Source organism: Delphinapterus leucas, chromosome 10, assembly GCF_059928025.1.
Source record: "Delphinapterus leucas isolate spDelLeu-1000000601 "Yukka" chromosome 10, BTC_Dleu_Yukka2, whole genome shotgun sequence".
Taxonomy (NCBI): Eukaryota; Metazoa; Chordata; class Mammalia; order Artiodactyla; family Monodontidae; genus Delphinapterus; species Delphinapterus leucas.
Window position 1 is genome coordinate 63,520,868 of NC_143138.1, and position 143,706 is coordinate 63,664,573.

At 46.8% G+C, this 143,706-nt stretch overlaps 3 protein-coding genes across 14 annotated transcripts; 1 reads left to right on the forward strand and 2 right to left on the reverse strand.

The window, feature by feature from the left end:
- Positions 1–1,817: 1,817 nt before the first annotated feature.
- On the reverse strand, positions 1,818–115,273 carry FYCO1 (FYVE and coiled-coil domain autophagy adaptor 1). 9 transcript variants are annotated; one of them, XM_022573372.3, is made up of 19 exons: positions 87,818–87,906; positions 84,053–84,700; positions 78,241–78,383; positions 75,150–75,256; positions 73,410–73,535; positions 69,444–69,550; positions 59,557–59,700; positions 56,021–56,111; positions 52,697–55,072; positions 51,548–51,640; positions 50,728–50,846; positions 48,116–48,283; positions 46,011–46,160; positions 45,032–45,243; positions 43,499–43,643; positions 18,456–18,551; positions 14,752–14,962; positions 7,701–7,810; positions 1,818–5,705 (listed from the first exon to the last, which is right to left on the reverse strand). In XM_022573372.3, exons 3-19 carry the CDS (start codon positions 78,293–78,295, stop codon positions 5,630–5,632), a joined length of 4,386 nt encoding a protein of 1,461 aa, XP_022429080.1. In that variant the 5' UTR covers positions 78,296–78,383; positions 84,053–84,700; positions 87,818–87,906; the 3' UTR covers positions 1,818–5,629. The 9 variants fall into 9 exon arrangements, 8 of the variants coding, with proteins under 8 accessions (XP_022429080.1, XP_022429078.1, XP_022429079.1 ...); XM_022573370.2 differs by lacking the exons at positions 84,053–84,700; positions 87,818–87,906 and adding an exon at positions 115,161–115,273; XM_022573371.3 differs by lacking the exon at positions 84,053–84,700 and having other exon boundaries at positions 87,818–87,931.
- CXCR6 (C-X-C motif chemokine receptor 6) lies at positions 31,555–37,221 on the forward strand. Of its 3 annotated transcripts, none has more exons than XM_022573385.3 (2): positions 31,555–31,653; positions 35,333–37,221. In XM_022573385.3, exon 2 carries the CDS (start codon positions 35,354–35,356, stop codon positions 36,377–36,379), a length of 1,026 nt encoding a protein of 341 aa, XP_022429093.1. In that variant the 5' UTR covers positions 31,555–31,653; positions 35,333–35,353; the 3' UTR covers positions 36,380–37,221. The 3 variants fall into 3 exon arrangements, with proteins under 3 accessions (XP_022429093.1, XP_022429092.1, XP_022429094.1); XM_022573384.3 differs by lacking the exon at positions 31,555–31,653 and adding an exon at positions 31,680–31,911; XM_022573386.3 differs by lacking the exon at positions 31,555–31,653 and adding an exon at positions 31,680–31,845.
- On the reverse strand, positions 89,763–115,274 carry XCR1 (X-C motif chemokine receptor 1). 2 transcript variants are annotated; one of them, XM_022573388.2, is made up of 3 exons: positions 115,161–115,263; positions 111,628–111,763; positions 89,763–94,447 (listed from the first exon to the last, which is right to left on the reverse strand). In XM_022573388.2, the coding sequence occupies exon 3, from the start codon at positions 94,428–94,430 to the stop codon at positions 93,429–93,431; it is 1,002 nt and encodes a 333-aa protein (XP_022429096.1). In that variant the 5' UTR covers positions 94,431–94,447; positions 111,628–111,763; positions 115,161–115,263; the 3' UTR covers positions 89,763–93,428. The 2 variants fall into 2 exon arrangements, with proteins under 2 accessions (XP_022429096.1, XP_022429095.1); XM_022573387.2 differs by lacking the exon at positions 111,628–111,763 and having other exon boundaries at positions 115,161–115,274.
- Between the last annotated feature and the right edge of the window lie 28,432 nt (positions 115,275–143,706).

The window sequence follows — 143,706 nt, forward strand, 5'->3', positions numbered from 1 at the left end:
AAGTCTGCGATAACCTCAGCACGAACCTGCCAGGAGGTGTGAGGAAACTACACCAGCCTCCATCCTCCCCCAGAGCTCGGGGGATGGGGGAGGGACCAGGAGACACACATCAAAGACCAGAGGTCAGCAATCACACTTCTGACTTCTGCTCGGCTTTACCATCTTTCTTTAGAAACCAGCAGGTGTGGAAAAAGTAAAAGGCTGACCTTTCTTTCAACCCTAACCCACTTTGAGCGGCTTTCATAAGAGCTCGGCTCTCCCCTGGGTCTTGATGGCTTCGGCTTAAATCTCTCCCCCCGAAAAAGTCCGTTTTCTCATCTCGGGCGACAGGTTTCACCATCTATTTGCTTTTCAGATGTGCGTGGGTGGCGGGCCCCACTCGCCAGATTTTTCCCACGCATCTTCAAACCGAAAGGGCTGACCCTGCAGACAGTGTCCTTCTGAGTCACCTGGGGAATCTCTACGTTCTCCAGCACCACGCGGCGACCGAGCGGAAGAGGCGTGGAACCGAGTGCCACGGCGCGTACGGACGCCGAGATGGGCCAGAATGCCTGGAATCGAGTTGGGGCTGGGAAATCCTGGAGCGGAGGATTGGTTTGGTCACCTTGGACTACTCAGCGGTTCAGCAGGTGGGGTGAGGTGCACAGGGATTCTGCCACGAAGGATCCCAGCCCAGATAGAGCAGCCTGCACATCCATGTGTCCCCGTCGGTTCTCCTTCTAGGCCCAGTCCACGTGGCCACCTGAGTCTCGGGAGGGACTGTCCTATTAATAAAGAAATCCTTCTGCTGTGCTGTTTTGGGCACTTGGATAAACCACTCTTCTGTTACTGGACAGTAAGTGGCTTGACTTGAAGGTATAGGGGGTTGTGAGGGGTCGGATCTAGTGACCAGCTCACCTCCATTCTCCCCAAACCTCCCCTGCAGGCTTGCCCTTTGTCCTTCTCTGACATGGGGGTTTTGGGAGTTTGTCTCTGGCCAAGTTGGCCAGTGGGATTGTTGATGGCTTAGAGCTGACCAAGGCACCGAGTGTCCTCGCCGATTCAGAGGCTGGCGAGCTCTCTCGTGCCTGGCACAGTGCTGGATGCTGTGAGGTGAGGCAGAGGGAGATGAAGATGCAAGAAACACAGGTCCTGGCCCTAGTGGGAACAATCCGATTATGGAAAGTAACTTATTCCTGAGTAACTGATGAAAGATGAGGCCACAGGAGAATCTGGGGGGCAGGGGGAGGGTTGGAGGGAGGTGGAGGGAAGGGGGACTGGGAGGGGCTCTGTGGGGCACAAGGCACTCAGGAAAGGTGAGTGCAGATGGACTGCCCAGCCCGAGCTCAATCTGCCCGGTGGAGTGACTGGGACATGCACCTCGGGGCCTGTGTCCAGGCTCTTTGCTCATCCTCTGTACTGCCTCGTGCTGGCAGTCTTGCCCAGATTTATATCCAGATTCACTAACTGTGGTTTTAGGTCACCGTGACCTCCTCCCCCACCCCATTATGCTGGTAAATCAGATCGCTCTTTGCTCAGTGTGCTCTTTGAGGACCAGGGGAGGGCTGCGGAATTTTGCTGAAAGCAAAAGCTCATCTGGCAGAGGGCAGTGGGTTGGTGCATTGCAATGGCTCAGGCAGGCCTGAACACAGGCCTCAGAGCAGACCGTGGGTCCAGATATCAGGCCATGTGGCAACTGTTCAGGGCAGCTGCTGGCTCAGGCCCTTTTGAAAAGTCATGGTACAAGACGTGTCCCAGAAGGGCAGCTCGACCCTGACTCTGCTGTGGGCAACTTCATCGCTTGCCTTATGTCTCAACAGAATGAAAGATGACACTACTGTCAATGACATAGTGTTTATTTAAATCCTGAGGTTAAAAATAAAGACATTCCCAAATGGTGCAGCAGATGCTATAAGGAGTATGTTTTAGGATACAAAGATCATCACCCCTGCTGTGCAGGTAGAGTGTTGACACTTGATGTGCTTCTGGGTAATTCTTTGGCAGATAAGAATGCGATGGGTTTCCAGACCCGCTATCCCATAAGGCTGCAAGAACTGAGGATTAGTCAATTAAAGTGCAATTCCGATTTGGAAGCCATCCAACTGAGGCTTCACTGTTGCTCTGCAGCCGCCAGGGGCAGGATCATCTCTGGATAACACTTGTCCTAAGGTTCTAAGGAAGCCTTTTTATCAGAAATGCCTCCCCAAATTTAAAGATGTACTTTATTATTTTGAAAAAGTGCTTAAGAGAGAAAAGGCATTAACTCAGTCTTTCCTGTTTCCTTGGAAGAAGCACAATGAAAAGAGAGAAACTTACCCAAGGTTCCACTGAAAAGTACATTTCAGGTAAGCATTTTGTAAATGTGGATGGCTGACTCCAGTCTCTGGGCAACCCTTGGTTCTGAGCATCACAGATGGTGGCTCTGCTGATTCTCAAAGCCTCTGAGTCAAGGATGGGATTCTCCCATGTAGTCACCAAGGGGGGCTTCTGAGATTGAAACTCCTATAAAACCATGTCAGTGGACATCTAACCAGTATCATAAAAGATTGAGATTTCATCCCCAAATGGGGATTTCTTTTCATGTGAGTCTGGAATGACTTCACCACCGAAGGCGAGTGACAACTGAGAACTGCCAGAAAAACCATCCTATTTCTGAACTACATAGTGTGGCTTTTCATGTCTACTTTCTAAACCCTATGTGGTGTTTCAGTTCCAGATTCCTGCTTGAGAATTTCCTTGCCTGCTCTTGGTCCAGTAGACCTGGAGTAGGTGGGCTCCAGCCAGAAGCGCTCTGCAGAGGCCACGCTTTCTCCCAAACGCCCTTCCTTGAGGTTTATGAGTGTGCCTGACAGAGGCTGTGTTCATGGGTGAGGGTGATCAGTGGCTTCTGAGACAGTGGTGAGCAAAGTGGCTGGTATCAACACTAAAGAGTGACGGTTATTCAGAGAGCTGGGCCATCAAGGGGCTGCTGGGGTTTTGTTTTTGTTTTTAAATAGTGATCTGAGACCCCAAGGATGTTTTCTTCTTCTTGACTTCTAGTGTAATTCAGTCTACTGGGTGGAGCCACCACTTTCAATAGCTGTCTTTCACTGTCGTTTGCATTAAAAAAAAAAAAATACTGCAACCCCAAAGCCTCAGTAAAATTGGGAACCTGTTTAAAATAAGAAAGCTATTTATAGAAGCCATACCTAAATATGGCTGCAAGCATACCTGCAGCCATACATATTCTCTAGCCGCATAGTGCACAGCAAACCTGAGCTCACACAGCAAAGGAACAAAGGACAAGAGTCCATTCAACACAGAAAATAAATATGCTGCAGAAGCGGGGTGTGACCGGGGGTCGGGGGGCAGTTCTCTGAACACAGCAAAGGTCTTTTTGCACAGCTGCAGTCACCTTTTGTTGTGGTGCCACTAGGGGCCCACGCTCTCCTGCAGGAGTGGCTCTGGGTTGGCTTCAGAAGAGCCAAGTGATTTTTTAAGCTACAGTTGGGCTGAGTGACGGAGGTTCAGAATCAGCCTCAGATGGAATGTTCCAGGCCTTTCGCAGGAAACACATCAGCTACTCTCGAAACGCTGGTTCTAGCTGCAGGTGACAGTGGTGATACCAGCAGAAGGCCATCAGCTTGGCCAGTCTCCACGGTATCCTGGGAAAGCTAAGCACTCAAACCAAGATCCCAGACTGCTCTGGGTTCTTTTGTTAGTTTCTCTCATGTGGTGGACTAGCTACACCTGATTATCCAAGAGGGTGGGTGGCTTTAAAGACAGGGTAATTTGCCCTGGAACAACCTTTAGGCTGTGTGGCACCCTGTGAGGACAAGCACGAGGCTAGGAAGTCTCTGGGGGCCTGGCTATTTCCGTTTTGGTGCTGAGCACTGTCAGGACCTTGCTCGAGGAGATGCTAGAGACGTGGCTTTCTGCCACAGGCGGCTGCTCCCAGGAAAGACAGCACAAGAGGTCCAGCTTTTCTCTGCGCTAATCTCTCTGGAAGGTTCTGTTCGCCATGTCCCAAACCCCACTTAAAGTGACTGGGAGTGCCTAAGTCTCCTGTTTAAATCAAAGCTCTAAATCCATCGCCAAAGTCATTTCCTCCTGCCCCTGCCCCACGAGTCCTCTCTGCTGGTGCATGGTGGGTGTGGGGTCTGAGCTGAACTTGGCCTGGGGTTCCTGACCCATTCTCCAGCTCTCAGAACTGGTCAGACCAGGCTTGTGAACCACGAGATAAAGCTTCGAGGTGGTGTGGCTTGCCTTAGTCACCAGGCTAGCTGGAGGGCTGGCTGGGCCCAACACTCAGACCCACAGTCACCCTGCCCGGCGCCCTCTCCCTTGTCCCCAGCCAAGGTGGGCTGCTTTGTCAGATGTTCTACTCACTGTGAAAAGTACCTGGGACCTGACTGCCCTGTGAACAGGGCACAAAAAGGCCGTCAAAGGTGAGCCCTCTGTGGTGGGAGAAGAGGGCCACAGAGAACAGGAAGACTATCTCCTTCTCTCGTCCTGGAAAAGGACAGAGGATTCATTTGCCCCAGAGGGACGCAGCTCACAGGTGTCAGGTGCAGGCTGAGCAGCAGGAAGTGGGCAAATGGGGTGTAGGGAATCTGGTAGGTGGGGAGGGGGGATCAAGAGGTGTGCAAAGAGCAGATTCATGAATTATGCCTGTTTACGCTTGAGTTACCAAAGACTTTTGTTAAGAAGCCCCAATTTTTAAAAGTGGTTCCTACCCTGATTTATGATCTTTCGTAAACATATCTGCAGGTGAGGCAGAAGCTCTTACTGATATAAACAAAGACAGGCTGTCAGCTAAGGAGCCCTATAGGCTGATGCACAACCCTGCGTTTTGGTCATGGCGTTGACATTACCCAGCATCTGGGCTCTGGCCGTCCGTACACAGACAGCACTGCAGGCCCTCAGTAGGTGGGTTCTGTTTCCTGGATTAGCTTCAATTCTGATTCTTAGGGTGATGTTTTGAGCTGTTGAGAGGTCTGGCTGAGTGAAGGGCTTTGCTTGAGGACAGAATTGCCCAGACAGAAGGGCCAGGAGGCAAGTGCAGCTGGAGGACCCTCTGAAATGGCTGAGTTCTGGAGCAGCCCTGGACTCACGGGGCAGGAAGGGACAGGAGCATGATGGAGGAGGCTGGTTGGGATCTTGGGCGGGCCCCTGGGTGCCCCGACCTCCTTTTCCTGGGAGGACTCGAGGGCCTCACAGGGTCTGGCCAGGGCATCCCAGCTCATGGTCACCCATGATGCGTGGCCCCAGGCTGGGCACAGGGGGGCCATGTCTCTCCCTGAGCAGAAGGTGGGATCCTCTCTTGCCTGGGAAACTCTCCACAGGAGGCCTGGAACCAACTGTGCCCCCAGGAGAGGCCAATGGTCTCCTGAGTGTTTAAAACTTTGGCATAGTGTCCCTCTGGGTGTGAGGACAATGAAAACGTTGCTTGAGCCCTTAGAAGCCACAGGGCTAAGAGTGACGTGCATGGTGCTGAGTACGAGGAACCCAGCTCCAAGGGCAGCCAAGGGCCCGCTGCACAGTGGATCTTGATAGCTTCAGAGCAGCTGGTTTCTGTTTTTTGGGTTTTGTAAGTGCTTTATGTGACAGGAGAGGAAGAGTAGTGTTTCCTGTGGGTAATGGGAAACTATTAACATCCACGTGCTTGAGGCTACAGGAAATCACTTCCATCGTAGATCACAGGCCGGTCAACCGTTAAGTGATAAAATACTTTCTTGGAGACAAACCTGAGGAAACAGAAATGGAAAAGGAGGTGTTACCTTGAGGGCTAAAAGCCCGAGGGGCAGCAGCTGCAGTGACCTGGCACGGCGAGTCTTTGTGCAGAGACCTCTGCTCGGAGGCTGGGGCGTCTTGCAGAATGTGTGGACTCTTCCAGGCCCCCTCACCCCCACTTCCTGTCCGTCTAGCAGAGACATCTCCCTGCAAAGTATCAGGGGTCTTGGGACACTGCCACAGACTTTCCTGGGGCTTGGGTGCAGAAAGGCCCATTTGGTCTCACACTGTGAAGCCCCGCCCCCGCTTGCCTTGCTGCTCTGAAGCAGTCCCGGGGGTCTCCGGGGTCTAGGTGGTCTGGACTGCACTGGGGAAGTGAATGGAGCAGGCATGGAGAGGACATATACGGTGGAAGTGAGCCTGGATTTCATTCTGACTGGGCATCGAAATCCATTTTGCCGTCCATGCTTTGGATGTCTCGAGTCGGCCCCTGAGATGACCTCATTGGATTAAGGCCAGAGTGTGTCACTGCACCATGGCCGCTTCTAATGACAACTGGGGGCCAGCCTGGGGCTGCACTCTGCCCTCAACATGCCTCTACCGGCCTCTCCGTCAACACACAGTGGGGCTCTGTGAGGTAGTAAAAATGCTGGCTGCCACTTCAGAGGAAACTGGGGTTCAACTAAAACCCACAGAGGGAAGAGCAGAGCCTGTGCCTGGCTGGCCTCCACCCAGTCTCCTAACTGCTGCCCCAGAGGGGCTGAGGCCCACGTCCAGTCCGAAAGCAGCTCTCTGGACACGCTGGGCCTGTGCCCGAGAGTCCTGCTAACTCAAGGTGTGTTCATGTTCATGGGGGGGGGTTGGGGGGAGGGGCAGCAGTGGGGCAAGGTGGGAAGCCCATTCTTCTAACCTCTCCCTTGGTGGATGCCCATGGCCACAAGCCCTGGGAGTTCAAGGCCTGGAGGTGGTGAGGGGGTGGCACTCTAGCTTTCCCCTAGAGTGTCCTATTAAGTTATTCCCAGCCTATTAAGTGGGCTTGGAAGGGCGCCCATGTGGAGGGATGTGGCCGCTAGCTCAAGGTCCCGCTCAGAGAGGATGTGGCTGGATGCTGACGAGACAGGTCTTATAAAAGAGGCAAGCCCCAATTAAGGGCTTACGCTGAAGCAGAAGACATAAAAGGGACAGGTGCCCAGCAACCTGTCTCACGTCTCCATGACGTAGGCCCCTGGCTCACAGCAGATGCTCAACCAATGGTGGTCCTCTATCCTACTTCCTTTCTTGGCTGCCCCTCCAGCCTTATCTCCCTACATCCCCATCCTCCTGCCCCCCAAGCCCTACACTCCTGGATCTGCATCTGGTGCTTTGAAACAGTGCTTCCCAAAGATGGTACCTGCTGCTCCACTCCCATGACAGGAGGGCCCAGGGGCCTCACCTCACAGCTCTGGTCCTCACAGCTCTGGTCTCAAACTTTAGCCTTCATTCCTTCGCTTCTCTCTCATACATCCATCCATCCATCCACCTAATCCTTCCACTATATTTACTGGGCTCTTCTCTGGTCTGGGCAGTGGGAATCTGGACAGCAGAGAGGCAGAAGAGCGTCCCGGGTAAGAGCCTAGAGCCTGCAGCCTGGCCACCTGGGTTCAAATCCAGCTCCACCACCAGCTGTGTGACTTGGGATTGTCACTCTTCTATCCTTCTGGTCCTCAGTCCCTTAGTAGTAACACAAGGAGAAAGACAGTCCCTATTGCATGAGGCTGATGTGGGGCTGAAGTGAGTAAGTAAGAGCGGAGGGCGGGGAACACACCTGCCATGTGGCGAGGGTCTGTAAGTATTAGCCTGTGTGTTACCTATAACAGACACTGGAACACCAAAGCATAGGTCTAAAATCAAAGAACTACTGATGATAAGCTACTAATAATTAAATAACTTCTTTTAAACATCCACCTCTGTTCTTGGGACCAGGTGCCAGGTGGATTCCTCTGGATGCTGATGAATGAGGTGGCCCCTACCTGGAAAAGGTGTTGTCGAAGATGAGCATGTAGATGCCTGGTGTGCGGACCTTGAGCTGGCCCTGGATGTTCTCCTTGTGGGAATTGCATCGGGTTGTGGGAATGAGCACCTGGGAGACAAAGCAGATAGGAAAAGTGAAACAGAAGCTGAGAGGGCACCATGGATCCTCTGGGCAGACTCTGTATCTTGGGGAAGGAAACTGGGGCCCAGGGAAGCTGAGTGCCTGCCTCGTCTAAGGTCACAGCTGAGCAGGGTTGGGGCTGAGATCAGCCCCCAGGATCGGTGGGGTACCTTCCACATGCCCTGGGTGGGTCGATAACTTGAGATAGTGGGGAGGCTGTAGACACGAGTTTCATCCAGAATCATGAATTGGTCAGCATCCCAAAAGAATGGTCCTCCAGCCTCCTCTGACCATGGCCAGTGCCAGAACGCTCCACCATCCAGAGGAGCAGCCCCCTTCTGGCTTCAGGAAGATGAGGCTTATTCTAGGTGAAATCCTGCCTGGCTCTTTCCTTTGCGCAGGTGCTGCTACCCTTGGGGGTCTCACAGGACAGGCCGAGCCCTCTTTCCACATCTCTCGAGCACTTTGTGAAGCTGCTGGGCCCACTTTCCTCCAGGCTGACCACCCCCGGCTCCACCCGTGGCTTCTCACTTGGCCCCAGTCGGTCCATATGCCTCAGAGCCCTTTCATCTTTCCAAGTCTCCTGCTTCCTCTCTATCTCCTCTGAGAATGAGAAATTAATCCCAGGAGACATTTATTTTCTAAGGGCCTCACTGTCAGAGGCCAAATCTGAGCAAATGCTGTGTGCTGGACAGGGCCAGGGCTGGGGTCTATCGATGGCCAACCTCTTTCCCATGGGCAGAATCTTCAACCTGTTAGCCAGCTAAGATACTTTAAAATTGAAGATATGACAGGAATTAACACAAGAGCCAACCAAAATTAAAAACATTTTTTTGAAGGGACAAGCACTTAGAGACAAGACCCTCTAAGGGGTCTTAGAGGGTCTTTTCTCATTAAGCATCTATAAGCCTCCCATTTTTGACTACACATAAATGGTCACGCAGACCATGTAACATCTTAGCAACGGGTTCCTAAGGTGGTGAGCTGCCCCACAATGTAAAAATCTTTATTCTCTACAAAATTAAATGTTGCTCCTTTTTTGGAAATTCAATTCTTGTTAAATTTAGTTTTAATTTTTTCCTATTAAACATTTTTCAACCTGTGCAAAATGACTGGATCCAAAATAGTTATAAAGATGTGGTTACTTTTTCAACTCAAACTTGAATACAGCTGTTTCCTGAAACACTACATGGTGCCCACAAAGTTCCCAAAGTGAAGTAAGTTCCCACAAAAGGCTCTGCTGCCCTTAAGAATCTTGTGGTTTAATGGTGACAACAGATAAAAAAACATTCAATTATGTTGGGTGAGACTGTCACGAGGGGTCTACCAGGGAGGGGTGCCTATCCCAGCCTCTGGGTGGGAGGGAGGAGAGGCAGAATCAGGGAAGACTTCCTGGAAGAGGCAACACTGAGCTTGGACAACTTAGCTAGTTATAGGGAGGTCTGGCAGCTCCAGGCAGCAGGGACAACATATTCAAAAGCATGGGAGAATGGCTAAGATTTACCCTCTCAAGTAACAACCAAAACCAACAAAATATACAAAAGAGTTTTTAAGACGCTGTACATCAGGCAGTGATGGACAGTGATCTGTGAGAGAACAAGGTGAGCCCTGCAATTGCCCTAGTTTACTGCTTTGAGAGGAAAAGAGAACAACAAGCAGATGGAACAAATAAAAAACAGTAAGATGAGAGACTCAAACCTAACCTTATTGACAATCACATTAAATGTAAGTAGGCTAAACATCCCAATTGAAAGGCATGTATTATCAGGTTGGATAAAAGCAAGCCCCAACCCCATCATGCCTACAAGAAATACAATTTAAATGTAAAGATACAAAGAAGTTAAAAGGATGTAAGAAGATATACCATGTTAACACTAGTCAAAAGAAAGAGGGATTGACTATATTAATATCAAAGTAGATTTTTACATCAAAGAATGTGGCCAGGGACAGTTTCATAATGATAAAGATGTCAATTTCATCAAGGGGACAAAACAATCCTAAACATTTATGCCCCTAATGACAGAGCTTCAACACATATGAAGCAAAAAGTGGTAGAGTTACAAGGAGAAATAGAATAAATTCATAATTATAGCTGGATATTTTAATGTCCCTCAATAATTGATGAAATAAGTAGACAGGAACTCAGTAAGGAAATAGAAGAACACTATCAACTGACTTGATCTAACTGATACGTATAGAACACTCCACCCAACAAGAGCAGAACACACATGCTTTTCAAGTGTACTTGAAACATTCACCAGGTAGGCCATATTCTAGGCCATTAAAAAAAAAAAAACCCAAAACTTACATTTAAAAGGATTCAAACTATACAAAGTGCATTTTCTGACAATGGAATTAAGTAAGAAAAAAAAAAGCAGTTGCCTGGAAAATCCCAAAATATTTGGAAGCTAAATAACATACGGGTCAAAGAGAAGTCAAGAGGGAGATCCCAAAGGCATGGGAGAGAGAGACAGCACACAGTATGTTCCTGACACCACAGTACATGTGCTCTGGCTGGAAGCTGGTGGTGGTGAGGGAGTAGGACGGGCCCAAGACAAGCCTGGAAGGGACAAAGATGCATGAGGACCTACTATGCGTGGGCTCTGTGGCAGCTGCTTCTTATCTCATCAAGTTCCATTAATGTTCTACAATATTCTAATTCCACTGGGGACTGAGAATCCTGGGAGGCTGGGTGGTTGGGTCTGTTCCCGTGATGCATAACCTAAAAATTCTGAGCCTGGCCTAAGATACTTCAGCAACCACATGTAGGAGGAAGTGCTGGGGAGAAAGGCTTGCTGTTTACACAGGGACGCCTGTGTGCCCCGCACCTCAACCTTCCCACACACTGCTTTGATTACAAAGCAAAACCCAAGAGCTTGTTAAGGCAGGTCCTCTGAAGAGGACACGTGTAAGATAATACTCTTCATTTCTTCATAAACAGTCTACTCTATGGACTTTTGGTTCATTCCAGCTGCTGTTTTTTCTACCACGGTCAAAATCTGTAAGACTGATTTTAAAATCAATCAATCAAAACGTCTAGGGGAGATTAACGAAGGCTCTGGTGTCAAAGCCCGTACAGCAGAGGTGACAGGAGATGACTGGGGTCTCACGTAACCCTGAGTGAGACAGGTCTCTTTTGTGTGAGCTCTGGGGGCGTCTCGCATCAGCCTCCAGTGCTTGGGCGCCCATGACCTGATTTAAGTGATATGTCTGCAAAACAGTCCAAGTTGGTTTTACTGCTTTCTCGAGGGACTCTAGTGACCTGGCGGCCTGGTGCAGAGCCAGGGTTCTAGGTTAAATGGAAAAAGTCAGTCTCAAAAGGCCGCATATTGCATGATTCCATTCACATGAAATGTCCAGAACCGGGAATCTGTAAGGACAGAAGGTAGGTTGGTGGCTGCTGGGTGCAGGTTGGGGAGTGACTGCTAATGGGCACTGGGTTTCTTTTTGTTTTGGGGGATGATGAAAATGATCTAAAATCAGACAGTGGTGATGGTTACACAACTCTGTGAATAATACCGAAATAACAGTGAATTGCACATTTTAAATGGGTGAATTATATGCTGTGTAAATTATACCTCAATAAAGCTGTTTAAAAAATAAAGTCTGGGGTCCTTGCTCCCAGTAGCCTCAGGCAGGCCTCTGAGCTTCTCTGGCCAAAGGGAAAGGCAGGGCCTAGGTCTTCTTCCCTGATTTGTCCCAGGCTTCAGGGCAGCAGTCTGCACATGGGTAGCCTCAAGTCCTTGATTCACCGCTTCTTTCGTCAAGTGCTTCCCAAAGTCACAGTCTCTAATCTCAGTGTCGAGGCATGGCCTTGATAGAGGAGGTCCCTCTGGAGAGAGGGTGGTCCCGGGTGGGAGTGTCTGACATGCCCCTAGAGATGGGAATGGCCTTCCATGCTGTTCCCTCCACATGTATGCTTTTCCTCTAACCCATGTCCCCCTGCCATCCCCTCCCCACAGCTTTTCTTGGTTTGGCCCAGGAGTCTCCTGCCCCGATCACTGCTCCCCAGGTTAGGTGCCTGCCCCCTACTCCCAAGTGCCACCCCACCATGACAGTCACCACCTGGAATCACAGTTGTTTCTTTCTTTCTTTTTTCCCCCACAGTTGTTTTTTTAATAAGGTCTCTCTCTGATCACACCATGAGCTCCTCAAGGGCAGATCCCATGCTGTTCCTTCTCTCTTTATCCCCAGTGGGCCCGCCCTACAGAGCCCAGTATACAGCGTACACTAAATGGTTGTGAACAGAGTGCAAGTACACAGCATAGCTCCTCATGCCTGAACCTCCACAATCATGAAACCTGAGTGTTGCAATTTTCACTATGTCCCATTGTTCCCAGTAAGGTCCAGTCTGGTCAGGGCATCATACGGGGAGTCCCCAGGATAGATGCTAAAGGTGTGAGCCTGGACGTAGGTTCTCCAGGTTGATGTCTGTACGGGACCTCAGGCAGACCTAACAGCCATCCCCACAGCTGGCTGGTGACAGTCGGGCCTGTGACGGCAGAGGAGCACCTGAGCACCCTTCTCACCCACCCTGCAGATGGGTTCCTTCTGCCCCCTGGCGTCCACTGTGGGAAAGACAATGGCAACCATATCCTTCAGGCAATAAGGGAGCCAGAGATGAGGATGGCTCCTGGGCGTCCCTGAGCTCCTGATTCCTGGGAGGAACCACACAGGTCTCCCAGGGCCATGAGGATTAGGCTGGTGAGTGACTGAGCAAGGAGAGAGGCGTGGAGACCGGATCCAGTCACCTCCCTCTCTCCCTCCCACAAATATCCACCAGTATCTAACGTGCGCAGACACAGTGCGAGGCGCTCGGTGGGTGCTGGGAACAGGAGGTGAACAGCGAAGGTGCTGGTGCTGAGTTCCAGGTGGTGCAGCTGGTTGCTAGTGCAGAGCTGAGAAGCACGCTGCCTAAGCTGCTGCCCAACCAACTGCCCAGAGGCCGCTCTGCACCCAAGTTTCGTCATCAGCAAGGTGGGACTAAGACCTGCCTCATGGACCGAGACATGTGCCCAGGTGGCAGCAGTGAGCCTGAACCCACTCTCCGACCACAAGCCCAGGACCTCCCGGGTGGACGTTCAGAACCGCTTGGGAAGGAAGGGCTCCAAGGCTACATGTGTGGTGTGACTGTGAGCCTCCAAAAGGAAAAGAGGGGTAGAGCAGTTTTTAAATAAGCACGAGCATGAGACTCCAATAATCAAGGCCAACTCAGGGGGGCTAGAATTAAATTTAAGGAGTGAATTTGAAGAGGACAGAAATGACAAAGCAATCTCTATAATAGGCAGATACCACCAGGACAGGGATGGCAGGAGAGCAAACACAGATGGACACATGTCCCCCATGTGGATACCGAAGCTGAAGCGGCGACCTGTGTGCCCAGCATGCCTGAGCCTGGCCCTCCTGGGGCTCTGGGCCTTCCCCAGCCCTCACTGCGAGCCCCTTAGGACACCCAGAGGACCACAAGCGTGAGGGACTAGTGGATGTCATCGCAGAGGCTTCACAGAAGGCTTCTTTCACACAACTTCAAATTGCTCCTCTCTAGCTTCATTCTTAGAAAATGGAGATTTTGTATTAAAAGTCTAGGATCTACCCGGAGCTCCAATCCAGCCTGTGTGACTGTCCTCACTATTCCTTCCACTCACAGTAATTCAAATGGAACTCGTGCTTCCACCCAAACCAGCTCTCCCTCCATCATCCTCTGGCACCCTCCCTGCAGAGATTCAGGTGTGGAATTCAGACCCTCCCTCTTCCTCGGCCCACAGTGAATCAGCCCCCGCGGAGGCCTGTTCATTGTCCTGTGCTCTGCATCCTACTCCATCCTTTCTACTCTTCTTCCCCTTGAGCTAAACCAGTGGCTCTCAACCTTGATTGCCCACTGGGACCATCTAGAGATCCCCCTAGATGGGGGGATCCCCCTTAGAGATTCTGGTTTAGTGGTCTGGGGTGTGGACTCAGAAGTGTGTTTTAAAAAGCTTCCCAGGGCTTCCCTGGTGGTGCAGTGGTTAAGAATCCGCCTGCCAATGCAGGGGACATGGGTTCGAGCCCTGGTCCGGGAAGATCCCACATGCCGCGGAGCAACTAAGCCTGTGAGCCACAACTACTGAGCCTGCACTCTAGAGCCTGTGAGCCACAACTACTGAGCCTGTGAGCCACAACTACTGAGCCTGTGTGCCACAACTACTGAGCCTGTGAGCCACAACTACTGAAGCCCGCATGCCTAGAGCCCGTGCTCTGCAACAAGAGAAGCCACTGCGATGAGAATCCCGTGCACCACAATGAAGAGTAGACCCCGCTCACCGCAACTAGAGAAAGCATGCGCACAGCAATGAAGACCCAATACAGCCAAAAATAAATAAATAAATAAATAAATTTATTTTAACAAAAGCTTCCCAGGTGTTTCTAATGTGTGGCCAAGGTTGAGAACTATGGTCCCGGCCACTGTCAATGTCTCATGTTTAGAATGTCTTAGGAGTTTATGAACTGGTATCTGCCACGAAGATTTCCAGCCCAACCACCCAAGTGACACAATGGCTATGAGCCTCTACTGACCTTTCTGAGGGTGAGATGCTGAACACCCTAAGCTCATAACCAGAAGCAAAGATCTTGGTCCCCACCTCCCATGGTGACCCGTTCTTGCTCCGCATGGCTCTGTTAAAGAAATGATCCTTAAACTGAGTCACGCATACGTATTCCTTTCAGTTTCACCTACTGACCTATTCCAAGGTCAGTCTGAAGCTGACCCAGGAGTGGGCCTTCAGACATTAGAAGACAGCTCTCCTCCCCCAGGCTGGACAAGCCCGGGTGTGTTGCCCGCTCTGCATGATGCAGCCCAGGGGTTTTTCCCACTCTGGTCTCTCTGTGTCCCTCTCAGAACGTCCCAGACAAGCTCTGCCCGGGGAATCCCGCTGGCAGGGAGATGGCCTCACCTTACATTGATCCAGCGGCGTGTCCTCCGCCTCTCGGTACACCACACTGAAGGAGATACTCTTGGGGTCGGAGGAGAAGACCCAGCTGATGGTGAGGCCTGCCTCGGCCACAGTGATGGGGATGAGGCTATAGGTACTGGACCTCACAAACAGCTCCCTGTTGCCCTCCCCGAAGTTGGCGATCTCTTCCACTGTGAGGGGTAATTTTATCCTAAAATACGAATGCAGAGAGGGACTTGATCAAAGCAGGGAAAGCGTTTGAGTCCACTGGCCAGGTTGTCTGTGACTCCGAGGTGACTGGAAACCCTGGAGGCTCTTGGGAGGAAAAGCCCTGGGTCCCCATGACTGACACGCTTAAACATGGGAGAATTCTTGATGTGCAGCTCATGCCATCAGATGTTTCCTGAGCACTTACTAGGTGCCTGGCATAGCTCTAGGCACTGGGGACACAGAAGTAAAAAATACAGATGATAATCCTTGCCCGCGCCGGCTGGAACTGAGAGGACAGCCTGGGCCGCTCTGTGCCGCTCAAGGACGGGAAGCGCGTGCCGAGGCCTCAGCTTTCTGCAGCTCTCCTGCAGCTGCCCTGCGGCTCAGCTGTCCACTCTTTCTCTCCCCTTCCTCCTTCCAGTTCCTCGCCTCCCGCTTTTACCTAATTAGCACCAGAAGTAAGCACACGCATTGTTTGAAACCTCCTGCCCTTTCGGTCAGTCATCCCTCTTTTCAGCGGAAATCCGGGGCCTGTCAAAAAATTCCAAGCAGGCACCCTGACTTTTCATAAATGCAAACACCACACACTCTTTAATGCAGGGTAGTCTGACGGCCCTGGGGAGACAGGCTTCTTGGGGCTGTGTCCCTATTCTAACTCTCATTAGCTGGATTAAGAGCCAGTTCCAAAAGTTTAAAGGGTTTAGGGACAGTGAGTTTCTCTGCAGGACCCAGAGAACCCGGTGCTGGTACCTGCCTCGCTTCTCATCTGCCGCAGGGCTCACCCTCACGTCACCCTCAGGTTCCTCACCTGCAGACAGGGACAATCACGCCTGCCTCTGGCGGGAGTGACAGTTACGTTAGAAGATGAACCTGTGCCGAAGGGCAAAGTCTCCCTGATTAAGTGGTGCCTCCTCCTGCCCAGCAAATCCGGAGGCAGCAGGTGAGCGAGGGCCACGAGGGCTGGGCCTCCAGTGCGGGGCTGCAGCTCAGGAGTGTGCGGCCCTGGATGGTCCCATCTCCTCTCCTCAACTGTGCAAGGGCTAACTCTGCTCGCCAGCTTCGGGTGTTGTCACAAGGGCTATGTGAGGAAGCATGATGCTCCCGTCTACACACGAGGAAGCTAAGATTCAAAAAGACTAAGCAACTCTATCCAGGTCCATACAGGTCTGATCCAAAGCCATTGCCTTTTTACTACACCAAACTGCCTTTCATGGACAAAAATATTACTGTCCCCTTTAACACAGGGGTGGAAACCAAAACTCAGAGAGGGTAGGTAACTTGCCCAAGACTGCACAGCAAATAAGTGGTGGTGCTAAGAATTCTGTTGGCTCCAAAGTCGTAGAGGTGGATGGGAATACTCCCCAAGCTTTGCAAATGAGAAGACTAATCAATGATTAGAAAACCAAAATGCTCTAAGAAACAGCTCTGATACAGGTCATTCACCTGTGTAAAAATTTAATTCCATGGACCATTTTCCCAGGTGTTAATTTAAGCTTTATTGCTAATTATAGTAAAAAAAGGTCTTGTCCAATATTTACAATTTTCAAGAATCTGCAAGTAGGCAGAAGGGTCCATTTTGGAAAGAGGTCTCTTACAACATGGAAATCTTGCTGCATTACTTACTCTGACAGGGTGCCCCACTAATGCTGGGTCATTTCATAATTTTACATTCTAGAATTCTCCCCTTGCACCGAGTTACTTGGATTGCGCCTTTAATCTTTTTTACCTTTCTAGACCTCATCTGTTCAGTGAGAGGACAATACTCGGTCTCACCAAAGGAGATGCTAATAAAAAGAAATCAAGGGTTTGCCATCTCTGCTCAAATATAATCTTAAATAAAAGAAGTCTGTTGTCCATAAGACTCACATCATAAATGTAAATTCAACTGGTCTCCCTACTTCTGTCCCTTCATAGTCATTCTCCACATGGCAACTAGAGTGACTCCTTTTATAATGTAAATTATATTAAGTCACACTTCTGTTCCAAATCTAATTTTAAAGCTCCCATTCCCCTCAGATTAAAAGCCAAGGTCCTTACAATGGCCAAGAAGGCCTGATGTGACGTGGGCCCTGTTCCCTCTCTGACCCAGTCTCCTTCCCTCTTTCTGCTTCAGTCACACTGACCCTATCCCTATTCCTTAAATACACCAGACACCATCCTGCCCCAGGGCCTTTGCACTGGCTGTTCCTTCTGCCTGAATGCTGTCCCTCACATATCTGCATGAAAACTCCTTCAAGTCTTACCTTCTTAGCGTTTTCTATTTAAAATTGCAACCCCACAAACGTATGGACACCAAGGGGGAAAAGCAGGCATGGGGTGGTGGTGATGGTAGTGGTGGTGGGATGAACTGGGAGATTGGGATTGACATATATACACTAATATGTATAAAATAGATAACTAATTAAAACAATTAAGAAAAAATAAAATTGCAACCCCTCCCCCCAACCCTACTCTTTGTTTCTTTTCCAAAGCAAGCACCACCTTGTAACATACTATATAATTTACTTATTTACTGATGTTTATTGTCTGTCACCCCTGCTGGAATGTAAAGTGAACATGAGGGCAGGAATCTTTGTCTGCTTTGTTCACTGATGTGCTCTAAGGACCTAGAAGAGTATCTAGCACATAGTAGGTGCTGGATAAATATCTGTGAATGAGTGACTGAATCTACTCAATGACCATAATGCAATCACGCAGCCATTCGTTACAACACTGGAGAAAAAGAATGATATGGGGAAATACTCATGCAATATTAAGTTTAAAAAGACTGTGAAATAAGATGTAGGATATTTGTTTACGTTGAAAAATTAGGTATATTAGTATAAACAAGACTGGCAGGCTATATCCAAAGTGGTTTGCTTATCTCTGTTTCCTGATTTTCTACAAGCAAAATTTTCTTACAATAAGAAAATAAAGTTATTTTCAAAAAGGAAGAACACAGGACATAGGGGTGGGGGAAGGATGAGTATAAAAGGACAGGGGAGCTTTTCGGGGTGATGGAACTGTTCTATATCTTCACTCCGGTCAATTTTCTTTTCTGGACCTAGGTTTCCTCTTTGGCAGACTTGGGAGTGGAGCTGGTTGGGTGCTGAGGCCTGAGACTGTAAAGCCACTGGCAGAGCTCGATGTGGGGGCTGGCAGATGCCTGGTGATTACACTGTATTACTTGTCAAAATGCAAGCACCGTATACTACAAATGGGGACCTTTACTGTATATAAATTTTACAAAAGAAAGGAAGGAAGGAAGGAAGGAAGGAAGGAAGGGAGGGAGGGAGGGAGGGAGGGAGGGAGGGAGGAAGGAAGGGAGGAAGGAAGAAAAAGCAGCAGCACACACACACACACAAAGAAGCACAAACTTGAAAACCACCATGGGTGCCAAGTCTGAGCCTCTGGGGTGCTTTCCAGCTGGGACACCGGAAGGCCAGGCCTCCTCTGGTGTTCCTCCTCCCAAAAGTGACACCCTGGGAAGTCCAGCTTGGGAGCCCATCACTTACATCAGTTCTCCCGACTTCAGCAAGCAGATTTCAGCATCCTGCCCCACGGGCATGTCTTCAGTGCCTTCAGGGGTTAGCGAGTTTGACGTGGTGTCCCTGAAATGTCACAAACGAGAACACAGCCAGTTACCCATCAGCACACAGGGTCCCACATCCTGAAGCCCGTAGTCTTGGAGTCTGGTAGCCAACCTCCGAATGCACGGGGAACCCTTCAATCACGGAGGCCAGGACAGAGGCCCCGCAGACTCTGGGGGTGGAGAGCCATGGGGGCCAGGCCCAGGCAGGCAGGACGGGGAGGGAAGACAACAGGGCTGCAGTGACTTCCCCAATGTCTTCCCGGTGGGCGTGGGATGGGTGACCACAGCACAAATGGACCACCCTCCTGTCCCACGCCAGCAGAGCTACAGCCACGGGGTAAGTTTCCAGCACCACTGATGCTGCCTTTTCAGCGCCAGCCCCTGACTAGACGAGCCTGCTCTGGCCCGTCTCTGGAGAACAAGGACAGGCCCCCAGAGCTGATGAGGCAGGAAGCGGCACGGCCTGAGGAGGAGGCTGTGGGACAGAGACTCATACACAGAGGGCAGATCCACGCCACACCTCCTCTTCCCTTACAACCTACTGCCTGCTGTGTGGAGAACCAGCTGTGGGAGCTGCCTGGCAGTACAGAGGTGCCATGGTTCCCAAAGTGTGCTCTGTGGAACACCACTGCCAGGGGAGGGGAAGCTTGCGCTCTTTCTTAGAAACTCATGGCATTCTTAAACAGTAAATTCAAGGCTCTGAGGTGTCCTGCAATAAAGACATCTATTAATTTTCTTTTAATATTTATTTTCCTTATTTTTTTGGCTGCATCAGGTCTTAGTTGTGGCACATGGGATCTTTGTTGAGGCATGCGGCATCTTTCGTTACGGTGCACGGGCTCTTCGCTATTTGCAGCGTTCGGGGCTTCTCTCTAGTTGTGGCGTGGGGGTTTTCTCGCTCTAGTTGTGGCACGCAGGCTCCAGGGCGCGTGGGCTCTGTAGTTGCGGCGCACGGGCTCTCTAGTTGAGGCACGCGAGCTCAGTAGTTGCCGCACGCGGGATTAGTTGCCCCACGGCATGTGGGATCTTAGTTCCCTGACCAGGGATCACACTCGAGTCCCCTGCATTGGAAGGCGGATTCTTTACCACTGGACCACCAGGGAAGTTCCAAGACATCTATTAAATTTTAACTCTAGCATTCCCATGGAACATTTTTAACCACTGCTGAGTTGCTGATCCTCGGAGCAGTGCCCACACTTCACTGATGGGGACACAGAGGCCCAGGCAGGTCTTGAGAGGCAGGGCCAGAGCCAGACACCCTGACTCCAGCTCAGTGCTCATCTTGCTGGGTCCCACGCCCACTGCGGCCAATTGCTTATATGAGCTCAGGGATCTCAAACCCAACCAGCTCCAGTGTCCAATGCTGCCTGAGAAGAACCTAGGTCCAGGAAAGGGAAATGATTTGCTGATTTGCCCCATGGGAAGGGGTTAATGAGGAAGATCTCCTGAGCAGCATGGCTTTTTCCCAAAATGCTGTGATAATTCCTTCTCAACTGTCCTAGTAGGCTCTCCCCAGATGTTTCTGGGGTGAGGTCAATAGGCCCCAAAATGCCCTCACCCAGTTCTGCTCCCCCATCCCACCCCCTACACATGCCCCTGGGCTCTCACCAGCCTGGCCCCCGGGCACATTCACTCAACCTCTGAGGCCCTGTGTGAACTCAGACCTGCCTTACCCTCACCCTGCCTGCTGCTGAGCGGGTCCTGAGGCGGCAGCCCAGCACTGCGCAGGACACGTGAGGCGAGCACGGGCCCTACCCCACAGACGCGCTCCCTCTGAGGCAGGGACAGACAGCTGCGGCCTGACTGGAAGGAGGCCTCAGCACATACAGCGCACGCGAGGTCAGCGGCTGACAGCAAGCATCCAGGCCACGTGCTCAGATGGCCCTCCTCACCTACCCTCACAGCCACTAGAGCACCAAGTTCACGGCTGCCCCTAGAGTGGCCCTACAACTTACGCTGGGAAACTGGTGTGCTTCTCTGAGAGCGCTATCTAGGCTGCGGCCAGGCATGATGCCTGGGGAGGGGCTCTGCAGCTTTCCTAGGGAGTTAACAGACCCTGAATCCCAGAGCTCAGGTGAGCCTGGGACCTCACATCATCTCTGGAACGTGAGAAATACAAGAGAGCACGGTGGGTGGCCAGACCCTAACACTCACAGAGCTTCTGGCTGGAGGTGGCGGCCATCGCCTCTGCTCAGAAATGGTTCTCACCACACTGCTCCTCACATTTCACTGCCGGGTGGGTCCCGTGGCGAAACACGCCACAGCAGGGGCATGAGGCTCATCCTTCTACAGGGAGAGGCACTAACAATGGGCAGAGATGCACAACCCGCCCATGGGGAGGGGCAGCAGATACCGTCCCCCGAAGTCTATGCCCTGTGTCTGAGGCCTGAGGCTCCTCACTCAGCCAGCAGGACGCTGGGAAGGTCCCGGGAGCACCCAGGTGTTCTTCATGCAGATGCGAAGACGGGTGGTTCAGAGTTGGCAAAATCCAGTGAGTCTCGCCTAAGCCTGTCCCGGATGCCACTCAACCCTGGGGGCAGGAATAATCTGTGCAACATGCAGTGCGCCTGCAGCAACCATGATGCACCAAGAGTTTGGGGTCAGCGACTGGTGGTGTCACCCCAGGGGCTGTGACAGACGCGGCACCTGCAGCTTGCTCCCACCCCCCACGCTCCTGCACCCCATACTCCTCCCCGCCACCCACGTGTCACAGTCCTGCTCACGCTGGGCTTTGCCTATCTGCTTTTGGGTCTTATCTCCCCCTGGTCCACATGCTCTTTGCAAGCAGGGGCTGTGGCTGGGCTTTCCCTGTCCCAAAGGACAGGTCACTGCCGTGTGCAGGAACCAAAGAATGTCTGTGCTACTTGCTAAGAAATATACGTGGGGGCGTAAATTGTTAGTGTGTAAATTCAGGATGAAAGGGCAGAGGTAATGCTGATGAAATCAAGAAAAGAATCAGCAACAGATCCTGAAGGAGGAAGACCCCACGTCACACATGGAGTGGCAAACGCTGGGTTAGCAGAGCCACACCTGGGGACAAACTGCAGCACCTTCACCTCGAACAGGATTTTCTCAGACACAAAACAGACTGTTCGCTGCCAACTTACAAAGCTTCTCTGTCTGGAGGACAGCACTGCACAGGGAGAGGCCTCCGTCCTCTCTGGAAATCTCTGAGCTCGAGACTCGGCTTCATTCAGACAGCTGGACATCACGCCTGCTCGCTCCGCCATATGGCCCCACTTCCCGGCCTCACTCATGTCTACTGCTGGAGCGCTGAAGCCGCTGGCTGTGACAAGCTGCTCAGGGCGCGAGGTGGTGGCTGGTACGGGGGCCTCCAGGGCTGCCTAGATAATCAGACGCCCACTAGCACTCAGGTGTCAGGCGGGCTGTCTGTGCACAGTCTACATCAGCCCACGGCAGGTGGGAGAGCGCGTCCTCACAAACACCTCGCCCTCAGTGCTGAGGCCTAACCAGTGGGCTCCCTCTGGCTGTAGCTCACTGTGGCTCCAGGGGGCAGGGGAGGTGGTATGGCTCAGGGGAGAGGGGTATCACTCCAAGGTGGTCCCAGTCTTGGCTTTATGACTGTGACTCTGGGTGAGCCCTTTCCTCCTCTGAGACCTCAGATTTCTCCTTTCTAAATGGGAGGAGATGGAACCGGAGGGACTCCAAGTTTTGCTGGCTTAAAAAGGCTGTAAGTTTCAAAGGACTTGGAGAAGGCGTTTTACTGGCTGGGAAAGAGGTGGGCTCGCTCTGGTCGGCAGCTCGTGCCCTCAGCCTTCCCCACTGTTCCCAGGGAAGGTACAGCAAGAACATGTCCTCAAGTGCCTGCTGCCACCAAGGGCAAGCCTTGTCACTCCTTTTTCTCCCCAGCTCAGCCCACCTCTGACCTCCTTCCTGTCCAACACCTCTTTCTTGTTCATCTTCCAATCGCTGGCTTCCAGATTCCCCCACCCCCATCACAGAATGTCAGTGTGAGAAGAAGCTCAAAGGACCATCCAGTCCAACCCCACTTGATGGCTAAGGAGGCAGGGGCCAGGGGAGAGGAGACGGGCCCAAGGCCACTCAGGCCTGCCTCGTTTCATTTGCTCTCATCCTTGTGCAAAGTGCAAATACCATAAATGAGAAAGATAAATAACATATGATGAAACGAACTCTGAAAACTGTGGTTGGTTCTCTCATATTCCCTCATTAAGAATAAAAGATGTCAGGAATTCCCTGGTCGTCCAGTGGTTGGGACTCCGCATTCCCACTGCAAGGGGCATGGGTTCAATCCCTGGTTGGGGAACTAAGATCCCACAAGTCGTGGGGTGGAGCCAAAAAACCCCCAAGATGTCCTAATCTTTTGTTCCCTCTCCTCCATCTCCCCACCTCTCTGACCATCACAACACAGACAACCCTCTTACCAGAGTAGGTCCTGCAACCCTTGCTAGTCCTGGCTGAGGACCTACATGGGGGAGCTTTGTGAGGTGGGAAGGGGAGATAGATGGAGGTGGGAGTGTGCATGGGTGGGTGATGCAGTCTCAAAGGCAATGATTAGGGACACAGAGTCTCCTTTCAATGGCTTTTCAAACTGTGGGTCATGACCCATTCAGTCAGTTGTGAATCAATTAATACGTTATGACGAATATTAAAAGAAATAGGGTAGAGAGGGCAGACAGCAGAAGCAAGAAGAACGACAATCCTGCAGGCTGTGGAACAAAAACCACATTCACAGAAAGACAGACAAGATGAAAAGGCAGAGGGCTATGTACCAGATGAAGGAACAAGATAAAACCTCAGAAAAACAACTAAATGAAGTGGAGATAGGAAACCTTCCAGAAAAAGAATTCAGAATAATGACAGTGAAGATGTTCCAGGACCTCGGAAAAACAATGGAGGCAAAGATCGAGAAGATGCAAAAAATGTTTAACAAAGACCCAGAAAAGTTAAAGAACAAACAAACAGAGACCAACAATACAATAACTGAAATGAAGACTACACTAGAAGGAATCAATAGCAGAATAACTGAGGCAGAAGAACAGATAAGCGACATGGAAGACAAAATGGTGGAATTCACTGCTGCAGAACAGAATCAGGAAAAGAGAATGAAAAGAAATGAAGACAGCCAAAGAGACCTCTGGGACAACATTAAACGCAACAACATTCGCATTATAGGGGTCCCAGAAGGAGAAGAGAGAGAGAAAGGACACGAGAAAATATTTGAAGAGATTATAGTCGAAGACTTCCCTAACATGGGAAAGGAAACAGCCACCCAAGTCCAGAAAACGCAGCGAGTCCCTTACAGGATAAACCCAAGGAGAAACAAGCCGAGACACATAGTAATCAAATTGGCAAATATTAAAGACAAAGAAAAATTATTGAAAGCAGCAAGGGAAAAGAGACAACTTACAAGGGAATTCCCATAAGGTTAACAGCTGTTTCTCAGCAGAAACTCTACAAGCCAGAAGGGAGTGGCATGATATACTTAAAGTGATGAAAGGGAAGAACCTACAACGAAGATTACTCTACCCGGCAAGGATCTCATTCAGATTCGATGGAGAAATCGATGGAGAAATCTCATTCAAATCGATGGAGAAAAGCTTTACAGACAAGCAAAAGCTAAGAGAATTCAGCACCACCAAACCAGCTCTACAGCAAATGCTAAAGGAACTTCTCTAAGTGGAAAACACAAGAGAAGAAAAGGACCTACAAAAACAAACCCAAAACAATTAAGAAAATGGTAATAGGAACATACATATCGATAACTACCTTAAACATGAATGGATTAAATGCTCCAACCAAAAAGACACAGGCTTGCTGAATGGATACAAAAACAAGACCCATGTATATGCTGTCTAAAAGAGACCCACTTCAGACCTAGGGACACATACAGACTGAAAGTGAGGGGATGGAAAAAGATATTCCATGCAAATGTTAATCACAAGAAAGCTGCAGTAGCAATACTTGTATCAGATAAAATAGACTTTCAAATAAAGAATGTTACAAGAGACAAGGAAGAACACTACATAATGATCAAGGGATCAATCCAAGAAGAAGATATAACAATTATAAATATATAGGCACGCAACACAGGAGCACATCAATACATAAGGCATTGCTAACAGCTATAAAAGAGGAAATCGACAGTAACACAGTAATAGTGGGGGACTTTAACACCTCACTTACACCAATGGACAGGTCATCCAAAATGAAAATAAATAAGGAAACACAAGCTTTAAATGACACAATACACTAGATAGATTTAATTGATATTTATAGGACGTTCCATCCAAAAACAGCAGATTACACTTTCTTCTCAAGGGCACATGGAACATTCTCCAGGATAGATCACATCTTGGGTCACAAATCAAGCCTCAGTAAACTTAAGAAAATTGAAATCATATCAAGCATCTTTTCTGACCACAACGCTATGAGATTAGAAATGAATTACAGGGAAGAAAACGTAAAAAGCACAAACACATGGAGACTAAACAATACGTTACTAAATAACCAAGAGATCACTGAAGAAATCAAAGAGGAAATCAAAAAATACCTAGAGACAAATTAAAATGAAAACATGACGATCCAAAACCTATGGGATGCAGCAAAAGCAGTTCTAAGAGGGAAGTTTATTGCTATACAAGCCTACCTCAAGAAACAAGAAAAATCTCAAATAAACAATCTAACCTTACACCTAAAGGAACTAGAGAAAGAACAAACAAAACCCAAAGTTACCAGAAGGAAAGAAATCATAAAGATCAGAGCAGAAATAAATGAAATAGAAACAAAGAAAACAATAGCAAAGATCAATAAAAGTAAAAGCTGGTTGTTTGAGAAGATAAACCAAATCGATAAACCATTAGCCAGACTCATCAAGAAAAAGAGGGAGAGGACTCAAATCAATAAAATTAGAAATGAAAAAGAAGAAGATACAACAGACATCGCAGAAATACAAAGCACCCTAAGAGACTACTACAAGCAACTCTATGTCAATAAAATGGACAACCTGGAAGAAATGGACAAATTCTTAGAAAGGTATAGCCTTCCAAGACTGAACCAGGAAGAAATAGAAAATATGAACAGACCAATCACAAGTAATGAAATGGAAACTGTGATTAAAAGTCTTCCAACAAACAAAAGTCCAGGACCAGATGGCTTCACAGGTGAATTCTATCAAACATTTAGAGAAGAGCTAACACCCATTCTTCTCAAACTCTTCCAAAAAATCGCAGAGGAAGGAACACTCCCAAACTCATTCTATGAGGCTGCCCCACCCTGATACCAAAACCAGACAGATACTACAAAAAAAGAAAAGTACAGACCAATATCACTGATGAATATAGATGCAAAAATCCTCAACAAAATACTAGCAAACAGAATCCAACAACACATTAAAAGGATCATACACCATGATCAAGTGGGGTTTATCCCAGAGATGCAAGGATTCTTCAATATACACAAATCAATCAATGTGATACACCATATTAACAAATTGAAGAATAAAAACCATATGATCATCTCAATAGATGCAGAAAAAGCTTTTGACAAAATTCAACACCCATTTATGATAAAAACTCTCCAGAAAGTGGGCACAGAGGGAACCTACCTCAACATAATAAAGGCCATATATGACAAACCCACAGCAAACATCGTTCTCAATGGTGAAAAACTGAAAGCATTTCCTCTAAGATCAGAAACAAGACAAGGTTGCCCACTCTCACCACTATTATTTAACACAGTTTTGGAAGCCCTAGCCATAGCAGTCAGAGAAGAAGAAGAAATAAAAGGAATCCAAATTGGAAATGAGGAAGTAAAACTGTCACTGTTTGCAGATGACATGATACTATACATAGAGAATCCTAAAAATGCCGCCAGAAAACTACTAGAGCTAATCAATGAATTTTGTAAAGTGGCAGGATACAAAATTAATGCACAGAAATCTCTTGCATTCCTATACACTAATGATGAAAAATCTGAAAGAGAAATTATGGAAACACTCCCATTTATCATTGCAACAAAAAGAATAAAATACCTAGGAATAAACCTAGCTAGGGAGACAAAAGACCTGTATGCAGAAAACTGTAAGACACTGATGAAAGAAATTAAAGATGATACCAACAGATGGAGAGATATACTATGTTCTTGGACTGGAAGAATCAATATTGTGAAAATGACTATACTACCCAAAGCAATCTACAGATTCAATGCAATCCCTATCAAATTACCAATGGCATTTTTTACAGAACTAGAACAGAAAATCTTAAAATTTGTATGGAGAGACAAAAGACCCCGAATAGCCAAAGCAGTCTTGAGGGAAAAAAACGGAGCTGGAGGAATCAGACTCCCTGACTTCAGACTATACTACAAAGCTACAGTAATCAAGACAGTATGGTATTGGCACAAAAACAGAAATATAGATCGGTGGAACAAAGTAGAAAGCCCAGAGATAAACCCATGCACCTATGGTCAACTAATCTATGACAAAGGAGGCAAGGATATACAATGGAGAAAAGACAGTCTCTTCAATAAGTGGTGCTGGGAAAACTGCACAGCTACATGTAAAAGAATGAAATTAGAACACTCCTGACCACCATACACAAAAATAAACTCAAAATGGATTGGAGACCTAAATTTAAGACTGGACACTATAAAACTTTTAGAGGAAAACATAGGAAGAACACTCTTTGACATAAATCAGAGCAAGATCTTTTTTGATCCACCTCCTAGAGTAATGGAGATAAAAACAAAAATAAACAAATGGGACCTAATGAAACTTCAAAGCTTTTGCACAGCAAAGGAAACCATAAACAAGACGAAAAGACAACTCTCAGAATGGGAGAAAATATTTTCAAACGAATCAACGGACAAAGGATTAATCTCCAAAATATATAAACAGCTCATGCAGCTCAATATTAAAGAAACAAACAACCCAATCCAAAAATGGCCAGAAGACCTAAATAGACATTTCTCCAAAGTAGACATACAGATGGCCAAGAAGCACATGAAAAGCTGCTCAACATCACTAATTATTAGAGAAATGCAAATCAAAACTACAATGAGGCATCACCTCACACCAGTTAGAATGGGCATCATCAGAAAATCTACACAGAACAAATGCTGGAGAGGGTGTGGAGAAAAGGGAACCCTCTTGCACTGCTGGTGGGAATGTAAATTGATACAGCCACTATGGAGAACAGTATGGAGGTTCCTTAAAGAACTAAAAATAGAATCACCATATGACCCAGCAATCCCACCACTGGGCATATACCCTGAGAAAACCATAATTCAAAAAGAGTCATGTACCACAATGTTCACTGCAGCTCTATTTACAATAGCCAGGACATGGAAGCAACCTGAATGCCCATCGACAGATGAATGGATAAAGAAGTTGTGGTACATATATACAATGGATATTACTCAGCCATAAAAAGAAACGAAATTGGGTCATCTGTTGAGACGTGGATGGATCTAGAGACTGTCATACAGAGTGAAGTAAGTCAGAAAGAGAAAAACAAATATCATATATTAACGCATGTATGTGGAACCTAGAAAAATGGTACTGATGAACCGGTTTGCAGGGCAGAAGTTGAGACACAGAAGTAGAGAACAAACATATGGACACCAAGGGGGGAAAGCTGCGGGGGGGTGGGGATGTGGTTTGATGAATTGGGCGGTTGGGATTGACATGTATACACTGATGTGTATAAAACTGATGACTAATAAGAACCTGCTGTATAAAAAAATAAAATTAAATTAAAAAATTAAAAAAACAAACAAAAAAACTAACACTAAACTTTCTTTGGTTTATTTGTACGGAAATATGTTAATATAAATGTTTCAGACATTACATGAAATTCCTAAAAATCTTATATGTTCTGGTATAATGTTATAAGTCATAACTCTAGTTATTATTTTAAAATGTGTATCTCAGAAATAACTAAATTTCCTTGTCAATTGCATTATTATGAACTTTCATCAAATGTTTAACCGTGGTCATTTTTAAGGCTTTTGTCATCGACAGACAGTTCTGGGTGTACTCTGATGCTTTTGCAAAAATGTTCCTATAAAAGGGTAAAAAAAAAAAAAGAAATAGGATATAATAGAAAATATGAACGCGTTTTTGCATTATATTGCATGTGGTAAGGATAAGCATTGTTTTATGAGGCTCTTGTTTGACTCTGTCTATACACATACACACCTGGGTAGTCATGTAAATTTCTGACTGTGGGATGCAGTAGAAAATGTTCAAGCAACTGTGTTGGAAGATGTCAAAGGATTTTTAAGCTTGAGAATGACGGGAAACAAAGATAAGGCCACTAGGGGGCACCCTATCTCCTTTTGTTGCCATTGGGGTGTTTCCCTCAGAAACAATGCAAGACAAGCTCACTGCCCACAAGTGACCTTCCTCCTCCCCTAGCTCTGGCCATGGGAGCCTACTGCTAGCTATGGTGGCCTCTCATGGCTGATGGCACGTCATCCCTTCCCGTCCATCTGAATTTCTGTCCCTGAGCCTGTGGTTGGTCGAGCTGAACTGTCCTAAGGCATGTACATCTGTCAACTTGCTCCACCCTATCAGGGCAGTCATCTTGGCCACACCTGCCACATTTGGCCTGGGCACCCGTCATGCACACAGCCAAGGTGGTCTTCTGCCCCAAATGTCCCCAAGGACATGACCAAGGCTTGCTCCACTTCGGAACCAAGTGAGAATAAACTGGTGACCACAGGCAAGGATGCTGAGGAAGTCCCCAGCAACGCAGTCCAGGGGTCCACGCCTGCCTGGACTAGGGGGTCACAGGTGAGGTCCCTCCAGCTTGCTCTCTGCAGCTGTAATATACAGTATTCTCCTGTCACAAATCAAAACGCCTTAGCCTCTTTTTTCTTTAACTTCAATTCTGCCAGTTGCCCAAGGAGCAGATTCTCTCTGGCTGTTCAGGTTGGCTGAGGAAGGAATGGAGCCCAGAGAGCCTCATGGCCCGAGTGTCCTGCTGACAGCCTTCCCCAGAGGGCTCCATCCACCCCTCTGCCTTGCTAAGCCAGCACGGTTAGAGTGCTGCTCTGCCTGTTACACGGGGTCTCCTGTGAACTGGAGAAGTCTTTGGTTTACAACTGCCCTGTTCAGTACAGACCCACTGGCCTCACGTGGCTGCTTAAATTCAAATTCATCAGAATTAAAACAAAACTAAAAGCTTGGCTCTGTTGTTGCACTAGCCACACTTTGAGTGCCTAACAGCCACAGGAGTTAGTGCCCGCTGTGTTGGATGCAGGACACGCCTGTCATCTCAGAAGGCTCTACTGAACAGCTCGGGTTTGGAAGGAGAGGCTGAGCCACACGGTGGGCCACATTCACTGCGGGGCTTGGGTGCATCTTTCTATTTTACTGTTAAATTCCTAGTAGTTTTTCTTGTAGTCATTGTTTTCCTTTTTGCCTAAAAACCAAGTGAAGAAGATCGCTTCTGGTGTTGATTTCTGATTACTTGGTAACTATGGGCTGACCAAAACACTCAGACCCACATGCCCGTCCTGACAACTGGCCTGCCGCCTGCTGTCCTCTGGTTAGGCTGCTTTTCTGAGGGTTTTTCCAACTCATCCTCCACAGCCGCCGCCACCCACCACCGCCTGGCAGTTACTCCTCTACCAGCAGCAACCGCCTCATCCCTGCGTCCTGAACTGCCGTCCTACGCAGGGCCCTGGCTCCAGAATGTCAGGTGTTCAGAAAAAGGAAGCAGGCCAACACAGTCTGACTTCTGAGAATCTGCAGGGGGCACGGCTGCCACAGCACTTTTACTCTCCCCCGATTCTGTTTCGGAAACGTTTACATATTCTGGGAAAAACCCAAGACATATGGTTGGGTACTTGCCCTTAAGAAGTTCAGAGTTTTGTTTCAAAGAGAAGCAATGAGCACTACAAATCGGAAGACAACAGAAGGCATTTTGTAAAGTGGTTGAAATAAAATTCTGACCCCCAAATTGTGAGGGGCTCTTATCATCTAATTTAGTTGCAAGTTTTCCGTCGGAGAACTTTCCATTGGAGAATGGTTATGACAAGTATGGTCACGCTCTCTCTAAGGTACACATCACCCCTCCTTCCCAAGCATGTATGTGGTCACGGAGGGCACCGGGCCGAGGTCTGTTCTTCCCCATGGAGGGAAAGCGATTGCTGAGAGGGACGACCATGGCTGAGCCAGTGTGTCTGACAAGGTTCAGCCCCTTCTAACATCACCCTGTGAACTGGTCCTAAGTGACACGGTTTGTTTGTCTCTGGGAGAAACTCATCTCTCAAAGCTTAAAGATTCCAAGATGTCAGGCTGGCTCACTGTGAAGGAATGTCTTGTCTCAGAAGACTTCTTTCAGAAAGATGGGTGCTTTGACCTGCAGTATTTGCTTCAGCCTGTTCACTGTTGATTCTAGCCTGGACAAGCAGGGCGGTGAGCACTGTCTGAGTGGTGTGGGTTTAGGAGGAAGGGCTGTGTCTGGCCTTCTGGCAGGCCCATCATCTCGAAGCCATTTGGTCCACTGGTCTGGCAACGATGGAGACCCGGGTTCGTATCCTGGAAGTGGCAGTTATTAGCTGTGAGTCCGTGGGGCTGTTCTTTGGCTACAGTCCTCCGTATTCTCATCTATAAAATGGTGTAATACCTACTTGCAGGACTGGTATGAGAATCAGGGCTGTCACGTATACTGGAGCTGCAGGCACACAGGGAACCCAGGCCATAGCATCGACTTTGCATTGGTCCAGACCCAAACTGCCCCAAAGAGACATACGACCAGTGAATGAAATAATTTTAGGGTACAAATGCCACCATCTTCAGTGGACTACCAGACACTGCATATCGCTCCCCTTCAGTTTACAAATTAAAACCCTCTTGGGTCCTGGCAAAAGAGTAAGACCCCAGCCAGGTTGCAGGGGGTGTGCAGCATCAGAGCCACTGCTTCGTCTCTTTGACTCCCAAATTACATGGGTGCAGGCTGGTCATGTGGATTCTGATCTGCAAGATTGGGCAGGGCTGGGTCTCCTATAATCACCAACCGAGGGCTCTTAAAAATTACTCAACGGAAACACGGACCACATCAGAGAGGCAGAGGCCGACCTTGCTGCTGTGAGCAACCTCATCTCAGGAACAAACTGAAAGAGCATCTCTACTGGTGAGTCACTGGTCTTCTTTATAGTTAAAAGAAGGGCTAACTCCAGGTTGTTGGGATTCTCAGAGTCCTGCCTGCAGCACGGTACGGTGTCAAATGCCCAGGCTTTCAAGCTCAACTGCCCTTGGCTCAAACTCCATCTCTGCTATTTGCTGCCATGAGGGTCCGAGGAGAGGATTATGACAACCTCGTTCTGTAAGATGATGCTTGTAAGATGATGCTGGTAGTAATGGCATAATTAGACCCTCCCCAGGAGATAAGGTAGTCACTGTGTGTGTTCATTGACTAATCTCTTTTTCTGTTTTTCTTTTCCATTTTATAAGAAAGGCTGTTATCTTAGATTATGGTTTACTTTCTTTTCTCCATATATCTCAATATACAACTGTAGCTACTTCAGAAAATACAGAAAAATATAAAGGAGGAATGGAAATAAGTCACCCCTAATTCTACCAGCCAGGGGTGAACTGCTGATAAAATCTGATCATTTTTCTATGTTTTAAAAAATATAGTCAAAATCATATAGCTTGGGATTCCCTGGTGGCGCAGTGGTTGAGAGTCCGCCTGCCGATGCAGGGGACATGGGTTCGTGCCCCGGTCCGGGAAGATCCCACATGCCGTGGAGTGGCTGGGCCCGTGAGCCAGGGCCGCTGAGCCTGCGCGTCCAGAGCCTGTGCTCCGCAACGGGAGAGGCCACAACAGTCAGAGGCCTGCGTACCTCAAAAAAAAAAAAAAAAAAAAAATCATATAGCTTATCACAGATTTGTAAACAAAGTCTATAGAATATGGGGCAGAGGGATTTAAAGAGTTCATGAACCCCTGGAGTTGCAGGCATGTTTGTACATTATTACTGAGAGAAAAGAGCTACAGCTTTAATAAGACTCTCAAAGGGGTTTATGATCAAAGAAGGCTGAGAACCATGATCAATTTTACATTCACTTTGTCATCTATTCATTGTAATAGTAACAGCCAATATTACATTGCATTTTGCGGGGGGGCGGGCAGGGATAAATTGGGAGATTGGGATTGGCATATACACACTACTATATGTAAAATAGATAACTAATAAGAGCCTGCTGTAGAGCACAGGGAACTCTACTCAATGCTCTGCAATGAGCTATATGGGAAAAGAACCTAAAAAAAAGAGTGTATATATATATGTGTGTGTGTATATATATATATATATATATATATCTCACTTATATATATATAACTTATATATACCAGTTATATATATATAACTGATTCACTTTGCTGTACACCTGAAACTAACACAATGTTGTCAATCAACCATACTCCAATAAAAAATTTTTTAAAATGTATTGCATTTTTCAAAATCATTAAAGGCACTTCCTAAACATTTCAGTCATATTCTGTTTTATGCCTAAATTATACTTTGCTTATTTATTTATTATCAGACACTATTTCCAAAGTTGTATATATTACTTTCTTTTTAATTTTCACAAATCAACATAGGACTTTGGTTAGAGAAAATAAAGAAACAAATGCTTTTAATATTTCTAGAAGGGAAAGTAATTTTTAACACTCTATCTGCACAGAACTGTGCAGTCCCAATCTGTTAAACACTGTTTAGTTTACCAATTATTACAAATGAATTTGCATGGGTCCTTTGAGGAAACTGCAATGCCAGCCTAAGGATGCAGCAACAGCCTTAGTAGGAGAATTATTAATTAATTAATTCATTCATTTATTTATTTTTGGCTCTCTTCGTTGCTGCGTGGGCTTTCTGTAGTTGTGGCAAGTGGGTGCTACTCTTTGTTGTGGTGTGTGGGCTTCTCATTGCTTGCGGTGGCTTCTCTTGTTGTGGAGCACGGTCTCTAGGGCATGCGGGCTTCAGAAGTTGTGGCATGTGGGCTCAGTAGTTGTGGCTCACAGGCTTTAGAGCACAGGCTCAGTAGTTGTGGCACACAGGCTTAGTTGCTCTGCGGCATGTGGGATCTTCCCAGACCAGGGATCAAACCCGTGTCCCCTGTATTGGCAGGAGGATTCTTAACCACTGTGCCACCAGGGAAGTCCCAGGAGAATTTTTTTTAAAGGCCAAGAGAAGTCAAACAATAATGGAGATCTGACATTACTTTTAATGTCACATTCTAAATAATGAAGAATATATTTTTGTCCCCATGTGAAGCAGTAACACCCACAGAGCATCGTCTGACCCACTTAACCTAGCACCCCAGAGCTGGTGGGGCACAATGCCCATGAGTTGGCCTTTCACTCTTAGAGATCCAACATTTTGTGGTCCAGGAGGAGGGACTTTTCACTGAGTAGTCTTAGCCCAAAGACAAGGTTCTTCCTTGGAGAGAAAGGGTGCTTTGAGCCCATGAAATACCAAGGTGGCAGCAGGGCTGAAATCCCTTCCTGTCAGGACCCAGCATCAGGAAAAGAAAAGTCTCCGAGAAGATCAGAAAGGAAAGATCATCTCTCCTTTTATAACCCCTTGTCTGGCCGGTTGATATTCTGACTTTGCTAAACCAAATGCCTGCTCTTCTTAAACATTTCCTTGAGGTGCCAGTGGGATATGGCACCGCTCACTGGAAGAGTCCCTGCGTATTGAGTACCTCCAGGACAGTGGCAGGGACTGACCTGGCCCTCCAAGGCCGATGCTGCCACAGTTGCCCCTACTCCCACACCACAGATTATATCACCCGTGTCTGGTCCATGCTCCCCAGCAGAGTCACAGGGCCCAGAGAAGGGTCAGAGGGAAGCGATAACCTTGAAGGGCTGGGACCCCCAGGCAAGAAAGATAGCTATTTGGTCTTTGCTATAAGTAGTCCCACTGCAAGGCTGGCCACGAGCCCTGCTGTGGTAGCCCACCCACCTGACGTCCCATTTCAATCAGCTCTCCCGTGTGTTAAAGGAGACCCCTCAGCCCTACACTGCTGGTCATAAAAGCTAAAGCAATGTTCCCTTCTGGGGGAATCTACCTTGTAAGAGATTCCTGAAGATCAAAGAGGCCCTGAGGGTGGAATGTCATACACTGTGACAGATGAAGGGGAAAGCTGGGGTTGGGCGTGAGGAAAACTGCCCAGTTCCCTGGTCAGAAAGCCGCTCGGCCAAAGCACTGGGCAGCCTGGGCTCTTCCCTGCCCTGGCTCTCCATCACGGTAAGACGAGGCAGGATGGATGGCCCACCTAGGCAGAAAGGACCAAACACCTCTTGGTCTCCAGGAGTCTCCTTGATGGTGGACCCCCAGGAAGGGGGATATTGCCTTAGCTTTCACAATTCGTAGTCCAGGGGTCAACTTAACAGAAGATGGGGCACAGGCTAGGTGGGCACCTTCTGCGAGGCATGGACAGATGAATACAGCCCTCCCCACTGAAGAGCAGCGCAGCTCTTCCAAAAGGACACACTCCCCAGTTCACCACGTGGTGACCTTTGCTTCCAAGGCCATTGAGCACAGGATTTTATGGAATGTGGGTGGGGTCAGTTATGTGTTGTCTCCCAGACAGGTGAGATCCTGAGAACTTTAGGGCCAGTGAAGGGTTCCTCGTCCTGTCTGAGCAGTTTCCCCTCAGAACCGGTTGTCCCCAGTACACTGGGCTGTTACTGAGCGGAACGGTGGGTGGGTTTAGGTGACTATCTGCCCCCTAACTATGGGCAATGGGAAGACAGGAGGGATCACCTCAGCCCCAAATATATATCATTCCTGTGGTTTGACTCCCAGGGGTCCATCAGAACAGACACCATGGCCGAGTACGACTACGGAGACCCCGGGTTCTTCAACGCTTCCAATGACAGCAGCCAGGGGCACGAACACTTCCTGCAGTTCAGCAAGTTGTTCCTGCCCTGCGTGTATGTGGTGGTGTTCATCTGTGGCCTGGTGGGGAACTCCCTGGTGCTGGTCATATACATCTTCTACCAGAAGCTCAAGAGCCTGACGGACGTGTTCCTAATGAACCTGCCCTTGGCTGACCTGGTGTTCGTCTGTACTCTGCCCTTCTGGGCCTACGCAGGCATCCACAAGTGGGTCTTTGGCAAAGTCATGTGCAAAACCCTGCTGGGCATCTACACTTTGAACTTCTACACGTCCATGCTCATCCTCACCTGCATCACCATGGACCGCTTCATTGCAGTGGTTCAGGCCACCAAGGCCTATAACCAGCAGGCCAAGCGGATGGCCTGGGGTAAGGCCGTCTGCTTGTCCATCTGGGTAGTTTCCCTGCTGGTTTCCTTGCCGCAGATCATCTATGGCGACGTCCTTTACCTTGACAAGCCTGTCTGCGGCTATCACAACGAGGAGATTTCCACCATGGTTCTGGCCACCCAGATGACACTGGGGTTCTTCCTGCCATTGCTTGCCATGATTGTCTGCTACTCAGTCATAATCAAGACACTGCTTCAGGCCCGAGGCTTCCAGAAGCACAAGTCTCTGAAGATCATCTTCCTGGTGGTGGCGGTGTTCCTGCTGACCCAGACGCCCTTCAACCTCGTGAAGCTCATTCGCAGCGTGAGCTGGGAGTACCACGCCATGACTAGCTTTCACTATGCCATCACAGTGACAGAGGCCATCGCCTACCTGCGTGCCTGCCTTAATCCTGTGCTCTATGCCTTTGTTGGCCTGAAGTTTCGGAAGAACTTCTGGAAACTTGTGAAAGACGCTGGCTGCCTCCCTTACCTGGGTGTCTCAAGCCAACGCAACTGTTCAGAGGACACTTCCAGGACTGCTTCAGCCTCTCGCAACATGGAGGCGACCAGCATCTTCCAGCTGTAGGCCTTGCTGGGCTTGGAGAGGCTGCTCAGAAGTCACAGGAGCATGGCTGTGTCCTCTAAGGCTTTGTGTATAGCATGAGCGTTCTCAAGGAGAAGTTATCAAACGGTGCAGCTGGGGTGGGATGCTTCTTCTCAGGCATGCGCAGACTGTGCCCTCTTCTTTTTCACCCAGGCCTAAAGCTCAAAGGGGAGGCTGAAAGCTGCCAGAGCTTTCCTTCCTCTACCCCGAGAATACTGACACCAGGGAATGACGTGTGATTCTCAAGACCCCAGGTTCTCCTTCAATGGGAATGGGAATGGGACTAAGGGTTGAACAGGGGGGCCTGGCCAACAAAGGTCTTGATGGCAGGTGACACTCCGGGCTCCCAAGTTCAGAAGATTCTTCTGCTGACTGGGAAGCAGGGGAGATTAAAGCAGCCATGAAAACCAGTGCTGACACTGTGACTCAGACCTCCATCACCAGGCACCCAACAGAAACGAGCTCAGGTTCTGCCATGCCTTGTGGGTTTGGTTTTATATAGATAGGGGCTTTATGTTCTCTTTGATTAATCCTGGAAGGACTAGCACCAGGGAATATGAATGGGCCAAAGCAAATTAGGGTCGGCTGAGGATTCCAGCGGGCCACAGAATGCTAGAAAAATGTGCGAAGCTGAGTTTAAGACTGTCGTGAGCCTAAGCAGCACCTCTGAAATGGATCTTCGGTGGGTCTGCTCGTTTAAAACCTGAATTTATCCAATGCCTCACACACACACACATCATATAGAAATGTGTATGTAATACACACACACACACATCTCAAACAGCATGATTTTCATGACTGAGAAATAAAACTTTTTAAAAGTCTCCAGACTACTTTATCCTTAGGCACATTCCACCTTACTGTGGTATTCCTGAATATACCAAAAGTGATCACTTGTGGGCTCAGAGCACAGGAAATAAGTTAAAACTGTCAACTTTCAGGGCACTGCTCTATCAATACACCAATGACAACAACTGTGGCTTCAACCTCCTGCCCAGAACGAGAGGTGCGTTTGTTACCTCTGAGATGTGGTCACAGAATGAGGCAGAGTTTTAGCATGTTTATTAGATCCCAGCAACCTGCTCAACAGGCTTAAAAGTGGCCTTTTTGGCTCACATGTCACAAAATCACTCACTGAAATATGGAGAACCTGCTGACAACAGCTAAGAAGAGTGCTCAGGGAGGTGGGCCAGAAAGGGCCAAACAGTGAGGTTTCGCAGCTTGGACAGACCCGAGTCACGAGTGGGTAAGGCCAGCTGGTCATCTCTTAATCCCTTCCGCTTTGGTGAAACGGGGACTGTAACCACCTCTCAGGGCAGGCATGCGAGGACTGCAGAGGGTGCACACAAACACTTAGCACGGTTTGCATTTGTGGGAGGAAGGGCCCCCAAAATGGTGGTAGTTGTTATTCTCTCAAGAACCAGCCACACAAAACGTGAGCCGCCTGCCTTTCTCTGTGCACTGGCGGGGCGGGGCAGGGTCGGCTTCGTGCCTTCCAGAGGCACACGGCACAGTCCAGCTGCGCACAGGCCGGCCTTGCAGGGCCTACAGGGCCACCGACTGCTTCATACACATGCCTAAATGCACCCACGGGGAGAGCGGCTTTACTGTGCTCAGGCCGCATGGACTCCCCAGTGCTCCTCGAACACCAAAACCTGCCCTTTTCATGGTGACAAGGCTGACTTTCAACTTGTTTACGTTGGCTTCAGAGGGGGAGTTTTGGTCATCCTCCTCTGTGCTGTCACCTTAATGTCAAGCACTTCTGGTAGAGGGACCACGAGCCCCTGGCCTCCCCAACAATGTCCCAAAACAAGAGGCAGAGACCCTAACTGGGAAGGAAGGAGTGAAGAGTCGGGGAGCCAGGGGCCCTGCGGCCTCTCCATGTGTCCCCACGGAGGAAAGCAGTGTGGTGGGATGGGAAAAGCAGGGCTCTGGGGTGACTCAGTCACTGCCCCGGAGAGAGCTCCACATCTGTCCATCCTGGGACAAGCCCCGCAGCCTCCTCAAGCCCATTTCACCATCCACACCCCAAGCTGACAACGGCCCTCCTTCCAGGAGCGCTGTGACGCACGGACAGTGCACTCCAAGCCATGCTGGGGGCTGCTGGCCACGGCAACAGAGGGGCGGCTGCTGGGACCGCTGGGTTCTCCCTGAACGGTGCCTGCCTGGCTGAGTCAAAGGAGACCAGGCACCCATCAGGCCGTGCCCCATCCCAGGCCTATTATATGCCCTCTCTCCAGGCTCCTTGCAAAAAGGTTTTGCACTGGCCCTTCCACAGCTTAGGAGAACCTGCCTGCCTGTCCTGAGGAAAAGCACAGCAGCTGAATCTTCTTTCACCTTCTCTGCCTCCCAAGTCACTCGTTGGCTCTACTCTCTGGGCCCTCACCTGCTCACACTTGGGAGGAGAGATCTTTTTCCCAAAACCCTCCTGGGTACACACCATTATGGGCAACAGACATGGGCACAGCCCAAACAAGGCTTTCACTCTCAACTTCACTCATCCACGAGACAGCCCCATGGAGCACAAACTCAGACCCACCCTTCTCCCCTTGGCTCTCCCCTCTGCTCCCACACACCAGTGCTTGACGTAAGCAGCCTGGGGTGTGGGGGAAACTGGCGGGAGGGGGTCAGGCTGGGTGTGGACCCTGGGTGAGTCCAGTTGGCCTCACATGCGGCCTCAGGGTCTCCTCCCCGACCAGGTTCCCTGCACTTGCAGGCCGGGGGCAGGGCGGCTAGAGACCATGACGGCCACACTGTCTGAGATGTGGTGAACACAGGGTGAACCTGATTCCAGGGGCTACCTGGAGCCAGAAGCCCGGGATTCTCAGTGAGCATTCTGGACTGAGGAAATGGTGCTGCAGGAGAGAAAAAACAGAAGCTGCCCGTACTGAAGGGGTGGAGGCGGAGCAAAGAGCACAGGGCCCAGGAGTGGCCGGGGCGCTGGCTCTAGCCTCGTTCTCTCAGCGCAGCACCCCTTCCACAGGTCCAGTCCTTTGTGGTCCACGGTAACTCCCAATGCCGTTTGGTAGGACGCCTGGTACTATCATCCCTGTTTTCCAGATGAGGAAACTAGTTCAGAGACATTACTACCTGCCAAAGCTCACACAGCAGAGCTAGGGCTGGAACCCCAGTGAATAACCTCTTTCTTCCCCCAAACGTTGGCTAAGATGGCCCGGGGTACCTGACAACTCTGTACTTGTCTGAAGGCGGAGATGCTAGGTTAACCCAAGCACAAGGTGGCTTTCTAACCTTAACTGTTATCACCATATCCTGTTCTCGGTTTGAGATACCAGGTATCGTATCTCCTGGTTGGTGATAAACCTGCCACAGATCCCCGAAGCACTCTGACCACAGAGCACCTGTTCTAAAGCAAGTACTGGCAAAGATGCTCTGTGGGTCAGGGACAGTCTCCGTGCGTGAGTTTGAGCTCAGTATCATCTGGGCATCTGGTGGGATTTTCGTTGGCGAACACAACTGAGCTACAAGATGTAAGGAACCAGGGCCCGTGGCAGTAGACATCACAGTGTGGCCCTTGACCTCACAGCTCAGGGGGAACATCACCAAAACCACGCAATTCCATGGAAGGCTTTCCACATCATTTCCATCTGATCCTCCTAACAACCCTAGAGGTGCCGTCCCTGTCTCTTCTGTACGAGGGAGGGAACTGAGTTTGGGGCCTGTGGTGCTCAAAGCCAGGGAACCTGGAGGCAGCAGACCAGGAGTGTCTGACTCTGGACCTCAAGTTCTTCATGGGCACAGTCTGCTTGAGAAGGGAGGCCGGGCCTGGAGGAGGGAATGGCTGCTGGAAGCAGAGCAGAGGCCAAGGGACCCAAGGCCAGGCTTGTTGCTGGAGGACAGAGTTTCTTTCCTCCTCTGCCTGCCTCGGTCCTGAGAAGAGCTGGGCACCTGGTCAGGGAGGCGGCTGAGGGTGGGCCTGGGTCACAGTTGGGAGGGGTGTGCACAGCTGCAGGGTTCTGGAGAATATCTCCCCTCCACCTGAGGTGGGCTGTGCTCCTGAGCCACGTGCAGGGGCCTCTGGGAGGCTGCTTAGGGATCTGCAGGATCCTGCCAGGTCTCCCCGAGAGCTGGATTCTGGGACCTGTTCCTGTCCCATCACGGCCAGGAGGGCCAAGGCAGACAACTGTGTTTGTCCTGAGAATGTGTGTGTGTGTGGGGGGGGTAGGAGTGGACAAAGAGGCAGGGAAGGTGGGCAGGTGCTTGATGTGAAGACAGGGAAACGGGACCAGGAGAGGGCTGTACTCTTCAAAATGAATCTCGGGCCTGTGGACTGGAGGGAGGGGTTCTGGGCACAAAGCTTAATGCTGACACTTACAGCCCCCTGACCCTGAGCAAGTTACCTGCCTCCTGAGCTTCAGTACCTTGACCTGTAAAATGGGGACCATAATCCCTACTCTTTGAAGGGCTGGGCAGGGACTAAGTGAGGTCACGTGCAAAAGCTGCTACACAGGGAAAGTGCTCCACATACACTGCCTCCAGGCAGCCTCCTTCCCCCCACATCAGGGCTTTCACAGCCTTTAACCCCTCCTGGACCACTTCTTCCTTTGGACTTGCTGATTTCTTTCTCTCAGCGTCTTGGCAGGGATGCATACACAAACCCAGGCTCTACACCAACCCCTCACCCCCCCACCCCACCAAACCCGTCGGAGTTCCTCAGACTCCTGGTGGTTTTGATTGGTCCTAAGCTTAGGAAGAAAAAGAACATAAGAAAAAGCCACCAGAGACACGGGGGTCCGTCTCTGGCTAACTCACAAGGAAGGTGTGAGACAAGGCAGGCCCTGAACTGACTTGGAGGGCTGGCCCTTCACCCAAGCAGAGGACGCATGGGGACTGCAGGCCCGCCCATTAGCCCTGGATCTCCTCCGCAGGCCGCAGGCCAGCGTGCTGGCAGTTTGCTTTCCTTGGACCGCTTCCTGATTTCCCATGACCCAAAACACACTTATCTGTCAGCAGTCAGAAGACCTTCTGCTTTTGCTCCTACTGAGAAAGGGGAAGGCGAAAGGTGACGGGAAGAGGGAGCTGCAGGGCGGCACTTTCTCACGCAGGTGACAGCCCAAGGTCATCCTCCCAGGCCCTGAGCTTCCGATCCTGCTCCCCGAACCCCCTACCCACCTGGCCAGCAGTTGAGGCACAGTCAGTGAAGAGTTGCCAGGTGATGACGGCATGAGTACGGCTTACTGCAAATGCAAGAGAACGTGCCCTGGGGACCACTGAACCATGGGGGTTGGGGAGAACGCTGCAGGCTCACGCAGCCAGGAAAGGCTTCAGAAGGAAAAGAAAGGGCCCATGGTCACAGTGAGCAGAGGCTTTCTTGGGTTGGGTGATGGGCTGGCTTTATCCATGAGGCAAGGTCAGTCACCTTCAGGCAAGAGAACAGAAGAGTATGGAGACATACACTTGAGCCTAAAATCTCCTGTGCTGAGAACCTTCCGAAGATTAAGTCCATCTCCTCCCATGCAGCAGAAATCCTGGATGATAAATCTGACAGCCCTTCCTCTGAACTCTGGGCAGGAATAGAGGAACAGAGGTCTCAATACAAGTCGGCAAGAGCATCACAAAGCTCCCTAACTGGATGGAAAGTGAGTCAACGAACGTCTGGACACAGGAGCCATGTCAATTCTCCCTTGAGCTTCTAAACAGGCAGTGCTTTGCTGTAGGAAACGTCTGGACACAGGAGCCATGTCAATTCTCCCTTGAGCTTCTAAACAGGCAGTGCTTTGCTGTAGGAACTGCAGTTAAGCCAGACCCCAGGGGCTGAGAAACACCGAGCAAGGCTGCCACGTAGGGGAACTTGACTTTTCCCAAGGGTCCCCTGGCTTAAACTCTTGACACTTTAATACAATGGCACTTTGTGCACTTACTTCATATATTTAGAAACTAGCCATTGCAGAACTCTCCTCACAGGCCTTGTTGGAAAAGAGCTGGCCCAGAAAAATGAGAGGGCCAATGGAGAGCCGGTACTAAAGGACACCCCTGTGCCTGACGCTGTCCATCTGCGGCATCGGGAACATTTGGTGGGTCTGGGTCACTGATTAAGAGCAGCACAAGATACTGGTGATGGGGCAGGCACGGGATGGGGGAGGGGAAAGCACCGGGTAACAAACTTGGTTATATTTTTATTGCTTTTAGAACTTTGGGGTGGACATCCCTGGCAGTCCAGTGGTTACGACTCCCCACTTCCACTGCAGGGGGCACGGGTTCGATCCCTGCTTAGGGAACTAAGATCCTGTATGCTGCATGGCGCAGCCAAAAAAAAAAAAAAGAGGACTTCTGAGAGAAACATCTACTTGAGACAACAGAAATTAATCTTGTGGCACCATTACCAAGCCTGATGAGTGGTTCCAAAAGATGAACACGGTTTTTAAAGAGCAGCACATTACTCTGAGCATGGCTACAGCAGCCCAGCAAACGCTGCTCTCATGGGCTGAATTGTGGGCCCCCCTTAAATTCAAATGTTGATGTCTTAACGCCCAGTATCTCAGAATGTGACTGTTTTTGGAGATAAGACCTAAAAGAAGTAAGTTAGTTAAAATGAGGCCAATAAGGCGAGCCCTAATCCAACCTGACTGGTGTCCTTATAAGAAGAAAAGATTAGAACACAGAGAGACATGGGTGGCACATGCATAGCGGGCATGACCATGTGAAGAGACAGGAAGACAGCAGCTGTCTGCAAGCCAAGGAGAGGCCTCAGGAAACCAAACCTGCCTTGGCCTTGGACTCCCAGGACCGTGAGAAGATAGATTTCTGTTGTTTAAGTCACCTGGTCTATGGTATTTTGTTATGGTGGCGTGAGCAGATTCATACAGTTGCCTAAGCCAAGAAAGGCCTTCCTGGAGATGCTGAAATCAGGGGGACCGCTGACAGACACGCCCAGGAACCCTCTGACAAGGCTCAACACTGACTACTCCTCGAGCCCTGGTGCTCCTCAAGGGCACCCTGCCCCGAGCACTGTTCGCAGGCACCTTCCCTTAAGCAAAGACAGCCAATCTTGCTTCCAAGCTTTCCTAATCCTTTGATAAGAAACTAATCCTTTGATAAGTGCACTTAATGAGCATTCAGGAAATGGAGGTGATGTCTACTTACTGTTCAGCCATGTTTGGGTCAAGAGAATCAGTTTCGGTGGGTGTTTCAGGCAAGGAGGAGCCGGACTCCTGTATCTGGCACAACTCCTCATCTGTGATGATGTCAAACACGGCATCGTCTGGCGGCCGGCAGTCTGTGTTAGCACCTGGGGTGCAGAGGCAGGTCGGGAGAGAAGAGAAATGCAGTCATGGACAGTACGGGGAGGGAGTGCAGCTACATGGGACGAGCCACCAGGACACACTCTAAGTGCTCACTCAACCGACAGCTCCTCTGTCCAGATGGAGAGAAATGGCTCTTGGGATGTTCCAGAAAAGCAGATGAGGGGACTACAGATGAAACTGAATGCACCATGTAAGAGATTTCTCTGAAGTCCCTTAGGCAGTGGTGTGGAGAGGTTTTAAGCTCTTACATGTTCTCTGAGGCCCTTTATTTAGAAGGAAAAAAACCTATCAAAACCTTATCAGGAAAGAACCTAACAAAAAGGTAATCATCCTTGCTCCAGCAGACACAGACCTCACTCATGCCTCTTTGAGAGGAGGATTCTGTCTGACCTGCATTTTCACCTCAATCCACTGAGGGGTGGAAAAGAACCTCCCTCTGCACAGCAGCCATTGTGCTTCTGACCAGGGTACTTGTGCCCAACTTTGCAGGCTACCCAGTAGGAAGGATGCTGTGCGATGCTGCTGTGCTAGTCACCCCCAACCCCGCCAACAAGCAGTCTCTTGCATGCGATGGAAAATGTGATGGCAGGCCTGAGACGAAAGAAGAAAAGACTGAAAGTAAGACAGACAGACAGAGGAGGAGACAGGAAACGTCAGAAAGCAAAACAAGCAACCTCAGCGTGCTGGCACCATGCCACCCTCTGTCGTCACTGGAACACCCACTAGTGAGCCAGGCGAGGGGAAGATTCAGCAAGAAGAACAGTTCATGGGAGTTACAAGTTCCCAGCAGGCCCTGCCGCATGGCTCCTGGTACAGGCCGTGCTTTAGAACAGACATCCACAGTCCAGTCCTGAGAGAGCAGCCTGGTCTGGTCTGCGAGGCTGTGCTGAGCAGAAGCAGCAGGAACCAAATCCCGCTTCCTTTTACTGAGCTGAGTGAGAGGACATGAAGGAGAATATATCCTTCTTGGCCGCCGAGAGAGAATGTGAGCTACAGGGAGACAGGGAAGAACGTGCTCGTTTCCACACTCAACTCCTGGCCTTTGGTTACCCTGAAAGAGAGGGCTGGATATGGGGCTGGGGCCCTGGGAGACAGCGTTTTCCTAAGCTGTGGGTCCACCGGTGGTGTGAGTTGAGAAGTAAACAGACACCACGTTAAACAACACTGAATCATATCAGGAGAAAGTTATTCCCTTTTCAATTCTCCTTCAATCCTAATTACATCAAAAAGAAAGTCTCAGATTGGTGGTACTACCTTTTTAGTGCCTAAGTTTGGAAAACACTGAACTACGCGTGTTCCAGCTAAGCAGCCACAGTGGGGTAGTGGTGAGGGTGGCACCTGGAGAGCACCGAGGGCAGTGGCGGAGCCTGACCTTGGCCTCCGGTGGCCTGGGGTGCGGCCTGGGCTGGTGACCGGGCGGGGCTGGGCTCTCCCTGGCTGGTGGCCGAGCTGGTGCTGTCGGGGGACTCGGGGCCCTCGCTCAGCTTCTGGAAGCAGGCCTGGCAGCAGCGCTCCTTCTTGCCACTGTGCTTGCTCACAGTGTAGTTGTTGCAGCAGTAGTAACAGAAGATGTGGCCACATATCCTGGGGACGACACAGGCACGGGCCCTGAGGACGCTGCACTAGAGGTCTCGAGTGACCTGCTTGGGACCGGACCCGGGCTCTGTTCTGGGCTCTGGGCGCCACGTGGCTCGTCAGACCTGGCTCTGCCCCACTCTAGAGTGGGGCCTGAAGGTCTATCTCATAAGATTCCAAAAACGCCATCTTGCTAAGCCTGATGGGAGACACGTTTACTTCCTAGGGTCCTGGGAGGCAGGCCGAGCCCCCTTCCCTAACGCAACGATGCAGGTGTGCATTCTAGGCCTCGGGGGCTGGGCTCTAAGAGACCACAGACCCCATGCCCCTGTGCTGACCATTCTCCATCTGTCCCCACCCCAACTCAAGATTCATTCCTGCCTGCCCTTCTTTGGGCCCTGGGGGGTGGGGGTGGGGGGTCTTTGCTCTGTGTTCCTCTGGTGAAGCCTCAGCCCCTGCTCTCTCTGGGTTTCATTTCCCCTCTGACCCCTGCAGGCCAAGAGAGGGCCAGAGGTTGGGTCTCTGGGTGCTCTACATCCCTGTGGGTCCCCTTAACTCTGCCTACACCCCCTGTATTAAACTCTCTTCCCTTTTGGGGATCCCCAAGTGTCCTGCTGAGACCCTGCCTAACATACCCTCCTCAACTGGTTCCCTCGAAACTAAGAGGCAACGTGGTCTTCCTAGACAGTTGGCTGCAGTGCCAACGCCTGCCACGGAGTCCTCGTTCAGAGGCGTCTGCCCTAGTGCTGGGCCCTGCCCGCAAGCCGCCTGCTGACCTGCAGTGGTGCCGCCGCACCATCCAGCTGAACTCCCGCTTGCAGTCAAAGCAGTAGTTCGCCTCCGTGTCCCCCAGCCACCTCTCCTCAGCACTGAGCTTCTGTTGGAATTCCAGGGCGTCTGACTTCTGCCAGAGAGCATCCTTGTCCCTGGGAAAAAGCCGCATTAGAAAAATAGAAGAAAGAATCCATGAAAACAATAGAATTATCTCTGGTTCATTTCAAAAGACTGCTTCCGAATTTCCCAAAACACAAGGAGAATTCACTTTTACCTTGGAAATAAACCCCCAGTCTACGTCTCCTCTGTCACCCCACACCAGTCCCAGACTCAGCAGGAGCCTCCCAACGTGTTAAGTCCTCATCTGACACCACACTGTGTGAAGGTACAGGGGGGTCTGTGATGTCCATAAAAGGCTCTGGCAACTGCAAAGACCTGCTGGCACTGACAAGGGCCACCAGCTGCTCAGATGTCTAAATGACAGTGCATGTGGCCAATGGGAGTTTAAGCTGTCACGTGCTGCCATGATTACATGACCGTCTGTGTGTTGTGAGCCCAAGAACCCAAATCTTAAATGTGCTCGGGATCCTTCATGTTTTTATGGTTTAAGTAACAATTAATGGAGGAGAGCCAAGCTTTTCCAGCCTGAAAATCCGATGGGATGTTGACCTCCTCCACTCCTTAGAGAGACAGCACAGCCACTACAGGAAGCAAGCACAATGAAAAAGTGGCAGCTTTTCAGGAGGCTCTGGCAGCATCTGAATGTGCCTGATGCACCAGGGAAGATGTGTATAAAGCCTTCCTTAAAACTGCTGTTAATTTTCGGGGCTATAGGAAACACAGAGGATGGAAGAACATGTTAAATGACACCATGGGCATGCAATCAGCAAAGTCCAGGCTATGGGAAACTCTACCAGATGAATGGCCTGCTTTCTTTAGAAGTAAACTGCAAAGGAAAAAAAAAGAGAGTGAGATGGTGGGGGAACCATGACTAAGTAAGAGAGATCTAAGAAACATATCACCATGCAATGTATAGATCTAATATAGATCCTAATTAGGAAAACCTATAAAGCAATTAGAAAAATTTCAAACTAGACTAGACACTTGATGATATTGGGAATTAGTTAATTTTCAAACGCGGTAATGATGCTGTGGTTGTTTAAAATAGAGTCCTTGTGTTGGAGAGGTACGTATCAGAATACTTGTGGATGAAATGACAGGATGTCTGGAATTTGCTTCAAAATAATCTGAGGAGGTGGGGGAAATGGGTAGGACTCTTGGATGATACAAGACTGGTCATGAGCTGAATAATGTTGAAGCTGGGTGACAGGTACACAGCAGTGCATTTTGCTATCCTATTTTTGTATTTTTGAAAATTTCCAGGACTTTCCTGGAGGTCCAGTAGTTAAGACTCCGCGTTTCCACTGCAGGGGGCGTGGGTTTGATCCCTGGTTGGGGAACTAAGATCCCATAAGCAGCCAGGCGCAGCCAAAAAAATAATAATAATAATTCCATATAAAAACTTTTAAAAACTTTTTGAATGAGTTGTCAACATTTAAAAGTCAGGCCAATTTCACATAAAAATTCAGATTTCCACCTTCTCTTAAGAAGTAAGGTGACTTGGCAACCCTGGACTCGATGCCTGCGGGGCAACAGTCAGCAAGAGCAGAGCAGGTCATGTCCTCCTGTTTCTCAGAGCCCCGTCCTGGCCCGGTTCACACATTTACATCACTGTCTGCTACCTGCAGGCACTGGAGTTTGGGGGCCCAGGTGCTGGGGAGAGTGGGACGGAGGAGAAGGAGAAAAGGGCTCACGAGAGAGGGACAAGGGAATAGAGAAGTCCCTGAGGATATTAAACATCTTTGATTGTCACTCTTGTGGCTGAGCACATGGAGATTTTGAAAACAGCATAGCAATAAGAAAACACGGACCAGGTGCAAGGCTGCCAAGGGCCTGAGCAGACCCTGTTCACGTGTGTGGGCGCTTACAACAGAACACAAGCAGACAGGGGCCCATTTCCCTCGAAGAGTTCTTTCAAGAACAGTTGCATTTCTTTAAAGAAAAGCCAAGCTTGGGGGCAGCCCCTGGCCCCTTGTTTGATACTCACCTGAGCAGCTCTATCAGCCGCTCCTCCAGGAACTTCTTGGTTCTATTCAGGTCATCCAGGTCAGCAAGCATCTTCTGGTCATTCTTTTCCCTGTCTGTCGCCTCCTGGCAGAGTCTGTTGTAATACTCCTGGATCTTTGTCGTGGCTTTTTCAAGTTCCTTCTGGGTCCTGGTGGAGGAGTAGTAAGTTTTCCTTATTACCCACTACTTCCAGCTTCCCCCGTGCCTCTGGGCTAACCCAGGCCTCTAATGGGGGGGTCCTGCTGCCCTACCAGGCTTTCCCCTTCATGGGGGGAGCCCCTTGGCACGGCCCCACTCACAGGCTGTACACTCTCTTAAGCCTTCGAAACTTCCCTCACACACCCAAACTCTTCACACACCACCACCCCTCACGACAAATACAAGGGACATTTGGGAGAGGAGGCTGAGCTCAGGTCACTAGGAGCACCCCACGTGCGTCAAACTCTGTACCACTTGGTTCTTGGGCAGAGACTGAGGTTTTGAGAGGAGCCCAACGGGTTAAGTACATGGGCTGGTGATGGCAGTACACACAAGAGGAAAAAGGAGCCAGGAGAGAAAGAACAGAGGCGTAGCTTCCTGGAGATGACCACACAGAGAAGCGTCTATCTTCCATGTGTCTTTGGGACTCTACACATGGGGCTTGGCATGGGGCACACAGCAGGCACTCAATCTACACTGCGAGGCGTTCAACCTGACAACCCTGAGGCCTAAGGAATCCTGTTCTGGGTGCTTCGGAGCCTCAAGCTGCAGCAGGGGTGCCGGCTGAACCACTGTCTTCCCGCCCTTGCCCACTTCTCTTTCAGCTCACCTGTCCCCTAAGGCAGTGGTTTTCCAAGGATGCCTTATAAAGCAAGGCATTCATAACAGCTCCATTAAAACAGAGGGCTGTGCAAGACTAATTAATCTGTATCTAATCCAGCCTTTCCATGTCCAGTATAAAGTTGTCAGGAGGTTGTTGTTTACTAGACACTGTCCTCCAAAATGATCTCGGGTACACACACACACACACACACACACAACCACAGAGTTACAGCATTAAAAAAAATGCCACCAACTTCGGAGGTTCTACTTAAATTGTCACATGAACACCGCCTGGCTAAGGGAAGCCAGAGTCCTATAGGATCCAAACTCTGTAAGGAGTCAGCTGAGAAGAGTCAGATGACAAGAAATGTACATTGAGGTTACTAAACATCCAGCGTGGTCTGGATCTCCCATTGAGCCTGGGCCCAGGCCTAGACGCAGATGGTAGGAGATGGGTGGAAAAGTTAAAGCCTCGGGAGAATTTGGTGTGTCTGTTTTTGCTGGGAGCACACATGGAATCAGGTCCCAGCATCCCCTGTTGTAATACTCCTGGATCTGTATTACTGTATTACCTGTATTACTCCTGTAATACTCCAGTTTGGCCCCATCACCAGACAGTGGGCTGATGATGCTCACAACTCCGGGTGGCCCCCAAGCCTGAAGATGAAGAGGTCTCGGGGTTGGACACAGGTAGGGCCATACTTTAAGGTTAAAAAAAAATTATGATGGAGCTTCCCTGGTGGCGCAGTGGTTGAGAGTCCGCCTGCCGATGCAGGGGACATGGGTTCGTGCCCCACGGGTCTGGGAAGATTCCACATGCCGCGGAGCGGCTGGGCCCGTGAGCCATGGCCGCTGAGCCTGCGCTCCGCGGCGGGAGAGGCCACAACAGTGAGAGGCCCGCGTACCGCAAAAACAAACAAACAAACAAAAAAAACCCATTATGATGAAAGGGTGACAGCACGATGTGCTCTCCACAGACACAGCACCAGAGAGTCTCCAGGAAGACAAGCCGATCCTGCTCCCTGGCTCGCTCACTCACTCTCAGATGAGCTTGCAAGAACCTCACACCTAACCCCGCAGCCTCTCGTTTCAGAGAGGAGATGAAGAACTCAAGTCAAAACACACGGGGGGAAAACATGCACACACAATACTCTCACGCCAGTACCCTAAAATAAAACAAAACAAAGCACTAAACTATCTGTCTATGTATTTTTGAGGGTAGTTGTTGAGACAAAGACTCTGGAGCCAAATGTTCTGAGTTCCAATCCTGTCATTACCACTTACACACTGTGTTACCCTAGGCAAGTGACTTCACTCCTCTGAGCCTTGTTTTCCTCATCTATGAAATGGGATAAATAATAATACCATCCTCACAGGACCGTTGGGAGGATTAAATGGGCAAATAAATACCAAGTATTTAAAACGGTACCTGCCACATTTTAGGCATTACTTAAATGTTTGCTGTTAGTAGTACCATGATTATCTCCCAGCTTTTACTTCATTTTAGTTTTACCAAAGCATGAAGTTACTGAACTGAAATATGCCCTGCTAGAGATAAGACAATGGAATTAAGAGAAAGGGTCTCTGCAGCCTTCTATAGGCTTGTGACAGGCAGATTGCCAAGGTTCTCCGTGGATGCTTCTGACATAAGCACTTTATGAGTCTGTGGCTTTTCTTGCAAAAGGGCTTCTTTAACCTGATATGAGTGGTTGACTTTCTAAATGACTGTACCAAACACCCCCTCCCTTGAGGACTCTCCCACTGGCCGCGTGGGTGGACCGTGTAACTAACCTGTCCAAGTCTTGGCGCAGGGCGGCCCCCTCCTCATCCTTTCTCAGCATGGCAGCCTGGCACTCAGCAAGGTGCTTGCCGGTGCAGCTCAGCTTCTCCGCCGCATCGGCCTGGGAAGCCTGGCACAGGACAGCAGGGAGAAGACGCTCGGTTGCAGAAGCCCATGCAAGATGCCATCAAGTGACTGGCATGTTCCCCACCCCGTCTGGCTGGCACACTTCTCACAGGAGGGGCTTTTGTCTGTTTTTAAGTTCAAGAAACCATGAACCAGCATGTGTGTGGAGTATGACAGACTCCCATTTGTAATTACGTCCCTCAAGCACCAGCTGCCACCTGTTGTGGTGGCCGGTGGGGCAGCAGGCATCAGAATCTCCAGGGTGGGGGTAGAGGTGGGGTGGCAGGGTACAGGAGTCACTGAAAAAAGTCACTGCCATGAAAACGGGTTTCAGTCCCACCCCTGCTCTGGCTCACGTCAGAAACACTGACTTGGAGAACACCTGCAGAGGGGGATGACTTATTTCCTTTCCATAAGACACAGGGGCGGTGAAAAGCACACTTGACAGTTCTAGCCAGGTGTTCAGGGAGTGGAAGAGCCATGACACAGACTCAGGCTGTCTACAAAGGTGAGCTGACGGCAGCTTTAGCCAGGGCACTGGAACTCCTGCAGGGAGGCCTCTCTGATGGTCCAATGAAAGCCAAGCCACATCCCCTTCCTCGACAGGCCCACACCCTGGGAGTGGAATGACCAGGTGAACGATGGGCCAGCCGCTGCTCAGGGCTCACAGGAGCACCTCCCCTGGGCCTCAGGGGCCAGGCTTACCTTCAGCTTCCCCACAGCCTCCTCGGCAGCCTGTAGCTGCCGACCTTGCTCCTCCAACTGGCCCCTGAGGCTCCTGCATTCTTCACTGGAGGTCTGGAGAGGATGAGAAAGGGATCAGAAAAGTGGGGTCCTTGTTCTGAGACTCCCTCGGCCCCACTCCCCCAAAATGGGTAAAAACAAGCTACCTCTCTCTTTTTCTCCCAAGCTCAATAAACTTTGGGCTTCCCTGGTAACACAATCCCATCAAGCCAAGAGACTTAAGCTTGACCCCCAAACTTAGAATTTCATTTCTGCCAAGGAAAGGTGGAGTATGAGCCACATGGAACTGCAAGGGGTGGGGTGACACAAGGTGGGAGGCACATCTGTGGGAACGCAATAGTTGCCTAAGGGAGAGGTCAGGAGTGGTCTGAGTGCACAGACCCAGAAGCAAACAGATACATCAGAAGCCAAAGCCCCGTAGATGTCTGCCTGTGCCCTCACTCTTAACCCTTTCTCTGCAGTTCAAGACACACGGTAAACGCTGTTCTCATAAGCTTGTCTATCCCAAGGGCTCTGTGAAAATGAATTGAGTTGGTTTCCTACAACTGCTCTGCTATCAGGAGGCACCTGAAGGGACAGAGAATCCAGGGACAGGACTCGAGGCAGTCAGGAACTCACATGCCAAAAGGGGCTGAACAAGCACATAAACGAGTACAAGGAAAATAGCAGAGGATGCACGCTTCCTTAAAGTGGGCAGTCCCCACCCAGCTCCTGCTGACTGCTGCCACGTAGGAATGAGAGCACAGGCTTTAGGAACTCCCAAGATTTCAAACGAAGTCCGAAAACTGAATCTATAAACACCCTGCTCTTGAAATGTTGGCTACTAAGTTAAAAAAAATTCTGTGTGGGCCAAACTTGTCTGCAATGGCCTTGAATTTAGACGTCTGGGTTAAGGCATCCCTCTCCAGTGCTGTGTCCCTAACATGTTCCTGCAGGGAGAAGGATGCTGTGAGCTATGACACCAGGATGAGGCCATGTTGGCCTGGGCCCCCAGGACATTCTTGGGCCCTCATGTGCCACCTGGCCCAAGGTGCATCCCAACCACTCGTGGACCCACCAGGCCCTGCTGCAGGAGACAAGTGCAGCTCAGACGGTCAAGGTGAGGGTTACCTTAAGTCTGCTCTGGTAGTCCATGATCTCGGTGCTCAGCTGGAACTTGAGGGTGTCGAGCTCCTGGCGTGCAGTCTCCCGGATGCTCTGGGCCTGCTGCTCGGCCTGGGCCAGCTGGGCCTGCAGGCCAGGCAGTGAGCCAGCTGCCTCCTCAGCTGCCTTCAGCTTCCCCTGCAAGCTCTCCTTCTCTCGCCGCAGCCCTGCCACTTGGTGTTCCAGGCCCTCCCGCTCCTTGGAGGCTGCCTCTTTGGCATCCTGGAGCTCCTGCATGGCGCGGGCCAGCGCCCCCTCCAGCGGCTCTTTCTCTGCGGTCAGCGCACAGACCTGGATGCCGAGCTCGGCCATATCCGTGTTGGCCCGGTGCGGCTGCTCCTGCAGCTCGGCAAGTTCTAGCTGCGCCTCCTCAGAGCTGCCTGTTGCCTGGGACAGCTCCTTCCACACTACTTGGAGCTCCTCCCTCCGCTGGGCCTCTCCGGCCCTCTCCTCCTGCAGCGCCCCTTCAGGCTCCGAGCACTGCAGCAGCTCCTGAACGTGGGCCCTGGTGAGGGCTTTGTTCTGCTCCTTCAGTTGCTGCACGAGGGCCTTGTGCTCCCTCAGAGCAGCCTCGGCCACGCTCAGTTGGCTCTGCACCTTCTCCCGGTCACCCAGGGCTGCCTGCAGCTTGGCCTGGAGGTCCAGCACCCCAGCCTGCAGTCTCTGGGCCTCCCCCTGATGGCTCTCCAGCTGCGCCTGAGACAGGGCCAGCTGGGCTGCTAGCTCCTGGGACGCGTGGTCTTGAGGTGGGCTGAACCCCTGTTGGCTTTTGTCTGCCGTGAGGGTCTCGATCAGCTGGGTCTGCTGGCGGCACCGGTCCTCAAGCGCCCTGACCTCCCCAGCCCGGGCCTCCGCTAGCTGCCGGCACTGCTCCACCTGCTCCCGCAGCTGTTGGCATTCGGCCTCCTTGCTTTGCAGGGCAGCCTCCTTCTCAGCCACATGGGCCCTCATGGTCTCCTTGGCCTTCTTCACAGCCATGAGGCTTGCCTCCATCTGGTCTCCCATGTGCCGGATGCTGGCCTGCTCTGACTGCAGGGAGGCCAGGGAGCCCTGGATGGCCGCCTCCCGCTGCTGCAGTGCTTGGTAGTCAGCCTGCAGGGCCTGCAGCTTATCCTCCAACAGCTGGTTGCGCTCCACCACGTTCTGCAGCTCCTTCTCCAGCTCCCTGTTGGCCTGCTGGAGCTTCTTCTCCTGGCTGGCCCCTTGCATCTTGGGATCGTCCACCTGTCCCTCCCACAGGCCCCTCTGTTCCTCCTCCAGCTTCTCACAGGCCTGCTGCAGGGTGGGGCTCAGAGCCTCCTGCTCCGCAGCCGCCACGGGCAGATCTGGGCCTGACTGGGCAGCAAGTCGCTCCAGCGTCCCCACCCTCTGGCTGAGGTGGTCTTTGTCCTGGATGAGCTGCTTCTTCTGCTCCTCCAGGTCACTCACGTGCTGGCTCACCTGGGCCAGCTGGGCCTCCAGGAGCTGCAGCTGCCGCGTCAGGGACCTGGCCTCCTGCTCCAGCAGCCCCTTTTCCTCCTGCCGCCGCTGCTCCTCTCGCCTCCCCTCCGCGAGCTCTTCCTCCAGGGAGCTCAAGTGGGCCAACGACTCGTGCAGCTGACGCTGGAGCTGGGCTGCCTCCTGCCCCTTCCTGGACAGCTCTTCCCGGAGCGGGGCCATCTCCTCCACCAGGCGCTCCAGGCTGGCCCGGGCCTCCTCCTTCAGCTGCAGCTCTTTGGCCAGCTGCTCCAGCTGCGTGCTCTCCCTTTCCAGGAGCTTCTCCCCCAGCTCCTGAGTCTCCAGGGGCGAGTCACTGGGGATGCGCTTTTGTCGCCCCTTTGCGTCCAGTGCCATGTCAGCCTTCTGCTCGGCTGCACTCAGCTGGTCTGGGACATCAGCTGAGCACTGGTCCTTCCTGCCCAGGGAGTCACGTGTGGCCTCGAGCTCCCGAGCCAGGGGCTGCAGTAGGGACTCCAGACGCCGCAGGGCTGAGAGGTAATCCTCCTCCTTCTCCGAGGCCCCCAGCTCCAGGGCCTGCAGGCACGTCTGCAGCTCCTTCACAGTGTTCTGTGTGGCCTGGGTGACTTCCCACTGCTCCTGGAGCGCGGCCACCACACCGGCGAGGCGAAGGTTGTCCTCGGCGGCGGCGCGGCCCCTCTCTCTCTCTGCCTGCAGCTGCTCCCCATGCAGGCTGATGGCCGCCCTCAGCTCCTGGTTCTCTCTTTCCCGCTGCTGCATCTGCTCCTTCAGCTGCTTCTCCCGCACCTCCAACTGGTCCAGCTCTAGCCGCAACTCGTCAAAGCCCTCCAGTGCCTCATGGTTTAAGGGGTTGCTCAGGTCAAGGTGGGAGGTCATCTCCTGAGTCTGGGGAGGAAACACGAAAAACAAGTGGCTTGGGGATGAAGCTACATTGCTGCTTGGCAAAACTTTAGAAGTTAATGAGAACAGAAGTAAAAATACAGCAATTACATGACCTAAGGTTAGTCTATCGAGCTATTCAAAGGACTGGAACCCCTTTGCTCAAAGCATATGCCAGAGGAGGTCAGTAGCACATCCTAAAATATGATGCGACGCCACATGTGTGAGCTCCACTGAGACCCAGAACTTGCGTTTCCCATTCAGCCTCCTGTAGCTTTGGTAACATAATGGATGCTGGCTCTTAGAGAAATGACGTTATATGTAAACTACTGCTTCCCCATTGCACCCTACCCACAATTCCTGTTGCAATTAAATCATAAAATAGGGTAAAAATGCTACTTATACTGATTAGTCTTACTTTGCTTTGCTGATTAATTTCAGTGTTCTTTCCCATTAAACTATACGATACATTCACATTTCTAACAGAATTAATGAAACTGACCTGACGCACTAACGTTTACTGAGCACTAGCCTGTGCCAAGTCCTTAAGCACTGTGCGTGTGTGCCCTCATTTACTCCCTACAACCACCTTACAGGCTGGTATGAGACTGTACAGATGAGAGAGCTCAAGTTTCGACAGGGTAAGTCACCTTCTCAGGGTCACACAGGGGGCGAGTGACAGTCAGGATTTGACCTTGCCACTTTTAATCACAGTGCCAAACCACTTCTTCTGAAACACTTTAAAAAGCTCTTAAAAGAATTTAGTTTTTAAAAGGGCTAAATTCCTTTTGGTTATAAAAACCTGGACTCGAGGAAACAGTGGGTAGGACTGAGGGGTTATATCGCTCGGGTTGGAACACCAGGCATCTGAGAACATCCCCCTGAGCTGGGAGGGGCAAGAACATGCCCTGGTTGACATGACAGAGAGGGAGTCCCCAGCCTTCTTGGCATTACCTGCAGGTAGCTGCTCACCAAACTGCTCATGCTGGAGCTTCGGCTGGGGGGTCTCCATAGGTAAGCAGAAGAGCCAGTGCCCAGGGTCCTCCTGCGGGGCCACAAAACAGACATGCTTGCATCAGAGCAGGGAACACACACACATACACACACACTCGGGGAGGCCTTGGTTGTCACTAGGCAACCAGGTGGTGGTAGCGGCAGTGCCCTCCCAGGTTCAGTAAGAAGGCAAAATCCAACAATTTCCACCAAAGCACACATTCAGGTTGGTCGTAGCAGCTGGACCCCGCTGTTGAAGTCTAAGCATGATGGCTTTGCTCTCACTGCCAAAAAGGAACGAAGTGAACATAGTATTTTCCAGTTTTTAGTTTAAGTTTTCCTAGAACCTTCGATGCCAGCCATAACTTGTCTACCAGGGAGGAACCAACAACAGTCAATCTGGTAAATAAAGGTCACGCTGTGCTTCGGGCCTTGAGGTCACTGCTTTACGTTATGTTACACGAGTAATGTGGCTGGAAGACCTCTTCTGGTTCACACACGACATTTCCCTCACTGCAGAAAGTTCTATTTGATGGCGCTAGTCATTGCAAACGAAACACACTTTTACTTAACGACCAGAATCTTCTCCTTAATCTGCAATTATTGCACTTTAAATCTTGTTAGTCTCCACAACCCAACAACTGCACTTCTCAGTATCTACCTGAAAGACAGTCACATATGTGCATAAGGTGACGTGTGGGGATGCTCCTGGCAGCACCGTCATGGTGGAAAAAGCAGAACCTTTCTAACTCCACATCACTAGAGAAACAGATAAACTGTTTACTCACACAATGGAATACTCTATTTTGTAAAGGGCCAGATAGTGAATATTTTCGGTTGGCAAGCCTTACGGGCTCTGTCACAATTCAACTCTGCCACTGTAGCATGAAAGCAGCCATAGACAATAGGTAAATGAAGGTGTGTTACACACGGCCCTGTGGGCCGTGGTTTGCCAGCCCTACTCCACATCTATAGAACTCCCTGTACAAACACAGATAAAAATCTCAAAAACAATGTGGAATGAAAAAAGCAACCTGCAAAAGTATAGCCATCTCATGATTCAATCAATGTAGCAAATTAAAAAAATATATATAAAATACAACTATACATACGTAATATTTACAGGCACATGTAGTGAAACACAAAAATATTTGGGAATGACATGCATTAACTACAGGGTTGTAATTACTTCTAGAAAGGGAGAAAAGGAGAAAGGATGGCCGTGGGGTGGGGCTTTACTGGGATCTATAATATTTTATTTCTTTAAAAAAAAAGGTATCAGACATAACAAAAAAATCCCACAAGAACCAGCTTGAAGGGACTTTGACTGGCCAAATATAAGGCACCTTAAGGTTTAAAATAATTACAGTGACAGAATATAACCTATTGAATAAAGTAAGAATCCATGAGTCAATACTGCTATAAATGAATAAGTAGATGGGGAAGAAGGAAAATATCTTCCTTACAATAGAATGCCAGCTATTAGTGTAGAAGGAATGATGGAGTCAGAAAATCACTCTGGTAACCATGATAGTAACTGATTCAGGAAAGATTTACCAGATGCTAAAACTAACAGGAGGGAGATTTAAAAGAAACAGGATAAAAACCTAGTCTCAGGCTTCCCTGGTGGCGCAGTGGTTGAGTCCGCCTGCCGATGCAGGGGACACGGGTTCGTGCCCCACGGGTCTGGGAAGATCCCACATGCCGCGGAGCGGCTGGGCCCGTGAGCCATGGCCGCTGAGCCTGCGTGTCCGTAGCCTGTGCTCCACAACAGGGGAGGCCGCAACAGAGAGAGGCCCGCGTACCCGCAAGAAAAAAAAACAACAAAAAACCTAGTTTCAAAATGTCTTCCCATAAGATACATATTAATTACAAACAGATAAACAGTAACTTTAGGAGAAACCTGGCTAACACCACCTTAACCAAATGATCATGGTTAACCTTGCAAGTAATGAAACAAACCAACATCCTGTGTCTCTGGGTACAACGTGCTGAGGACACAACACCTCGGGTATTTCTGCCAAAAATGCTTAATCTGAATCCAATAATGAGAAAACACTAGACAAACTCAAATTAAGGAACATTTTACAAAATAACTGGCCTGTACTTTTCAAAAATGTCTGTGCAAAGAGGAGAAACTGTTCCAAATGAACAAGGACTAGGGAGACCCAACAATTCACTGACATGTGATCCTGGATTATAAAAGACATGTCTGGTGTAATTCTTAAAATGTGAACACAGTCTGTAGATTAGACAGCAGTATTGTATCAATGTTCTGTGATTTTAACAATTGAACTGAGGTTATATAGATGTCCCTGACTTTAGGAAAGGATGTCCCTGATTTTAGGAAATACACGATGAAGTACTTAGGAGTAAAGGGGAATCAGGTCTGTAACTTATTCTCAAATGATGCAGGAAATAAACCAACATGTTTACATAAAGATAAAGAACGATAAGAAATTCCCTGGCGGTCCAGTGGTTAAGACTCCACGCTTCCACTGCAGGAGGCGCAGGTTCAATTCCTGGTGGGGGAACTAAGATCCCACATGCCACGTGGCACGGCCGGAAAAAAAAAAAAAAGAGAGAGAGAGAGAAAGAATGATTAAAACGTTTGTAGTAAAATACTGATAACTGGGGAATCAAAGTGAATGAGTACTGTGTACTATTTTTACAACTTTTCTGTAAGTCTGAAATGATTTTAAAACTGAACAGTTCTAAAAATGACACGAAGTAAATATGGCAAAAATGTTAGCTCTTAAATCCTGGTGGTTGGCAAATGGGTTCCATTATAGTCAGTATTTTTTCCTCCATAGAAAGAAGTCCCTAATGAGAAATACAAAACTTGGAAAAAAAACCAAAACAAAACACCACCTTATTAACAGAAAGCAAAACAAAACAAAGAATGCTGGACTTGGGTTTAACTCAAGTCTAGTACCCTGGCCCTGGCCCTGCTGCCTGCCAGCTGTGTGAATCTAGGCAAGTCCCTCCACTCTCGGAGCCTGTTTCCTCAGCACCTTGCTCCTGGAACGGTTGCGAGGATGCAGTTAGACAGTGTGTGAGTGCCGTACTGGTGTAGGAAAAGAAAACACAGCAAAGCAACCTTTCCAGCAACCCTTACGTGGACGAGCCTTCGCTCCCTCTCTTACTGGTCTCCACGATAACTGCATCTATGAGAACATATTGGGGAAAAGCCCACTTGCTCCCCCCTTGCTCCCACACCAAGCCCCTTAACACATCTGAAAACCTTGGGTTTCACATATGCGTCTCCACTGACTCATGCCACCTGGCCAGTTAGGTTAGTTTAAGGTTGGAGCCTCCAGATGCTATCGCTAGTCACGATTCAACCAAGTCTGTAAAATTAGCAAGGATAAGAGTTGCAAAGCTACAGGTAATTTACTGCATGAGCAAAACTGCTTTGAGTAGACTGGTGGCAAGCTTCAAAACTTCAAACATCTCTTTCTGCTCTTTTCAACCAAGCAATTAATTCTTCAAGGTACCTGGCAAACGTCGGCCAGGCAGCATCCAGGTCATAGCCCCTTGATGCCAGGTCAAACTGGATGTCGGTCAGCTCGTAGAGTTGGCCCACGATGTCAGAGCTCAGCTTTGGCTTCAGAAAGGGGCTCCTTGCGTAGTACCAGTCACTGCAGGGAAACATAAAAAGGGGTCAAGTACAGGAGTACATAAAGAAAGGCAAGAAACCAGTCCTCCCAGTAAGGCTCTGCCTCATCAAATTCCAACTCAGATTACTAAATTAATTAAAGACAGACACATACACATACACCTCAATTTGATTTTCACTGTAGGAGCACATAACTCTCAAATAAGTTTGCTCTTCTTCAGGGAAATTACTGAAATGAATTATATGCTTATTTGTTTATTATTTATATCATACCTATTTCCAAATGAATGCGAGAAACCTTAAATCTGAATTACTGTCCAAGAAAAGGCAGTTGTAGGGGAAAGAACACTTTTTTTTTTTTTTTTTTTTTGCGGTACGCGGGCCTCTCACTGCCGTGGCCTCTCCCGTTGCGGAGCACAGGCTCCGGACGCGCAGGCTCAGCGGCCATGGCTCACGGGCCCAGCCGCTCCGCGGCACGTGGGATCTTCCCAGTCCAGGGCACGAACCCGTGTCCCCTGCATCGGCAGGCGGACTCTCAACCACTGCGCCATCAGGGAAGCCCCAGAACACTTCTTTTTTCAAAGAAAATCTTGTCTTCTATCCCCTCCAGAGAACTCAATACAGGACACTGAACTCACTGCTAATTTCTCTCCAGACACCAACATAAAAGCCAAGGAACAAAACATCTCCATTTGGAAGTGGTAGTTGTTTCACTTCACGTGAAGCAATAAGAATTAAAAAGACAACACTGGGCTTCCCTGGTGGCGCAGTGGTTGGGAGTCCGCCTGCCGATGCAGGGGACGCGGATTCGTGCCCCGGTCCGGGAGGATCCCGCATGCCGCGGGGAGGCTGGGCCCGTGAGCTGCGGCCGCTGGGCCTGTGCGTCCAGAGCCTGTGCTCCGCGGCGGGAGAGGCCGCGGCAGTGAGAGGCCCGCGTACCGCAAAAAAAAGCAAAAACAAAAAGACAACACTGATGAGTTTAATGAGCTACTCGGCTGAACTGGGATACACTGGGAGTCAAGCTGTTTATGACAGTTTTCACCAAACATCACAACAAAATACCTTCAAATCAAATGTGCAAAGGTTCTCAACTCACATGCATTCACAAAGCCTGGCACATGCAAGAGCAATACACATTTATGCAAATAAATCTTAAAGGTGACAAAATGAAACAAAATATTCCCCCCCAATGGTCTTCCTTTAATTCAGAAGTATTTCTTTTAATTAACTGGAAGAACACTCCAGAGGTAGAGGGGAGGCAGAGCTGGAAAAGGGGTGCCGGGCGAGCCAAAGAGGTTCAGCTGATTGGCAGCTGATATGCGGCTCCTAATCTGACACCCTCTCCCCACCTTACACGCTCAACCCCACCTCTCCCTCCTCCTTCCCCTCCTGCTGAGGCTTCAGCACTAGGGGCACAAAGGCTCCCAATCTGGTCACTCATCACAATCTCCAGGGAGCCCAGACCCATGGGGCGGGTGCTGACTCAGTGTCTCAGGTGAGGCCCCAGGCTTGTTGGTGTTAAAAACCCCACAGGTGATTCTGATGAGAGGCCAAGGCTGCAACCCACTGGTCCAGGGTGACCAGTGGGGTCTGCCCATTAGTGCCAGCACCAAGGACCTGCCATCCACCAGAGGAAACTACCTGGCATTAGGAGTTCAGAGACCTAGACCCAAGCTCCTGCTTTCTGCCTCAGCATCAGTGGGGCCCAGAGAAAGGCATTTGGCCTCTCTGAGCCTCACTTTCCTCACCTGTGAAAGGTCAGTGCTACCGCCCAATGTGCGCCAAGGACTGTGGTAGGGAAGGGGAGAGGAGGATGACAGGGGGAGGTCCCTGCTTGTGCCAGGGTGTGACACAGACAGGCACTGCTGCTGTGGTTGTCATTATTATTGTTTAGTTTATCACATTTATTTGAGGTCTTCTGAACTTGTTTCAGAGATGTTATACACTTTAATACATGCTGAAAAGTGCTGAAGAACTGTTCACTGCAAAAACAATAATTTAAAAAGAAAAATATACATAATCCTATCCTTTATCAAATCATGTTCTCATATACTTTTTTTAAAATAGATCTTTATTGGAGTATAATTGCTTCACAATACTGTTAGTTTCTGTTGCACAACAAAGCGAACTTCCACATGTCCCCATATCCCCTTTCTCTTGAGCCTCCCTCCCATCCTCCCTATCCCACCCCTCTAGGGACATCGCAAAGCACGGAGCCGATCTCCCTGTGCTAGGCTGCTGCTTCCCACCAGACAACTATTTTACATTCGATAGTGTATATATGTCGATGCTACTCTCACTTCGCCCCAGCTTCACCTCCCACCCCATGTCCTCAAGTCCATTTTCTATGTCTCCCTCTTTATTCCTGCCCTGCAACTAGGTTCATCAGTACTTTTTTTTTTAAGATTCCATATATATGCATTAGCATACGGTATTCGTTTTTCTCTTTCTGACTTACTTCACTCTGTATGACAGACTCTAGGTCCATCCACCTCACTACAAATAACTCAATTTTGTTTCTTTTTATGGCTGAGAAATATCCATTGTATATATGTGCCACATCTTCTTTATCTATTCATCTGTTGATGGACATTTAGGTTGGTTCCAAGTCCTGGCTATTGTAAATAGTGCTGCAATGAACACTGTGGTACATGTCTCTTTTGGAATTATGGTTTTCTCAGGGTATATGCCCAGTAGTGGCATTGCTGGGTCATATGGTAGTTCTATTTTCAGTTTTTTAAGGAACCTCCATACTGTTTTCCGTAGTGGTTATATCAATTTACATTCCCACCAACAGTGCAGGAGGGTTCCCTTTTCACCACACCCTTTCCAGCATTTATTGTTTCTAGATCTTTTGATAATGGCCATTCTAACCAGCATGAGGGGATATCTCATTGTAGTTTTGATTTGCATTTCTCTAATAATCAGTGATGTTGAGCATCTTTTCATGCGCCTGTTGGCCATCTGTATGTCTTCCTTGGTGAAATGTCTATTTAGTTCTTCTGCCCATTTTTGGATTGGGTTGTTTGTTTTTTTGATACTGAGGTCCATGAGCTGTTTGTATATTTTGAAGATTAATCCTTTGTCCATTGTTTCATTTGCAAATATTTTCTCCCATTCTGAGGGCTGTCTTTTCGTCTTGTTTATGGTTTCCTTTGCTGTGCAAAAGCTTTGAAGTTTCATTAGGTCCCATTTGTTTATTTTTGTTTTTATTTCCATTACTCTAGGAGGTGGGTCAAAAACGATCTTGCTGTGGTTTATGTCAACAAGTGTTTTTCCTATGTTTTCCTGTAAGAGTTTTATAGTGTCTGGTCTTACATTTAAGTCTTTAATCCATTTGGAGTTTATTCTTGTGTATGGTGTTAGAGAGTGTTCTAATTTCATTCTTTTACATGTAGCTGCCCAGTTTTCTCAGCACCACTTATTGAAGAGGCTGCCTTTTCTCCACTGTATGTTCTTGCCTCCTTTGTCATAAATTAGGTGCCCATATGTGTGTGGGTTTATCTCTGGGCTTTCTATCCTGTACCATTGATCTATATTTCTGTTTCTGTGCCAGTACCACACTGTCTTGATTACTGTAGCTTTGTGGTATAGTTTGAAGTCAGGGAGCCTGATTCCTCCAGCTCCATTTTTCTTTCTCAAGATTGCTTTGGCTATTCGGGGTCTTTTGTGTTTCCATACGAATTGTAAAATTTTTTGTTCTAATTCTGTGAAGAATGCCACTGGTAGTTTGATAGGGATGGCATTGAATCTGTAGATTGCTTTGGGTAGTATAGTCATTTTCACAATGTTGATTCTTTCAATCCAAGAACATGGTATATTCCATCTGTTTGTCATCTTTGACTTCTTTCACCACTGCTTTATAGTTTTCTGAGTACAAGTCTTTTGCCTCCTTAGGCAGGATTTTTCCTAGGTATTTTATTCTTTTTGTTGCAATGGTAAAATGGGAGTGTTTCCTTAATTTCTCTTTCTGATTTTTCATTGTTGGTGTATAGGAATGCCAGAGATTTCTGTGCATTAATTTTGTATCCTGCAACCCTATGAAATTCATTGATTAGTTCTAGTAGTTTTCTGGTGGCACCTTTAGGATTTTCTATGTTTAGTATCATGTCATTGGCAAACAGTGACAGTTTTACTACTTCTTTTCCAATTAGGATTCCTTTAATTTCTTTTTCTTCTCTGATTGCTGTGGCTAGGACTTCCAAAACTATGTTGAATAACAGTGGTGAGAATGGACATCCTTGTCTTGTTCCTGATCTTAGAGGAAATGCTTTCAGTTTTTCACCATTAGGTATGATGCTTGCTGTGGGTTTGTCATATATGGCCCTTATTATGTTGAGGTAGGTTCCCTTTATGCCCATTTTCTGGAGGGTTTTTATCGTAAATGAGCGTTGAATTTTGTCAAAAGCTTTTTCTGCATCTATTGAGATGATCATATGGTTTTTATTCCTTGATTTGTTAATGTGGTGTATCACAGTGACTGGTTTGCGTATACTGAAGAATCCTTGCATCCCTGGGATAAATCCCACTTGATTGTGGTGTATGATCCTTTTAATGTGCTGTTGGATTCTGTTTCCTAGTATTTTGTTCAAGATTTTTGCATCTATGTTCATCAGTGATATTGGTCTATAATTTTTTTTTTGTGATATCTTTTTCTGGTTTTGGTATCAGGGTGATGGTGGCTTCATAGAATGAATTTGGGAGTGTTTCTCCCTCTGCAATTTTTTGGAAGAGTTTGAGAAGGATCAGTGTTAGCTCTTTTCTAAATGTTTGATAGCATTTGCCTGTGAAACCATCTGGTCCTGGACCTTTGTTTGTTGGAAGATTTTTAATTATGGTTTCAATTTCATTACTTGTGATAGGTCTGTTTATATTTTCTAATTCTTCCTGGTTCAGTCTTGGAAGGTTATACCTTTCTAAGAATTTGTCCATTTCTTCATGGTTGTCCATTTTATTGGTATATAGTTGTTTCTGGTAGTCTCTTATAATCTTTTGTATTTCTGCAGTGCCCGTTGTGATTTCTTCTTTTTCATTTTTAATTTTATTGCTTTGCGTCCTCTCCCTTTTTTTCTTGATGAGTCTGGCTAAGGGTTTATCAATTTTGTTTATCTTCTCAAAGAACCAGCTTTTACTTTTAGTGATCTTTGCTATTGTTTTCTTTGTTTCTATTTCACTTATTTCTGCTCTGATCTTTATGATTTCCTTCCTTCTACTGACTTTGGGTTTTCTTTGTTCTTCTTTCTCTGGCTGTTTTAAGTGTAGGGTTAGATTGTTTATTTGAGATTTTTCTTGTTTCTTGAGGTGACATTGTATTGCTATAAACTTCCCTCTTAGAACGGCTTTTGCTGCATCCCATAGGTTTTGGGTCATTGTGTTTTCATTGTCATTTGTTTCTATGTATTTTTAAATTTCTTCTTTGACTTCTTCAGCGATCTCTTGGATATTTAGCACCGCACTGTTCAGCCTCCATGTATTTGTGTTTTTTACAGTTTTTTTTCCTGTAATTCACTTCCAATCTCATAGCATTGTGGTCAGAAAAGGTGCTTGATATGATTTCAATTTTCTTAAATTTTCTGAGGCTCCATTTCTGACCCAAGATGTGATCTATCCTGGAGAATGTTCCATGTGCACTTGAGAAGAAAGTGTATTCTGCCACTTTTGGGTGGAATGTTCTATAAATATCAATTAGATCTATCTGGTCTATTATGTCATTTAAAGCTTATGTCTCCTTATTTATTTTCTGTCTGGATGATCTGTCCATTGGTGGAAGTGGGGTGTTAAAGCCCCCTACTATTATTGTGCTACTGTTGATTTCTCCTTTCATGGTTTTTAGCATTTGCCTTATGTATTGAGGTGCTCCTATGTTGGGTGCATAAACATTTATAATTGTCATATCTTCTTGGATTGATCCCTTGATCATTATGTTGTGTCCTTCCTTGTCTCTTGTAACATTCTTTATTTTAAAGTCTATTTTATCTGATATGAGTATTGCTACTCCAGCTTTCTTTTGATTTCCATCTAGATGGAATATCTTCTTCCATCCCTTCACTTTCAGTCTGTAAGTCTCCCTAGGTCTGAAGTGGGTCTCTTGTAAACAGCATATATATGGGTCTTGTTTTTGAATCCATTCAGCCAGTCTGTGTCTTTTGGTTGGGGCATTTAGTCCATCTACATTCAAGGTCATTATCGATATGTATGTGCCTATTACCATTTTCTTAATTTTTTTTTTTTTTTTTTTGCGGTACGTGGCCCTCTCACTGTTGTGGCCTCTCCCGTTGTGGAGTACAGGTTCCAGACGCGCAGGCTCAGCAGCCACGGCTCACGGGCCTAGCCGCTCCACAGCATGTGGGATCTTCCCAGACCAGGGCACGAACCCGTGTCCCCTGCATCAGCAGGCGGACTCTCAACCACTGCGCCACCAGGGAAGCCCCTGGGTTTGTTTTTGTGGGCCTTTTTCTTCTCTTGTGTTTCCCCGCTTAGAGGAGTTTCTTTACCATTTGTTGTAAAGCTGGTTTGGTGGTGCTGAATTCTCTTAGCTTTTGCTTGTCTGAAAAGCTTTTGACTTTGGCATTGAATCTGAATGTGATCCTTGCTGGGTAGAGTACTGTTGGTTGTAGGTTTTTCTCTTTCATCACTTTAAGTATATCCTGCCACTCTCTTCTGGCTTGCAGAGTTTCTGCTGTAAAATCAGCTGATAACCTTATGGGGATTCCTTTGTATGTTATTTTTTGTTTTTCCCTTGCTGCTTTTAACATTTTTTATTTGAAGTTCATTTTTGTTAGTTTGATTAATATGTGTCTTGGTGTGTTTTTCCTAGGGTTTATCCTGTATGGGACTCTGTGCTTCCTGGACTTGGGTGACTATTTCCTTTCCCATGTTAGGGAAGTTTTCAACTATAATCTCTTCAAATATTTTCAACTATAATCTCTTCAAATATTTTCTCAGACCCTTTTTCTCTTCTTCTTCTTGGACCCCTATTATTTGAATGTTGGTGCGTTTAGTGTTGTCCCAGAGGTCTCTGAGATTGTCTTCAATTCTTTTCATTCTTTTTTCTTTATTCTGCTCCTCGGCAATTATTTCCACCATTTTGTCTTTCAGCTCACTTATTCATTCTTGTGCCTCAGTTATTCTGTTATTGATTCCTTCTAGTGTAATTCAGTTATTGTGTTGTTCATCTCTGTTTGTTCGTTCTTTAGTTCTTCTAGATCTTTGTTAAACACTTCTTGTATTTTCTCAATCCATGCCTCCATTCTATTTCCGAGATTCTGGATCATCTTTACTCTCATTACTCTGAATTCTTTTTCAGGTAGATTGCCTATTTCCTCTTCATTTATTTAGTCTTGTAGGTTTTTGCCTTGCTCCTTCATTTGTGACATATTTTTTTGCCATCTCATTTTTTTTTTTAATGAGTGGCATTGTGCTCCTGTCTTACTGGTTGTTTGGCCTGAAGCTTCTAACACTAGGGTTTGTAGGCTATTGGGTAGAGCTGGGTCTTGGTGCTGAGATGAGGAGCTCCGTGAGACCTCACTCCAAAGAATATTCCCTGGGGTCTGAGGTTCTGTTAGTCCAGTGGTTCAGACTTGGAGCTCCCACTGCAGGAGCTTTGGCCCAACCCCGGGCTCGTGAACCAAGATCCCGCAAGCTGCCTGGGGCAGCAGGAAAAGAAAGAAACATACAACAATAGCAAAGTAAAAAATAAAATTAGACTAGGAAACTAACAGATATATTAGGAAAAATATAAAAATACAAATATAGATGAATCAACAACCATAAGGTACATTAGTACCACAATAGTAAAAAAGAGAAGGGAAAAGAAAAAAATAAACAAATAAAAATTTAAAACGGGGGGGAAAAGGCCTTGCCTGTGGAGGGTGGGGCCTAAGCAAGGGTGAGGTTTGGGTGGTGGGCGGGGCCAATGCTCAGGACCCACAGGGCTGGAAAACACCCTGGGGGCTGTTGGGGTGCAGCTTAGGCTCAAGGAACAGAAGGGGCCCAGGCATGCTCCCCACCCCTGGTCTCAGATGGCAGGGGACCTACCTGGGAGCCCAGCGGGCTTCTTGGACGCCCAGCGGTCTTCCTGGACTCAAGTTGGCAGGGCAAATGCCCTCTGCTCCTCCTGGGTGGTCCCTCCCGCCTGCCTCTCCTGATCTCCCCGGCCTCAGGGGCACTGATCCTGTCTGGCCTCCACTTCTCCTCCCCCCTCAGTCCCCCTACTGGTTCACTCTGGGGTTTCCTCCCATCTCCTTGGGCATCAGAGTCCCCCATCAGCGGCTGGCAGGCACCCTAGTTGTGGGGAGACGCTAACTCTGCGTCTTCCCACACCACCCTCTTGACTCCGCCTCCTCATGTTCTCATATACTTTCTAATTCTTTTATATATTTTTTTGTAATTTCATTGTTGCCATTAGGATAGATAAGATTTGCATTTTTTTCATTGATTATTATATTGTTATTTTCCTTGTTGCTATATAGACTTCCTTATTGCAATTTTATTTATTTATTTATTTATTTGGCAGGCAAAGAGTGAGTTTATTAGCATAGGAAACTTGTGAGAGATACAAGTGGGCAAGCAAGGCAGCGCAGCAGCCCCAAGAACAGAGTAGGGTACATTTTTATAATCAAAGAAAAGGTGGGGAGGGGAGACCACCTCTTCCTCACTCTTGGGCAGCTATCATGGCTTACATAATTAGTTCCTCCTTTAACCCTATACAGTCTAACCTGGACAGTCATGGCGCTACTTAAATCGTATGTATATTAGCAAAAGGGTGGTAACATATACTAAAATATGGTAATTCAGCTCACGTTTTGGTATACCTTATTGCAATTTTAAATGATGCCTTGCTATGTCATTTAAAATAATTTGCTGTAATTTTTAAAAATAAATTCATTTATTTATTTATTATTTTTTCTTTTTGGTTGTACTGTGTCTTTGTTGCTGCACGCGGCTTTCTCTAGTTGCGGCAAGTGGAGGCTACTCTTCGTTGCGGTGCACGGGCTTCTCATTGCAGTGGCTTCTCTTGTTGTGGAGCATGGGCTCTACGCATGCAGGCTTCAGCAGTTGTGGATCGTGAGCTCTGGAGCGCAGGCTCAGTAGTTGTGGCGCACGGGCTTAGCTGCTCCGCGGCACGTGGGATCTTCCAGGACAAGGGCTCGAACCCGTGTCCCCTGAATTGGCAGACAGATTCTTAACCACTGTGCCACCAGGGAAGTCCTAATTTGCTGTAATTTAACAGCCTCCCATCATTGGACATTGATGGCTTCCATCTTGTGTATTGTAAGTAGCATCACCATTTTTTTTAAATTGAAGTCTAGCTGATTTACAATATTGTGTTAGTTTCAGGTGTACTAACTGATCAGCAAAGTGATCTGGTTACACATATACATGTACATAGCTATATTTCTTTTTTTTTATTCTTTTCCATTATAGCTTATTAGAAGATATTGAATATAGTTCCCTGTGCTACACAGTAAATCTTTGTTTATTTTACATATGGTAGTGTGCATCTGTTAATCCCATACTCCCAATTTATTCCTCTCCCCACTTCCCCCTTTGGTAACCATAAGTTTGTTTTCTATGTCTGTGAGTCTGTTTCTGTTTCATAAATACGTTCATTCATACTGTTTTTTAGATTCCACATATAAGTGACATCATATGATATTTGTCTTTCTCTGTCTGACTTGTAAGTTGTATTGTTATTATTAGTGAGGGGACTTTGGGTCATTTCTGAATGGTGTGGGGTAAAGCCCAGCACTGTCATGTATTTACCTGGTCACTTTGGTGTTCATGAAGCACTGCTGTAAGGTGTCGGCCAACCTCTGGTGCACCAAGGAGTAGCGAATAAATGCTCTTCCCTTTCCCAGAGATGTTCGGAGCTGGAAAATGTAGATAAAATAGAAATGAAGAGCTGTTAGCCTAACTCCAAATACAGGCCTCATGGATGGCTGACAAAAGCAGAAACAAAACAGGGCAGAAAATGTCACCCAATCCTACCCTACACATAACCTTCACTTATGTTCCTCAAAGAACACAAAACATTTGAGAATGTCACCCCACAGAGGGAGGCCTAAAGTGGGTGGACGTCTTGCTGGCCTCCGTCTGAGAATAATCTGTAGACTCCAGCAAATGTGTCAAGGAAGATACAGTCACAAAAGGCTCAAATATCTACTGTGGATTCTACCGGAATGTCATTCTTCCTCCTCTGCTCCATCAGAATCCCTGGGTTTAGAGTCAGAGATGAAACAGTCTGACTTAATTTGGAATATTTAGAAAACAGGTTGGAGATAAATGAAGGGCTTCTCATACCAGAAGTACACTTGAAGAGGAAGAGATGGTCTCAGTTTAGCTAATGCCTGGGCTTATTTTTGAAGTTTTGGGAGAAGAGATGCAGGGGAAGAGGCCTAAGGGGCTTGGCTGGAGCCCATGTGGAAGGGGGAAGAGAGAGGAGGGCAAAAGGCAGAGGAGTGTTGGGGGACCTGTGACGGATGTATAACTGCCTCCTCTGTGTCCTCGTGGAACCACCACTAAAATCCACATATCTGTCAACGCTTTCCTGGTTGGATTTATTTTCAGCTATACCAACTCACTGCATTTAGTCAGAAGGTGCCCGGGGGGTGAGGGCAGGGGTGTTTCTAGGTGGCACAGTTACACTGAAGTAATGAAAAATGGGTGTGGTTCTGTTTCAGGAAGTCTGAGGTGGACGGAGGGTCCAGGTGCAGGCCTGTGTTCAAAACCTCTCCCCACAGTGCCAAAACATGGCTTCTAAAGAGGTTTCTGGAAGCTTGTTGTGATGGTGGTGGGGTATGCTGGTCACAGACTCTGGCCCTAGTTGCCAGGATGGACCATGGGCCATGTAGATCTGATCAAATTAGGATTCATGCTCCCAATGTTTCAGCCCCAGAAGCTCAAGATAAGTAGGCAGGAACTCAGAATCTCTCAACCTACCACGTGCACCTGTTCTGTCAGGGGCTGGCTCTGAGCAGGGTAAGCTAAGACCCATTCCCTCCTCACCTCTTCAAAGGTCAGAAATGTTTAACTTGGTGGCTGGGGGAAGGGACAGTAGTGGTTTGACCAAAAGATGGTCCTAATCCTCCATCCTATTAAGAAGCCAGCCATGGTGCTGGAATGAGACAGGAAACATGAGGTATGACCTCAAGCACCGGCACATTCATGATGCTATAAACATCCCGGTACCCAGCACCTTTTAGCTCAGAGCTATATGCCTTCTCATTGCTGACTCGAGGAAATGATACCACAATAGGAAGTAGGTTTAAAAAATAAGAAGGTGTGAAACCTCCTAAGACATTTATGTAAGAGGCTGTAAGACATTTTTTCCATGTGAGTTTTGTGGGTTTGGGGTATAGCCAGGAGGTCTGGAAATGAAGGTGGGCAGCAGCCTGACGTGGCTTTATAAAAACCACCATGGCACGCCCGTGGCGAGTGCATCAAGACAGGTGCCTAGGGGAGAATCTTGATGACATCCCTATGTCCAAATGCTTTTCCACTGATAAGTGAGGTGAGAACAAAGTGTTCAGTGGTGATAACCAGGAGACCCAGGCAGCCGAGAACAGCTGAGCAAGGCATCCTGAAGTGAAGTGTGTTGGTCATACAAATGCACACCCACACATAGGCCCTGCAGAATCTAAAAAGAACCCCACATAACAGCCCATGTCTGTAAGCTCCCAAGGGAAGGGCTTGTCTTTTTGTTTTTATTTATTTTTGGCTGTGATGGGTCTTGGTTGCTGTGCGCGGGCTTTCTCTAGTCGAGGAGAGCGGGGGCTACTCTTCTTTGTGGTGCGTGGGCTTCTCATTGTGGTGGCTTCTCTTGTTGCGGAGCATGGGCTCTAGGCATGAGGGCTTCAGTAGTTGTGGCGCACAGGCTCAGCTGCTCCACGGCATGCGGGATCTTCTCAGACCAGGGCTCGAACCCATGTCCGCTGCAGTGGCAGGCGGATCCTTAACCACTGCACCGCCAGGGATGTCCCGGGGCTTCTCCTTATTAATAAAATGGCCATTGTAACAGCATTTAGAACATTTAATTTTTTGAAGGCAAAGAGTTGAGGCTACATGTTAAATCAGGCCTATTAACTGAATTGATTATATATGTAAAAGGAGCTATTTTAAAAGGTCTTTTTAGGGACTTCCCTGGTGGCGCAGTGGTTAAGAGTCCACCTGCCAATGCAGGGGATATGGGTTCGAGCCCTGGTCCGCGAAGATCCCACATGCCGTGGAGCAACTAAGCCCTTGCGCCACAATGACTGAGCCTGTGCTCTAGAGCCTGCCAGCCACAACTACTGAGCCCACGTGCCGCAACTACTGAAGCCCACACGCCTAGAGCCCATGCTCTGCAACAAGAGAAGCCAACACAATGAGAAGCTCATGCACTGCAACGAAGAGTAGTCCCCGCTCGCCGCAAATAGAGAAAGCCCGCGCACAGCAAAGAAGACCCAACAGAGCCAAAAATAAAATAAATAAATTTATTATTTTTTTTAAAAAAGGTCTTTTTAAACATCCTTTGGGGAAGGGAACAGTAATAGTTCCCTTATACTGCAAATGAATATACTGCATAGCCTTGTTGGGTTTTTTTGTTTTTGAACTTTTTGAGATCATGGGTCCACTTTCATCATCCACTTTCTTAATTTTTGTTAGCATCTAATCAGAACTCATTGCACTATACCGAGAAGTGATACAACACTTAATCATGCACCTCAGTGTCCCACCAGGCAAGATCTCACAGGACGTATCTGTGCTACCTGGACATTAAACCAACTCCTCTGAGCCAGGATCTTTCCTCATTGTCTCAGCTGTCAGAAGGTACAGCTGGTGGAAAATGCCCAACCCTCAGTGTCCACGTGTCTAACACTATCATTCGCTATAAGGAGAAACCCAGCTGGCTCCAGCTGGCACGGCCAGGAGTTCTTCCCAGAGAACCTGACCCTGTGGCCTTTGCGGAAGGCTGGCCAAGGAGCATGTCTGCCGATTTCAAATGGACCTTAGGCTTATTCATGAGATACTGGAAAGAAAGATGAAATATACAAACCCTTTAGGCCTCCTGCCTCAAATCTAGGGGATTACTTGCTCCTTAATGTGCAAAGTTCTTCACTCCCAGATGGACTAGGCTGGTGTGTGTGTGTGTGTGTGTGTGTGTGTGTGTGAGAGAGAGAGAGAGAGAGAGGCAGAGACAGAGACAGAGAGACAGAGTATGCGTGTTGTTGATCTGGAGTTTTGTAAAACAGCAAAGCCATGGCATTCTGCTCTTGAGGGGCTCAGAACTTAATGTGGGAAGCTGCTTAGTTGTCTCTCAAGATCCCACATCACTCTCTTCATTTTAAATCCAAGTTTCCTGGGCAAATCATAGGGAAAGTAGCCTAGCAAACTCTAAGAATTTTACCTAAGAAACCGATTCTTTTAAAAAAGGTAAAGGTGTCCTAGGCTGTACACCTCTCGGGGGCACCATGAGCAGACCACAATGTGAGCAGCCCACCCTGTTAGGTTACATTTGGGTTGGGGTCTAATACAGTCAGGACTGAGCCACTCCTCGGCTTGGTAAACGCTCGCCTAGGTGGCTTCCCGGAGCTCTCAGTGGGCACTGCATATACCTGGACTGGATTTCTTTACTTCCTTCCTACACGTAAACCCTCACTTCCTCACTTGGCTGTTTGCAGCAAAGGTCTCTGCGAGAGAGGTTTAAGGCAGGCAAGGGAAAGAGGTGAGGTCCCTGGCTGCTCTGCTTACCTCTGAAATAGACTTGACGAATCGGATCCCGTCATTGGCTCCTTTCACCTTGGCCAGGCAGGCACAGAAGTAATCCCAGTAGTCCTTCTTGTTGCCCAGGAGGGTGGCCTTCTCTTTCTGATCAAACTGGGCAGGGAAAGGAGGGTGAGGACGTCCAAACCCACTGCTATTTATCCCACCATTTAAACGATGAATAATGACAGCTTCTTAGTTGCCTGGCACTGGGCAAGGCCCTTTATTGGCATTATTTTTATTTACTGGTGAATGAGGGGGTTTTCGCCCTCAATTTACAGGTGAGGAAACTTGAGGCTAGGAGAGGTTAAGTAACTAGCTCAAGGTCATACAACTAGTGAGGTTCAGGAATAACAGGCGCCCAAAGGGACCTCTGTGCATAGAGTTGCGTGGAAGACACCAAAGGTGCTATTAAGACATGGTAAAGAAACTCAAATGAAAAGTTTTAAGGGTAACATGAAGAGTGTTAACGATGTCTTGACATAGGGAAATGTGTTAGTGACATTTTATCCGTTACTCAAGTTTCAATACTGTTTTAATATACATAGAATAAATCCAAATAAATGTCAGCCATGAGCCATTTCAAATCCAAAACCAAAATGGGCTGAAAAAAAAAAGCGCCCTATTAATACTTTCATAATGTAAAACAAGAGAATCAGTTGAAAAGGCATGTGACCAAAAAAGAGGGGATATATGTATACATACAGCTGATTCACTTTGCTGTACAGCAGAAACTAACACAACATTGTAAAGTAACTATACTCCAATAAAAATTAAAGAAAAAAAAAAAAGGCACGTGAAATGTGAGCCTTCAATACACTGAGACACCTCCTCCAGTGGGCTCTCATCCTATACACGTTGGTGGGAGGTAACATTGCAAATTTATGGTGTTCAAAATGATAGAGGATATCTTCCTATAATGTAATGTTCTATAGCATTTTTTTTGATTATAAAAGATTTGCATACATTGTTAGGACAACTGGATAAAACAAAAAAAAAAGAAAAGAAAAAATTATAATGCCTACACCATCACCCTAAGATAACTTCTGTTATCATATTGGTCCATTTCCATCCTGCCTATTGTAGTTGCCTGTATTTTTCCACATCTGCAGAGTTCTCTAGATCTGTGCTTCTTGAACCAAGCAGATATAAGCATTACACTGTAAACATGTTAAAAGAAAACTTTCTGAGCTGACCTCAGAGATCCTGATTCAGCACGTCAAGGTGGGAACCAAGAATGCACTTCTAACCGGTTCCCAGGTGATGCCGATGCTGCTGGTCTATGAACCACACTTTGAGGAGCGAGGCTCTAAAACAGGGGCCTCTGGATAATCTTCAGAGGGTCCGCACACTCCTAGAAAATGTGTGATTGCGTGTGTATGCATGTGTCTGGGGAGAGATTCCATAGCTTTCACCGGACTGCCAAAGGGGTACGTGACTCCCCCAAAGTTAAGATCCCTGCTAACAGAGAGACCTTGTGACCTGCATTAAGATGACCTAAATCTCTGAAGAATGTTCTCGATTCCCAAAACCATCCTGAGGGGCAACATTCTGATTCCCCAGAGGATCACACTTGGAGGCTGGGGACGGCTCTGACCTTCAGTCTAACCAGGAGGGCTCAACGGCTGCACTGAGCTTTCAGAGCTGCATCCTGAATGTTGATGAAGAAGCCAAGAGGGAGACAAGAGACAATAGAGCAGAAATCAACACATGACAGGAGTCACTTACTTGAAGGAGATACTCAAGTTTATATGAAAACTTATGCAAGCTGGTGCTGTCATCTGTGACGGGTTCCCCTGCTTCCTTAAATTCTCTGCTTAGTTCTGTCACAGCATCTTTAAGACAACAAACAGGAGCATGTCACCAGATGGAGACTGGCCTCAGAGAGAGCAGCGGGATGGCCCCAGGGAGCAGCAGGCCTGAGTGGCCCATGACGGCAAAGCACCGTGCACACGTGGAGCACTACATAAACATCCATGGGCGGGAACTCCAAGTCAGAAGGCGCTAGGATGTCCTGAGACCCAAAGGTACTTCACAACAGCTCACTGACTGGGCACATTTCTTGGTCATCCCTGTAGGCCCACCATGTAGGCCTTATCATTTGCGAGTAGTATTTCGTCAAAAATGTCTGCTGTGTGGATAAATCATACAGCAGTCCCCTAATACTGACTTCCTGAGAGCTTTCTCCTCTACTCCAGCCATGTTTCTTGCTCTTCACTGTAACCCCACTGCTCGGTACAGTTGAGTCCAGGTTCCCAGAGGACCCAGAATACGCAGAGGTCATGACGACAATGCCAAGAATGACACCACCACCTGCTTCTGTTAACTGAGTACTGGCTAGGCACCAGGCCTCTGCATGTTCTTCTCATTCAAAAGAGCATTGCGAGGCAGGAATTGCTTTATTTCAACAAATCTAAGACGCAACTGATTTTAAGATGATCCCAGATCCAGAGCTGTTAAAATGTGAAAAAAACGTAAATGCACGGTAGAATTGACGAAGGCTGGCATTATCATCCCCGCTTTACAGACAAGGAACTCACGGAGGGGTCAGAGCCAAAGATCACGGGTGGCAAACAGCGGAGCTGAAATGAGAACGCTGGTTTTCTCAGGGGCTCTCTGACCCCAGAGCTCACCTCTTAACTTCTAAGACGATTTACCTCCCAGTGTAGAAAAAGAGGAAAAACCCCTTGACTCTCACGCACAGCCCTGCCGTGGGACAGAGGGACTGTCAGAAGTTGCATTTGGTTTAGACACTGAGAAAAATGTCCCCGGCCGAGATGGCTGGGACATGCTGCACAAAGCTACCTCCTCTGACAATTCTTGAAAGAAAAGGAACCCCTAGCCACTGCTCTCAAACACCACGGTTAGAAAGCAGACCTGCCAGGACTGAAGCTGAGCCTGAGCTGCTAAAAGTTAATCAACACTGACCCCTCAAGCAAAGATCAGCAAATGGCAAAGACATGTTCTTGGGACTGAGTCTCACAACAAGTGACTGTGGTCTGGTGTGTCCTACTAGAAGTGTCTGCTGTGGCGGCACTGACAGCCGGCAGCCAGGGACCAGGAAAGACACACAGCCTTCCTCCCCCACCCTCAGGCTGGGGTAAAGCTCATAACCTGACCTGGCAACTCCTGAAATTTTGAAAGAAGGAGCCTTGGACGTGGAATATGAAATTTCCAGCTCTAATCTCTGATAATTACCAACAGATGAAAAGAAAGGGTCTTGAGAAAGTGTGGTGCCTTTTAAAAATTCCCACCAAAGTGCTCTGAGGGCTGGTTATAGGACATTGAGATGGCCTTGGGATGTGGGGCATGACAGACGAGGATAGCACATGGGGTGGGAAAGGGCAACTGAACAAATTCTGATGCCTGTCCTCCTCCCTGGATCAGGAGCTCTGCCATGGGCTCCTCTCTTCCCTCCAATAAGGACCTCTGGGTCCCAGAGTCATCCTTGAGAACCAGAGACTAAAACAGAGAGAAGATGGCTTACTTTGTGGAGAAACCTCTGAAGACCAGGGGCAAACTCAGATTTGCAGGGACTGTCATTTTACTTTCTGTGTGTATGTGTGTGCATGTGTGTGTGTGTGTATATAGATTTAAAAAGAAAAAAGCCATCTCCCACATTTTAGCTGGATGTAGACTGGTGTGGTTAAGAGCACAGACCCTGGCACCAGGTGTGTGTGCAAACCCAGGCTCTGCCTGACTGGATGTGTGACCGTAGGCAAGTCACTTAACCTCTCTGTGCCTGTTTCCACATCTGCAAAATGGGAATAATAATGGTCCCTGCCTCACAGGACCAAACGTGAGGACTCAATGAGCTATTATTACCTGTGAGACTCGTGCCTGGCACACATGAAATGCCATGAAGGCCCAAAATACTACATAAACAGGAGATACGCCTGAGAAAATGATTTTTATCTCATCGATATTTGCCTTCACTATGAAGACTGTTGTGGCCTCCACTAGCCTGGGTATGAGAGACTGCAGTCGGTTATCACTGTGTCTGAGCAGTTAGGAACCTGCGCCTTGAGTCTGTCAGGAGAGTGTCACTGGGGTCCCCATGACACGGAGGAAGGAGTCAGCTTCAGACTGTGTTGTAGCAAATGTGCTGGTGCTCCAGAGAGGCTTACAAGACCTGCCCTGGTGATCCATGAGGGACGGAAGACTTGCCAAAATTCTCCCCTTGGGACGTCACCTGAAAGGGTGAACCTGGGCCCTGGACTCCACAGCCAGTACAGCACACAGCGGGTTCCTCCCGAGCCTGCTCTCTGCACACGCACCCCCACCTGCCTTGCCTTTGTCCAGTGAGCCAAGGCCCACAAGTCTCTCTCATTGGGCAACGTTGAACTCAGGGAAGTCTGGGAGGCAGCAGGCCCAGAACTGGAGTGAGTCCCACCCGGAACCAGGTGGAAGAGCAAAACAAGCAAGATGGGTGTCTCGTCTTCCTGCTTAGAAGGAGGCAGAATATCTCTGCAAATGAGCCAGTTCCGCCGTCTCCCAGAGACTCACAATTCAAAGATTTAACGGGTGGTTTGAAAACACAAACACACACACACAGAAATCAGACCCAGACCCAGAAAGAGGTATTTGATTTTGTTTACAAAGTGCCTTTACAGTGCCTGAGAGGAGGGCCAGGCAAGGTCTCCCAGCCTTAACAGGGCGGACATCTGAGCCCCAAATATTTCAATATGATGTGTCCCGAGGGCTCTGATTACTCTCGGTGTAAACACAGATCACAGGGCTAATTTCAGCTGGCAACAGCAAAAGCACAGTCACAGCTCTCTCAACACCAAGCTCGGTGTGCCCTGCAGCCAAGCCGTACCTTGCAAATCGTGGATGGTTCTCTGCAGCTGGCTCTCCACGCTGGTGGACGCCATGGTAACCGTGACCGTCAGGGGCCGCCTTTCCCGGCTGTGGGCCTCCTGCCTGGGGCCGCTCAGCAGTGGTCAGACTCCGAGGTGGCACCTGCACAGGAAGGAGGCCGTGGAGGAGGCGGTCACAGACACAATTTAAAGACAGTAGTAGAGGCACACTGCTCTGGGCACAAAGTCGCCCCATCTGGGCATCTTCCCTCAATGGGAAGGGCTTGACCTTTCTGTGTGGGCCTTGCTCTGTGGGCATTCTCTGATACACTTATGTTCAGACACAGGGACCTGGTTGGGAGCTTCAAAAGAAACAAGATCAACTAAATAGCATGACCTGTTCTTTCTGAGCTCCGCTCCTAGTCTGCCCTTAGGCAGGCCTGCCGCACTTTCCACCTTTAAAAACGCTTCCCAGTGGCTCCCTCCATCCCCCTACACCAAGGCCAGAACTAGTCCAACCCCGCTCACTGACCTGCTAAGCCTAAGGTGCCACCACACCAAATCTGCCGTCTCCTCCAGGCCGGGCCCTCCCCCCTCCCCAGGCAGCGGTGGAGGCCTGAGGCTGAGGACACATACCCTAAGGGCTTCCGGACCAAGGAGAGCCTGGCTTGCCTCTCAGGGAGGTCTGCAGCCTCCAGCCACCAGAGTCCTGCTCAGCTTGGGAGGGCAGACGCCAGGGGCCGTCAGGGGCCTGCGCAGCCCTCAGGACCAGTCAAGGGCAGTCTCTATTTTAAGCTCGGTTACAGTTCTCTCACGGCTGGTGAGTCCCGAGTTACCATCGCTACTTGGGCAGCTGCTGAAGTGATTTAAGGACACAGGGGTGGCTGGAGACCAACAAAGAGGAGGAGATACGAGCAGCATCGGAAGGAGGTCTGGACACGCACTTGGACACCACCATATTCTCCTTTCAGAACCTCTGACCCTTTCCTTAGATGTCCGCTGCAAAGGCGTAACATTTGCTGGCAAAAGCAGTTGGCAAGACTAGAGGTGGCCTTAGTAGCCACCCCTAGACGAGGGCCTGCTGTGCACTGGGCCTGTTAGGTGCTTTACACACTCACTCATTTTAATTCTCAGCAGCACCCTGGGAGATAGATAGCGTACAAGGGAGAAACTGGCATACAGAGAAGCTGTGTAACCTGTCTAAGGCCCCGGGCCAGTAGGGAGGGGAATCGTAATGTGAACTCTGGTCAGTCTGAATTCAACCCCTTTGGCTCTACAACGGAGCCACTGTCACTACAGCAAATGTCAACCACTTCCACTGGCTTCTAGGAACTGCCCTGAACTCCAGCGCCTCTCAAATGTGCCACCACCTTGAGTGTTTCAAACATGAACTGGTCCTCACTCTCCCACCACGCTCTTTGCCTTACTGCTCTAGGAGACAAGGCAAGAAGATCCAGGGGGAGAAATGGTCGTCAACCTCAAGTTCCTCCAAATATTTACACAAGCATTCCAGGTCAGCCTGAGGCCTGGGGAGGGCCTGTCAAGGCGCAGATATGCCAAGGCCTGTTTTTAACTCACAAGCCAGTGCAGCTGTGAGTCAGTGAAAACAAGGCCCAAAGAGGGCTTCTCCAGCCTAGGAGGAACTAGACAGGTACATACCTGTACCACGCTCCCAGTAATTCGTGACATGGAGCGCCAGAGAGTCAGGGCATCCACAAAGACTCCGCCCAAGTCCCTAGCAAGTGCTGGCACCTGCCATCACAGACACCAAACCGAGGGTGGGTGTGATTTACCAGAAGCCAGCCTGCCCATCCCTGGGCGGCTCTCTAGGTCAGCTGCTGAACACAGAGCCTGAGCAGGGACCAGCCAGGGCCCTAGACAGCAGGAGCCCAGGATGGGCCAGACTTCTGCAGGGGCTCTGCTGCCTTGGCAGACACTTGGCTCCTCCCCCAGCGAGGAGGAGAGGACCAAGGATCATCACTGTCAATGCACAGCTGTCCCGGCACCACACTGTCAAGTGCAGCCTGGGGATACTGGGGCAACAAGGCACCATCCAGCCCTGGAGGAGCTCGACTGTGCATCAAGAAGACAGACAGAAAAGCATCCAGATATGCGGATATGGCAGAAGAGGTCCATGCAGAGACATGAATAAAAAGTTATGGGTATTCAGCAAAGAGAGGGAATGAACCAGGGATACACACAACAAATGATGTTTGCCGAGTGAAAGAAGCCAGACTGAAAAGCTACCTACTTTATGATTCCATCTGCATCCTGTTCTTACAAAGGCAAAACACCAGGGGGGAAATCAGATCCATGGGTGCCAGGAGCTGAGCGGGAAGCGAGGGTCTGACTACAAGAGAGTATGCAGAAATTTTGGTGGGCAACTCTACTCTGTGTCGTGATTATGGTGTTGGTTACATGACTGTATATATTTGATGAACATATATTTGTCAAAACTCACATACTGTACATCTTATCTCAGCAAACAAAAGCGCAGCATCGGTATGAATTTAGCAAGATGCAATGGGACCTGAGGAAGGGAACTTTCATTCTGCTGGGGGAAGGGAGAGGATGGTGGACACTCTCAGTAATGGCAACTGAGGTGGGTGATGAACAGGAGGTCATTGAAGAGGCCTGAGGAGGAAAGGGCGCCAGGGTGGAGGGTACAGCAGGTGTAGAGGCTGTTTCTCTACCTGCACTCCCCTTACTTGACTATGGTCACCAGAGAGCTTTGTACCTTCGGGAAGAAATAATCTTGTAAGAAGATAACCTATACCCCATGAGTCCACTGGGTCTCTGTGTATACTTTCTTAAAACTAGGCTGAGACTCGCAAATGACAGAGAGGGCGGAGCCTGGAAAGGAAGCACTAACGACAACAGATTCTTAGTCATCCAGGCTCTGGCTGGGACAACGCATGAACTATACGACCAGCTGGATTTCCTAGAAACCAGCCCTCTTTGGAGCCTGGCACAAGGGCAATAGTGTCTGTAAACCAAACTGGCACCTTGGAATGACGAGCCTGAACAGATAGAAACATGCTCCTTCAAGACTTCTTGGCACTTTGGTGAAGCCGCAAGTGTCAGCCCGAGCCCAGGAGGCCTTCTCCGCCTGAGCCTCGGAGTGCCTCCCTCCGCTGAGGCCAAGCTTCCAGGTCACAGGGTGAGCTGTGCCCAACCACTGATGACACAAGTTGATTCTCCAAAGACCCTCTGCCTCACCACCAAGATAGTGAGCCCTGAGAGACCGCTGCTGGGCCTGTAGGTCACAGTGACCCACCACGGCTGTGGATCACCACCTCACAGGTTTTCAGGAAGCAAATGGTCACCACAGGAATGCTATTTTCATGGACTTGAAAGAATGACTCTTCGCATTCTGGCCTCCCTTTTCCCGGCCCTGAGGTTATTATTAAACTTCAAAAGACACAGAATGGGGCACAGTCGCTCTCCACTCCTTGGTCAACTTCCTTGTGTCTCTAGATAAGCTTGCCCTTTGGTTTAGGGATGAGATATTTTTTACTCACAACACTTCTGACACCAAATGTGTGGCCTTTTCCCCCACACCGATATCCAGTTGACACTAATGGGTGTCCTGCAATTCAATTCAATTCTTTTTCTTTTTGGCCATGCCGCAGGGCTTGCGGGATCTTAGTTCCCCGACCAGGGATTGAACCCGTGCCCTCGGCAGTGAGAGCGCAGAGCCTTAACCATTGGACCACCAGGGAAGTCCCTCAATTCAATTCTAACTCTAACTACCTGAAGCCAGTGCAGACCCCATAGGTTAAAGGCTCAGTCCACAAGACTGCCCTGGCTTCAGACACCAGTCACAGGTCCCAGTACCTGTCACTACCTGTACTTCTGACCAACCAGCTATAAACTGGGGTTCCCAAAATCCCCATCTCAGGTTCTATAATTTGCTAGAACGGCTCACAAAACTTGGGGAAACATTTTACTATAACCGGTTTATTTTAAAGGACACAATTCAGCAACAGTGAAATGGAAGAGATGCGAGATAAGGGGGGGGGTGGGAGCTTCTATACCCTCAGGGCTCTGCGCCCTCCAGCACTTCAATGTGTTCATCAGCACAGTGTTTCTCAGAATCCTGACATTTGAGGTTTTTATGCAGGTTTCATTACACAGGCATGACTGATTAAATTACTGGCCACTGGCCCTTTACTCCACCTTCAGCCCCTCTCCACTCCCCAGAGGGGCCTAAGGGTGGGGCTGAAAGTCCTCTGGCAACCAGCCCTCAGGCAGAAGCTATCTATCCAGGGGCCCATGAAGAGTCATCTTATTAGCATATGGTTATGCTTATGGTTGAAAGGGTTTTGCTATGAATAACAAAAGACACTCCTATTACTCAGGAAATTCCAAGAGTTTTGGAAGCTCTGTGCCAGGAACCAGGGTAAAAGACCAAATATATATTTCCTATTATATTACGGGAATCACAGACTTCTGGCATGGACCAGTGCGATCCTGACCTCTACAACCCATTGGCAAACTGCTCTCCTAACTCAGGAGACACTCAGAGATTGCTTCTATCCATACCGCCATGGGCTCCAGGACTCCAGCGCCTTGCAAGGCCCCCAAAGTGCAAATCACCTCCATCAACCCAGGGTCCTTGTTGCATGACATTGTGAACACCTCCATCACTGTCTCTAGCAAGCTCTTTCAAATACCGGAGAAATTCATTTTATAAAATTTGGGGGAACACTGGATTCTCTTGCCAACAACTCAAAATTATGTTTAACCTTATCCAGAATGTCTGAAAACATCCAATCTTCTGGTAAAGAGGAAAAGGGACTAAACGCGTTTTTAAAAATTCTTATTTATTACCTGGTACTGTTACCTGGGTTCCTCATCACAGCCTATGTATTATTTTAGAGGTAAAGGATCTTCCCTGACCTCCAAATTCCTCCCATACCTGCCTAGATGTGCCTTAAACAACAGAGACGGCAGTTCAGTCCCAAATTAAGATACAAAGTTCTGGTTCATTCCCTCTCTTTGCTGTAAACTTCTTTACACTATGGTACAAATGACTAATACTCATGATGTTGTCCCCAAACTGGCTCTGGCAGGAGAAACACAGTGCCAGCTGAAATTGGCACTTGCCATCTGCCTCTACAAGGATTAAGCCACTGCAGTCACTGACCTTCAAGACATCCTGAAAGGAGTTCAGGGTGGAGATCAGGAATGAGGCACTCTGTGCTCTGGGAAAAACTGGCAGAACAAGCCTTCCGATAGTTCGATATTTTCAGGAGAAGATTTTACGAGCCTAAATTCTTCCATCTTCTCATATACAGAAAAGCACTCAAATCATTAACAGTGACATTTGCTCCTTGTGACTAGCAGCAAGCCTTGCCAAAATGTGTGATTGACTGCACGTACCCCCTTCACTAAAATCATCTATGATACTGACCTTCCCCCCCTTTACAAAACTTAACCCACGGCTCTCATGTTGTGTTTTTTTTTCAGTTGACAACAGCATCTGAGTAGCCACATAAGGAAAGAAGGATCAGAAGGGGAGGAGGAGGTCTGGGGCATAGAAGACAACCCTGCCCTGCCTGCCAAATTTGCCATACTTGCTCCCAACACAATAGCTGAGACATGACCCAGAGAGGGCACCATACAGTCGGCTCCTCCCCGACTCCTGAACAAGCTGGGGCATACAAGTTGTCAATTCCACCCTGACTGGGAAAGAATGTTAACAAGGACAGTTCAGACCAGTCAAAAGCAGAAAGCCTTTCCGAAGAGTCCATTGCCTTGGCCTGGTTCTGCACACCCAACAGCATCTACCTCGTTACCACCTATGGAAAGGGGGCACTTGGCTGGTACCTGCAGCTTTGAAGGCCTGGAGGTCCTGGGGCTCCGTGCTGAAACGGTCGGTGGTCAGGCAGACTGCCCTCACCAGAGCTTCTAGATGGTGCCCAGGAGAGTGCTCGAGAGTTTATGAGAGGCCAGCTCAGAGGCCAAGATTTCAGCACATGTGAACAAAGGCTCATTAGGCGACACAATTATAATTAAAGACCTATAATTAAAGGGCTGACCAACTGCAGGCCTGGGTCATCTCGCCCAAACCACTCCTTGCTTATAATCTTCTCTTTCTTAAAGGGAATGAAGACTTGAGACTTTGCCATCACTTCTTGAAACTTCTCTTGGCCCCCTCCCTCCCACCAACAATCCCAGGTCTCTTGGTCACTCCCCCTGGAACATACACAAAACTGGCCCCGATTCCAGTCTGCTGACCCAGGAGAGCAGGGTCAAGAGGGACTTGTGGTTGTGCGGTGTTGCTTCTGGGCTTGGAGAAAGCTATCTTTTTTACGAAGGTGGGCAGTTGCTCAGGAAGGAGCCATATATCCACATTTGGGGGTGCAGGGCAGAGGTCTTCTCACTGGCAAGCCCAGAGAAAACATCCAGGAAGCAATGGGCAAGGAAAGTGTCTTCTCTTCTCTCAATCACAGCTGAGTCCTGCCAAGCTGGACCCTATTCAGAATGCAGAATCAGATTCATCTTGTGAAATTTCCATTCCCTATCACGTAACAAATAATGCGATAAAGATTATGCCATGATTGGGTGAGACCCATGGTACATGTAGTTCAAAGTATTGACCTCTTCCTACTGTGTGTGTGTGTGTGTGTGTGTGTGTGTGTTTTCAGATACAGTGTAGAGAGGTTACCCTTTACCTTCCTCCACGGAGGAGGTGTGCAAGGAGAAGAACAGGCATTCTCGGTGGTTAACTTTGGCTGAGGCTTCTAGGCCCCGCTCCTGACCCAGGCTGTAGATGCCCTGGAAAAAGCACCAGGGGCTACAGTTCCTTCCAGCTGCACATTAAGCCACCACCTCTGGTTCAGTTGCCAGCCCACCCTGGACCTCTTACAGGGATCTTCCTCTTGGCCTAGCCCTCTGCAGACTAATGGCTTGCTTGGAATGCTTTTTCCCTTCAGGATTTTCTTCTGGATTCCAAGGGCTCCCCTAACTCGGTTTTCTGCCCCAGGCCAAGGGTGTAGTACCCCAGGCTCCTGAGATGGTTAGTCGGACCTGCCCTTGGGCTCTGAAACCAGCCACACTGCCACAGGACTATAGCCAGACCACAGACTCTCCTTAAGTCTGTCCTCCGAAACACACCGACACGCACATCCTCATCCCTGCAAAGAGGATCTGACCCAACTAGAAACAGGCACCTGGTTTCTTTCAAATGCCACAGAGAACAGCAAGGACCACTGGCGGCCACTAAAACCACCAGGCTGACTGGCTCCAAAGTGAGGAAGAGGGAGAAACACCTCCTGCCCAAATCAGCACAGTTCTGTCATCCTCATCTTGTAAAAGCCAGGGAGCCCATGCACTCTGAGGCCGAAGCTCTTATGGAGACAGTACAGTAACACATCTAAAAACAGCATGATAAACAGAGACCCATGGAAACAGTTCAAAACCCACCCTATTGATTGATTTAGGTGTTCAAACAGAGGCTATTAAACCAATCAAAAGCTTAAAAAGAAATCTGGCATTGAGATCACAAATAGGAAATATTGTTTATCTTTTGAGCAACACAATGACATCCATCCACTAGGTGAACAGATGTTCACAAGGCCAAACTCGAATCATCTCTGCTCACAGGTGGCCTCTGGTTAACGAATCTTACCTGCTCTGCTGCCTGGGCTGGCTAGTGAATGTGGCTCCAGACTTTGAGTTCCTATCAGTGATTTTCACCATGACACCACAGCTAGACAATATGCTTCCTCTGCCTCAGGTTTAAAGACACTTTGGTTTTGAGTCACCAAAGCTGTCCTTGGAATCACCAGAAAATGCAGGTTACCCATTAGCCAAGCCGCTCCCCTAAAGGGAAGACGGGGACTGCCATTCTTGAGTGCCTATTGTATGTTCTAGAGGCAGCAACCCACAGTCTCAGTGACCAACATGGGACAAAGTTACCAACTGCTCTGATCTTGTGCTGTTTTGGGTGGTTCCTCTTGTCACAAACATCTGTGGGGGCCATTCCATCCCAGAAGGACCAGGTTAAAAGCATGGCTCCTGAACCCATGCTGGTGTCCCAAAATCAGTCACAAGGAGCAAAGACCATCCAAAGAGTAGCTAGAGGATCGACTCTAAAGCAACACAAAAATCACTGGAGTAAAATATTAACTGTAGAATCTAACAGGTGGGTATACGTTCTCTATACAATTCTTTCAATGATTCTGTATGTTTGTTTTCTCAAATTAAAAACTAAATGAAGCATTACGCAAAGAACACTTTTAACAGAAACAGAAAATCTTTTTCCTAAAGCCTTTTCACGTTCTTTTAATCAAAGAAGGCCCCGTCCCATCACTGAGACAATTAACTCTGATTTCCAGGGTGATTAATAATAATGGCTCATAACTGGTACAGGGCATTCAATAATTTCTGAACAGTAGCTCTCAAGGGAGGGAGGGTCAAGTGGAACCTACTCAACATGGGCCCACTTCAGAGGGGTGGGAACCACTGAAAGCAAAACCTCAGCGTGACAGCTCTTCCCCAGCTACAATACCCAGCAGCCCGCATTAGGCAGATGGCAGGGGAGTTAAGCTTGCTACAGAGCACAATGCTGGAAGTGGCAGGAGAGCAGTGAGCAGATTAACGCCTGATCCTCTGCCCTCAAAGAGCCCCTGACCCACTTCTCTGTTGGGAAAGGAAACTGCTGTGGTAAGACAGGCAGAGGAGCAGAGAGGCTGTGGCCAACACCGGTAGTTTCAAAGAGTGCTCTATTTTGCTCTGGAGGGGGGCAGCGGATGGAACTGTGAAGAGTGACAAGAGGCATCAGATGACACAAGTGCACTATCTGGGAGCCACGAGGTTAAGGTGTCAACCACACATGCTTTTCTGAGGAAAAGTAAAATTCAGCCCTCCCCTTACACCCTCCGGCCTAGGTTCTTCATATCACGGACCCTAGCCGAAGTCCGGTGCAGCCACACCACAATCCAAAAATCCACAGGTGTTTCAGGAACAATCACCTGGGGGCTATCTCGAAACCCTGCACCAGATCACAAGAGACAGTGGGTAAAGAGAATGGGCCATGGCCTGCGGATGGCCCAGGATGAACAAACCGTCCCCTTACGAGAGGGGAGAGACCCGGGCAAAGTTAAGTCTTGGAGTTTTGCAAAGTTAAGGTCTGGGCTGTCCCGGCCCAGCTGAGCCAGGAAATACGCCTCTTCAGGTTATCGGCTTCTTGGACAATGCAAGCAGAAACTCGGAGACCTGTCCCTCCTGTGCTTAAAGACTCCAAGACTTGTTCTGAGACCACACATGTGGGATCCTTGGCCGTCGGGTGTTTTGGAACTGGTGTTTGGGCGGAGGGGGGAGGAGGGCTGTCTGTCTTTCTAACTGATTACCAGAGGCAGCCTGGGTTCCAGGGTCAGATTCACCGGCCCTAGGTGCTTCCTAGGCCCGCTGGGCAAGGGCAAGGGCATTGGGCAAGGGCTCCGGCGGAGTCTGTGGGACACCCGGCATAAGGGCGGAGGCGGTAAGGGCAACAGGTGACAAGCCGCGCCTGGAGGGAAGTTCTCCGCTCCGGAGACGACAGCAACTAGAGGTGCCCCATGAGTCCGGACGGCCACCCGCAGCACTTACGCGCCCGTGGGTCCACGGCGGGACAGAACCGAAACTTTCTGCTGCCAAGCGGAAGAGTACGAGAGCGCGGCGTAGGCGGCCATGATACGCAGACCCCCTCCGCAGACTGGCGCAGACTACAACTTCCAGCATGCTCCACAGGGCCTCTGTCTACAACTCCCATCGGACCCCACGGACAGAGTGCGGACTACAACTCCCGGCATGCTCCGCAGAGCTGATGCTCACAACGCCCACTGGTTCCATGGCGGCAGCCGGCTTTAAATTAACCCTTGCAATCCCTGGGAGCACGTGTGTCCACAAATCGTATGTCTGGGATCCTGAAAGCAGTGCTGTCCACGTGCGGCTTTTGAGAACTTGAAATGTGACTAGTTTGAGTTGAATTGTACATGTGCTGTAAGTGCAAAATACACCTGAGTTCCAAAAGAATGTAAAATAGCTCATTAACATTTTTATATTGATTCCATGTTGAAATAATATTGTTTTAATATATCGGGCTAAATAAAAAGCATTATATATTGCTGGGCCTAATGGTCTATCTTTTCATCCCCCTTGCTACTTAACACAGGGACCTGCTTAAAATCACTGCTCAAAAACTATGTGTTAATGAATGAACTATCATCACTCCTAACTTCTCCCTACTCTCTGCCCAATTTCTATTTATGTTACATTTTCCATTTATACGTTGTGAAGCACTCTGAGGCTGCACTCAATAGAACAAAATGCACTCATTAGTAATGAATGGTCACAAGAGAGGAGAGGAACAGTACCTGGAAATCTTTCCCCACACAGGAATGACCAGAGGCTGGCCAACTTGAGAGTGGAGCTTTGTGGTCTCAGTCCCCTCAACGTGGCCCTCCCATAGCCTTTGCACAGGGCCCGGAACAGGCCCTCTACAAAAGTGGCCAGGGACCTGCTGGAGGTCTACATATCCCTCCCCCACCCCCACCCTCGTTTCTAATCCCTGCAACCATCCAATTCCACGTGCCATCTGTTGCCCATGTCTTCTCTCTAACTGTGGGTGATGCTCAAAGCTGATTTTCTTTTTTCCTTTAGTAAGTTTTTTTAAAATTAATTTATTTATCTGGTTGTGCCAGATCCTAGTTGTGGCAGGTGGGCTCCTTAGTTGCGGCTCAAGGGCTCCTTAGTTGCGGCATGTAAACTCTTAGTTGCGGCATGCATGTGGGATCCACTTCCCTGGCCAGGGATCGAAGCCGGTCCCCCTGCTCTGGGAGCGTGGAATCTTAACCAGTGTGCCACCAGGGAAGTTCCCAAGGCTGATTTTCTGAACTGATAAAGTCAAGGAGCCAGGCCACCCTTGTCATCCTTTGGTCCTTCTAGCCACACTCTTTTGTGGAGGGGATAGGGGTGTGGGATGTGGGGGGATTGCAACAACCCTACACCTAAAATCTGGGCTGACCCCAAGGTGGAGAGGGGAGCTCTGTACTCGGAATAACTTGGTGAGGATTTAGGATAACTTTCTTTCCCTTACCAAAATCCCCTGCAAACCTGCCAAATATATCCTACCAAGTTTTCAGGATGCCTGAAATTCCCAGCAGGAAGTGGTATCATTCCTTCTGGCTGGAGGGTTGATCTTTGGAAGGTACTTGTTCAGGCACCATGGGTCATGAGACAGAAAAAACCTTGGACTTGAAGGCAGAAAACATAGGTGCCAGACCACGGGAGAGATAGGGACAGAAAGCTGAGGCTAGGAGCTCTCAAGACAGACTTGGCCTCCTGGACAGTTTCACCTAAGGCCTGAATGGAGCCAATTTCCTACCATCCTGACCCACACAGGGCTTGTTTGACACTTTATCTCCAGTCCTCCTTCTGTATCACTCCTTTCACCCAAGATCTTAACCCAGATCCTTCATAAGCAGAGAACTTTTGAGAATCCTAAATAATGATCTTGGGTAGAAATGAGGGGAACATAACCAGTCTGAGTAAGTCAGTACATGCTAATCTTTTATTTGCATATATGATACAGTGATGCTTTCTGTTTTTATGAGATGATTTTAAGAATAATTCTTATTTGTCCCGTCACAGGCAGGTTTCATAAATGAAAGCCGCGAGTTCAACAAACCAGGCACTGTCCGGGCTGGTGGGCCCAGGAGAAGAGTTCATGGGAAGCCCATTGGGGTGGTGCCTGGTGTTGACCGGAAGACATAAGCAAGTGTGAGAAGAAGAAACAGAAGTAGAAAAGAGTCAAAAAGATGGTCTCCTATCCACTTACTCAACCAACCACAAACATTGCTGGGCACTGAGGGAGGTTCTAGACATGCAACATGGGGTTTGTGCCCTCAAGGAACTTCCACTCTGGCTTCGGTCATCTGAGGTCTGGGGCTGCCCCAGGCTTGCAGGCATGTTCCTATTTAGAGATCAGCAAGGTTTCTCTCTTGCTGATTTTGTCTGAGAGTGTGGAGGTGGAAATGCTGTGAAGAGGATCTTCCCTCAGAGCTGCTGTGGATTTTTTATGCTCCAGGAGTGGTAGGAGGTCTGCAGCACTCGGTCCAGGGCACCATTTTTTGACTGGAGTAGGAGGGATAGGCCCACAATGGTCCAGTTGAGGTTGAGCAGTGGTTTCAGTGGGTGGGGGGAGGGGAAAGCAGGAGGTTGTGGTCCATGAAGAGTGTGGTCAACAAATGTGGGGTGTGGTCACTGGGGTGCAGCTTGAGGGTTGCTTCCTTCAGCAGTCCTGCCCAGGTTCCCTTTCTGGTAGGATGGATGCCCCTCCATCTTCCCATTCATACCTCTCCTTCTCTGTGCCTCTTCCCTTGGATTCCCAAGGAGCTAGATTAGGAGAAGACTCTGGATTAAAAAGGTTACCCTGGGAGCTAGTCTACTAGGGATGCCAAAACATCACTAGAAATGCAAAGAGACAAATGTGATTGTACTGATGAAGTGCTCCCAGGGATACAGCTGTATGCGTTGAAAAGAATACTTAGGTAAGTATCTTGGGATGTAAAGGAATGGGATGGGGCGAGAAGACGGTGGAGTGAGGGCATGCATGCTCTGTAGTGATACAAGCTCCCCAAACCTGCCTTCTAAGAAGAGTGGGCTCAAAACCTGCTTTGGTTTGGCGAAGTGGGTGCGTCAGTGGAGTCCTCAGCTCTTCCGATCCCTGGGCTCAGCCCGCCCTCTGAACAAAAGTTGAATAAAATTGTAATAATATCAATTTGAAGGAGTGCAGAATGATTAGCCTGACCAGAAGCTCATAGGCTTAGCTCTGACCCCATAACTGTCTTTCCTTTTGCTGTTCCTTTCTTCTGTGGTGAGTGATGGCCCCACCAACTGGCTATAAGTCCACGGGAGTTTTATCCCTTCAAGGGTGCACTACCCAGCCCTCTCCAACAGGTGCTACAGGCCTAATTCTTAAAACTAGACCCTCACTCTTCCCCAGTCAGCTCAAACTCCTTCAAGGCTGGCTGCCCAGGGGCAAATAGATCATTGATCAATTGCAGCTGGAAGTGAAGGGGAAAATGCTTTACAAGCTCTCTAGGCTCCAGGTGAGGGCTGTATTAGTAGCTACTTTATTCAACAAGCATGTATTGAGTGCCTGCTGAGTGCAAAGTCCTGCTCAAGGGACTGTGGAAGACTCTGGAATTCCCATTTTCAAGGAGTTGCAGCCAAATGTTCCTAACTGGGGTGCATGTCAGAATCACATGGGGAGCTTTTTCCAAAGGCCCCTCTCCAGAGCTGAATCAGGTTCACAGATTGAGACCAGGTCTGTGGGGTATGGGGAAGCTCAGAGGGTGGTTTTTATCTATGTCCTTGGATGTGAAGCTCTGGGACAGTGTAAGAGACAGGCATGTGTACCACTAACTAAAAAGCAAGGGCAAGTTTACCCAATGCCACAGAGAGAGATAAGCAACGTGCTCTGAGAGTGGAGACTAGCAAAGAAAGGTTAATATTTATAAAGCAGCAGCCTGGGCAAACAAGGTAGAATATGTCACATGAGCATGGCTCTTACAAAGAGCATAAATTGTAAGAATAATGACAGCTATCATTCTTTTCTCCCACTCAGTACACAGTGATAGAACACCAGGGTCCACTGCTTGGCAGGGTGCAAGACCAGGTTCCTGCCCTCTGGCAGTCTGCAGTGTGATGGGGCAGGGAGATAGGACACCCATGGGTGTAACTACGACATGCTGGAGAGTGCCAAATACTATTTTAGACAGAACAAGCGGCATGCTGTGGCAACCCAGAGAGTGCTCTTCTGATTTACAGGTTGTGGACACCTCCCTGAAGGAGCTGGCATTTCAGCTGGGGCTTGTAGGTTAGGGAGTAGAAGGCCCAGCATGACAAAGGCCCAGAGGAGACTGGGAAAAGGGTATCTGGGAGAGGACCCGTGGCCTTTTGTGGCTGGATCCCAGGCTGCTTGGGGGGTGGGGGCTTACGTTGGAATAAAATTAGAAAGAATGGAAATGTTAGTTGGCACCAGATTGTAGGGGCCTTTATTTACATGCAAATAAAGCCTACAGTGTTTGGGCTTTATTTGCCATGTAACGTGGAGCCACTGAGGGTTTTGAAGCACCCTGATGTCAATGCAGAGGACGCTTGGTGGGGAAAGAGATGAGCAGCAGGAAGGTGCAGAGGAAGTGAGGCGGTTTGGGGACGAAGCCACCGGCATGTGAGAGACACTGGGAAGGTAACATCAACAGGACTTGGCGGTGGGAGTGGGAGTGGAGGGGAAGGAAATGCAGGGCTCAAAGATAACTTGGTTTTGGGGGGAAGCTGGGACCATCAACCAGGAGGGGGAGAACATTTTAGGTGGAACATGATGAATCGGAAATGTCAGCTCAATACCCAGCTGGAGAGGAGGCGATGCTGGGGGAATCTTCAACTCTGGATGCCTTCATCAAGGTGGGTGTTTGGTTATCTGGGCTTCAGAGCTGGAGTGTTGGCACCTGGAGGGTAGCGTCTGCATCTCATTCATTTTTACATCCTCCAAATAAATGCCGGCAGAAGATGGCACTCATCGCGTTCCTTCTGAAGAGTATAGACTAAATATGCAAGTGCCGGTTCACGTGCTAGCAACTGGAACTGTGATACAGAGCACGTCTCGAGTCCAGCTGTGGGTTTTTAGAGTCCAGATTTCCTTCTGACTGTGCTTATTTGAGGATGTGATTACTTCTGTTCTGCAGACAGCCCCATCCAGAGCCAACCCCCTCTAAGATCAGCTGGGACAGCCCTACCGTCAGGGAGGGGAGAGACCGTCTTGCCAGCAGCCTACATCTGCACAGTTGAATTTCAGACCCTCATAAAGTCTTGAGGGATGCTCCTTTCAGGGCATGCTTTCCTATTTTAGAGCCTTCTGAACTAAGCAAGGATAAGAAATCCATGTCTGAATGAAAGAATAAATGCTAAAAGATTTTCTCAAAATCTAAGAAACGTTTTTCTGGATGGCAATATAAAATTTCCAGATGGGGAAATTTTCCGCAGAAGAGGGGGCATATAGGACCCCTTGACGTAATGTACTTCTTTCACCCCCGTCGCTGCAGTGGTAGCGTGTCCCAGAGCTGTGCCTTCTATGCTCCTTCCTGCCCTGCTTCTCCTTCAGCTCCACCTCCTCCGGCTCCTCTGTCTACCGCCACCTGCTCCACCAAACTCCCTCTCAATAAAAGGAGATGCCCTCATAGGTGAAGGCACCTGGGGGGTGAGGTGACAGGGGAAGGCCAGGTGCCTGTTGCCGACAGAGCAAGAAGTGCCGGAGCAGACTTTTGAGGTGTCTGCGGAACTTGACCCCGACAAAGACGTAGAGCACCGGGTTGAAGCAGCAGTGGGAGAAGGCAACGTTGCGGCAGATGAGCAGGGCATAATCCAGCTGCTGGCTGACCTCGCAGCTCTGAATGACGCCAAGTTTCAACAGTGTCTGCAGAAACAGGATCAGGTTGTAGGGAGCCCAGCTGAGGAAGTATGCCGCCACAATGGTGAAGATGAGCCTAACTGTCCGGTGGCGCCGTTTGGACCGCGAGCGGAACAGGGTCCTGAGAATCTCCACGTAGCAGAACAGGATAATCCCCAAGGAGAGAAGGAAGATGATGTTGTGCTGGTAGACTGAGGCTAGGAACCACTCGAGTTCTGAATAATCACAGCCCGAAGGGAACACCTTGTGGAAGATGGCATCGGGGATGGAGGACAGGATGCTGGCTGCCCACACAGCTATGGTCACCAGCACGCGGCGCTGGAGGGTGTGGACACGCAGGGATGAGATGGGACTCACCACGGACAGGTAGCGATGGATGGTCATGATGGTCAGGAAGGAGATGCTGCTGTAGAGGCTGATGGAGAAGATCATGTTGAGGAGCTTGCAAAAGAAGTCTCCCAACAACCAGCCCCAGTGGTACCCCAAGATCCACACGGGCAACAAGCAGGAGAACACCAGGTCTGAGAGACACAAGTTGAGGATGAAGACATTGGTGAGGGACTCCAGGCTCTCATACTTCACCAGGACCCACAACACCAGGCTGTTGCCCACCATGCTGAGGAAGAACACCAGGCAGTACAGGATGGTGGTGCTGAAGGTGGCAAAGACAAAGGTCTTCTTCTCGCACAGAAAGCTCTGAGGATCATACTCAAAATGGGTGGTGGTCTCCGGGATGTCTGAGGGCTCCATCTAGACGCTGAGAGCATCTGAAGTGATACAGACATGGAGTTCAAAGCCATGTGGTTAGGCTAGAGAGCAATAGGACCCATGATACAAAAAAGTGTGGTCCATGGTCCAGCTACTGGGCGGCAAACTATTTATAAGGAAATTAGGAACTTTTGCCAAAATGTGAAGTCACTAAGCATGCTGCTTAGTTTGGTTAGCATTTTTTCTTAGCAAGACTTTCTTGAAGGAAGTGACACATTAACTTACAATATGTCATCAGCCCCTTCCCTTCTTGAAGACTGTCATTTGAGTAACACTAAGCTAGACCAGTGTCCCAGTAGGTGTAGGAGAAAGACAGTGGAACTGGATTCAAAGACCTGAGATCAAAGGTGGGGCCCAATATCACGTTCCTGGGCAAGCTTTTTAACCCTTCTGAACCTCGGGTCCTCATCTACAAAACAGCACTAATGATCCCAGGGTCATTCCTTCATTTATTCAACAAATATCTACTAAGAATTTACTATGCCCACCTGCCTTTCCTTCTCCTCTCTCTCTGTCCCTCCCTTCCTTTCTTTCTTCCTCTGCTCCTTCCTTTTCTTCCTCCCGTAAAGTGTACAAACCCTGATGGCAGGATTGTTTCAGGAAACTTGCTGTCTCCAGGAACTGGTCCAAAAAGAGAGGACACAAAAGGAGCAAACATCTCTCTCACGTAAATCCAATTATGAAATCATCTCAAGACTTCAGTGAATGTTGAGAATCTGGGAGACCAAATCCCCACTAACACAGAGGATTAACTCTCAGAGCAGAAAGCTTCATCATCTGGGAGTTTGGTCTACAGAGTATCTTACAAGCAAGTGGAAATCCTAAGTGTCCAATAGGAGGGGAGTAGCTAAGAAAACATATGGTCAAGTTGATTTAATCCTCTGTGCTAGTGAGATTTTAGAAATAGTGAGACTAGGACTTCCCTGGTGGTGCAGTCGTTAAGAATCCGCCTTCCCGGGAAGATCCCACAGGCCGCAGAACAACTAAGCCCATGCGCCACACTACTGAGCCTGTGCTCTAGAGCCTGTGAGCCATAACTAGTGAGCCCACGTGCCGCAACTACTGAAGCCCACATGCCTAGAGTCTGTGCTCCACAACAAGAGAAGCCACCGCAACGAGAAGCCCACGCACCGCAACGAAGAGTAGCCCCCGCACGCCACAACTAGAGAAAGCCTGCGTGCGGCAGCGAAGACCCAATGCAGCCAAAAATAAAATATAAATAAATAAATTAAAAAAAAAAAAGAAATAGTGAGACTAGAAGGCCAAGGAGACAAAAGAGAAGTGATTGAAGAGCTGGAAATTTCACTGAGAGAGGGGCAAATGAAGCTGCAGGGCCTCAGAGAAGGATGGGAGACTTGGATGAAGCAGCTGCCTGAAACAGATAAGAGAACTCTCATCACCCACTATGTGTCAGGCACTGTGCTAACACATTATACTCAACTGCTCCCTTAATCCTGCAACGCCCTCTCTTAAGACGTGACCATTTCCATTTTATAGAAGAGGAGACAGGTTCAGACTGGTAAAATGACCTTCTCAATGTTATAAAGCCAGGAAGCAGCAAGGAGGGCCAAGACTGGAACCCAGGCTTTATGACCTTGTATTCTGAGGAGGAGAACTGGAGAAATAATTTCCCACTTCCTGGTTTGGGACAGGAGGAAAAATAGCAGTGAGGGTGCAGTCTCAAAATGTATCCTATTTTAGGTAGTTAAATCAACTTGTGTCTCTAAACACAAAAGTGAAGATAGTTGAAAATATTAATATGGTTGTTTTGTTTTGTATTCTTTTGATATCTAGAGAGGGATACATATGCTTTTGCATGTTTCCTGTCCACTTCTGTTTCTTATTTTTAGTGTTTATGGATTTTATGCATTTTTCTACTTAGGATAACACTGTTTTTCTTATGGATTTTTAAGAGCACTTTACTTAGTCTGGTCAACTCATTCTGCTTCTGACTATGTCTTATGGTCTTACTTTTTTGACATTTAGAAATTGGGTACTTACATTTTAAAGAAGAGCTTATCTGACTCAATACAACAGCCCTTAATGACCAATGACATATGTCAGGTGCTATGATAGATGCTGGATTATATAGTATGAACATAATAGACTCTACCTACAAGAAGCTTACAGTTTAGAATGAAATGAGAAATGATACAAATATCTGGGATTTCCTGGAGATATTTTGGAACAGGGGGTTTGTAAGCACCCTTCATATCGTACAAAGCCAAAGCTGGTTGTCTGAAAAAAAAATTTTTTAAAGGTACTAAAACTCTAGCTAGACTGAGAACAAAAAGAGAGAGAACACGAACTGTCAATAGCAGGTATGAAAGAGTGCTTATTGCTACAGATCTTACAGACTTTAAAAGAATAACAGAGAAATATTATGATCAGTTATAACAAATTCAACAACAAACGAAATGGACAGATTTCCTTAAAAATTCAACCTACCAGAACTGACATGAAATGATATGACATAGTCCTACCTTTATTATAGTAATTTAGTTAACTCTAAAAAACTGTCCCAGATGATTTTTCTAGTGCCTTCTGTCAAACATTTAAGAAAGAAATAACACTGATCTTAGGCAAACTACCTGAAATACAGGATGGAATAATTCCCAAATTGTTTTATGAGGCCAGCATAGCCCTGACACCAAACCAGAGAAAAATATTACAACAACAGGAAACTATAGACCAATATCCCTCATGAAGACAGACATAAAAATCCTTAACCAAATATTAGCAAATCAGATCCAGCAATATATTTTAAAAGGTTAATACGTCATGACCAAGTGTTTATCTCAGAAATATGAAGTTGGTTTAATATTTGAAAATCAATCAATTTAAGTGACCATATTAAGACAAAAACTATATGATCCTTTTTGATAAATGCAGAAGAGCATCTGACAAAACTCAACACTCATTCATGATATAAACACTCAGCAAACTAGAAATAAAAGGGATATCAGGTACCTACAAAAAACATTCCAGTGTTTTGTTGGTTATTGATTCATTCACTCAAAATTTCAGAGGAGCTGCCAGTCAGGGCCTGGTAGGCCTTGGGCACAGAAAGAAGAATGGTGCCAAACCCCAAAGCTCTCCGAGTTACATCCTAGGGGTTTGGTTCCCTTTGCCTGTCATTGCTCTCCCACCCCATCTCTGAAGCCCACTTCAATTCTAACACAGTAACTTTAGCTTTCTGGTCCACATTATAATTTGGATTGAGAAATACAGCTCTCAATTACCCAAACACTAATAATAACAATGCCTTACATAGAGACTTATAACCAAACACCTCCACTTTCTTTAGCACGAGGAAAAGCAAAGCATTATATATGATAGTTGTACTCAAAGCACGGTCCACAGACCTGCTTTTTAGCAATACAGGTTTTTGGGAATCCTCAGATCCAGGGAATCAGAGCCTCTGGAGGGAGGGCTCAGGAATCTGCATTATTTACCTGCTCTCCAGGTGGTTCTGATACCTACCCGGGAGTTTAAGAACTCCTGCTGTAGGCTATTAGAAGTAGAGGAAAACATATGTTTGAAATGTTTGTAAAGGAACTCACCTATATCTGCACCTCTTTACACGCTTCTTGAGGCAGAAATGGTGCTTCTTTGTTTCATATTTTGCGCAAAGAAACCGAAACACCCACCCTGCCCAGTAGGCTAGAGGAAGGTGGGGGAAGGCTAATGTGCAGAGTCTCAGAGGGAGACAGAGGGAGAGACAGGGAGTTTTCCTAACCCCCCTCTTCCCACCACTAGGCGTCCTGGCTTGATCTGCTCCCAACCCCCCACTCCACCCAAGACCTCATGTAGAACCTGGCTACGTCACTCGTCACTTGGAAAAGAGCTGGTCACCCAGCCTGTCTCCACAGGAAGGTGGGGTCCACAGCTTAGGGGTCATCTAAGCCCCTGGGTTCCACCAAGGATAGATGCAGGTAATTTTGGAGTTGGAAGGGATCATAAAAGATAATGTATTTTTTTAAGTGGTATTTTAATCTTATCAAAAATCATACTTGATTAATGTACCAGTAATGCTTTATTATTTTAAATTGAAATAATTCATGTAATAAAAAAAGAAAAAATGTAGCATTTTAAATTGTATAATTCAGTAGTTTGGGGCATATTCACAATGTTGTACACCACCATTGCTATCCAGTTCAGAACATTTCCATCACCCCGAAAGAAATTCATGCTTGTTTGTCAGCAGAAAATCCTACTCCCTACCTCGCTCCATCTCTTGGCAACCACTAATCTACTTTCTGTCTCTATGGTTTTGCCTATTCTGGACATTTCATGTAAGTGGAATCACATGTGACCTTTTGTGTCTGGCTACTTTCACTTAGCATAATATTTTGAGGGTTCATCCATGTTGTAGCATGTATCAGTACTTCATTCCTTTTTATGGCTGAATAATATTCCACTGCATGGATAAGCCACATTTCAACCAGTCATCAATTGAATGACATTTGGGTTGTTTCTACTTTTTGGCTATGATGAATAATGCTGCTCTGAACATTCACTTGTAAATTTCTGTATGGATATATATTTTCAATGCTCTTGGGTATTTACCTAGGAGTGGAATTGCTGGATTGTTTGGTAACCCCATGTTTAGCTTTTTGAGGAACTTCCAAATCATTTTCCACAGAGCTGTGCCATTTTATTTTCCCACCAGTAATGTATGAAGGCTCCAATTCTGTTGATCTTCTCTGCAAAAATGGGATCGTATCATGTACACTGATTTATCCTTTTTCCATTAAACAAAATGGCATGAAAGTCTTTCCAAGTCTTCTTCTTTATAACAGCTGGAAAGTGTTCCACTGCATTATGGCATCAGGATTTACCTATTTTCCTGTCAATGGACATCCAGTTTGCTTTCAATTTTTAAAATTATCACAATGCTGCAGGGATTAAAGGTATATCTAATACATACACCTTTAATGTACTGGTGTTGAATTACTGTAGGATGGACTTCTAGAAGTGGTGCCTTTCTGGGTCATAGGGAATGTGCATTTTACATTTTGGTAAGTACTGCCAAAATACTTACCATTTAGAACCTCTAAAATGGTTGTATTTATCTACATTTCCAAAATAGTGTATACCTGGTCAAAAATCAGGTGTTACTAACTTTAAAAATTTTGTTCATTCTGAAAGGATACTTGTAGTATCATGTCGTTTTGATTAAAATATTGTTATTTGGAGTTAGGAATTTTCTCTACAGGTTTATTGTCCAATTGTGTGTGTGTGTAACTGTTCCTTGCTGAGGGAGATAATTATTGCAAGGACTCATATAGCAAGTGTTTAACAAATGTTTGTTCCCTAAATATGAAGACACAATTTGAAACTAACATTTTCACATTTCCTCACATTTGGTTTCATTGTGAAAAAAAGTTCATGCTCTCGCCTTAAACAGAAAGTTCTAAAACACTGGTCAGGCTGGACAAAGATGGAATTGAGTTCCAGCCTCATACAGACTCGACATACAGAAGGGGAAGTTCAGTTCGGGGTAAAGCACAATGTGGATAGGGGCCTGGTTATCACATTCAGGGTCTGGGCCCATCTGTGGGCAAGTGGGATCCCGGGCAGAGACCAGCATCAAGAGGTCTTTGGCATCAGCATCACAGTGGGGCTCTTGGCGGGAATTAATTGCTGTTAATAGGGGAACCACTGACTCTAGATCCCCAGGGTCTCATGATCTAATTGGACCAAGTCCAGCAAGATGGATGGTTCTGTTTGAGCCTCAGCCCCATGCACATGAGAACAGGCACAGGCATGGGCAAATGAAAGGTCTTGCAGCTTTGGGAGCCCTTGGAGACAGCATCCTGGCTTCACTGGGAAGTACATTCACAGGGCACGGGAGGGAGGAGGCTGACAGCATCCAGAAGGCCCATCCACCTCTCTGTGGGAACATCTAGCCCCTGGCTGGAGTGGCCCTAGTGGGAGAGACTAGAGCTAGTGTTTGATCTGGGCAGAGGTATGCTGGAGCTGGCTCATACCAGCTTGTGTGCGTTTCATTTTTAGGAATTTTACGAGTTGGTTGCTGTTGCATTAGTAGCATGAAATCAACCATGGTGGAAGTATTGACACCTTGGAATCTGGCAATCACTGCAAATCAGGGCTTTTCCCTCTGGAGAGCTGGTTGTTAAGATTTACCAGCACACCACTGGATAGAAGGTTAGCATTTTCTCAGAATTGCTCCAAAGATAAAGTCCCAAATTCCTATCCTTGCTGGTGTAGTGGTATCATTCAGGATTCCAGAAAGGGACAGGTGGCCCTCTCAAGAGGGTGACTGAGGACAATGCAGGGAAAGGACTTTTACAAAGGTGTGGGCAGGGTGTAGGGAATGCAAGCAGCGATGGTGAAGTACCCCCGGGCCAGCAAGAGTGGGCAGCTGCCACTGAGCCCAGGGCTAAATGCACAGGAGCAAGAGCCACTGAAGGACCTGGTGAGACGGGCCCTACAAGAAGGTTGCTGGACACTGGATGTGGATTTTGGCAGAGGAAGTATTCACTTCCACCACTTGCCCAACAGAGAGAGAGCCAGAAGAATAAATATGCCAACCTCTTTCTCTTCCCACCCCCCTCCACCCAAACTCCTGCTGGTGCCTTCTACTGGCACCAGCAGGGAGGCCAGGGAGACTGTTGATGCAGCCCATACAGGGGAGCCTCAGAAGCAGAGGCGGGTGAGGAAAGTGGAAGGCAGACCTGGAGGGATGGAAGTAAGGCATCCAGTTCAGAGACTTAAGTGGTCCGTCCCCATCCAGCTCATTCGATGCACGCTTCCCTTGCCCACTGCACTCGGTGGCCACACACGCTGCTTCCTCCCTCCCCCGCTAGTTCATTACCCCTCCTCCTTGGCTTAAACTTCACCCTCCTGTTGCCTGTGTTCTTTTACACCTTGTCATTCTTCAAAGCAATTCTCTGCTAATGCTTATTATGCTTATCATTTTTATCCAATAATGATTCATTTAACAATTAAAGTACCAGCAGCCAACATCTACTGGCACTTCCCACACGCCAGGCACTGTGTAACTGTTAGGCTGTATTCGAGAGGGCAGGCACCATGTCTCTGTCTTGCTCATTGCTCTCTCTCTCCAGTGCCCGGGACAGAGCCTGGAACACACTAGGAGCTTGACAAACATGTGGAGTAAAACTCCTCACAATGACCCTAACAAGTGTTTCCCAGCTCGTCTGTAGTATGGGAGATTACATATGGCTGTAAATGTTTTACTGCTCCTTCCACTGAGGGGCAAAGTCTAACTCCATTCTCCTTGAATGTTGCTGCTCTTGGTAACGTACCTGACTGATAGAACGTGGTGAAAGTGAGATTCTGGGACTTCAGCTGGGTCCCTAACATTCTCATTGATAGCCTTGAACCACCATTTATGAAGTCCAACTCCATGAGGCCACCGTGCTGGTGAGGCCACATGTGGAGCGGCTGACAGTTCTGGCTGAGCTCAGCTCTCCAGCCTTCTCCGTTGGGGCTAGACCTGGGAGGGAAGCTGCCTTGGAGCAGCCCTCCATCTCCTAGCTCAGTGGCATCGAGGGACCGTCACTGATGCCACACGAAAAAGGATTACCCAGCTGAGTGCTGCTCAGGCTCTGAGTCACAATTTATGAGATATAATAAAATGGCTCTTATTTTAGACCTCTATATTTGAGAGTGCTTAATTACACATCAATAGTCAGAACTTATAACATTGGTTAGGGGGAAATCCCTATGCTGATTTTTCTATCCCACCTTTACCCATCCCACGTTCTACGTGCCCCTTGACGACTGTCATCACCCAGAGTCTTGTTGACTCTCCAGCAAGTCACCTTTGATGTGGCTTTAACAGAGGTGCCCACTCAAGGTAGCTTCCATTTGAACATGGCTGGGAAATCCCCCAAGGGCAGGCCTGGCTGCTCTGTAGGCAGCAAAGGGAGCTGAGTGGTTCTGGGTCAACTGCCAAATCGTCACATGGCCCCTTCAACCTTTTGTGACAGTGAAATCACCGACTCCCGGGGAGAGGCCCTTTCCTTGGAGGCCTGCTCTGCCCACCCGACCACGCACAGGCCTGGTTGGGGAAATCAGGCGCTGGCCAGGGCTGCCCCGGCTTCCACTGCTGCCCCGCTCCCCGCTGGTCCCGTCCCAGGCAGAGCAAACACTGCTGGCATCACCAGGACTTGTCTGTGAGGAGCTTCCGAGGGCCACACGGGTTGCAGCTAGAGGACTAATCCCTGGGGGTGTGCTCTGAAGGTGTGCAGGGTTCTGAATGGAGCCTTTTGGACGTTTCTGGCAGCACCGCAGGCTAAAGAGACGCCTGAGAGGCTTGAGGCCTCTTGACCTTCTCCAGGGCCTCCGGAAGGGGCCGCGTGCGGATGCCCCTGGGGCTTTGCCAGCCCATCCTGAGCAGCAAGGTCTCCCTCTTCTCACTCCCACCGGTGCTCCTCAAGCACACTTGGGTGGGTGGGTGGGCGTCATGACAGCATTCCTGGCAGAGGCAGCAAGAGTTTGGAGAAGAGCGAGTACAGGATGTGTTCGTGAGGCAGTGAGACAGGTGCATCAGGGCCAGACCTCACAGAGCCTCGGACGCTCGTGGATGCCCTTGGCACAGCCATCATTTCTGCACTATGTGGGGCTCGTGGAAAATACAGATTCCCAGGCCCTGCCCAGACCTATAGAAACAAGCTCTTCAGGTGAGGCTTGGGCCTCTGCATTTGTGACAAGTGTCCGGGGGGTTCCGAAGGAAGCCAGACAGTGTAGAGATTAATACCACGGGCTCCAGAGTTAGGCTGCAGGGGTGCAAACGTGGACTCCAGGATTCAGTGCCCATGGAATTTTGGCACCTCAGTTTCCCCATGTGAATTGCAGATAATTGCAGCATCAACCTCACGGACTTGTTATGAGGATTAGACAAAGTGAATGAGCTAGGTACTTAGGACAACGCCCAGTGAGCGCTCAATAACTGTGAGCTCCAGCTACCTGGACGATGGCAGTAGATGCAATGCAGGAAGCTGTACCTTCAGTACAGGGTCAGATCTCAATAAATGTTTGTTGAATGGAGGACAAGAGCAAAACACATTCAGCCATACCACTGGCACAACCATGCCATGAACATTTATTTTTATAGCAAGCTCTGGCATTATTCTAGGTGCTGGTGGTTCAAAAAGGAATAAATCATTCCCTGCCCTTAAGATGCTCACAGGCTCACAGATGTGGAAATGGGTGGTTAGGATACAGTGTGTTAAGTGTGATGTGAGGGACAGGCTCTGGGCATACCAGCCTTGGAGAGGCAAGGAAGGCTTCCTAGAGGAGGTGATGTCAAAGGGAGATCTGAAGGATGAGTAGGAGTTATGCAGGGAAAGGGGGCTGAATGCCAGGTGTGGGGGAACATTTATGCAGTAGGGCACATTCTGAGCCTCCCAATGACTCGAAGTGAGAGAGACGTGTGGTGGAAGAAGCAGACCGCTAGGGTTTGAGGCTGGAAAGATGAGCAGCATCAGCTGGTTTGGTTGAGTTGGGTTGCCCAGTGCCTTCAGGTCTGACTAGCTCATCTCACGCACTGCACGTCCTTATCATGAAGATTGCCTCGTGTGTCACTGAATAACGGTCCCCTGGATTAGTCAGTTAGCACCCTGCTTCAGTGTCCAGAGCATGAAAAGTCACAGAGGTCCAAATCCCTGCCCAAGTCACTCTCAAGTGGAGGAGTGTCAAATAATTTGGAGTCCATGTTTCAAAATCACCACATGGAGATTCAGGGAAAAGTTCCTGAAGGAGAGGACATGGGCCAAGTCTTGAAAGGTGAGTAGGACTGAACAGGGAGAGAAGAGGAGGAAGGATGTGCCATTCGGGGACCAGCAAATGTAAACATCAGGAGATAGGAGGTCTTGAGGCTGGGTCAAAGGACTCAACTTAGGCTCGAGACGAGATGTGTGCCGAGAGGGGTGCTGGGAAATGAGCAGGAGAGGGAGGCAAAGGCCCTTGGGTGCTAAGCTCAGGAGTCTGAAATTCATCCTGAATGGAGAACTAGTAAAGGGTTTTAAGCAGAGGAATAAGGTGATCCGTGGATTCACTAGGATGCTCTTGGCTGTAAGTGACAAAGCACAGGACTGAAGAGGCTTAAGTGGTCGAAGCTGTTCATTTTCCATAGGAAGGTAATGCTAGGGTTGGTGCAGCAACTTGGCAATGTCATCAAGAACCACGGCCCCTTCTACCTCTTGTACTAGCCTCAGCGCCTCTGTAGTTTCATTCCTCACAACTACAGGATGGCTGCTATGGCACCAAGCATCATGGCTTTGTAAAGCATCCAAATCAGGAAATAAGGAGGCATATGTCTAAACAAGCAGCTTTCATTGGGGGCAATTTTGTGATGTCTGGGGGGCATTTTTGCTTCTCACAGCTTGAAGGAGGTACTGACATCTAGCAGGTAGAGGCCAGGGATGCTGACAAACAGGACAAACTCCCATGACAGAAAATTACCAAAATGGCAATAATACCGAGGTTGAGAAACGATGGTCTAAACGGATTGGGTGCCCTTAGCTTATACACGGAGGTGAAGTTGTGTCACTGCACGTTTGGAGCTAAGAGCCCAGAGATTCAGTTTCATGGCTTAGCTGCTAAGGGACACTAGACACTGCCAGATATGTCAATGTATTATAAAGTTACAACCATATGAAGTTCTAGATAGACTGAAATGTAAGAAGTGAAACCAAAAAAGGGGGAAAACAGAAATAGTTATCAGATGGATGGGGAACGACTTCATAAACATATATTTACATATATTGCATATAAACATAAATACAATATGTCTATGGTTTTCAGCACATGTCATTTGAGGAGGGCATTATTATCTGTCAGACAGTGAATTGGTTTGCAGGATATAGCTTGCTTTCTTCTTGATACATCTTTAGTTCCTGGAATTTCTATTCTATTGTAGTCAGTGTAGTGTCTTTTTTCCTTTCGGTTTTCTGAAGCAGAATTAGTTGGATTGACCTTGTTGTGATAGGGGCAGTGATGGTGGGAAGTGGGGAAGAAGCTGACTTAGAAGGCAGGGGTTGCCAACATACAAGAAATTCAGCTTGTCTACAGTCAACTCAGACCCTTAAATGTCACTGGTATTTCTGCTGGAGGTTTCTGGTTTGGCCTAATTCTTTTAGAGATGCAATGCTGATTTGGTACTTTTTGTTCCCTTCCTAATCAGCTTCCTTTTCCTGTTTTTTCTTACCATGGTCTCTGCCATTAGCCTTGTTTTTTGAAAATGAGAATTTGAGCTCTGCTGGTTAGGTGTGGGTATAAGTATGCCATGGGTGTGTGTGTGTGTACATGCGTGTGTGTGGTTGTGTGTTCCTGTGTGTGCATGTATAGATTTCCATGTCAACACAAGTTGGCTGGCAAAATTCTGGACTCCTTCAATGATAAAGATGGGTCTCCTTCTAACCCACCCTCACTATGAAATCAACAGCTGAAAAGAATATAATAAAAATAGTAAACCAACTTACTGTACCCGAAAATCTTCAACAAGTGAGTTACTGGAAAATAAACAGCACACTTTTCAATAATCCAAGGATCAAACAAGACACAAGGGGAATTAAAAAAAACACATTGAATGGCATAAAAGTGAAAATACAACATCAAACTTTGTGGGACACAGTTAAAGCAGCACGGAGAGGGAAATTTTTAGCACTAAATGCTTACATTAGAAAAGAGAAAATGTCCCACATAAATAATCTAAGCACCTATCTTAAGAACCTAGAAAAAGAAGCAAAATAAACTCAAAGTAAGTAGAAGGAAAGAAAAAATAAAGAGAAGAATTGATAAAATTGCAAACATAAACCCAAGAGAAATGAAACAAAAAAAGTTTGTTCTTTGAAAAGATCAATAAAAGTGATATGCCTCTAGAAAGACTAACGAGAAAAGAGAAAGACACAAATTACTAATATCAGGAAGGAAACAGTGGATATTGCTACAGATTCTGCAGACATCAAAGATAATAACCAAGGACTTCCCTGGCCATCCAGTGGTTAAGACCCCGCACTCCCAATGCAGGGGGCCCAGGCTCAATCTCTGGTCAGGGAACTAGATCCCGCATGTCGCAACTAAAAGATCCCACATGCTGCAACTAAAAGATCCTGCATGCCACAACTAGACCTGGCGCAGCCAAATAAATAAATAAAAATATTTTTAAAAAAGATAATAATCAAATAGTATGAACATCTATATAACTTAGATGAAGTAGACTAATTCCTCAAAAAACACAGGTTACCACAACTCACCCAATATGAAATAACTAAATAAATAAACTCACCCAATATGAAAGGGCTCACCCAATAAGCCCTTCAAGGAAACTGAAGTCATAATTTAAAACTCCTGAGAAAGAAATTTCCAGGCCCAGATAATTTGACTGGATGATTCTTTTAAATGTTTAAAGAAGAATTAACACCCATTCTACATAACCCTTTCCAGAAAATAGAAGAAGAGAGAATACTTCACACCTCACTTTGTGAGACCAGTATTAATTACCCTGGTACCAAAACCAGATAAAGATGGTACCAAAAAGTACATATAATAACTACAGACGAATATCCTTCACAAATACAAATGAAAAAACTCTTTAATAAATATTAGCAAATAGAATATGGGGTTTATTCCAGAGATGCAAGGCTGGTTCAATACTTAATCAGTGAAATCCACTGTATTAAAAGGCTAAAGAAGAAAAACCACATGATCATATCAACTGATACAGAAAAATCATTTGACAAAATTCAACAACTATTGGGACTTCGCTGGTGGGGCAGTGGTTAAGAAGCTGCCTGCCAATGCAGGGGACACAGGGACCAGGGATCTTCCCTGGTCTGGGAAGATCCCACGTGCCGTAGAGCAACTAAGTCCGTGCGCCACAACTACTGAGCCTGCACTCTAGAGCCCGTAAGCCACAACTACTGAGCCCGTGTGCCACAACTACCAAAGCCCACGTGCCTAGAGCCCGTGCTCCGCAACAAGAGAAGCCACTGCAATGAGAAGCCCGCGCACCGCAATGAAGAGTAGCCCCCGCTCGCCGCAACTAGAGAAAGCCCACATGCGGTCAAAAATAAATAAATAAATAAATTTATTTAAAAAAAATTCAGCAACTCTTTATGATAAAACTCTCAGAAAAAACTAAGGATGGGGGGAACTTCCTCAATTTGATAAAAAATACTTATTAAAAACCACCAGTTGGTCTTCCCTGGTGGTGCAGTGGTTGAGCGTCCGCCTGCCGATGCAGGGGACACGGGTTTGTGCCCCGGTCCGGGAAGATCTCACATGCCGCGGAGCGGCTGGGCCCGTAAGCCATGGCCACTGAGCCTGTGCATCCGGAGCCTGTGCTCCGCAACGGGAGAGGCCACAACAGTGAGAGGCCCGCGTACCGCAAAAAACAAAAAAACACACCAGCTGACACAATACTAATGTTGAAAGAGAATGTTTTCCCATAAGATTGGGAGCAAGGCAAGGGTGTCTATATTAACCGCTCTTGTTCAATATAGTACCGGAAGCCTCGGGCAGCACAGTAAGCAAAAGGAAATAAAAGGCATACAGGTTGGAAAGGGATAAATAAAACTGTCCCTGTTTGCAGATAGCATAATGGTCTACCCAGAAAATGCCAAATATCCAAAAACAAAACAAAACTGAAACAATTCCTAGGATAATAAGTGAGTTTAGCAAAGTTGCAAGATATAAGATCAACATATAAAAATCAATTGTATTTCTATATATTAGCAATAAACACATGGAAAGCAAAATTTAAAGTACAATATTATTTACAATCTCTCTCTCCAAAAAGAAATACCTGCGCATAAATCATCAAAATGTACAAAACATGTACACTGAAAATTATAAAATGCTGATGAAATAAAAAAGATCTAAATAAACGGAGAGATATTCATGGGTTGGAAGATTCATCATAGTAAAAATGTCAATTCTCCCTCAAATGATATATGGTTATAATGAAATTTTTAGCAAAATCCTCCAAGATTTTTTGTAGGCAGAGACAGGCTTATTCTAAAATTTATATAAAAAGCAAAGGATTTAGAATAAATAAAACATTTTGAAAAAGAAGAAAGGAATGGGAGTAATCCCTCTGTTCTATTTCAGGACTTATTACGCAGCTATAGTAATTAAGACCGTAGTATGGGCAGAGGGGTGGACACCAAGATTAATGGAAGGGAATGGAAAGCCCAGAAATAGCCCCACACCAGTAAGGCCATCTGATTTTTGACAAAGGTGCAAAAGCAATTCACTGGAGGAAGGATAGCTGACTTTTCAACAAATGGTGCTGGAGCAATTGGATATTCATAGGCCAAAAAATAACTAAGTAAACAAAAAGAACCTCAACTTAAATTTTGGATTTTATATAAAAATTAACTCAAAATGCATCACGGATATAAATGTACATATAAAATTATAAAAGCTTTTAGAAGAAAACATAGGAGAAAATCTTGGGGACCTAAAGCTTAGTGTCAAGTTCTTAGACATAACACCAAAGGCATAAACAAAAGAGAGATATATTAGACTTCATCAAAATGAAAAAGCTTTGCTCTGCAAATGATCCTGTTAAGATAAGCTACAGACTGAGAGATAGCATTTGCAAGCTGCATATCAGGCAAAGTACCCATGTCTAGAATATATACAGAATCCTCAAAAGTCAGCAGTAAAAAAACCAAACAATTCAGTTAAAAATGGGTAAAGAACTTGGAGAGACATTTCACTGAAGAGAATATACAGATTGTAAATAGGCACATGAAAAGATATTCAACATCATTAGCCATGAGGGAAATACAAATTAAGACTATGATGAGATATTACCACATACCTATTAGAAAAGCTAAAATAAAAACCAGGGGCCATGCCAAAATCCGGCAAGGATGTAGAGAAATGATCTCTCATACACTGCTGTAGGAAATGTGAAATGGCACAGCCACTCTGGAAAAGAGTATGACAGTCTCTTAAAAAACTGAACACACACCATATGATCCAGCAATCACACTCTTGGGCATTTACCCTGGGAAATGAAAACTTATGTTCTCACAAAAACCAATACATGATTGTTTACAGAAGATTAATTCTTCATAGCCCCAAACTGGAAACAACCAAAATGTCCCATAATGGGTGAATGGCTAAATTCCATACCATGGGATACTACTTAGTAATAAAAAGGAGCAAGCTTTTGGTATATGCAATGATCTGCATAGATCTCAGGGGTTTTATGATTAGTTTAAAAAATGCAATCTCAAAAGGTCACATGCTGAGCAATTCCACTTACATAACATTCTTGAAATGACAAAATCATAGAGATAGAAAGCAGATCAGTGGTTGCCAGGGGTTAGGAATGGTGGGGGCAGGTGTGACTATAAAAGGGTAGCAGGAGGGACATCTTTGTGATGACAGAATCGTTCTGTATCTTGATTGGGGTGGTGGTTACAGGAATCTACATATGTGATAAAATGGAACAGGACTGTACACACACATTGTACCAGTGTCTAACTCCCGTTTTTGATACTGTACTATAGTTATGGAAGATGTAACCACTGGAGGAAAATGAGTGAATCAGGTGGGATTTCTCTATACTATTTTTATAATTTCTTGCTAATCTATAATTATTTCAAAGTTAAACAAAAAAGCTATAATCCTGCTATTTTTAGCTCAAAAAGCTTCAACAATTACCCACTGCCCATGGCAGTGGTTTTACAAATTTAGTGTAGGTAAGTATCACTAATGTTGTATTAAACATGCAAATTCTGATACAGTAGGTAAGGGGGTGGGGCGGGGGTCAGCACATCTAACGAGCTCAGCAGTTGATTAGGCTGCAAGAGGGGTCTTCAGGTCACACTTTGAGAAACTCAGACTCTGGCTCTGCTCTTGAGCTCTTAGTTTACAGTTAACACTCTCCTCTACAACAAAAATATATGTTCACCAGATCCAGGACGGGGTAAGGCAGGCAAGGAGCCAAGGGTGTGATATTTAAGGAGGCACTCTCACTCTCGGGTCCATGGAAGTGCAGAGTTAGCACTTCCTGAACCTTAGAGTGAGTGCCTCCTTAAATTTTGCATCTTAGATTGCCTCCACCCGCTCCTGGCCCTGTTCTTCACATAAAGACTTGGATTTAAAGGTTCTTAGCAGCTTTATTCATTATACCCCCAAACTGGAAACAACCAACTGTCAACCAACTAGTGAAGGGACCAGTAAATTGTGATATAGTCATACAATGAAATGCTAGTCAGCAGTAAAAAGGAACAAACTACTAATCCATGCAACAAAATAGATGAACCTCACAAATGTTATGCTGAGTAACACAAAAGAGTACATATTCTGAACAAAACTTTGGAAAATCTGCGGAAGACAAATCTAATTTACACCAACAGAAAGAAAATAAGTAGTTGCCAGGGTGGGTGATTATCTGGGAAGGTGGGTGATTATCTGGGAAGGTGGGTGATTACCTGGAAAGGCGGGTTACAAGGGAACTTTTGGGGGTATCAGGAATGTTTCATATCTTGATTGGTTGTGGTTACACTGGTGTATACTCATGGAAACACCCATTTAACATGGGTGCATTTTATTGTATGTGAATGACACTTCAATGAAGCTGATTAAATATACAAAACAAAAACAAACAAAATCCCCAGCTCTCTCACAAACATCTGAACCCTGCGCTTTGGCGGAAAGGCCATCTCTTACTGATGGGCTCCGGGTACAACACAGTCGAGTAGGAAGAGCTGTGGTGAGGGGTCAGGACACCTTGATTCTCATCCTAGTTCTAGTAATAACTGGCTGGACGACCCCACGGGTCAGTCACTAAGCCATCTGAGTCTCATCTGCTGTGAGTACTTCCCAGGGCTGGTGGGAGCAATAGATACACGAAGTCACCTGGTGAAAAGCTACACATCTGTCAGAAATTTTTACCTGTTCTTGGATGGAAACTGCCCTTTGCACAGCCCTTTGAATTCAAGTCTGGAATGGCTCTAGGAATATGAGGAGATTTCAATAGCATATGCAAATTAAAGCTGCCAGACATCATTTTTTGCCCATGTATTTGGCAAATATTAGAGAGTCATAATACCAAGGGCTGATGAGAATGAGGGAAGTGAGAACCCTGGAGGCAAGGCTGGTGGGAGTATGGACTGGTATAGCATTTGAGGGACAACCTGGAAGAAGGTAAGGCTGAAAATACCTCTGATCTAGCAGTTCCACTCTTGGGCTCCTCATCCAGAGAAACTCTGCATAGGCCATAAGGAGACAGATGGAAAGATGCTCACTCCAACATTGTTTTTGACGGCAAAGATCGGGGACAATCTAAGTGTCTGTCACTAGGAAATGGATACATAAATGCCAGAACATTCACACACAGTAAGACAAAGCAGTAATCAGAAATACATTTACTACAGCTGCACAGTTGTAGCTCCAAAACATCATATTGGTGCTTCCCTGGTGGCGCAGTGGTTGGGAGTCTGCCTGCTAATGCAGGGGACACGGGTTCGAGCCCTGGTCTGGGAGGATCCCGCATGCCGCGGAGCAACCGGGCCCGTGAGCCACAACTAATGAGCCTGTGCGTCTGGAGTCTGTGCTCCTCAACGGGAGGGGCCGAGACGGTGAGAGGCCCGCGTACCGTGATGTGGCCCCCGCTTGCCACAACTAGAGAAAGCCCTCGCACAGAAACGAAGACGCAACACAGCAAAAATAAATAAATTAATTAATAAAAACAAAAACATCATATTGAATAAAAAAGTATTCTGAATTATATTTATGGCATAATGTCATTTATGTAAACCAATCTCACCTTGCAGAATTGAATGGATTAGACGGGATATTGGTCACTGACTGCCACTTAGTAGTGGCTCAACAGATGGTAGCCATTATTTTGAAAAAAAAAAAAAAAGTAGGAGATCATTGAATTCATCAGCATCAAAGTTAAAAGAATAGAACTGTGAATCCTGGTAAGTTCCATATTTCCCTGGGAAGGAGGTAAAACAAGGGGCTGGACCTCCATGTTCCAGAATGTCCCCACTAGGTCAGGAAGCTGGCCTTGGCAGTTTCAGTTTGAAGATGCTAGAGAAATATGTTGTTGGCCACTGCCCCCTGTTGAAACAATATTGTCACTTCCGAGGAGAGAATTCTCAGACTTGCCATGTAATAGCATGTGAACTTCAACTCACTGGGGAAAAGGCAGACTGCTGTTTCAGCACTCACAGAAAATGCTTCCCCTCTAAAGGAATCCCTCTAATCATTATAGCTAATACAATACAGCTACTTTCTTATGTCTATTATTAGCATTTGAATATGTTATTTTGAAAAAAAGAATCAATCCTCATAACAAACACAACTCAACACAGTGCACACACAAGAGGCAGGTACTATTGTATTGATGCGAGAACAGAGGCACAAGGAGATAAGTAATTTGCCCGAAGTCACACAGTCAGGAAGCAGTGAAGCTGGCTCCAAGGTCTGTATTCTTAACCAGCTCTGCAGGTCTGACTCTTGAATGCCTCTGGTTCCTTTGGTCTGATCATGACAATTGTTCTGCAGCCTGTATTTTGTCCAAATACTTTTTCCCCATCTAAAACATCTTCAAGTCTATGCTCCATCCCTTATAGGTCCCTCCCTTTCACAGTAAAATTCCTTGAAAGTATAGTCTACACTCACTTTCTTCCCAGAAGCAAAGGACTCTGCCATCAATTCTCACTCCCAAATTCCTCAGGAGTCTGGCCTTGACCTGCTTCTCTGATTTGTATGTGCTCCCTCCAAACACCCTCACTATACATATAATGCTGATATTATACATGATTACTGAATCAAGGAAATGGATGTGATAGTTCACAATCCAAAGACATTTTGCTCATTCCAATCTTTTGGTCTTCCATGTATTTCCCTATTTTCTCCACCAGGGGGAAGTCTTCTCTTAAGGCCTGATTCCTCCTCCCTCTTCACAGGTCAGGTACACAACTCTTAGCTATTGAGCACTGGAAATGTGGCAGGTCCCAACTGAGATGTGCTTAAGTACAAATTACACACTAGATATTGAAGATTTAGTACAAAAGAGAGAATGTAAAATATCTTATTAATAAATGTAATAAATTGGTTAATGTTGAAATGATATTCTAGATAGATTAAAGACACTCTTGAAATTAATTTTACCTATTTCTTTTTAGATTTTTAAAAATATGTTTACTAAACAATTTAAAATTGCACGTGTGGCTTACTTCATATTTCTATTGGACAGTATAAGTTTAGAGGCTCCCTCCTAATGGCAAACTCTAAGGGTGGTCTGCAGAACCCTTGGTCTGCAAGGAACCCAGTTAGAAAACCATTCACTTGACCACTCATGAAGAAACTGAGGCCCACAAGGGCCAACAACTTTTCCAAGGTGATCCAAGTGATGGGATCTTGAGTTTAGATTAGAATGCAGGTGTCCTATACCCTTTTTTAAAAATCTCTCCTATTATGGAGGTCCTTGAATGCCACAAGAGGACATAGGCACAAGACTATGTCCTGTGGGCCTTTAAGGTCCTTTATCAAGAAATGTCACCACCTCAGGTCTTTCACTGTTTGCTTCCACAGGTCTCCTGCACAGCCCAGGGGCCACTCCCTCTTGCATCCTCTGCCAACCCTGTGAGCATTTTTCTGCTCTCTGCTAGGAAGCCCAGCCCTGCTTTAGGGCTCTATCTGGCTGCTTCCTCCCTGGCACTGACAGCCTGGATAGAGACCCTGGAGACAAGCAGTGACTACAGAGCCCTTCTCACCCTTTTGTCTTCAACTATCCTCTAGACTTGTCCAATTCCAGTCCCACCCAGGGGGCCATCGTAGCTCTTGCTGGAATAAGTCCAACTCAGCCGGAAGGATGAGCAAATAGAGCCAGCTAGACTGATCACCTGCTGACCCTGTGTCCATCACCCTCTGTCACTACAGACAGCTCACGTTGCCCACAGGCCCTCCTTGCAGAGTCGGGACCGTGATCACATGGCTGATGCGTCACATGGAAACTGAAAGCACCCCTCAGTGGGGTGACTTCTCTAAAGTGGACACATGAATCAGAGGCGGGGAAGCTGGGAGGCAAGGCCAGACCCTGAGTCGCAGGCAGGGATCTTAAGTGCAAGCCCTAACACCACAAATCTTCCCCACCACACCCCCGCAGAACTACAGCATTATGGGTCAGCTGTAGTTTGTTTTGAGTTTGGCTTGAGGCCAGAACATGTGTGTGAGCCTGCACAGGTGTGGGTCTGCCCGGGTGGGAAGAAGTCCCTGTTTCTGGCTTGTGTCTCTTCCTCATGAGAGCCACACACGAGTGGGAGCAAAGGGTCTTAGCCCCCCTCCCTACCCTGGATTCCTGGTCAAGGACCCCTGTGAGTCTAGGCCCTGAGTGTGGCCACGGGTGCCTGGATAGTCGCTGCACCATGCCTGCAACCTCATCTCTGCCTCTTCTGAACCCAAATTAGAGAACTGATGAATCATGGGACTGTAAAGAGAACCCGTGTGGTGCGGATCAGCAGTCACAAGATGAGGGCTGTCTTCCCAGTTCTGCTACAACTCTAGCTGTGCAATTTTGGGCTAGTCACTGTATGTGTCTGAGGCTCAGGTTCTCACTTGTATAATGGGTGTATTAATTATCTATCACTCTTTTAAAAATTCCTTCAAAACCTAGTGGCTTAAACAATAAGTATTTATTATCTCACACAGTGTCTGTGGGTCAGATATTTGAGAACAACTCACCTGGGTGGTTTTGGCTCATGGTCTTTCATGGGAAGAGGTCAAGATGTCCACTGGAGCTGCAGTCATCCGAAGGCTTGACTGGGGCTGGAGGACCTACATCCAAGACAGCTTTGTTCATATGGCTGCCGGCAGGAGGCCTCGGTTCCTTGCCACATGAGTCTCTCCATGGGGCTGCTTGAGTGTCCTCCTGACATGGTAGCTGGCCTCCCCTAGAATGAGCGATCGAGGAGAGCAAGACAGAAGCCACAGTATCTTTTATGATCTTTATATCTTAACCTCTGAAGTCAAGCACTGTTATTTCTGCACTATCTCACTTGTTATCCAAGTCAACCCTAATCAGGGATGTGAACACCAGAAGGTACAAGCCACTGGGGGCCATCACGAAGGCTGGCTACCACCTTAGAAGTAATTAGTACCATTACTAACATCTGCTCTGCCCATCTCACAGAGCCAGCAGGAGGTTTTGTCTGCATACCCACTGCAGGAAAAACCATTAACCAGAGGATGCACCTGGTAAGAGGCAAGACAGCAGCTGCTAAAAACAGCTGTACAAAGGGTTGCTGGAGACTGGACACTGAGACCATCACAGGAAGCTCTGGGACAAGTAAAAGGAGGACCAACATAGGAACGTGGTAGCTCAGAGGCCTCCAGTCCTCTTTGCTGTCCCCATATGAAGGTACAATGTGGAGACAATTAGGAAAGTGCCTGACAATGTGCCCATTACATATGGTGCTCAGCCATAAGTGTTCTAAGGAAACCAGGTGGGTCATAGTCTTAGGAATTCCAGGAGGAGGTGCTGGGCCACGGTGAAGGTTGAATTGTGCCCTGGCCCTTTAGTTCTGACATTTAAGTTAGTTAGTTTACTTTTCACAAACTCCAAAGAGCTGCATAAACGTGAAAGTCCATCGTTATTACCTCCTGGTAAGATGCCCACAGATCACGCTTCCAAAGAATCTCTCCACTGATTCCTTAACTAGCCAAAAAGAGGAACTGAGATACGTTCACTGTTTTGCAACGATCAGAAACAGCCTCTCAAAGTTGCCTCTGAATCTGTCCTTGTTCATTTACGCTGGGATTTTCTCTCCCTCTCTGCACTCAGCCTCTACCTGACAGTGGCTCAGTCCCTCTGGAACCCGCTCTTATTACTCCTGTCATTCTCAGTTCCTGCTTAGGGCTGCAGTTCCCTCCACTTCCAAAATTTCACTCCAGTGGCTAGAGCCTTATAATCCACTGTGGTCCAGGTGCCGTCCTAACTGCTGCCCATCTTCCTGGATTTGTGAGGACCACTGCTCTTGGGGTCCTCTTTGTTGTGTTCCGAGTTCTACCCGTCTTGGTGCCTGGCTGGCTGGACCCCAGTGCTGGATGCTCACCTGGTTTAGGTCTGTTTTCGTACCGTGTTTTTGTACCAGATTCCAGACACCCAGTCCTGCCTGCTGGACTGGACTTTCTCCCTGCACCTGCATTGGACAGGCCCCTCCCACACTTCCCTTTCTGCCCTCAGAAGGGAATCTCCTTATAGATCTTCCTGGTGGACACCCTGGGGGACAATGCTTGGTTTGAGAGGGACAACAGCCTAGATTTTCAGCTGCAGTGTTTATAGCAGAACAAAAATTGTTCATGTTTCTCAGTGCACAAGGCACATTTTTATGTCGTTCATGTTTTGTCATATTTCTCCTCTGCTGGTTAGGGAGTAAGGTCACACAGGGATTTTAAAAGCAAACAAGTAGTCCCTGCCTCCAGTGAGTTTCTGAATGAAGTAATAGGTGTTTATAAATAAATATACAGGAAATCCATTTATAGTAGTGCCCACTAAGATCTGTTCCTCTTTGCCTGAGGTCTCTGTTTTCATCCTCACCATCTCTTTGTGGTCCCAAACGATTGCACTTCAAAGTACTGCCTTCTTGCTAACAAATGTCTGTATTCAGGGCCAAATTCATTCTGAAACTTATGCTTTTGGTGACACTGAGTGAGGTTATAGGGGAGTAGGTGACTGTCAACTCCCTTAGCTCATGGCCGCTGCTGTTACTAACCAAAAGGACCTGAATGGTTATACAGGACTAAAGTGGCTTAGGTCAGTTCTAACACTGGGGAGTAGAAGGTGCATTAGTGGGCAGTGGAGAATTGACTAAAGATTTGAGCTGGGGGCAGTGGACCAGGGAAAGTTAAACTCACATGCGTGTATCCAACAAGTCCCTTGAACTCTTCCTCTGGGCTATGGTGGCATCGCTCTTCTCCCCTGGCCTCCTGCCTACAGCACCCAGCCCCACTTCTCCTTCCCCCTTCATGTTCCAGAAAATCTCCTTCCTTCTACAGAAAACTGGGGAGAAGCTCCAAGTCCAGGCTGGAAGGGCCCTTTCTACCCTTGAAAATTGGACCTTTCAAAGACCATTTCTCCTCCAAGAAATTTTCATGCCAGCAGCTACAAAGACGTTTTCTCCATAGTCTTTGCAATTACCTTGAAAGTGCTGATCAGCGAAAAGTAGGGGTGATGACTCAGAGTTGCTGACAGAGAGTGAGGCATCACGAGTTCTAACCTTGTTGCATTTCCCTGTGGTAATTCCAGGGTGCTGCTGGGATGGATGGACAGCTGTCAGGCTTGGCCTGGTTTCCAGTCTCTGTAGCCTCGTTCTTTCTACAGCCAACATTACCTTCAGCTCACTCCTGCCAGATCTCTAAGGAGGCTACAGCCCAGATCCTAAGGCTCACATCCATGGAGGCCCCTTGTGCGCTCCGGCTCCAGGCCTACTCCAGTTCTGGGTACCAGATCTTTGCCTCATTTCTTGGGTCTTCTCCTGTCTCCCTCATGGAAGGCTGCTCAATCCCCAGTCTCATTATGAATGAGCCCTGCCTTGTACCCAACACCCTTCCTCTGCCTCTTTGGGGGTTGGATTCCTGCCCAGACTCCAGCTCAGCTGGGATCCTGAGACCTGATGGATGACAGGTCTTTCTGAGGAAAACTGATGAGTCCCTAGACTTGGAAGGGGAGCTCCTACTTCCCAATTTGGTCACATACAACCATGAGGTTCTGTTTGGTTAATACCAACAGCCGCCATTAGTTATAAGATTCAAGGGCTGGCTCCTTCTTATGGCCTCAATCTAGGTTACCATTAAAGGAAGTCTCAGACTAAATTCTCCCCCCAAAGAGACAATGATTAGCAAATACGCACAAGTCACACCACCTCCTGTGAGCTTGATAAAGTCCAAACTCTCTGTCCTTTAGGGTGCTCCAACAAGATCACACGTGAAAGGAAGTTTCACTTGGGGCAAATGTGATAATACTCTAGTAGTGGGATTGGCAAACCATCTAGTCAGACTCAGGTTGGCCCACCTTCTCCGGAATCAGCAGCTGGACTGGGGGCAACATTGCTAACAGGGAAGGAGGAAAGATTCACTAGATTCGAATACCCTGTTCATATGTTTGTGGAGTTCTTCCATGCTTCACCACTGAACACCTTTCTCTCCATTCATTATGCTAATTAACAAAACCTCTAGTGCTGATCAGCTATAAAGATAGCTGAAGCACTTGTGAGAGCTCCTCTGCCGTGTGGCCTTCTGATTAAGCCCTAGTTACCACCCTTGGAGTTGCCCAGATTAGCGCAACTGGCCTCCTCTAGGGTACAGATTAAAAAGGAATGAACCGGGCTTCTCTGGTGGTGCAGTGGTTGAGAGTCCGCCTGCTGATGCAGGGGACACGGGTTCGTGTCCTGGTCCGGGAAGATCCCACATGCCGCGGAGCGGCTGGGCCCGTGAGCCATGGCCGCTGAGCCTGCGCATCCGGAGCCTGTGCTCCGCAACGGGAGGGGTCACAGCAGTGAAAGGCCCGCGTACCGCAAAAAAAAAAAAAAAAAGGAATGAACCACATTTAGAGCACGCTGTCAGTGCTGAAGTATCAACTGCAGACGTCCGTCATAGTACTAGGGCACCCCAGCCTCCATGATAATAGTAATAATCAGCATTTCTTTGGCTCACAAGATGTTATTCCATGGTTTTCAGCCCCCTGCAAAGTAAGTCCCCTGAATTATTTCTAGGTACTGCCAGGAGTCTCATGTGGACTCACCAACGGGTTCATTAGCTATAGCTCAGCACAGTCCCCACTTCATCTCTTTCCACTTCCAGCTTCCTCTGCAACAGGCATTTGTTGTTTGGAATGCCTACAACAGCACTCCCCTCGTTGGGGGCAAGTTGCTTCTTCCCCACTCCAGCCATCGTGTGGCTGTGGGAATGAGCATGTGACCTTCCTGGGCCAATCACTACAGCCTCATCCTTTTGGCCAAAGTGACTGGCTAGGAATGGACAAGGGGCTTGCAAAGCCAATCAAGACACTTCCTAGAGATTTTTTTCAATACAGAGTTGGCGAAAACACTTTTTTTTTTTTCTAAGATTTTTTTTTTTTGATGTGGCCATTTTTTTTTAAGTCTTTATTGAATTTTGTTACAATATTGCTTCTGTTTTATGATTTGGTTTTTTGGCTGTGAGTCATGTGGGATCTTAGCTCCCCGACCAGGGATCAAACCCGCACCCCCTGCATTGGAAGGCAATGGACTGCACATGTGAGGCAATGGTCCTCACAAATCCACTGGACTGCCAGGGAAGTTCCGCAAAGACACTCTCTTAAAGCTGCCTGCAGGCATGTCTTTGGCCTTGTGGAGACAGCTGAATTGTGAGGATAAATCCAATATGCAGAGAGAATCAGAGACATACGTTGTTATGGACTGAATGTTTGTGTCCCTCCCATCAAATTCATATGTTAAAGTCCTAATTCCCAAGGTGGTGATATTAGGAGGTGGGGATTGGGAGGTAATTAGGTTTGGATGAGGTCATGAGGGTGAGCCCCCCATGATGGGATTAGTGCACTTATCGGAAAAGGAAGAGGCACCAGAGTTCATACTCTCTCCCCCCACATGTACTCATACAAGGAAGAGACCACGTGAGGATACAGAGAGACAGTGGCTGTCTACAAACCAGGAAGTGGAAACTAAACATGCCAGTGCCTTGATCTTGGACTTCCCGGCCTCCAGAGCTATGAAAAATAAATGCCTGCTATTTAAGCCACCTAGTCTATGGTATTTTGTTACAGCAGCCTGAGCTGATTAAGATGTAGGTGGAGAGGCAGGAAGTCCTGACAATAGTTGAATCTCTAAATCCAGTTGTCCCTGGGTCCAGCTGTATCCAAATGTGCACTCTGTGTGGTTTGGTTATATAGCCCCCAGTGACCTTTTTTGGTGCAAGCTGGTTTAAGTTTCTGATTAACTTATCCACCAGCAATGGTCAGTAGTTGCTTTACAGGACCACTTTTACCTTCCTTGCTGAAGCCCTGTGCTGCTGCTAGAACCTCTGGTGCTTGGTGCTAAGGACCACAATCACCCACTCTGTCCTCCTGATGCTTCCTGGTCGTAACCTGAGGACCATCTAGGCCAGAATGGAGACCCTCACTATTGCTGAGCAGTTGGTTTATGGCCAGTGTGTCTGGCAGACACCCACTCTTGGGGTTAGTAGGATGTTTGCACCTCTGAGCTTCCCCACAACTGGCTCATGCATATTGTAGATCAGTTAAGGCCTGTAAAGTGATTTTGGACTCTTATTTTCAGAAGTTATAATGCCAGGCAAGCTGTCACCCTGGCCATCCCCTTCAAGAACCATTTCTGCCTTCTGGGAAGGACTTCCTCCCCCAAGACCTAAGGCTAATCCTATCCCCTCCATGCTAGTTATGTCCTGGCCCCATTCTCCTTTCCTACATGTCCCAGAACCACTGTGCACTCTGGCTGACTGAACTGTGATCTCCAAGGGAGGCTTCATACACATGGAACCTCAGCGAGGGCCTGTGTGTCTGGTGCTCTGTGCCCATTAAACATCCCAGCCTCATATCTTTTCTATTGTTATATTATACGGCTGACTCACCCTGAGCTTGTGGCCTTAGCGAACAAGACCTTCACGATCTCCATCTGCACTTTCCACACAGAGGAAGCCAGATAGCACTGTGTATTGATGGTTTGTTTCTGTCTCACTAATCAAGAGGCTGAAAGCAACAGTTTCTGATGCATCTTTTCTTCTTTGATTCATTAGGGCCAAGGGACCTGAGGACAGATGATGAAGCATTTAGGGTTTAGTTTTCTCATCTAGAGAATGGAACCACAATTAAAACATTGCTCAGACCTCACCTACAACAGGACTGAATACCCCGGACTTGCAGCAAAGACTTCTGAGTACCTCAGGCCCCTCAAAAGAAGGGGATTTCCTGAGAGGACACCCACCTGTGAGGGCAGGGGTGGGAGCGCTTTTGGGTGTCACAGGGAGTTTGGGGCCTGCCCATGCCCTCGACTTCTCTCCTGGGCTTCATGGTTGCCAAGGGGGAGGGGAGTGGGGGGAGGGAAGGACTGGGAGTTTGGGGTTAGCAGATGCAAACTATTACATATAGGATGGATAAACAACAAGGTCCTACTGTACAGCACAGGGAACTGTATTCAATATCCTGTGATAAACCATAGTGGAAACGAAGATTAATAAAAAAAGAATGTCTGTATGTGTGTAACTGAGTCACTGTGCTGTACAGCAGACACTGGCACAGCATTGTAAATCAACTCTACCTCAAAAAAAAAAAGACTGTAGACTCTCTACTAACGACTTGTGGATATTCCTTAGTTACTGTCCCTCAACTGTTCTAAACTTGACTTCACAATTTCAGACACTATCATCACAGAAAGCAAATGACTTGCCGTTTGTTACATGATCTCACCACAAGGTTTCTGTTTTGTTGTTGTTGTTAATAACGTACTACCCGTAGAACTTCATTTTGGATAAAATGTCCATATCATCCTGGCCACGACATGGAGAGATGATGTTTAATCCAGCAGGCAACAGGATGTCGTTCTATCTGGGTTCCTGGTGGTGCAATATTTGCCCATGTTTAGAGGATACCTCTCAGCTTGATGTGACAATTTTTGCTGTGGTTATGTCTTTCAACACACTTCCTGCTTTTCTCGCAGAACAGAGATGACTTACTCCTCTCTTGCAGACCACAGCCCACATGGTTATAGGTTTCTCTGAGGGCTTGGGCAGGGCACGGGGCAAATCGTTGGCCCTCAGTGTGTGAGACCTTTGGCTTTGGTTTTTCTATGTGAACCCCGAGATTAATCTACGTGGACTTTACTTTCTGTTGGAATGAACAACTGAAAATCTGTTAGAGAAACATGAGGTTTGCAACACCTGACTGCTTCAGATTTCAAGTAGAAGACTTCTTCAGCCCCTCAACAAGCACAGAAAATAGAACCCAGCCATTTTTTGTAGTCAAGACTGCCTGGGTCACATGATCTCAATGGCAATGCTCACAGTTGCTAGAAACTCAGAGACGCATAAGCTATAGGAGTTGAACAGAGCCTGACAACTTCTGAAGCTAGCTCCTCTATGAATCAGAGGTGGAAACCAAAGTCCAGAGAGGTTAAGTGACTTGCCCAAGGTCATACTGCTAGCCTGGCCTTCATGGTTATTGTAGGATCATCCCATAAATAGTCCAGATAAATTGCTCTGCTTAAAATCAAAACTACAATGAGATATCATCTCACACCGGTCAGAATGGCCACCATCAAAAAACCTACAAACAATAAATGCTAGAGCGGGTGTGGAGAAAAGGGAACCCTCTTGCACTGTTGGTGGGAATATAAATTGATACAGCCACTATGGAGAACAGTATGCAGGTGCCTTAAAAACCTAAAAATAGAACTACCATATGACCCAGCAATCCCACTACTGGGCATATACCCTGAGAAAACTGTAATTCAAAAAGAGTCATGTACCAAAATGTTCATTGCAGCTCTATTTACAATAGCTAGGACATGGAAGCAACCTAAGTGTCCATCGACAGATGAATGGATAAAGAAGATGTGGCATATATATACAATGGAATATTACTCAGCCATAAAAAGAAACGAAATTGAGTTATTTGTAGTGAGGTGGATGGACCTAGAGTCTGTCATACAGAGTGAAGTAAGTCAGAAAGAGAAAAACAAGTACCGTATGCTAACACATATATATGGAATCTAAAAAAAAAAAAAATAGTCATGAAGAAACTAGGGGCAAGACGGGAATAAAGATGCAGACCTACTGGAGAATGGACTTGAGGATATGGGGAGGGGGAAGGGTAAGCTGGGACAAAGTGAGAGAGTGGCATGGACATATATACACTACCAAACATAAAATAGATAGCTAGTGGGAAGCAGCCGCATAGCACAGGGAGATCAGCTCGGTGCTTTGTGACCACCTAGAGGGGTGGGATAGGGAGGGTGGAAGGGAGAGAGACGCAAGAGGGAAGAGATATGGGGACATACGTATAATGGATTCACTTTGTTATAAAGCAGAAACTAACACACCATTGTAAAGCAATTATACTCCAATAACGATGTTAAAAAATTAAAAAGAAAACAAAAGCTGAAAACATTTTGAGGAAAAGAAAACGAACAAAAAAAAATTGCTCTGCTTAGGCATCCCCATTTCCTACAACTTATAACCACCATGTGATAAAAATAATGTATTAACCATTTCTCTTTTCTTTATGAATTTTTCCATTACAGAAATAACAAAAACCACATTACTGTATAATTGGAAAACAGAGGAAGAAAAATCACCCACACAATCTTTTTGACCTGAGATATCTATTACTATAAAATCTTTCAATATTTTTAAAATTTTGCTTTTTAATTAGTAAAATATAGGTACCTGGAAATAAAAGTTCAAACAGTATAGAAAACCATATAAAGTAAGTCTTCTTCATACATATGATGAACAGGCACATAAAAAGATGCTCAACATCGCTAATTATTACAGAAATGCAAATCAAAACTACAGTGAGGTACCACCTCACACCAGTCAGAATGGCCATCATTAACAAGTCTGCAAATAACAAATGCTGGAGAGGGGGTAGAAAAAAGGGAACACTCCTACACTGTTGGTGGGAATGTAAATTGGTGCAGCCACTATGGAAAACAGTATGGGGGTTCCTCAAAAAACTAAAAATAGGGGCTTCCCTGGTGGCACAGTGGTTGAGAGTCCGCCTGCTAATGCGGGGGACGCGGGTTCGTGCCCCGGTCCGGGAGGATCCCGCATGCCGCAGAGCATCTGGGCCCGTGAGCCATGGCCGATGGGCCTGCGCATCCGGAGCCTGTGCTCCACGACGGGAGAGGCCACAGCAGTGAGGCCCGCGTATCGCAAAACAAACAAACAAACAAACAAACTAAACTAGAGTTTCTGGATGATTCTGCAATCCCACCTCTGGGCATACATCCGGACAAAACTATAACTTGAAAAGATACATGCACTCCAATGTTCACAGCAGCACTATTTACAATAGTCAATACATGAAAACAAGCTAAATGTCCATCGATAGATAAGTGGATAAAGATGTGGTATATATACACAATGGAATACTACTCAGCCATAAAAAAGAATGAAATAACGCCATTTGCAGCAACATGGATGGACCCAGAGATTATCAAACTAAGTGAAGTCAGAATGAGAAAGACAAATACCACATGATATATATCACTTATACATGGAATCTAAAATATGACACAAATGAACTTACCTACAAAACAGAAACAGACTCAGACATAGAAAACAGACCTGTGGTTGCCAAGAGGGGAGGGGAAGAGTTGGATTGGCAGTTTGGGACTAGCAGATGCAAACTACTATTATATACAGAATGGATAAACAACAAGGTCCTACTGTATAGCACAGGAAACTATATTTGATATCCTGTAGTAAAACATAATGGAAAAGAATTTTAAAAATATGAAGGCAAAAAGTAAGTCTTCTTTCTCACTCCTTTCCTAGTTTTTCTTCTAATAGGTATCTTCTTTTGATTCTTTCTATTTCTTACGGTATTTGTCTTGATTGACATTGCTAAATAAACTACCACATCTATGTCTTCATTTATCAGCTTGAAGCACTATTTATAGACTTTTTGTTTTGACTGGTAACTTATTCACTTATTGACCCCCTTCTCCCACCTCCAAATCATTTACAGTTGTGTATTTTTATTTCTTCTGATGGTCAACCTTATGATTTTACATCACGTTCAATCTCTATTTATTGACCCATTAACTGTAGCTAGTGACTCTTGATTCTCCACTGTGTAAGACAGGAAAGTAACACTCCTTTACTTCCCTCTTCTCCCTCTTCTATTCCCTACCCTCTCTCAGATATATCACCTCTTTAACATTGTCAAGGTTTATAGCACAAGAATTCTGTTTAGTAAAGTTGTCCTCCATGTTTTGTCAGTAAGTTAATTTTGATAACTGAAAGCCAACGAACCAACAGTATTTAAAGTACGAAGATAATGTAAATATTATTCCCAACAGAAGCAGGTATTATGTTGAGATCTGCAGAGGGGAATGTTCCAAGGTCAAGTGGGTCTTCTTTTCTTGGACCTCATCAACTACACAAGATCATGATACTTTTCGGTTGGTTTTATATGTGGGCCATGAGATTATCTATTTATTTATCTTTCTATCTCTCTATATATATTTATATATATTTTTTCACAACTTACTGTTCCTGGAATTTTTAGTTGATTGACAATAGGAAACATATGCCTTCTTTATAATACAGATACCTTCCAGCTTTTTAATTATATCATTTATTAAGTGCTCCAAAATGTACTGACTTTTGGCTAGGCCAAGTGCACATCTGTACTGGAGTTTCTTTTAATTGCATTTCTAGGCTGGTTTAATGGTTTTTAGTTCTCATATCTTTCTCTTTCTTGGGTAGTATATCATCAAGTAATGTTATTTCCAGAAGATGTATGGGAGTCTGAGTTCCTGCATGCCTGAACGAGTCCTTATTTCTCCTCCACACTGGATCAATAATTTGGTAAAATATCAAATTCTAGGTACAAAATTATTTCTTTAATCTTTGAAGGTAATTGCTCCATTGTCTTCAAGCATTGGTGTTGCAGATGAGAAGAATGATGTTAATCTTCTTATTCTTTTGTTGGTTATGTGCTTCTTCTGTCTAAGTGCATTTAGCATCTTTTCTTATGATCAGTACTCTGAAATGCCATGAGATTATTTCTACGGATTATTCTTTATTCATTGTGCTGGGTACTTGGGCTCTTTCAAATTAAAACCTTCGTCTTTCTTCCACACTGGGAGATTTTCTTCAATTATTTCTTTATTTCCTCCTCTCCCTTTTCACTCTTCTTTCCTAAAACTCCTGTTACATAAATATTGGCCCATCTGAATTGACCTTTTATGCATTTTTTTCCTCAAATTATCCACTTACCATTTTACTCTCTATTCTGCAAGATCCTCTAGACTTTTTAGTGTAGTCTTTCTACTATTTGAATTTTGGTTTTTATTCCATGTATTATATTTATCTTAATTATTAAAAAGTAAATACAGTTCACAAGGGATTTAACACAAACTCTTTCTTAGTTTCCAACTGCTCCTTTTCAGAAGATTGTTGTTGTTTTATGGATGTATACTCTTGATTTTCCACGATGATAAGTCAAGTTTAGGGTTTTCATTTTGTTCTCCTTACTTAGCTCCACCTCCTCCAGGCTCATCTGTTCTAATTAAATATCTTTTAATTTAGTTAATTAACTATCTTTTAATTAATTTGGTCCTTCCCTTTTACTGTTGGGTGTGAATGGGGACTTTTGACTGCCCATCCCTATTTATATACACCAAGCTGGGTGTTTACTTGAGGTAACTGGGAAGCATTTCCTTTTCTCTGAATAAGAAGGCTGATTGTGAGTGCTCTGGGTGTGGAAGGGGGTCTTGGCGGGGGTGGGGTGGGGTGGTGGTGGTGGTGGTGGTTCACATTCAGCTGGGAGAGTGGGGAGAAGGCAAACAGGCTCCACCCCTCCCCACCCTACTCGGGGATGGCAGCCCCATGCTGTGAGCCTTAGCCCCTTCCTGTCAGCTTTCATTTATTTATTAAGAAAAAATGATCTATCCAGCTTCACCTTTGTAGTATAAGCTACCACTTCTTACCCACAGTGTTGGTGGTCAATGGGGTGGGGAGGGTAGTTCCCAAAGCAGTTTAGGTAGAGACTTTCCATCAATCACCTCCTTTTACGCCCACCCTGGTCTGTGTACTTGCCAACTTCGGGAGGCTCTGACGAGAAAGACCCATGCTGCCCTGATCACTAACTTCCGCTTCTACAGCTGCCCCCAAAGTGCTCTAAGCATTGGCCTCCAAAATTCAGATTTTACAAACAGTATTCCATCCACTTGCTATCTTTACAAAATTCATCATCATTTTGGTCTGCTGTCCTCTTTCCTATACACAGTACTTTTTTGAATTTATTCATCCCTGTAAGTCTTTATTGCTATTTCCAGAAGTTTTCAATAAAGAGAGTTGATAAATGTGGCTGGTTGTCATCTTGAACTTAAGTTAACTATTATTTGAAAATAAAATTTTCTTTTAAATGAAGTTTACTTTCTTGGTTATAAAGTTATATTCATTGTAGATAATTTGGTAAATAATTAAATAGTTCAAATATCCACAACCTTCCTAAGCTTTTGGGTAAAATTATATTCTAATGATATGATATAATATAATATAAAATATTGCATTTTACCAGCTCCTTAACCTCTACTTTTGTAACAACATGAACGGTCTCTCTCTTTATCAAATTCTGCTCCAGTTATTTCTTGGTGCTTATAAGGGAAGGCTAAGAGAGAAGCATATCTCTGGAAAACATAAATAGGACACAATGTGCTTTAATGATGTATTATTTATAATATTGAAAATCTGGGAAATATCCAGCAATAAGGAAATAAGTAAATCATGGTACAGTCAACAAATACTATATAGTTCTCAAAAGTGAGGTATGTGTGCCATTTTTAATGATGTGGATAATTTTTATGGTAGACTACTCAGTGAGGACATAAAATTGTATGTATTACATGATTTTGATGATGCAAAACATATCTGTTCATATTAATCAGTGTTATCAGTGAGGGAAGAGATTGTAAGCAATGCTGTTTTCTTCTTTACACCCATGAGTTTGTTTTTGATCTTTGATATGCTGGTAGAAAGAATTTCTACTCTGGAAACTGTCCTTCCCCATCCACTTCTTTAGAATTGGGGATCTAAGCAACATACTTTCCAGAATCTGTCCACTCAGCTTCCAGTCCTCCTGCTCCCCACCTGGTTCCCATTAACACTGTTTTTTGGGGAAGGGACTCAATGATGTCAAGACTTTTCTAGTTCTGCTTTTGACAGCACTTTGCAAAGTACTGTGTGTTGTGACATTTGCTCCTTTATTGGTTTGAGAGCTGCCGGAGTACTTCTGCCTGTTTTTTAAAAAAAAACACAAAACTTTGGAGGTTATTTGATTTGTGGGGGAGGGAGAATTTCAGATCTGTTTCAATTCCTACATCTTTCCCAGCCTGCTCATGTAATTAATACACAAAGCACAGACAGCTCTCATTGATTTCATCACACTTTCAATGAAAAAAGATCCCTGTTCGTTTTAGCTTTATGTTGGTTTGGTTCTGTTTGTTTTTAATAGCTGTTTACACAAATGTAGTAGCTTGAATGGGGTCCTGATTTGACCTAGAGTCAAATACGACTTGAAATACTAGTAGGTGAATGAGCAGGACATTAACCGGTTTTCTCTTGGCTCTGATATGACCTGTTGAGTTGGCCTAGAGTCTTCCTCTTCCTCAGGCTGGTTCTTGCTTTGGGTCCAAAAGATGGCACAGTCCATTTCCAGTTCAGGGCAAGAAGTGATGAAATGGAGTAATGAGGACATCAATCTGGTTGCCTGGAGACCTGGGTTCTGGTCCTATCTCCCTTGTTGACAACTGAGCAACCTGGGGCAAGTCGTAGCCTCAGTTTCCTCATCTGGGGCAGGAGAGGATGTAAACAGGAAGAATTCGAAGGCCTTAATTTGTTTACTATGGTTTCATTAATAATAGAAATAACACCTATCATTCATGTGAACCATTTATGTTTCTGGGCCAGAAATAATTTCTAATCTTGGGGTCACTGCCACCAAGGGAATAATTTTGCCTAGAATATGGACAGGGAGCTCAAATCAGAAGCATGGAAGAGGGAGTCCCAGATTACAGGATACTATACGATTTTTTCTGTAAAATGAACTATTATTAAACAAATAATAGGACTTGTTCTGATTAGCTATAGCTGTGTAACAAACCACCCCAAACAGTGGCTTAAGGCAAAGCCAGCCTGCAGTTGATGGGGCTCAGCAAGGCGGTTTTCACTTTGTCATGCAGTTGCAGAAAGACAGTGGCTGGGGTGACAGTTATCGTGAAGGGTTCTTCACTCATATGACTACAGCCTGTGAGAAGAATCGAACAGATGGAGATCAACCTGTTCATGTATCCATGTATAGATCTATCCATCTAGTGTCTCTACGTGGTCTCCCCGCAAAGTGGCTTCAGAGTAGCCAGAATTCTTACAGCTGGAACCCTGGAGTAAGTGTCTTAAAGAGACACCGGCAGAAGCTGCATGACTTTTTCTAATCTGACTTTAGAAGTCACACAGCACCACTCCTACCACATTCTATTCATTAAGGCAGCCATAGGGCCTGTCCAAGTTCAACACGAGAGGACACAGACTCTACCCCTTAATGTGAGGTGTGTCAAAGAATTCATAAGCATGTTTCAAAACCATCACAAGATGCAAGGATGAATTAACATCAATATTGTGTATTTACAAAATGAAATTAAACTCTGACAGTCACTTACTGCCAACCCCACGAAGTGTCCAGAGGTGTCCAGACTGGAGTCCCCTGGCCTAAGCAGAGACCCCACATCTATATTGGAGGGGGCAACTGGGAGCCAGAAGACTGGAGTTCAGGTTTCAGCTCTATCGTGCTGAGTCGTGTGGCCTCTGGACATGTCACTTTAGCTTACTGGCCTCGTTTCCGCTGCATAATGGAGACACTGGCCCTGCCTTACCTATGCTGAAGAGTTGTGGTGAGACTCTAATGAGAATTTGCTTTGTAACTGCAAAGTGTTCTACAAAGCAAGAGAAAAACTCCCCACTCCTATTTCTTGGCTCTTGTGAATACTGGTGAAGCCATAAGGCCTTGAGAAACCCAAATCACATCAAAGTCTAGATCTCTGGGAATCTTCTGTTTTATGTTGGAACTGTTGTTTCTTCTCGATAGGCCCAGTTCTACTCGTATCAACAACTGAGATCTGTTTACTGGGTTCTTCTTGGTGGGATGGAGAACTCGGCTTTCTTGCCACACAGCTTGACCAAGGTAGATATGACTGGTTGTAATCACCTCTGTGTGATCTTTACGTGATCATTTTTCCAGTTCAAAGGGAGGATCTCCCCTACACCTGACAGCATAAGGCTAGATTCAAGGCGAAGTGGACAGTGCTTTGGGACCCACTGCATTTGTGCTGGGGACCAGCCCATGCAGGGCTGAAGGTCTAGTGGTAGAAAGGCCAATGTGAAATGGACAGAAGAGAAATTCTTAACTAACTCCTCAAATTTAGACTTCCAACAAAGACTTGCTTTTACTTTAAAGGGCTCAAGTTTGTTTCTTTTAAAAACATTAAAAATATTTAGTCAATTCAATTCCCCCCTCATTTATTGACTATCTACTCTGGGCAGAATAGGTTGAAAAAATGGCAGACAGTTCAGCCTCTCAGTGCTTCCTCTTTAGTAGAGAAGATGCAGAAAGCCTGTCACATGCATGACCTGTGATTTAACAAGGGAAGAACAACAGGCAGCTGATTTATTAAACTGTCTGAAAGTGGAGGGGTATGGTTATACAAGTTTTAATTTTTCTCTGATCTGTGCCATCCATTGTCCTGTGTTAGCATGCACTGTCACATATACCTACACTGGTGATTCTTAAACTGGTTCCATATCGATGGAAAGCCATTAGGCATACACAAAAACCTTAAAGTGTGCAAATGCTATAACCCAGAAATTCCAGTTATCCTAAGGAAAAATCATAGATGGTCACTGCAGTGAAGCTTAGAAGAGCAACCCTGACTCTTATTAAACACTCAACTCTACAGGATTATGAAGAAATCAAGAACAGTAGTTCATGTTTGTAAAGTGCTTATATGTGCCAGACACTGTGTTAAGTGCTTTACATATTTTTACTATTCACAGAACCCACTGAGGGATGTCCCCATTATATAGATGTGGAAGCTGAGGCTTAGAGAAGTTGATTTGCTGCAGGTCACCAAGCCAGGATTTCAACACAGGTGGTCCAACTCCACAGCTCACAGTTTTAATCATTGTTCTCTACAGCCTCAAATAAACCATGGTCCATAAGCATCAAGGTGATGTTCTATACACCCTCACACCATACACAAAAACAAACTCAAACTGGCTTAAAGACTTAAATATAAGACGTGACGCCATAAAACTCTTAGAAAAGAACATAGGCAAAACATTCTCTGACATAAATCATACCAATATTTTCCTAGGTCAGTCTCCAAAGGCAATAGAAATAAAAGCAAAAATAAACAAATGGGACCTAGTCAAACTTACAAGCTTTTGTACAGCAAAGGAAACCATAAATAAAATGAAAAGACAAACTATGGAATGGGAGAAAATATTTGCAAATGATGCGACCAACAAGGTCTTAATTTCCAAAAGATACAAACAGCTCATACAACTCAATAACAAAAAAACAAACAACCCAATCGAAAAATGGGCAGAAGACCTAAATAGACATTTCTCCGAAGAATACATATAGATGGCCAACAAGCACATGAAAAGATGCTCTACATTGCTAATTATTAGAGAAATGCAAATCAAAACTACAATACGGTACCACCTCACACCAGTCAGAATGGCCATCATTAACAAGTCTACAAGTAACAAATGCTGGGGAGGGGGTAGAGAAACGGAACCCTCCTACAGTGTTGGTGGGAATGTAAATTGGTGCAGCCACTGTGGAAAACAGTATGGAGGTTCCTCAAAAAACTAAGTAGTGTTTCTGGATGATCCTGCAATCCCACTTCTTGGCATATATCTGGACAAAACTAAAACTCGAAAAGATACATGAACCCCAATGTTCACTGCAGCACTATTTACAATAGCCAAGACCTGGAAACTACCCAAGTGTCCATCAATAGATGAATGGATAAAGAAGATGTGGTACATATCTACAATGGAATATTACTCAGCCATAAAAAAGAATGAAATAATGCCATTTGCAGCAACATGGATGGACCCAGAGATGATCATACTAAGTCAAGTAAGTCAGAAAGAGAAAGACAAATACCATATGATATCACTTATGTGTGGAATCTAAAATATGGGACAAATGAACATATCTATGCAACAAATATAGACTCACAGATATAGAGAACAGACTTGTGGCTGCCAAGGGGGAGGGGAGTAGGGGGAGGGAAGGACTGGGAGTTTGGGATTAGCAGATGCAAACTAGTACATATAGGAGGGATAAACAACAAGTTCCTATTGTATAGTACAGGGAGCTATATTCAATATCGTGTGATAAACCATAATGGAAAAGAATATGAAAAAGAATGTATATATATGTATAACTGAATTACTTTGCTGTACAGTAGAAATTAACACATTATAAATCAACTATACTTCAATAAAATAAATTTTAAAAATGATGTTCTAGAAGAACACAGGAAAATGTACATAAGGTCAAAGGGACAAAGTGGCTTACAAAGCAATACAGTCAGTCTGGTTCTTATTTTTTTTAAAGTATATACAAAATGGACAGAAGAAAGCATAGAAAAAGGTCCATCAAGGTGGGGGGATTGTGTTTTATTCTAATTTTCTTCTTTGTGCTTTTCTAGATGTTCTATAATGACCATTTCTTGCTTTTGAAGTAAAAAAAAATGTGAAGTATCACAGTCATTTAGTTACTCAGTTGAAATGGTGGGAGGCGGGCAAGAGCACAGGCAGCTGGGGATGGGAGAGAGCAGGAAGGCTTCATAAAAGAGGGGGCATTTGAACTGGGCCTTGGAATGGTACAAAATTCACAAGGAAAAACACCGAGGCCGTGATGATGGTTTTCTGCTGCTCTCTGCACACCTTCTTTTTCCTAGAGTCACAGAGTCACCGTCTCCTCTTGGAATCTTTCTTTGAGTCCCTGTGTTGCCAAGTCTGCATCATTTCTCTTGGGGAGGGGGATTCTGAGATGCAACAGAGTGATTTCCACATTCACCCTGGGGGCTCCCCTGGCTTTCCAGGCAGAATGAGTCCTGCTGCTCAGGCCACACCATCTCCGTGACACTCTTGATTTGAGGTGGGGAATGGGGTGCTGTGGGCAACGTCTGTGGTTTGCAGAAGCAACTTTGGAAACATCTGCAATCTTCTATTGCTGGAAATGACTGCACTGCACACAGAGGTGGGATGGCTTAGGTGTCAAAAGGGGGCCCAACCGAGGGTACTCTGAGGCCACAGAAAAAGACCACCACCCCAAGGGCACAAGGAGTGGCCCTTTCAAGGCTGGACCTGTGACAAGAGTTGGTTTCGCACCAGGCCGGGACTGCCTGTGTGCTGAGTCCCACTGTGCATCTCAGGGCATCTCAGCGGCTCTGGACCCCATAGAGAACTTCAGACATTGTTCACAGAGATGAGAGCAAGCTGTATCTGGCAGGTTCCTTGAAAAAACATCACCTCTTACTGAACCAGAGGCATCCACCACTCTACCAGGAAAGCAATTCCCATCTCCCAGGCCTGGAAAAAATTCCCTTTGTGTCATCCGTTGGTCACCACCAACTCCCTAATCGCTTCCTTTTGGAAAATGGCTGTTGAATCTCCCACAGAATTCAGGAAAGGAGACCCAAGCCTTGCCCCAGGTCTTCGTGCCTTGCCATCACCCACATAAGGGCAAATTTTAAAACTCAGCTTTCCTCGTGGCCAAAGAGCAAAGAAACTTTCCCCCTCCCTTTTGTACGTGAGAAACCTAGTCTTTGTGGATCCTTACTCTGTCCCTTTGATAGGTAGTTAAGTATTTGAAAGGGCTAAGTAAAGTCCCTTGCAGCTTTAAACCCAGCAATGTTTTTTAAGTATTTAATGTTTTTGAGATCTCTTTGAAATATAAAAATTGCCCCTATTTCCCTGTCACCTTGGAGTTTAGCCTGGCACCTGTTCTAAGCTGTACTTGTCTGCTTGTCATAGAGACAAAGGCAATTCAGATAAAGGCAATTAGTACACTGGCTCCCCCAGTTAGCAGGTGAACTTGGGTGAAGTATGAAAGAATGCACAGCAAATGGTGCTGCCAGGTCCTCCTATTGGAAAACACGCTGCCATTAGTCTTGGGCACGTTTTCATAATGGGTTGTAACAGCTAGGCAGTACAAAAATGGGAAACTTTTCTTCTGCCTTTGTAATCTCATCAGTGTGTTGCCTGTGACACACATTGTGATCTGGTTTAATGCTTATTCAATAATAAAACTGTTTTCTTTCCTTTCTACCTATGTGGAGAGGATTCTCTGCATTGGCAGGAGTTCTAATTTCCCCAACATCCATGAGCATCAGCTTTGTAGCTTGGTACAAAGACTATCCACAACCCGGTACTAATAATACCGACTTGTGGGCAGTCCTCCAGCACACCATGCTTTATGCTTCAGAACACGTTCACTGAGGAATGAACACAGTTTCCTTTCTCTGTTGGCTCTGCCCCGGGGCAGCCCAGAGTCCCAACTTCCTGGCCCCATAAGAGTAGGATGTGTGGCCTGTGCCCCGGCAGTCCCCACCCCAACCCCCGCCCCCACCTAAAGGCTGGCAGCAGCTCTCTGTTTCTAGTTTAGTAACCAGGCTCTCCTGTTTTGCAGGCCTGCCACACAGCACTTTCTGGCCTCTCTGCCCTGGACCAGCTGTCCAAGGCCACGATGCTGCCAGATTTATCACCAAGCAGCACTGAGGCATCCCTGCAAACAGGGCCCTGACATATACCAATGAGGCACCATCCTGCCCACCCCCCTGGAGAGCAGGGCCAGCAGGTAGCAAGGAGGTGTGATTTGTGTTACACTCCACTTTGGCAGGAAGATGCTGTGCATGGCTGGGTAAGGAAACCACATCAATGCTCAGCGGTCACCTTTGTTGGCCCTTCAGAGTCAGAGGTGACTCACTATCCCACGTGTTCTTTACATAAAGATCTCTGAGCCTAAACCTGGCTCTTTCCAGGACATTGGCTGGTGCGGTGGGCAAATAAAGGAGGGCAGGTGAAACAGAGGCAACTGGAAGATTCTGTGGCTCTCCTCTACTCTCTCTCTGTTATTCTTTTTCTCTCTCTTCTTCTGTGGGTATAAGCCAGATAGGACCCAGGGCTGCTTGGCTTTTCTTCTAATCATTTTGACACAGCTTCTTGCTGCCCACAGAGGTGTGTTTGTATTAATATCCTTAAGAAACCTCAGCCCCCTCTGTTCATACTGTTCAGGGCACAAGCCTCTAGGATAACTCATTACATGGCCTGACCCCAAACTATTCATACGTGACCTTGCAGGGGGCCATGGCAGGAGGTCTGTGTTTTGGGCATATCCCGAGTCATACACAAGGATGAGGTAGCACTCTTGAGTACAGATTCAGAAAAAAAAAAAAAAAAATTGTCACCCCCCTCAGTCTGTTCTTGGTCTCAGCTCCTTCTCACTCATTCCTGAAGCCAGAAATTATCAACTGGGCACACCTTATTATATACAATAGATATGTCCTGGAATAACAGTAGCTGTGGGAGGAATTCCTTTTCAAATGCAGGAGGCGGGCTTTATGATTTAACTTAATCTTGTAATATGTCTGTTTGAGAAGAAAGCATCCAAGGACAATGAAATTATTGATAGAATGCTTTCCCCAATTTGAAAGTTCAGATGTTTACATACTAGATGTTCTTCTTCAGTGCTTTAAAAAAAATAATGTGGTCTGGTGCAGCATCATGACCTATTGATTTTGCCTTTACTACTCTGTGATTACAAAAGTAATACATGTTCAAGGTATTATTTGTTTATTTATTTATTGCTGCGTTGGGTATTCATTGCTGCGTGTAAGCTTTCTCTAGTTGCAGCGAGTGGGAGCTACTCTTAGTTGCAGTGCGCAGGCTTTTCTCATTGTGGTGGCTTCTCTTGTTGCGGAGCATGGGCTCCAGGTGTGCGGGCTTCAGTAGTTGTGGCGCACAGGCTTAGTTGCTCCACAGCATGTGGGATCTTCCCAGACCAGGGCTCGAACCCATGTCCCCTGAATTGGCAGGCAGATTCTTAACCACTGCGCCACCAGGGAAGCTCTGGTATCATTTTTTATACAGAAGTTTTTTGTTTTAATGTATTCTAATGTATCAGCCTTTTCCTTTATGATTTGTGCATTTTATTTCTTGTGGTAGGTTGCATAAATGGCTGCACTATTTTTGTTCCAATGATTCATGCCTCTGTGCTACGTGTCTTTGCAGGCCCTCCTGTTAGGAGATGTACTCTATCTCTACCCTTCTTGAATCTCAATACTTGCTTTGGCCAAGGGAAAGCAGTGGAAGTAATGCCGTGGCAGTTCTGAGTACAGAGATCTTAGGGGTTGCTCTCCCTTGGAATTCTGCCAGCTGCCATGGAAATGAACTCCAGCTAGCCTACTTACTGGATGATGAGATCATGTGGCCCAGGCACCCTGTGGCCTGGCCAATGGCCAGTTCTCAGCTAACCTGGCAGTTGGCCATAGTCCAGCTAAGCCCAGCCTTAATGGCCAACCTGCAGAATCATCAACAATGAAAAACGGTTGTTGCTTCAAGCCATCAAGTTCGGAGCTGGTTGGTAATACAGAAATATTTAAATAAAACATGTCTTGCTCTTGCTAAAGAGAGTCTTTGCTACCTTGAGATCCTAAAGGGACTTCTATATTCTCTTCTTAAAGTTTCCCCATTTTGCTTTTCACACTTATATACCATAATCAATCTGGAATTAATTTTTTTTTGTATAAGGTAGAAACCTAATGTATATCTGCTCATTGGTTCCTGTATTTTTGAATGTTTGAAATAATTCATAGTAAATATTGAAGTCATTTAAAAAAGGAAATACATAGTAACTATTGAAAATTTAAAGAAATACAACAAAAATGAACTCAAAACTTCACCAATAATAACACAACTCAGTAATAACCACTTACAATGCTGTGACGTGTTTCCTTCTGATCTGTTTTTGGAGGGGTGGGTGAAATTGAGATCAGATTGTTTACCATTCTCTTCACTTAGCATTGCATCGCACTTCCCTATATCATTTCAGTTCTCCAAAATAATTTTTGATGATCACGTACAGTTCGTCACATGGGTATACCATAATTTAATAACCAGGCACTTACTGTTAGGCGCTTGGGCTGTCTCCCACTTTTCAAGATGAATGTTAGTACAGCATTGAATATTCTTCTACAAATATGTCTGATTAGTTCTTTAGGATCATATCGAGAAATGATGTTCCTGGCTCGAAAGGTATGACCTTTTTTTTTTTCTTTAAGATTTCAGTTTTTATTTTTATTTTATTTATTTATTTTTAATAAATTTATTTATTTATTTTTGGCTGCATTGAGTCTTCATTGCTACACAAATAAATGAATAGTCTCATCTCAGCTGATTCATTTAGTCAGAACAAGATCACGTGCTGATGAGAACACAGAACTCGGAAGGAGTACATAGCAAGGAGGAAACGTCTGTGGTAATGTATAGCTTCAGTTCCTCCTCTTAAATTTGTCTGACAAAAAAAAACTGTCCCAGTTCACTGTGGCCATTCCTGCCCTGCTACGCACAGCATGAACCAAGAGCCAGGCATAGATGTTTGGGACATAGAAAGGATTCCAACTGAGCTGATGCTCAGAGCAAAAGAGGAACAGGCTGGGGCATCAGCCTCTCTGCTCAGGAGAGGCCAGTGGCTCCAGATGGTCATTCATTCAAACATATCAGTGTCTGTTATTAGCCAGAGGCTGGGAACACAAAAATGACCAGCCTAGAGAGAAAGTTCCCATTCATGAAGATAAGAGCTCTTACAGGACCCAGCTGCAGGGCACCATCAAAGCACAAGGAGGAGTACCCCATGTAGCCTGGGGTGTCAGGGACAGCCTCTCAGAGGAATGGGCATCCAGGGTTGTCTGTGAGGAACAGTAGGGCTTGGCCAGGCAGACAGAGCAGCTGTTCTAGGTAATTACAGGACAGCCAGACTGCAGGGTCAAAGGTGGGGAGCATGGAGGAAGGGGACTGGGGAGGAGGAAGGGGCCGGGTCATGGAAAGCTTCCCATGGCTTGCCATGGAGTTTATGTTCTTTACAAGACCTTACCACATCTGGTCCCGCCACCTTTCTGACCCCATCTCCTATCCCTCCCCTACCCCAACCACTCTGCTTCAACCACATGGATCTCTTTGCTTCTCCTCAAGCATGCTTCCACCTTGGCCCTTGCACCCACTCTTCCATCTGCCCAGAATGTTCTCCTCCCAGATCTGTGTATGGCTTTCTAGTAATAGAAAATCTGAACAGACCTATAACTGGAAAGGAGATTTAATCAGTAATCGAAAAACTCTTTGACAAAGAAAAGCCCTGGATTGGACGACTTAACTAGTGAGTTCTACCAAACATTTAAAGGTGAATTAACACCAATCCTACTTAAACTCTTGTATCTATGAGGCCAGCATTATCCCATTATAACAAAGCCAGATGAAGAGACAAGAAAACTATAGACTAATATCCCTTATGAATATTGATGCCAAAAATCCTCAACAAAATACTAGCAAACCAAATTCAGCAGCATATTAAAAGGATTATATACTATGACCAAGTGAGATTTATTCCTGGAATGCAACAATGGTTCAACATATGGAACTCAATCAGTATAATACACCACATTAAGAGAATGAAGGAAAAACCCACATGATCATCTCAACTGGTGTAGAAAAAGCTTTTGACAAAATTCAACACTCTTTATCACTTTTTCATGATAAAAACACTCAACAAACTAGGAATAGAAGGAAAGTACCTCAATAAAATAAAGGCCATATATGAAAAACCCAGTTAACATCATACTCAATGGTGAAAAAAAAAAAAAAGCTTTTCCTCTAAGATTAGGAACAAAACAAAGATGTCCACTTTTGCCATTTCTACTTAACATTAGTACTGGAAGTTCTAGACAGAGCAATTAGGTAAGAAAAAAAAAGGCATCCAAATTTGAAAATAAGAAGTAAAATTATCTCTGTTGGCAGATGGCATGATCTTATATATAGAAAACTCAAACATACACACACAAAACTGTTAGAATAAATGAATTTAGCAAAGCTGCAGGATATAAAATCAACAACCTAAAATTAGTTGCATTTCTATACATTAACAATGAACAACCTGAAAAGGAAACTAAGAACACAATTGCATTTACAATAGCATCAAAAAGAGTAAAATACTTAGGAACAAACTTAACCACAGAGGTGAAAGGCTTATATACGGAAAACTATAAATGCTGCTAAAAGAAATTAAAGAAGATATCAATAAATGGAAGGATATCCTGTGTTCATGGTTTGAAAGAGTTAAAATTGTTAAGATGTCAATACTACCCAAAGTGACCTACAGATTCAAAATCCAAATTATGTTTTTTTGCAGATATAGAAAAATTCACCCTAAAATGTATGCAGAATCTCAAGAAACCCTGAATAACCAAAACAATTTTGAAAAAGAAGAACAAAGTTGGAAATCTCACTTCCTGAATTCATAGCTTACTACAGACAAAGCTACAATAATCAAAACAGTATGGTAATGGCATAAAGACAGACACACATATCAACTGAATAGAACAGAGAACCTAGAATTAAACTCTCACAAATGATTTTCAACAAGAGAGCCAAGACCCTTTGTTATGGATTGACAAATGCATATGTTGAAGTCCCAACCCCAGTACCTCAGAATGTAACCATATTTGGAGAGAAGGTCTTTAAAGAGGTGATTAAGTTAAAATGAGGCCTTTAGGGTGGGGCTTTAATCCAATATGATCGGTGTCTTTATAATGAGGAAGATACATGGTGGGGGCAGGGGGAGGGGCATACGTGTACAGAGGAATGATCTTGTTAAAAGATAGTAAGAGGGCAGCCATCTGCAAGCCAAGAAGAGAGACCTCAGAGGAAACTAAGTTCTTGTACTTCCAGCCTCCAGAATTGTAAGGAAATAAATTTCTGTTGCTTAAGCCACCCAGTCTGTGGTGTTTTGTTATGGCAGTCCTAGAAAACTAATACAACATTCAGTGGAGGAAAGGACAGTCTTCTCAATAAATTCTGTTTGGAAAACTGGATATCCACATGCAAAAGAAGGAAACTGGACCCTTACTTTTTACACTATATTAAAAAATTAACTCAAAATGGATCACAGACCTAAACATAAAAGCTAATACTATAAAACTCTTAGAGGAAACATAGGGGAAATCTTCATGACACTGGATTTGGCAGTGACTTCCTAAATATGACAAATAGCATTTCATCAAAATTTAAAATTTTGTTCATCAAAGGACATTATCAACAGAGTAAAAAGGCAACCCACAGAATGGGAGAAAATATTTGCAACTCACATATATGATAAGGGATTAATATCCAAAATATATAGAGAATTCCTAAAATTTAACAATGACAAAAACCTAACCATGATCTAAAAATGGGCAAAGTATCTAAATAGACATTTTTCCAAAGAAGATATACAAATGGCCAATAAGCACATGAAAAGATGCTCAACCTCACTAATCATTAGGGAAATACAAATCAAACCCACACTGAGATGCCACTTCACACCCATCAGTATGGCTATTATCAAAACACCGGAAAATAACAAGTGTTTTAGAGAATATGGAGAAACCGGAACCGTTGTGCACTGCTGGTGGGAGTGTAATATGGTGCAGCTGCTGTGGAAAACAGTATGGCAGTTCCTCAAAAAAATTAAAAATAGAATTTCCATATGACACAGCAATCCCACTTCTGGGTATATATCCAAAAGAATTGAAAGCAGGGACTCAGACAGATTTTTGTACAACAATGTTTATAGCAGCACTACTCACAATAGTCAAAAGGTAGAAACAACTCAAATGTCCATCAACAGACGAACGGATAAAGAAAATGTGGTCTATACATACAAAGGAATATTATTCAGACTTAAAAAGGAATGAAATTCTGACACATGGTACAACAAGGATGAACCTTGAAGACATCATGCTAAGTGAAATAAGCCAGACACAAAAGGACAAATATTGTGTGATTCCACTTATAAAAGGTACTTAGAATACAGAGGCAAATTCAAAGACAGAAAATTAAAATAGTGGTTATCAGAGGCTGATAACAGGGACTTTTTAATGTTTAATGTCTCATGAGATGAAAAAGTTCTAGAGATGAATGGTAATGATGGTAGCACAAAAATGTGATTGTACTTAATGTCACTGAACTGCACACTTAAAAATGGTTAAATGGTAAATTTTATGTACATTTTATCACGATTTTAAAAACCTGGAAGTTTAGGGCATTATGTTACAAAACTTTGGAACTTATTTAAACTTTCTGTTTGAACTGGCTTTGGCAGGGGGAGGGAGGGGACCACCTGGTCTCTATCAGGCGTGTACAGAAGCCCAGGCTCCTGCTAGGTCTCTCTTGACACCCAGGGTGGGGTGGACTCCTCATTACTGCCAGCAGAGGTGGGAGTCCCAACTCCCCCCGGTCGCCAGGGGCTTCCACTGGTACACCTCCCCCACCCCAAGAGGGGTAGGAGTGCCTCATTATTGCCCCCACGTGGCTCCCACTGACAACATGGCGGATGGGGTGGTGGCCTTCTTACCCCTTACAGTGGTGAAAGCCCTGACTCCCCCAGGTGGGGGCACCTGCTTCCTGTCAGGAGGGGTGGAAGGAAGGGCTCCCCACGTGGTTTCCTCTGACACCTAAGGGAGTGAGGGTGGGGGTGTTGTTACGGCCCAGTGGAGATGAAAGCCCCTCTCCCTACTGGGCATCTGCTGACACCACCCCAGCAGGAGAGGTGAGGAGAGCAGGCTTTGGTGGGAGCTTTTTTCCTCCTTGCCTGTTGGTGTTTCCTGGTTCCGGGCTTCTTCAGCTCCAATTTTGGGATATATGAGGCAAAAAAACAAACCCAGGGAACTCACTGCCATGTCATTTGTCAAGTCCTAGGGTCCCTGATCAGTCTGCCTTCTCTCTGAAACAGGAGGGAAGGGGGCAGGGCACAACCCTTAAAGAATGACACAGCTGGAGAGAAAAACTGGAGACAAAAACTGGTTCCAACCGATTAGGCCCAAGATGGCAGAAGATTCGACTTCCAGGAGACCTTGAGCTCATTATACACTCACTGTAATACATTAGCATCTAAACGACACACCCACCAGCACCTTGACAGTTCTGAGGCTGACCATAAAAGGCCAAAAAGTGGGCGGTGGCCAATTCCTGGAAATCCCTGCCCCTCCCCCAAATAGTTGGAATAATCCTCCCACTCATTAGCCTATGAAATTACCCAGCCCATAAAAACTAACCATCGCATATCTCGGGGCCACTCTCGCCTTCTAAGACCGACCACATTCTACCTATGGAATGTGTATCTCTCTTAAATAAATCTACCTCTTACCAATCACTTTGCCTCTTGCTGAATTCCTTCTATGCCAAGATATAAAGAACCCGACCTTCATTAAGTCCTGAGACCAGGTGTGCAGTTTCATTTGGGACATTGTGGGTTCAAGTCCCATCTGAGGTGCAGTCTCATCTCCACCTTTCAGTCTTCTTATGTTTGTTTTATATTTATGTCCTGGGTTTTCCATTGTACTGAAAGAAGGCAATAGGGAAAAGTATATTGACTCCATCTTCTCAGGAGGGGAAGTCTCTTTAGGTGTTTGCTCTTGTGTTAGGAGAGACTTGAGCATGTTCCAAGGGTTAGAAGGAGGGAGGGAGGGAGGGAGGGAGCTGCTGATGGAGGCCGATGTCGGGAAATGGTCAGGCTAGGATCTGGAGGTTGGGGGGATTAGCCTCGGGCAGGGGAAGGGTAAATCCTGAAAATGAAGGTAAGAATGGACCAAGGGTGCAGGTAAATGCGAATGAGACAGAATGCCAGCTCCAGTAGTTTCCATCTCCTCCGTTAAGGACAGGGTGGGGTGGTAAGTGATTATGGAAGTGCAGGGCGAGGGGCTGGCAGAGAAGAATGAAGGCTTGGAACAGCCGTGGGGAGTTTCAGAGGAAGCTCCCTATGCTCATGTGTAAATGGCAGCCATCAACAACAATTTCAATTGCTAATACTAACATTTCCTGAGGGCGTGCCACGTGCCAGGCTCTGACCCTCTCAAAACCTCCAGAGAGGCTAAGTGGGATTCCCACTTAGTGGTGAGGAAACCAAGCCTCACCACCACCACCACCACCACCACGGAGATGAAGGGACAAACATTTTAGGGCCTGAAATCACAGAGCCAGGACTTGACCACATGGTGTCTAATTATTGATCCAGCTCTCTTGGGCTCTCTGAGGGCCCAGCTGAAATTAGCACCCATGAATTCGTGATGTCCTCACACCTGGGTGAATTTCTCTAGGCAGTTGGGCATAAAAGCAGAGGTGGAATTGCTAGAGGGAAGCAGGGCTGGGGTCCTCCAGGCTGAGATGGCAG

Bases quoted from the DNA above. Each gene is read 5' to 3' on its own strand.
- CXCR6 (XM_022573385.3), top strand. From the start codon at position 35,354: ATGGCCGAGTACGACTACGGAGACCCCGGGTTCTTCAACGCTTCCAAT.
- FYCO1 (XM_089918028.1), bottom strand. From the start codon at position 87,980: ATGGGAGTTGTAGACAGAGGCCCTGTGGAGCATGCTGGAAGTTGTAGT. The intron at 75,257-87,817 runs GTAAGTGCTGCG...GTTGTCTTAAAG, and splicing joins CGCCGTGGACCCACGGGCGC to ATGCTGTGACAGAACTAAGC. The intron at 7,811-14,751 runs GTGAGGCCATCT...TTTGTCTCCCAG, and splicing joins CGCCGCTGGATCAATGTAAG to GTGCTCATTCCCACAACCCG.
- XCR1 (XM_022573387.2), bottom strand. From the start codon at position 94,430: ATGGAGCCCTCAGACATCCCGGAGACCACCACCCATTTTGAGTATGAT.